Source organism: Sparus aurata, chromosome 17 (genome assembly GCF_900880675.1).
Source record: "Sparus aurata chromosome 17, fSpaAur1.1, whole genome shotgun sequence".
Lineage (NCBI taxonomy): Eukaryota > Metazoa > Chordata > Actinopteri > Spariformes > Sparidae > Sparus > Sparus aurata.
Genome location: NC_044203.1, coordinates 4,680,676 through 4,787,427, shown reverse-complemented (window position 1 = coordinate 4,787,427; position 106,752 = coordinate 4,680,676). Strand labels below are relative to the sequence as shown.

Genomic DNA, 106,752 nt, shown 5'->3' with positions numbered 1-106,752 from the left:
TGAGTTGGAGAGGGTGGAGAGGATTATCCATGATGGATAACAGTTTTTTCAGTGTCCTCCTCTCCACCACAGCCTCCAGAGTGTCCTGTTTGCAGCCAATCACAGAGCAAGCCTTCCTGATCAGTTTGTTGAGTCTGTTGGTGTCGCTGGCTCCGATGCTGCTTCCCAACAAACCACAGCAAAGAAAAGTACACTGGCCACCACAGACTGATAAAAGATCTCCAACATCTTGCTGCACACGTTGAAGGATCTCAGCTTCCTCAGGAAGTAAAGTCTGCTCATCCCCTTCTTGTAAACAGCTTCAGTGTTAGATCTCCAGTCCAGTCTGTGGTTGATGGTAACACCCAGGTACTTGTAATCCTCCACCGCCTCCACATCCTTTCCCAGAATGCGCAGTGGTTGGAAAGCCGTCTTCCTCTTCTTCCTGAAATCTATCACCATCTCTCTGGTCTTGCTGATGTTTAGCCGCAGGTGATTCTGTCCAGTCCACTCCACAAAGTTGTCTACCAGTGCCCTGTACTCCTCCTCCTGTCCCTCACACCAACAACAGCCGAGTCGTCAGAAAACTTTTGCAGGTGACACAACACGGTGTTGTACTGAAAGTCAGTGGTGTATAAGGTGAACAGGAAAGGAGACAGTACAGTCCCCTGTGGAGCTCCTGTATCACTAACCACCGCATCAGACAGAACACTGCCCATACCGACAAACTGTGGCCTGCCTGTCAGGTAGTCAGTAATCCAGGAGATCATTGTGTCGTCTACACCCATCACCCGCAGCTTCTCCCCCAGTAGCAGTGGCTTAATGGTGTTAAAAGCACTAGAGAAATCAAAGAATGTGATTCTCACAGTGCCTCCTCCACCATCCAGGTGCGAATGGGCTTGTTTCAGCAGGTAGATGACAGCGTCATCAACTCCCAAGTGGGGCTGGTAAGCAAATTGCAGAGGGTCTAGCAGGGCTCTCACCTGCGGCCTCAGGTTGGCCAAAACCAGTCTCTCCAGCACCTTCATGACGTAAGATGTGAGGGCCACTGGTCGATAGTCATTGAGGTCTGATGGTGTCGACTTCTTTGGAACAGGAACCAGGCAGGAAGTCTTCCAAAGCACCGGTATTCTCTCCTGACCCAGGCTCAGGTTGTAGAGGTGTTGTAGGACAGGAGACAGCTGGCTGGCACATGTCTTCAGGATCCTGGGGCTGATACCGTCAGGGCCTGCAGCCTTCTGCTGGTGGAGTCTCTCCAGCTGTCTCCTAACCTGGCCTGCAGTCACAGTCATGCCGGGGAGGCTGCTGGTGTCTTCAGTGGAGGACGAGGAGGTGGAGGAGGAGGTGAAGGTGGAAGAGGAGGAGGTGGAGGAGGAGGAGGTGGAGGAGGAAGAGGTGGAGGAGGAGGAGGAGGAGGAGGAGAGGTGCTGCACAGGAGAGCTCACTGCAGGGGAGTGAGGGGGGAGGGTAGGAAGCATTTGGGGCAGTGAGGGTGTGTGGGGGTCTGGAGGTGTCAGGGAGAGAGGTGTCAGGGAGACACCTGGAGGTGTCAGGGAGACAACAGAAGGCGGTGAGCTGAACCTATTGAAGAATCTGCACGTGCTTGTGACTGTACACATTTTGTTTCTTTGTCCCTTGATGTCCAAAGTGTCCCTTGGTCAAGGTGTATCTAATTTTTATTTCTTTATTTTGTGAAGGCCTGCCCATGGCCCATGGCCAACCAAGAAGAACAATTAATAGTAATTTAGCTTTAAATAAAATGACCTGGCTGCCGTCAGTCAGTTTGCCATATGATGACTGTAATTTGATGACTCTGTTTCAGTATCTTTTGTGCTGCATTTGTGTTTATAAGCATTGCACATTTGTATGTATTTCGCCTTCTTGCAGAGGTGTAGGTTTACTGCTTACATGGAAAACAATGACATTTTATTTTGAAATTGACATTTTATTTTGAAACGAAAAAAGGGAAGTTAATGCGCTACCTTCGCGGGCTTTCCCTGCACTTGGCAGTAGAGTCCGCAGTAAGATCGTCATTGAGCTGCGGTATGGGTGGGCACTATCTACAATCCTGGAGAGCTAGCAAGAGAGCTAGCAAGATTTGAAAGTGGCACCTCCTCTAAGTTGATGTCACAATTTGTACCTTTTTGGAAGCAAAGGTGTGTGTGTGTTTGTGATTTTTTTTCATCATTAGCTTCTAACAGCTTGATGTTTAGTACAATTACACTAACACACTGAATCTGTATTATCTTCTCAGGATGATTTGGAGGCATGCCAGGAAGGTCCAGCAGCTTTGGTAGCAGTGGTCATTGAGAAGCAAGTAACTGCAGGAATGCCCTTTGAAACTCACCACTTGTCAATCATACTCAACCATCTCATAGATCTTGAACAGATGTACTGTTGATTTTGTTTGGCCTTATTTATGCTCACCATATGAGCTACCTTAAAGGAGTCTTGGTTTTTACTTATCCAGTCCCCCTTGGATCGCTTTGGATCAATTCTTAAAACTTATTAGAAAAAAAAAATCAAACATAGAGCTTGTTCTGACACTTTTTTATACCGCGACTTTCTCACTCGAGATTATGCGCGAGGTTTTGACTGGTCCGGATGTGCATTGTATTAATATGTAATGAGGCGCGCGTTGATTGGCCGCAGGAAGGACAGAGCCGGAATGGGGGGCTAGCCTGCATGCACACAGACTCCAAAACATAAACAGCCCCCTGTCATGGCGCACACACTAAATGACGAACCTTACGGAATTCAGGCATTTATGTACGAGCCGGAGTCGGAACCCGAACGGGAGAGTGAAGAGGCAGAGACGGTGGAAGAGACACGTTTACAGCAGGATGTCTCTGAATGGTAAACTTTTTTTTTTTCCTTCTTACTTTTCACACTCGTGTTTTACATGTAAGAACTGAGTTTTAATGCTGGTGGTCACGATGTATGGCGTGAAAATGACAGAGAAATAGGCAGATTCGGCGTGCTCACTCAGGATGTCTGGCTGAGGACGGCTGTGAGCCGATGCTTATGCGATCTTATGCAAGTAGCCTCCTGTGGTAACGTCACCACAGGAGCAGAGTCAAAATCTCGTGCTTTAGGAATGCGCACCCTTGTGCGCTATTCCTGTTCGGAAAAAGAGCCAAAGCGAAAAAAAATGAGCCACTTTCAAACTCCAGCTTTTCAGGCAAGTTTCAACTGGGGTCCAACACCAATATGCATGTTTTAACAAGACAAATTGCGATTTCCGGGTGATGACTCCTTTAAGAAGCTAAGTGGCTTCTTTGAGTTCATACACCTCTTTGGGGTTTTGTTGTGCAAAGTACTATTATACAGCTACCTGATAATGAACAGTAAAGTTGTGTAAAATAACAGAAAATGTTGTTTTTTTACATTTCTACGTTGATTTAATTTACTAACTTTTAATCAGGTATGTACAGTATGAATCTGTATTTTGAGTGTTGCATAACTTTATAAGAAAAGTCTATCTGTAAAATGACATTAAATATTTGTATTTTTAATCATGTAACTACCACTTCTTTTACCGTTAATGGTCACTAATTCTTTCAAAGTTTGGAAATATTTTTACAGTATTAAACTTTAATTTAACATTTTCATCTATTAAATGAAAAATAAATATTTGTAAAAATACGATACGCTTGCAAGTGTATTTAAACAGTCTTTTTATGTGGAAAAAATTTAATTTTCTTTAAATAAATGTAATGTTGTGGTTTTTTCACAGTAACACTTTTTTCGTGTTATTTTACATTAGACATGTAAAATCACATGTTTATTTTTGTAACTTTACCTACATTTTGATGTAACTTAAAAATACAGGGAAAATTCTGTTAAATTACAGATTTTTTTTACAGTGTATTTTTATAATTGTATTTCATATTAGATATAGTAATATAGCTTGTGTTAATAGTACCCTTTATGCTATTGTTACATTCTGTCAGCCCAGCTGTTGCAAAGACACCCTGTCACCTTGTGGCAGGCTTTGGCAGCGCGTAGCAACTGTTATGTTAAGATATTTTCATAATTGTATTTCATATTAGTAATATTTCCAACACTGTCAGTGTCCATTGTCACTCTGTCGCCACTTAAGATAAGATAGGATAAGAATAATATAAACATAGGGAAATATTAAATTTAAGAACAGTACAATATGTACACTATTTTACATTCACATTTACGCTATGGAAGAGCTATTAATATATATTTAGATAATATTAACAAGTACAAAACAGAGAAATTGTACAAAACATCTACATATATATATATATATATACATATACAGAGATATATATATACATAGAGGTCATATATATATACATGATCACAGATATATAGATATATTATACATATATACATACATATATACATATATATACATACATATATATACATATACATATATACATAATATATACATATATACAAATCTATATATACATCTATATACATATATACATATATACCTATTACATATATACATCATATATACATATACATAGTATACATATACATATATACATATACATATACATATGTATATATACATATATACATATACATATATGTATACATATACATATATGTATACATATTCATATATGTATACATATATATAGATATAGATAGATATATATCTATCTATATATATATATATATATATATATATATATATATATACACAGTTGACTACCAAATATTTACATGTCAGCATTGTTAACAAGCCCAAAACATTCTACAATTTGTAAAGTAGATCTGAGATAACATGTTAATGTTATCCATTTAGAGATAAGGATTAAACTGTACACAGCATGCTCATGTTTTGGATTGTAACTTCCATGAGTCACAATCAACGTTTATTTGCCCATGCCTTCACCAGTGGTCCATTCTGGTAGTTTACCAGGAAGCAAGCCACACTGAACAGCTGATCAATGCTTCCACACACTGATAGCGGTATGACTTTGTCAAAGAGTTTGTTCTCCTTAACCCTTCGGATACACCGCTCAACGTGGACTCTCAAGTGGGCAATAGACTGCGTCTGCTGAACATCCTCCCTACACATTTGGGTGTTCCTTGACAAAAAAGGCAGGTCGGTAAACCTTGCAGGGAACAAGGGTGTCCACAAGAAAGCCCTTGTCTACCATAATAGCCAAGTCTGCTGTGAGGAGTTTGGTAATGTCAGATAGCTTTGTGTCTGCATACAATGCAGACACAAAGGTGATGGGACCATGGGGTGCAATACCAATCATGGCCTTGAATGTGGTGTGTGATTTATATATTGAAAACACCTCAAACTGCAGAAGGAGAGCGGAGGGAGTTTGGCAAAAGATTTCTGTACAGTCAAGCACCACTTGTTTGTCAGAGAATGATGAAAACTCTGGTGGTAAGTGAGCTTTGATGACTTCTGCTGTTAGCCACAGGCGGATGGAACCAAGTAGATGGTACAGAAAGTGTGTCCAGGTAGCAATGATTCTGCTGATTGTGGTGTGATGAATACCAAAACGGTTGGCAAGATCCCTGAGAAGCAGGCCCACAGACAGGTGCATCAGAAACAGCAGTAGTTCATCTATGGGTGCAAGTTTCTGTGAAAATAATCAAATAATAAAGACATAACAAATTAGCCCTGGTTATAGTTTCTTGACTTCTTATATAAAGACAAACAGGTTGTTATTATTTACCTTACATGTCTCGACTGCCAAAGCATGCAGTCCTCATCAGAGGTGTTGCTCAAGTAAATCAGCTGACAGGAAGCTACAGCAACACATCTGATGAACACTGCAGGCTTTGGCAGTCGAGACATGTAAGGTAAATAATAACACCTTTTTTGTCTTTATATTAGAAGTAAAGAAACTAAGTGAAACTAGTGAAATCAGTTTAGGCATATCTATAGCTGTTACATAAGTTAATTAGCAGACTTTCGTACAAACAACTTACAAAATGTGCAATCACTAAAGTAGGTAGAACAGATCTCAGCTCATTCATTATCTTTCTGTTTAATAAAGCAGAGACCAGTTAAATCTAACCTATCTAGTGTTAAGCATGACCTTCATTTCTTTTGTTTTTTTGAGACCCTATTTACATAACTTACTCTTGCTCTTAGTTGAGTTGGCTCATTGCTGTTGGCAGAGGCAGCATTGGCACTGTTGATCCGCACCATCTTAGTTTTTACAGCAGGCTCCACCAGTCGCCAAAAGGCTTGGAAATGCTTGTATGATGCAAATCTAATAACGAAATGATAATCACTTTAGACTTTTTTAGATCATGGTTGTTAACTATGTTGGGCCTCGCATTACACAAGGCCCGGTTAAGGAGTGTTTAACAACAATAAAAGGGGGATTTAGGTTAAATTTGGCTATCAGTAATAATTAATGATTATTTGGGATAATTATGATAAATAATATGATCCAATTTGCATTCGATCACCTCGGGGCACCACCCTTGAAGAAGGGAAAAGATAGCAATTTTACTAAATCAGTCTCATAAAAATGTACTGAACTGTTTACAACTCTGGTTAAAAATTAACTTAATAACTACAACCAAATTTACCATAACAGCTAGTAATGGTTGAACGATTTTGGAGTTCTTGACAGTGTAGAGGTTGGCAACATTCACTCTTGTACAATATTAAGTAGACAGCAAGAAGGTTCAAGGTCTTTTATTTAACACAAGATGGAAACACACAATCTAACTAACATGTACTATATACAAGTGTGTGTGTGTGTGTGTGTGTGTGTGTGTGTGTGTGTGTGTGTGTGTGTGAGTGCCTGGCAGAACAAAGAAACAATGGTGGTCAATGATATCACATGTCGGTGTGATATGCTCTAGCCTCAAGGAATGTGTGTGTCTGCGAGTGTGTGTGTGTGTGTGTGTGTGTGACGTGGTGCAAGGTTATAGAAGATGGTTAGTTGCATGCAGAGACCCTGAGTCTGTGTGAAGCATAATTCGACTAATGTCGAATTAGCCATCTAGGAAAGCAAACTACCAATAACTTGACTGGAGGTCACAATAACACAAAAACATTGAACAAACACATAAATTGAACACATTACATCAACCAGAGTTTAAAGTCCTGTGCTTAGCCGTGCTATGGTTTGCTATCTAAGCCCAGTTCAGCGTTACCAGTCTTTGAAGAGAAGGTGCTGGTGGTTGCAGGAGAAAGTTGGGGCTCCAATGTTGAACAAAGCTGTTCTTGCTGTGCAAGGTTTGATGAAAGGCGGCAGAGGAGGAAACTGGTCGCTCCTTTCCTTTGTAAGGATAGCAGCTTGGTGCTAACCTGCTTGGTGTTCCTCAGCTCCTCAGATTGGTAGGACCTTGTGTCGCTGCAGTGAGGAGAAGTTCTTTGGGCCTGCTGCCAATGCAGCTTGCAGCTCTCCACAGCTTGTTGGGCCCAGAAGAAGGGATCTTGAAGGCAGGCAGCCCCGTGGGGGGAGGTGGAGAGGAGCCCTTGAAGATCCGAAGTTGAAGGAGTAGAGGGCGTTGAGTGAGAGAGGGAGAACAATGTATGCTCTTGAGTTTTGACTACCTGATCAGCAGGGGGTCTGTCACCCTGACCAATAGTAGCTCAAACCTGAATTCTGCACCTAGGTGTGAAGAATGGGGAATTCTGGGACACCGAGTTCAGTTCAGAGTCCATTTTGAAATCCACAATGAATGACTTCATCTGTGGGTCCCAACAACTATGCATTACTAAAAAACACAGTCTCTCTCTCATACACATACACACACAGGTTAATTAACGAGAATGCAGCTGTAAAGTTTCAAGCTGGTTCTGTAGCTCCTGTACTTTTTTCTCTAGAGCTTCGTTCTCGCTTGCCATCTCATCTGACATTACTGAGGTCATCGGAGTAACGCAGTAATCATGGTCAGGCGCCACCTGCACTTCCATCTCGGAGTCGGAGTCAGACGTTGCTATGCCCGGGGAAGGGCATCTCGGCCAGAGGTCCCAAACATTAAGCCTTGGTGCGGGTATGGTGTAATCATTCCAGGCAAACAGGGAAGGAACAGCTCCTTTGTTTAGTCTTCTCTGTCCCCCAGCTGTCACATCGAGGTCACCAGTCTGGAAATGCCGACTACAGAGGCGAGTATTTTGGGTGGGACTATACCTACGGATCTTAAAGAGCCACTGAGCCCGTACCTCAGGATCGATTGGGAACCGATGAAAACTAATTTCCGAGTTGTATCTCGATGAATTAGCACATCAAGGCACACAGCAATGTAGAGACGTTTTCTTCTCTTGCCGTTGATATGTCAGTCTCTTCTCCTTAATCTTAAAAACACTCATGTTCGCTATCGGCTATCCAGTACTTCCTGCTTCTCCACTACAACCGGAAACAGTAATGCCCACCCCGAAGAACCCAGAAGTTAAGAGACGCCCTCTTGTGCACCAGGCCAATACACACCCATTATAAAATCGGAAGACGGCCTAAAAATTCTTAAAACTAAAACTGTGATGATTTGAAAACCGTAAAAGATTTATAAAAAACTGAATACATGCCCAACAGTTCAAAGTCTTTTGACTCTTTAATGGTTGGCTCTTGGAATGGTGTCTCTAGCTCAAAGCATGAGGGACAAGGAGAGGTTGAAAGTCGATGAGTTTTGAAGAGGATTTGAAGATTGGCCACCAGAGTGCCGCCTAGTGGCGGATCGGTAAACCCTTCATCAGGTCTCCTCAGGAGGGCACTGTCAATAAGGATACCAAGTTTCATGTTAATCTAATGAACCGATGTGGAGATATAAAATAGTTCAATTTAAAGAGTGCCGCCTTGTGTTCATCGCCTGAAATTTTGCACAGAGTCTCAAGGGGTCATGTGAAAGTAGTATCCTGAGTTTCATGTCATTCGGACACAGCAATGTGGAGATATGCAACACTTCCTGTTTGGAACCAAATTTGCAGGAAGTTGTTATTGAATAACTTGAGTTTTGTTTGGTCTATCAAAATTCTTTTAATAGCTTTTTGTCAGGAGGGTCCACAGATGCAGTGTGCTAAGTTTTGTGCAAATCGGTAAAATTGCCTGGGAGGAGTTCGAAAAAGTAGGTTTTCGACATTTCGTGAAGTAGCGAAAAAAAAACGTAGGCGGAAACGCACTTTCCTTGATTATAGCGCCAATTCAGGACGACAATAGATTATAGAATTTTTCGCCAGGTGTGACTTATATTCCAAGTTTGGTGAGTTTTGGGGTATGTTCAGGCAGTGAAAAATGTGATCATTTTGGCGGAAGAAAAAAATAAAATAAAATAAATAATCCTTAGAAAAACAATATGGACCTTGAAGGTTCCCTGCTCTGGCCCTAATAATCTTTTGAAAAACAATGGGGACCTCGCAGGTGGAGACCTGCTCGGGCCCTAAAAATCATTCGAAAAACAATAGAGATCTCGCAGCCAGGTCAAGACCTGCCCGGGCCCTAATAATCACGAGAAAAACAATAGGGACCTCGCAGGTTCCCTGCTCGGGCCCTAATAATCCTTAGAAAAACAATAGGGACCTCACAGGTCTGTGACCTGCTCGGGTCTACACTGATCCCTGGTTATTGACGTATAGAGGGAGATCTATCCAGCAGGCCGCAACCATCCCTACTCTTTATACAAACTGACTGAATCTTTTCTGTTGTATAATACACAAAAACAGAGTTTGTTGTGATATCGGAAATATAGATGTTTCAGATCCCGCCCCCATTTATCTTACCGTTAATTTGAATCAAAACCCCAGACACACCATATGGAAGCTGAATTATATAGCTGAAAATATACCTAGTAGCCTGCAACTCAAAGAAGCACTAGAAACTAAAATTCAAGCATATTCGGAGTTAAACGATATGGGGGAGGTGAGATGGGACACATTCAAGCTCAGTCATGAGGACACACACTCATTTTTAAAAAATGAACACAGGAAGGATCAAGTAAACTGCGAAATAATAAAATAATCACAACTACAGCAGCTACAAAGAAAAACATCAAAACAATACAGACATGATTATTGAACAAAAAATGTAAATAGTTACAAATGAGATGAATTACACACAGGAAATACAAAAGAAATATGTTTTTCTGAAACAGAAATGTCGGGAAGTCGCAGACTGTTAGTGTCTAAAAACCAGCAGATACAAAATAAAACCCCTGAGACTGACTGAAGGAGACTGAATATAATCAGGAGAAGACTCAACTGCGTCTGCTCACACATCAACAGCAGTTAGACACAGATATCCCTGTGTTACATTCACTCCATCTACCAGCAGTCACACAAAAACAGAATCATATGCCCAGAGCTGAAAGGACAGAGGCATTACAGGACTAAAGGTAGGGGGAGCTTGCCTAGACGACTTCACCTCTGGTTGGTTCGAGGTGCTGAGGGATAAGTTAGCACCTATGTTGATAAAGGTTTATAATTGGGTATGTAAAAAAGTAGAAAGGCCCCATCATGGAGAGAGGCAATCACTGACCAAAAAATGACAAGAATGTGATCATTTGAGACCTGTAAGTGATTCCTATGTAGTCCATCTGGATAGCTATCAAAGGAGGCTTGAAAAATGTCTGTCAGATCTCATCCACCTTGTCCAAACTGACTTCATTAAGCAGAGACAAATGCAGGACAACAACAGAACATTACATTATAATATGTGACAGAGAATTAGAATCAGTCCTGATGAGCTAAAATATCCCAAAATGTGTCTGATGCATTTAGCTGAATGTTTACAGAAAAAAAAGATTCAAACTCACAGCCAGAACATGCTGTCTCTCTTCTCTTGTTCACTAAATTCACTGAGCTGTTGAGCTGACGGATTCATGAGAACCAGAATGTGACACGGAATTTAACAATCACAGGGCAACAACAGCTAGCATTATTCCCAGATGACAATTTAATATATTGAGAACAACCAACCCAGTTTTCATCCATATTGATGTGTTGTCCACAGTTATATGGCTTAATGTCTGGCTAACCTTTATGTATCAAAGACACAAGTCACTTACAGTTATAAACCTGCCCGAGATATTATCCACCAACATCAGCTAAAATAGCATTCTGATGCAGTTACATATTTGGGTGTATATTTACCCAAATAACTGGTGATTTTTTGACCTTTGAACTCCAACTGAAAGGCTGATAAAGGAAGATGGAATGTTATCCCTTCCCTGAATTTAAGCTGAATTAGTCAAAATGAATTTTTCTAACACTGCCTGTGAAGGTGACAACAGTTCATGAAATCGGACAAACTCAATTCCAGGTTAGGGTAAGAGTTATATATGGTTCCATATTGTACACCAAGACAGAGCCCCAATGAGAGTCCTGCTGGCTGCATGTAAAGAAGCTATAACTGGTAAGTGACCCACAGTACATCAAATCTATACGATACAGGAATGAATAAATTCCCTCAGGGTACATTGAGCTGTATATGTTCAAGGTGGGTGGACTTTATCAAGGCCCCTAAGACAGGTCCTCAGATGACACATGTGTGCACACCTTGAACATCGTTCTGTGTTATCCTGTTCAAAATTATGTTTGGTACCAGAAAGGGATGCCTACAGAAAAGGTGGGAAGGGAAACTGATAAATCTTTTTTGTTGTTGTGATATATCATTTATATATGAAAAATATTGTATTAAAATTATATGATATATAATCATCTATTGTAAAGCCTCTGATTGCCAATAAAGACTGAGGATAATCACACAACAACCTGTAACATGAGGCACTATGTTGTTTAACACACCGCAGCAGTAGTGTCTTTGATATCCCATAATGTTATTAATGCTAAACAATACTGTTTAATGATATGTTATGTTTATTCCTGTTCACAACTATACTCGTTTGAAAGCAATAGTTAAGCAAATAGAGAGCATAAAATACCCATTTCTGCACACAGATGACTTTTTGTCTTAAATAAATACTGCAGGTGTTCCATGACACCGACACTGACAAACAGCTGTAATGACAGGTTTCAAAACATAATGACTGAGAAATGTTACTTAGTTAGAATTATATTCAAATCATTCAGTTTCTTCTATGGTTCATCACAGAAGGATTACTTACATTCTGCAGAGGCTTTTCCATACATCAGCTTCATGTGATGATTTTAATTGTGACGACCACCTCATCACAAACATGTTAAATACAGCAGATAACTGATAGATTTCCCAACTGTATGAAGTGATAAAAACTGCACAAATGCACCATTCACCACGTTGCCAATAGATACTGAGGACTTCTGGTGATACAATGGCTGTGCATTTAAATACAGGTGACAAAAGGCCAGATTTCTTGCTGCCTTTTGGACCAGTTATTGGTTTTGAAATGACTTTGAAACGGGCAGCTTTTAACCTAGGACAGAGCATCCATACATAGGTCAACATATATTGGAATGGCAGAATGATCAAGGCAATAGGCAAATCAACAGTACACAGGTATTCAGTAAAGATGCATTTGCTGACTCCAGGTGCAAGCCCTTTTGTGCTCAAAAGAAGGAAGTAGCTCAGTGGGCCACAATTAAAGCCACAAGCAGCAATGGGTTTCAGGCTCACAACGATGGGGGAAATCTTTTCAGATAATTTTAATTCAGTAAAAACTTGCAGTCGCCCACCCTTCACCGGATTGTTTCATCAGGTCTGCTCAAAGACATCTGTGAAGGCCACGCAAAACAGCAAACAGTATGGAACTGTTTTGTGACTTATCTGCTCCAGAGCATGCACAACCAAACTGGTGAAATTCTGTCCACCAGGTTTTGAGTATCAATTTTCTCAGTATTTGTGGCGCCCCTATGGGCCAGGCTAGAAAATGCTGCAGTAGGCCTGTTCCCAAACACTTTTTATGATGACTGGACAAATGGTTCATGGGTTATGGTTATTTTCCTGCTAAGCCGCCACTTGCAACAGTTTTTGGTTGAAGTCAGCACAAACACGAGAGGTTCTGGCCCACTGGGGCCTGAACATTATTAATTCATTTGCAGCTGTTTCAAATCTGATCCCTGTGCATCTATTGAGGGAACGTAGTGGGACATCAGGCATTTTAACGTATAATCGGTCCCACAGCATTCCTCTGAAATCAGGAACAATGACATCCAATATGAACAAACTCCAGAGGTTCAGTGTCCAGTAAAACCTGTGAACAGACACTTCTGTCCACGTGACAGTTGCTGCAGTGTGGACAGCAGCAGACCCGTGCACTCCAAGTCTCTGTCTTTCCACTGCTGTGGTACACGAGGCCGGCACTGGTGCCCACCACCCTCCTCCACTCCACCCTTTTCCACTCCACCCTGTATTAGTAAAGGTTCCAAGCCTGCTGATGCTGATGCTGGGGGTAAAGTGATGAAGAGCTGGAGGATGAGGCAGTGAGGTCGCCAGGACCAAGCTGCTTTCCACACACACACATTCAGTCCAGCTTTTCCTTCTGCACCAGCTTGGGAGCATCTACAAAGTCCAGTCCATTAAAGAGGATGAGGCCACCTGTCACCACACTGGCCGTTCCCCAGAACAGAACATAGGCGAGGGTTTCAGTCCACGTGTCACCTAAAAGGAATAGTTAATATAGAGTCAGCCAGCAAATGGAAAAAAAAACCTGCATCCTCTGCCAAAATACTGTGGTGACTTTTCAAAATAAAGTAATTCAGGTTTACATTTCTTCAGCCCGATACTGTTGTGTTGTTATGATGGTGTGTTTGTTGCCGATTGTCTTACCAGCCATTAGCAGGCAGATGATGCACATGGAGAATGCTACCACCATGATGATAGGCAACTGGAAAAGGAAAAGAGAAACCACAGTCACATTACAGACTAGTGTTGCATGGTAAACCGATACTAGAAAGGCAACGCGGTACCCAGCCGTTAAGAGCAATACTTTTTTTTAAGAACTATTTTCACCATCAGAGTTGCACGGCAGTCAGGGGTAAAGCTAACTGTCTAACAGTCCGATGTGGTTCCACACATCTCTGTATGCAAACGCAACGTTCACACTGGTAACATGAACTTTACCAGAACATGCACTGGTGTTCACAAGTATGCTGATCAACAACACCACTTAAATTATCTATTTTAAGTCAATCAGTACTAGTAATATAATCATAGCATGTGCATTTTTGTCAATAATTTATAATACATATTGTAATTTATATTATCAGAAAATGGTCTGATTAGAGCACAGACCTCCACCAGTTCTGGGTCATGTGTGTTGTACTTTAGTGCACTGATGTAGTTTGCAGGCTAATAATCCGTGGTTTGAATTTTATCAACATAAAATGCAAATTGCAAATTTCCCCTTTGTGGGACAAATAAGAAATGACAAGACAAATGAACAAAACAAGAAGACACTTGTCTTCTTGGATACAGATACAGAAGCTATAAAGCTCAGCAGCTTTTACAAATATATATATATAATAAAAAGAAATAAATCATTTTAAGTTCCACATTCTGTCACCTAAAATGTATGACATTATTTTTGATGATGTTTTAGTTTTCCGCCGTGGTATCGTTTCAGTATCGGTATCGAGATATTTTAGGCAGGCATCGTACCGAAGTCTCTGAAAATATATTTTGGCTGTGTTTGAGTACATGTATGTAGGTGTATTTTTTCTTACTGTGTCTTATCTTACTTAGGCTGAATTTGTACTTGTTCTCTGCTTTTCTTTCATTTCTCTTCCACTGTGTTTTACTTGAATTGTTTTTATCTATTTTTTCCTTTTGCATACATTCAAAATGAAGATTTTATCTGCCATGTTTTTGTCCAGTTCTTATTTTCTTAATTAAGATATAAAAAAATAAAAAACTTTGAAAGAAAAACAACTTGTCGGTCTGTCTTTGTGAGCCTGTCTTACCGTCAAAAACTTCCAGTCTTTGGGGTCACGTAATGGGTTGGTCCAATCAGCTTCATCTACAGCGTAGTTCCCCAGGAACAGATCAATGGAGTCCTGCAGTAAAATAAACAAAGTGTTTCATACTCACACTGTCTCAGCAGTCCACATCCCCAGTATTCATATAATCAAGTTCTGCTACAAACAAACAAATATTTATTAAGTATATGTTATACTTGATATGATCATTTTATATCTAAAATATATTTGGTATAACTGTAAAACCAATACTGTCGCACTAAAAACTAAAAAAAAGTTTAGACACACCTGTCTGAAACCATCAGAGAAATTGTTCTTGTAGTATCGGATCATGGAGTTCCAGCCATCCATCAGCAGTCCCCACTGAGTCCTCTTCCCTGTCCTGAAAGATCAACATGTAAGTCACATGTTACAGTAAAGCAGAGAATCAATCTGAACCATTTTGATGCCACCTGCTTTACTTTAGCATGAGTATTTACAGTAGGGATGGGTACCGAATTCGGTACTTTTATTGGTACCGACCGAATTCCCCGTGAAGTACCGAGTATCGATTCACGCGAAGTCAATCGGTACCACATTTCGGTACCTGAACGCACCTTCACGGGCGTCAGTTAGAGTGGATTACTTCCACTCCGTCTGAGAGAGTATTCTCCACAGTTGGGGACACAGTCACATACCTGCAAACTTGTCGCTTTTCTGCGACAATCGCCGTTTTCTTCGTCAATTGGGTCATTCACATGAATCGCGTAGGACCGGAGAGTTTTTTTTTTTTTGGGGGGGGGGGGGGGGGAACTGAAAAGTACGCTGTATTCTCTGTCAGAAAGACAACGAATGTGTCTTCAAAATAAGAGCTTTACATTGCACCCCAGTGGAGTTTAGAACTGGGTTCTTAGCGGAGGGATTTTAATTTGAAAGTAGCGACCGGTAGTAGCTTGATGCTACGACACAAGCGGACAACGAAGACAGCTACAGAGACCGAGGAGACGCTAGCATCTCCTGGATCTCAGCGGCTGTCCAGTTGCTCATCTTGACAAACCAAAAACAACGTAACGTTCTCTGATGACTATAAACATTAACTTCTTATATGTTCAGTCTACAGATCCGCACCAAACCACAATATGTATTTTTATAATGTTTTTACAAGTGTTCATAGCTGCTATGTAATGCTGTTTCTGTGATGATACATGACAGTTAAATATTTAATCTGTGTCTATAATAACCAGATCCTGACATGTAAATGTGACATCTGTCTACCATACTGTCAACTTGTTTCATTAAATTTAAGTTTAAATAACTGACTTCATAATATATGAATCAGAATCAGAAATACTTCATTGATGCCCGACGAGAAACTGCAGCGTTACAGATGCTCCCATTCAAAGTCAAGAATATGCAGAAAAATACTACTACTACTACTACTATTGCTACTAACAATAATAATAATAATAATAATAATAATAATAATAATAATAATAATAATGATGATTAAAACTATATATGGTGCATATTTATAATAGTAGCCCACTGCAACTTTACTCTTTTTTTTTTTACTATAATTGAATGTTATTTTATACAATATCATATGTTATAATGTTCTTTCATGGAGTATATCTCTATTCTGCTGAAAAAAAGAAACCAGGCTCACTGCTGCTGTAGTTTTTTATCTTGATTTGCAGACTTTGCAATTTTTTTGTTGCCATGATTGTTATTATTAGTACTTAGATCATCAAAAATCAAGCATACATTTGTGTGGTATGGTTCTTGAATGGGTGGTTTGTTTTAGTTTCTAATGTGAAAAATGTAGAGTAATTTATTTTCACTATTTATTTTTAAGTCATTTACTTTCCCCCACACACATTTTTCTCAAGTACTCTTAAGTTTTATGTGGGAGTTCCTTGATGTTATTGAGAAAAAAAAAGAAAAAAAGTTTTGACTATTTTTTTAATATACAAAATAACTTTCATTACCACACATATACGCAAAAAAGTACCGAAAACAGGTACCGATATCAGGGTTCTCCCCAGAAATTTTTAGTGGTGCGGTGCACCGTCAGTCCGGGGTGGGGGTGGGGGGGGGGTCATCAACTCCGTCAGCCGGGGGATGGACAGACGCTCATCGCCGTCAGCTCCTAGCCGTCAACCGGGGGACGGACGGACGGATGCTCGTCACCGTCACGCGCGGAGTATAGCGGCGCTGACCTAGCGGCGTAGCGCCGCTGTTCCACCGTCTGGGGAGAACCCTGCTTAGGCGGGAGGCAAAAACGCTTGGGTGCCGCGCCTAAGCCGTATAATGGCAGGGAAAACCCTGGATATATACCGGTACCGATTCGAAGGTACGGAGTATCGGTACCGTATCGGTTCAAATGTGAAAGGTACCCATCCCTAATTTACAGTCGTACACCTGAACATATACAAATATCTCAATTTCACTGACATTTACTGAGGACATCACTACTGCCCACAGAATAAACCCTCTTCCTCTGTTTGCATTCCTGTTGATGACTACACCGGTAGTGGGTTTGTCTGTTCTGAGCTACTATAGAATCATGTTGTGCACCATGTCAGGCTCCCTCTACAGATTTAAAGGGTTAAAACTTAAAATGAAAGTAAGCATCTCTTGACTGTGAAAGTGATTAAGTGGACTGGTAGTGTGACAATCACACAGGGACTTAACACAAGCCCAGCAGTCCATTTTGGTATTTCTTTTGTTTTTTCTGATGGGGAAACTAGAGGATGGGTCAGGTACCTGAAAATATCAGGATTCATCCTCTAGTGACACCATGGATCTCCTCCACACAATGGAAATAATATAAAAATGTATTGCTAGAAAGAAGCCATTTGCTGGGCAAAAACTAACCTGGTGAAATCGGTCTTCAAGGCACCTGTCCCAGCATACTGCTTGGCACAGGCATCAGCGTTGTCTGCCCAGGCTGCATGTGACAGAGTACAAAACAGAAAGAGACACTGAGGAAACAGGACCTTAAATGTAGGTGTGGCAGGTGATCAATTCAAAGGAAACTACTACAGGCAGTGTTGTGTCAGAGAGAGCCCACCATTCTTGAACTTCTTCTCAAAGTCTGACTGATCTTCAATCTGCTGGCCTGCGTGAAGGACTCCCATTCTCTGCAGACAGACACACATTTGAGTTGAGAGGTATGAGTCTTTCCTTGACTCATCTGTGAAAAGGCTGTAAAGCTAAAAGTAGATTTCATGATACTGTACTATGTTTTGCTCCCATTGAAATATGCTGTTTATGCAAACCTCCCGTCTTGATAAATACAGTTCATGATCATTCCCATCCCACTAACTCCATTAATGCAACAACCAAGTAATGTCACACTCTCCTCTCTGGTACTCTGACTTTCTTTGTCAAATTTCCACTTGTGAAAACAATAACGTGAAGAGCATTCCAAAAAGGGCACAATTCCTCCCTTAACTGGTGGGCTTTTATTATGGAACATCTGCGCAAAGTGTGCAGTTTTATTTACAGTAGTGATTGTGGTCTTACCCGTAACTGGGACTGCAGTGAACGTCGGGCCAGCAGGCTCTGGATGACATTGGTGCGGTCCAGACAGTCCATGCAGTTGCTTCGAAATGTCCCCTCCTGGTTCATCAGCACCTTCCCGTCTGCATCCACCAGGAAGTATCTGAATCCACAGACACATCCTTAATTCTGATGGTACAGTTCATAATCTGAGTGGTCTACACACAATATGAAAAGCACACTGACCCAAATTCATCCTGCATCTCAGCAACCATGTCCAGTAAGATCTGCAGGCGATGCCACCTCATCCGACTGCACTCCTTATGGAAGTCGAAGGCAATGTACCTGGTTAAAGTAAGTATTTACCAAAAGTGTTACATCGCCACTCACAGTTGAAGTCAAGTATGAGGCACTAAAGAACCCCGTCACCAGAACTTGTGGTAATCTTACTTGATCATGCCATTACCCAAGCTGGTCACCATCTTGTCAAATGCCAGCTCCAGTGGCTTTTCTGAACCCTTCTGGTTGATCTGGGAATTCAGGAAGACATCAACTGAGTGTTCTTATTGAAAATCAATCCAATCAACCAAAGGTTATGTATCTATCACTGTCACAGGATCACTGATTCTTTCAAGGCCAGGTCATTTTATCGGTTAAGGTTGAGGAAGCAAGAGCTGGCTTGCACATTGAGAACATAACATTTTATTAATACAGGTGACAGAATCAGCAGATCATTATACATCGTTGTATCTTACCAGGTTCAAAATTACTTGTCTTCCATAGAGAATTATCTGTGAGTCAAAGTGTCTCTGGAATCCATCCAACTAGTCAGATAACCAATGAGAAGTAAAGATAAATATTATAACAAGCACACAGAATGACTCGTTGTACCTGAAGGAAGCGTAACAACAGCTTACATGATTCATTGTTTTGCTGATTTGTGGTTTTGGTTTATACTTCAGATTGGGCCTTTGGGACCAGTAGAAGGGGATGGAGCCTCTTGTCTGTCAAAGAAAAAAGGTATAATGAACAAATGTCATTATCCTGCTCTCATCAATTCATCCCTCTATTACAGTGTGCCTTAACAGGGACGGTACACCCCCCTGGCAATGTTCAAAAAGCATCTGGGGCGTTGGAAGGGATACTATTGAAAGGGGGACTGAGGTGTTGTGGGGGGTGTTTGCGAGTTTACACAAGAAATTCAAGACAAGACAAGTTGAAGAATGGGGTCTGCAACGGGGAATACCTGTTTACACCAACACAATGAGACAAGGTAGTGTGATGTTTCTTAAAGGAGTCATCACCTGTTTTTTTACGTATCCAGTCCCCCTTGGATCGCTTTGGATCAATTCTTAAAACTTATTAGAAAATAAAAAATACAAAAAATCAAACATAGAGCTTGTTCTGACACTTTTTCATACTTTCTCACGCGAGATTATGCGCGAGGTTTTGACTGGTCCGGATGTGCATTGTATTAATATGTAATGAGGCGCGCGTTGATTGCAGGAAGGACAGAGCCGGAATGGGGGCTAGCCTGCATGCACACAGACTCCAAAACATAAACAGCCCCCTGTCATGGCGCACACACTAAATGACGAACCTTACGGAATTCAGGCATTTATGTACAAGCCGGAGTCAGCACCCTTGTGCGCTATTCCTGTTCGGAAAAAGAGCCAAAGCGAAAAAACTGAGCCACTTTCAAACTTCAGCTTTTCAGGCAAGTTTCAACTGAGGTCCAACACCAATTAGTCCGGTGGCATAATGAAATTACCGTTACGGAGGTGATAAAAGCACCAAATTTTGCATGGTGTTTCCTTAGGGTCTATAGTGTAAATTTGGCCTAGGAGCCCTCAGAAAAAAAACTTCATATTAGCAGTATATCAATATCAATGAAATATGCTTAAAACACAGTGATTTTCAAGTTCCTGCACAAGATAAAGTGTTCAAATGAATCCCAAAGTTAACATTTTATAGTTTTATTTATGTGTATGAACTTTTACATTACTAAAGCTTCAATACATGACAAGTATTGAAAAAGTATAATCTTTATTGGCCTTGTAATTAATAATTATGAGTCGTTACAGGTGCATTTGCAAAGAGGTGAGCAGTATTGCCAGCCCATAGAGCCCCATTGTGAACCCGGAAATGTTGAGTACACCAAAGTTTTATATTAGAAATGTGCAGTGCGGGTCCCCAGTATTAAGAAACTGCTGGTTGCTAACTTGTATATGTTGGGCAATTTGCATAATTAGCATTATTAGCATTAATTAGCATTAGCCTATATGGGCAATATTTCAGCAACTGCTTGGCCGATTTGGACAATATTGGAGTGGTTTTGGGGGTTGTTAAGGACGCTGAATCCATTTCTGACATTTTCAAAATTCAAAATGACAATTTAAACCAAAAGTGGCCATATTTCAACTCCCGGTGGACCGATTTTTATTAATTGTGAGTCGATTTTGAGGTAATTTATATGCCTTATACATTGGACCTGCATTTCAGAATCAATAGAGCACAATGTCACTGGTGTGAATGTTGAGACCTAATTTTTCTTCAAATTGCTTCAGTTCTGCTTGCGTTTTTTGGCTGCTCAATTTTGTGTGATTGTCACTGTGGTAACTGCATCAGGCAGAATACTGGCTGGATGGAAAGATGGACAAAACAGAGCTTTTTATATTTGGATCATATCATCTCAATGCAAGTAAGTTGATCAAATAGAAGCAAATAACAGTGATTACAGTATGTATGTAGTGCATACATAAAGTCTGTGTAAAGCAAATTTAGCCATGTTCTTCAAAACACATTAAACAGGTCATAAATGTATTTCCTTAAAACATGTAAAAAGCCATTCAACCATTTAGAATTTAATTTTGGAGCTAGGCTCACAAACTGTGTTTCACGATTTCTGTGTTCAGGATTTAATGGGCGGGTCAGAAATCATTGCCGCATTACGTAACACGGACATGATTTGCACAAACCCGGCCCTGCTGCGGAAGCCATATAAACAGTGTTGGGGAGTAACGAATTACATGTAACGACGTTACGTAATTTAATTACAAAATTTACGTAATTGTAATCCGTTACATTACTGGGAGAAAATATGTAATTAAATTACAGTTGCTTTTGGAAATTTCAATGATTACAACTTAAGTTACATATGAAAAATCGTATCCCTGTATTACAAAGGTGGCTCTCTTTTAACCCGGCTAGATCATCATGGTAACTTATGGTTAGCTCATAACCTGGTCCCGACCAGGTTCTGTTCAGACTTTCAGCTTAAAATCGGCTATAAAAGCGCCGCTGTTTCACGATTTAACTAATTTACAGCTGGCGTCACCTTTACTTTGAAAGTCCAGTGGAGCTGGATCAGAGCGGAGCATTTGTACGGAGGGAGAGATCGCGCTGATCCGCTGCTGTTTACTTTCTCTCCGCGTCTCCGCCTACAGATGTTCAGCTGAGTGGATACGCTGCTCAGCTGATGATCCGACTCACGTCAGGAGGTCATTTATTAGGCTATAGCCTATTTACTTTTATATACAGTCAATCACCACTGAAAGAAGTTGTGCGCTCGCAGCAGGACAGATAATTTAACTTAATGTGGCCATGAATAAATTATTTGTTTCGCCTGTTATGTGTTGCCCAAACGCAAATCTTGAGCAGGTCTTCTCTGTTTTCTCACATTTAAAAAGGTCTTTGTACAGAGACAACATGAGATTTGCTTGTAGCTACAGCACCTAAAAAACCCACTGTAACCTATTTTCATACGCACACCCAGCCTCGCTTTCAATAAAACACACACTGGCATTTTATAATTGCGATCAGTGAAATATATGAAAACACTATAAAACACAGTTTAAAACAACAGTTGTTGTTGCTCTAAAGCGTCATATTTAAAAGCAGCTCAATGTAGAGCTGTCAGAAATTAAAATCAGCCTCCTCTTGTCATATTTGCAGCAACACTGTTGCTTCAGGCTGTGATCAGGCTTTTTTTGTATCCTCATACTCTCTCCATTAAAACAACCTGCTCCTCTTGGCTGAAATCAGCCCGTTGTCGCTCCATTTAGTGAGGAAGTGAGCCTCCTTCGCAGGTCAGGTCTAAGGTCAGACTCATAATATATGGTTAAACCTTTGAACTGAAAGGTTTATCACACTATAGGTCTTAAAATGTGAAAATGGTTAGCAGTTGAGAGATTTCATTCAAAATTAAGAAAAGTAATCAAAATGTAATCAAATGTAATTAGTTACATTACTTTGAGAAAGTAATTGAAATAGTTACACTACTATTACATTTTCAACAGGGTAACTTGTAATTGTAACCAACTACATTTCCAAAGTAATCTTCCCAACACTGCATATAAATACATTCAGCGCATTAGTTTCGGAGGTTTTTCCGCTCACTCTCGAGTCATAGCATCTCTTAGAATAGTTTGCAGCTAGCTAACCAGTCAACCAGTCAGGCTGACAACCCGGGCCAGCTCGGACACAACGTGCACGGGCTCAGGTCAGGTAGGGTCGGGCTTGATTATTAGGCCAGATCTAAGCTCTAAGTGTAAGTGTGTGCTTATGTACGTTATAAATATTGTACATTTGGGCAACTAAAAGCATTTTGCTGAAGGTGCAAATCCTGAAAGTGATGTTACATTGGGCATCCTGTCATGCCCATGTAATGTTAGCAAATGTTATTGCATTTAATCATGACATTGGTCCCTGCATCCATCATCGGTAAGTATGGATGCCTCAGAAACAGTAACAAGTCTGTGATTGCTCAGCGTCTTGAAATCCTTGTTCCCAATCCCCACCCACCAGACGTTGTACTCGTTGATGCATCGCAGCTAATCTATCACGTGGTGTGGCCATTGTAAGGCACTGTGGCTGATTTCGCAGCCAGAATGGGGCACCGGCTTGATCACTACATCACCCAAACATTTGTTATCTTAGACCGGTATGAGCAAGTCTCTGCCAAAGACCACCAGAGGCAGGGGCTGGGGGGAGCTCAATAGAGTACAACTGTCACTGAAAACCCCCCTACCTAGCCGCAATAAAGTGATGAAGGACAAGACAATTGAGTGGAGGGTAGGCGAGCTCCTTTGCACACAACATAGGAGATCACATCAAGATGGTCAGACAGTATTGTCACTCATGACAAAGCAGCCAGGCGTGGTGCTAAAACTGTCCACATTCTCAGCGACGACACTGATGTGTTTGTGCTCATGGTCTGTTGGTGCTGGAGGGTGGGTATCACATGTCACCTGCAGATGTAGAGGTGGCTATGCATGCTCCCTCGGGTGTGACACCACCTCCTATCTCGTTGGCAAAGGGCAGGTGTCTGCGCTCAAGGTCATGAGAGTAGTACCTGGTGACCTGCGTCACTTCATTGGACAGGAGGGAGCTACTGATTTGCAAATCACAGAGACAGTGAGGGTTTTTTTTCTGGTTCTGTACAGCCGCAGGAAGTCTGCATCTCTGAATGTCGCCAGATATGACTTATACCGAAAGTGCAAAACCCCCCCAGCACTGAAGACACTGCCTACAGAGCGCAACGTGCACCTCCATGGACGGCGTGCCCATCTACAGATACTGCTTTGGAAACCAGCAGACCGCCCTGATCCACCAGCTGTGGACACCTACATCATGTTGGATATTCCTGTCGGCATCAAATGTTGATACTTCATGGAGAGCACCTTGATCTATGCCACCCTCACAGAGGAAGCACTTGTGAATATCCAGTCGTTGCATTTCATCATTACATGGGCTTTCCCCCTCCAGATTCAACAGCAGTGCGTCTAGCTATGTACTGTCACACACAAGGATTTAATGTGATGTGATGCAGAACTAATGGCCAAACTATGAACTCAGTAGATGGCTAAATGAATAACCTAAAGTTGAATTAAAAAATAAAATAGAAAACCCAAGATCTCTTAACATTTAAGCAATTTTTGCTGCCTTTTTTCTATAATTTCGCCTATATTATAAAGGGCTTTTGAGGTTTTTTGGGGTCTAAGATGTCTTGGTACTCTATTTTACACTTATAATTTGGAAGATCTACTGGCCAGAGCGCAAATTAACAAAAGGAAGCTTTTTTAGTGGTCTTAAATGGCCATTACCATTAAAGTTTTACTCGAGAGGAAAAAACAAAAAAACATTTTTCTTGGATATTGTTTTGTGAGTGATTTGACACTAAATTTCAATATTTCAGCTGGGCTCCTAGGCTGAAATCATTCAGGAGGTCCTAAAGAAGCTTCATGTAAAATTTGGTGCTTTTATCACCTCGGTAACGGTAATATGTAATTTGTGTGCTAACCAACTGGACTAAATATGCATGTTTTAACAAGAGAAATTGGGATTCCGGGTGATGACTCCTTTAACAAATCGACTCTTTACTCCAGTGTTTCTGTCGGTCTACTACAGCGCAGTGCCATGCTGCCTTCACTGGAGCGGGACATCACAGTATCATCTATCAAATTTTACCAACATGAACTTTAACATGTCAGTTTTTTCGTGGTCTCACCGTAGAGGAAATTACATGTTTAACACTCTTTATCATGATTTTTTCCTGGAGATAAACTGCGAATGCTGTGTTATTGCCATGGTTACAAATTAACAAGTGAAGTATTTCGCATCAGACTTCCTGTAAAAGCAACTTCGCATTCACAAATATGTTGGGACAGTTCATAAAAATGCTTCTTGATGAGCACTTGCTGTTAAATGTAAGTTAAATTTATAACCATTATATTTGGTTAATACTCACAAATATAATTTATATTCACATTATAAATCTCTATTCTCTTTTTTTCTCCCTGGGAACCAAATGATATTCCATCTTTCCAGATAAATCAGATTTGGGATTTGGCTTTAGGTGACATGTGTTTAATGCTTTCTAATGAAATGACACAAAATAAGAACAGTATAATTGAAATATAAACTTTTTTTTTTTTTTTTTTGCCCTTCGTACACATTCACTTCATCAGTGTTACTGTATAGCATTATTTACAAATGTGTAATGATACTGTGGAGTATGAGTTTGTACATTGATGGAACAGATGTTCTGATGATACTGTGTATATTAGAGAGACACAAATGGACATTGGCTACGTTTACATGACACTAATGTTCCACCCACATTCTGAATATGACTATATTCAGTAGTTTGATACAGGTCATGTAAACATTGGACAAACATTTCCCAATTAAGATGTGGGAAATGCTGGTACATGTACATGTATACAACTCAAACAAAGCACCTCAATCTGTGTTTTTACAGCACTTTGTGAGACGCAGCCTCTTCCTGTTTGCAGCTCACGGTCAGCTCTGTGTGTCGTGAACACTTCAGGCAACAGTCAGCAAAGCTAGGGGACAGGCGTATAGTTTTTTTACCTTTTCAAGGGGTCATTACAATTTTCAGAGTATGCACGGCTGCGTGTAAACAACTTCGTTCGAAATTTGTCTTTTTCTGAAGAAGGGCAACAACCAGAACACTGTGTGCATGTAACTGCAGCCGTTGAAATACAACGATTGAAAAAAAGAGATGAAACAGCTGCCAACAATGTTTTAACTAAAAAAGTATTATCCATTTAGGATGAGCAGTCACATTACCCTGCCTCATCGTTTTGTCCAGTTTTCATGAAAATGTGCCTTAGTACCATCCTGGTACCTATTACATATGTAGATAAAAGGAGGTAGAGACGTAATGTCATGGAGTTAGTATAGTAAAAATATTTAGTATATTATTTTTATAAAAGTATTTACTGTAACGAAGCAACAAACCACACAGAAGACAGCTTCCTGTTTAAACTGGCAGGTGCGTGCTCAGTGTACCTGAATGGTCATGTGATACGTGTCTTCAGTAGTATGAACAGAGATAATTTCTGAAACTGTGCTAAAACATTCGTCTGGACGGAGATCAAAACCCCTGTGTACGTTTGGACTAGGCCCTAAAGAAGCAGTCTGTAGGTCTGGTGAAGAAACATTAATGAGCAGAGAAAGATGTTCATTGGCTGATTTATTTGTCTAACAAACTAAATAAACAAACTCTCTTTGTTTTACTTTGTTTATATGTGGTGGACCCTGCCAACTTTCTAGCTTCAAACTGTTCTGGGACCTTATTGCCCTCTGAGAACAGCTGGTTTATTCTCTTATGGAAACAGTTTGTATCATTACCTCATTAATACTGTAAATATTGAAATTCTGACTTTGAATTTCTTCTCCAGATACACACAGTGCACCTTTAGTCTCTCGTGCAGCAGAATTATTTTGGCTCACCTGAACCAACGAAGCCTTGGAGCTGCTGTGCTGCACTATCTGCTCCGTCTCCACATAGTTCGCAGGATGGCCCTCTGAATCAATGCCTACAAAGAATGAAAATAAATAAATCCCAGTAATGCAGAGACAATGAGCTTCTCATTGACTTCCATTGACGCAAAAACATGTATGAGACGTAAAGCAACCAAAATGTGATGCAGCCACATCCAGTGGAGATGAGGGGTCAGCGGAGTGTAGGGTTGGGTATTGTTAGGAAACCTGACGATTCAATTCGATTTTGATTCTTTAGGTCGCAATTCGATTCAATATCGATTCGATTCAATATTGACTTAAATGCTTCGATATCGATTCAGTAATAAGTAGTAATAAACAAATTATTAATTATAGAGTACCTGTTGATAATTTTTTAATTAAAAAAAGTAATCTTAAATTATAAATCTGTCCTCTACGAAGTACTAGTTCGAATTGAAATTGAAATGTAAACAAAGGTACTCGATGTGTTTAGTTATAAAATAGTGAAACCATAGTTAAGCTGAGAAAGTGCCATTGTTTCTGGGACTGCATGGTACATTTTTGTCTGACATAAACATAGAAATGACCAGTGTTGGTCACGTTACTTTTGAATAGTAATTAGTTAAAGTTACTAGTTACTTCTCCCAAAAAGTAACTGAGTTAGTAACGGAATTACTCCAATATAAAAGTAATTAGTTACCAGGAAAAGTAACTCTTGCGTTACTTTATTTTCTTCCCCTTTTGAGCTCGGCATTGATTTTAATGTACTCTGCATCTATGTATTTAGAAAATGTCTTTCTGCATGGCGGACCGGCACCTGCTCTCCCTGGTATTTAGCCAATGAAGGAGTCTGGGTCAGCTGTTGATAACGGGAGCATGTTCTCAACAACATACCTGCCTATCATTGCATTCAGTTCAGTCTGTGTCACGAGTTTTAGTGAAGCTGGAGCAGAAACATCCAGCTAGCTGCTCGGACGGCTCCATGTCCTTCTGTGTTAGCGGAGCTCACGTTAGCCACACCTGCTATCATCATCAACAGTGTCAACAACGGAGTTTTTGGCCACTAGTGTTGTAGAAGCGCGTGCAGTTGAGAGATGCTTCATTAGATTAGAGTTGCTTAAAACGGACGTGGACAAAAGAGGTAAAAGTAGTGTCTGTACTTCCACGTAAACTTTCCCTCTGGGCTCGCCATTTCTGCAGCTCACCTCTGCTAGTTTGTGTGTGCGAGGCTGTGTGGTTTGTGTGTAAACCGAACGCAGCCTCTGATTGGCTTACGAACTCTCACTCTACCTTAGAGAGCCAATCATCACCTCTGCGGTTGTCCCGCCTCTCCCTCCTGCCTCACCGGAGAAAAATAAAGCAGCCCTGCTGCTCCGGTGGCTGAGAGCCGAGTCGGATGACAACAGCTTCAAAGTGAAACTTCAATTTGTAACGCGCCACATTTTACAGTCGGTAACGGTAACGGCGTTGTAACGATGGGAAAAGTAATTCATTAGATTACTCCGTTACAGAAAAAGTAACGCCGTTATACTTAAACGCCGTTACTCCCAACACTGGAAATGACCACAGTCCCTCCGGCAAGACACGAGGGTGTAAACGTTGACACTGACCCCCCTATCTCCCCAGAGGAGAGTGCTACTCGAGGGCGCACGGTGCAGCGGCCAGGGTGAGACCGGCAGCGCTGGGAGTTTACTGTCTCCGAAAGAGCGGTGCGTCAGACATCGGCTACCCGCCTCTGCAGCTCCGACGGTGCTCCGACGGCGCATCACCCTCCGACCCTCGAGCGAGGTCGCGGGCGAGACGCTACCAGCTGCTGGAGGCGGGGACCGAGAGGTCCGGGGAGGGACCGCGGGTGGTCGCTTGCCTGAATCGATTCAGAGGATTTTAAGAATCGATATTGAATTGGGAAAAAATATATTGCAATGCATTGATGAATCGATATTTTTACCCACACCTAGTGGAGTGGACAGTACCTCGGACATAGTAGCGGACACCAGCTCTGAAACAGCTCCTCCTGGAGATAATACTCCACTCAAACACCTTTCCATTGATGCAGCTCGACTTCATGGTGATGACTAGTGAACGTATGTAGTAAGAAACAAACAGTACTGACATGGAACAGTAAAGAGTCAGTGCTATACACATTATTTATTATTGCTGTTTTTTCTCGATCTAATGGGCTGTTAGTAAGTCCTGCTAGTCATGGACAAGAGAACACTCTTCTACCAACATATTAAACAGCATAAAGCACATGGAATACTTTTAGGAGTTCTACATCTAAAATATAGGCTCCACACATCTCATTCAAAACTTCACCGAGGTCAGATGGGTCCAACATGGAAGGTCTCTCACTCATTCACAACAGCAGCACTACATTTCATAGGGACAGGAATAAACTTTCGCAGTCAGACATCAACAGAAAGGATACAGCCGTGGATAACTGGATACACAAACTTGTGTAACTGTAAGATAAGGACAGTGTTAGGCAATGAAATCCTCACTTCCATGCTGGTTATTATCATTGTGTGTATACTCATTCTGAAAGTTTAGCTTAGAAACCGTAGTGCAGTAATATTTAGCAGGGATTATAGCCTAAGAGGCCTAGAGTCTACATGAACCTTTCAATAGACCCACTGAAATCCATTAAGAAATGTAAACTAATAGAGACCTTGGTACAGAAAAACTGCAGCTCCCCCATTTCAATGTAATTATTTATGAGGCTAGTCTTTTCAGTGGTCCAATAAGGCAGCGATTTTTTCAGTCTGTGCACGTCAGTAATAGGTGGAACACTTCTTCAGTCCCTCTTAACCCAATAAAAATGACATGAGATGAAAATCTCATTGGACTGTATTTCAGCACAAACAGTATGTTAAGAGTAACTGGCCCTTCCTTGAGGATCACAGCTTTCAGTTTTCTTTTTCCAGACCATCTGTTTCACACCAGAGCTGTTTGTCAGAAATCATATGACTTCAATTTTGCAACTGTGCTGTCAGATTCCAGAGGCTAAAATCAGTCTACCATGAAGACAGCACACATTGAATAGTGTTGCTATTAAAACATGAGAATAGTACTTTATCATATCTCTCTGATCTCTATCAGTATCCATTTGGCTGGTGGAGAAACCCTGCTCATGTTAGCAATACATCGATTTGAAGCAAAACTGCTACTGCTTTTACTGAAGTTGGCTGTTTGGACACAACCTATAGCAGTTAGTTATTTTTATGGTGAAGGCAGCTGAATGTAAAGATACTGTAGGTACAGACCCCAATCTCATGATTATCAAACGTGTTACTGAGAATACTCAGGGGAATAAGCCCTGTAGTGAGAAGTCAGAACAAAAGCTATGAAAGTGAAGAGTAATTTGTCTCACCTCTGGTTGTGCAATAAATTCCCTCAACAGGTGGCCATTCCAGACAAAACGCTGATCTGCCTGGAACAAGAACGGTTAACACATGTTTAAAAAAAGTGGGTGTGGCCTGGTGATGAAGCACGCTCTAAGGACCATGCCTACAAAAAAAAAAAAGATTCTGAACATGTATGATAGAATTGTGCATTTGGAATCAATAATTGTTTGGGTATTTCATTGTGGTCACTGCGAGCCTACCAATCTATACTGAGACTGGACTGTATGTGTTATATAAAGGTAATCTTACCCTCTCCAGAAGGCTCATCTCCTGAAACTCAGGGCTGGTGTTGGCCAGGCGCTGCAGTGTGTGTGTCAGGTCATAGTCTGTTGCAAAGTAGAAGCCGTCCGTATGAAGCACATTGTTGATCATGGACAGGAAAGTCTTGTTGTCCTGCATCTGAAAGAAGAGACAAATCCAGCCCCAGAGGTGGGAGATAAAATCACTGATGGCAGAAGGACGGTAATGTGGAATCTAGCCAGTAGAGCAGAGTTTTTAAACCTGGATCTACTTGAAAGAGGGGTTGCCATCACCCCTCAGATTTTATTCATTTCATTCTTATGTTTTTTATCCTATGTGACCTGCCCTCATCCAGGTCACCATTGTGGAGAGGTTGATTGTTGGTGATGCCTAGGCATGCTCAGTGGTCCTCCTGGATCCACACACTTCACATTTATTATATAACTTGTATTAGATATTCTGTCAATGCAACTTGTAAACTCTGATTTTGTTCTTCTGTTCTGTACATGCGACATCTGTTGCATGTCTGACTGCTCTGGGAGAGGGATCAGGTGGAAAAATGCTCATACTGTTAATATCCACCTCATGTGTAGGGTTAAAGAGTGTGATAAATGTTTTTTTTTTTTTAGTTGTGTGAGAGTATCGTTACTCAGTCCTCAGGGAGAAACATTTTAGAAAGAATTGTGCATGTTCATGTGTAGAGACCCTGGTGATACTACAAGCTCTAAGTCAAACCATAAGAAAACATAAGATCTTACCTGGTTGTCTGTCAGGTGTAGTATTGTCTTCTTATAGGAGATGATATCAAAGTCAAGAGCCTTCCAAACAGCATGGCCCAGCAAATCTCCTACCTTCTTCTTCTTTGTGATAACAACCAGGTACATGCCTGAAATCAACGGGTGGTGGGAAATGAGAATACACAGCAGAGCACAACACACTTCAGTCCAGTTCAGTTTGTTACTCATTACTACAGTTGTGTTTGCATTTCCATTATCACATTTTGTGGTTACCACTTTATGCCGTCCTGTGTTGTTTTTAACCCTCTGTAGAGGTACCTAGCACAGTGGTCAAATACTTGAAGTCAAAGTTAAAACACACCAGACCCCTGACCACCAGAAAAACTCTGGGTGTTATCCTTAATCAGATTATGCCCTTTAATTCCACATAATATACATATCAAGGACTGCCTTCAGTCATCTACTGAACATTGCGAAGATGAGGAATGTTGATTTAAAAAATCATCCAGGTCTTGGTAACTCTAAGTGCTATATCATCAATCAGTTTCTTAAAGATGTTCCAACTCTCATCCAAGAGGCTTCTTCAGCTCCCTAACTAACTGGAGGGGAGTTGCAGACTTTTAAACTCTGTGTGGGAGTGTCCCTACAGAGTCGTTGGGGACTCTTATGGTGTTTGTCAAAATCAGAACAAGGGAAGTTGAAGCCTTCACAGAACATAGAAATGCTGTGGAAAGTGACATCAAGTTCATGCGGGAAGATGTCAGGAGACAGTCTGCTCTTCTCGTGTGTCTTTCTTGACACACAGATCAGTACTGGACTCTCACTACCCTCTGGAGCACAAGCATCAAACCCTGAACCATCATGCTGAGAACGTGCCCACTCGGAGGTCAGATGGAAGGAGAAGGAACAGAAGCACATCAGGGGAGCAACTAAAACCTGTGGCTACCCAAACTGGTCCTTTGTCAGAACCTCTAAAAGATCCAGAGCAGATGAGAAAATGTAACTACATCATCATTCTATGTCGCAAGAACATCTGAGAAACTCAGGAGGCAGAAACTTGTCCATACTAAGTTCAAAACACCCAGACATAGACAGAGTAATGTAGTTTATGCTGTCCAATGCAGCCAGGACTGCACAGATTTGTAAAATAACCTCTCCATACACAAATGTACCAACCCAGGAGGGCTAACTCCTCAGGTCAAGACTCTGCTGTCCACTTACATCTGAAGGAGAAAATCATTCCTTTGAGGACAACAATGTGAACATCTTGTCCAGAGAAGACAGATGGTTTGAAAGAGGGGTAAAAGAATCCATCTGTGTCAAACTGGAACAACCGTCTTTGAACAGAGGAGGTGGACTAAGACATCATTTATCACCCACCTACAATGCTGTACTGAGTTCTCTCCAAAGACAGTTTAACAATCATTCACACCTGGGCTCACCTAGCCTGAGCAACCCACATGAAGTGGCCCTAACAACTCTGAAACTCAGAGCTCACACATATCCTTAACGACTCTGTAAGTACTAGGGCTGCACAATATTGGAAAAAACGGACATTGTGATTTATTTTTAACCCTGCGATATATATATTGCAATATGAAAAAATACAGGAATTTTCATCAGATGACCTGAATAGCACTTTATGTTATGCTGCATTTCGAAATGATAAGCATTTATATTTCATATGAGCTCATTCATGCGTGCTTGCGCCCCCCCAGAACTTCCATTCCCCATGCTGACTTACTTTCATTCATAAAAATTACGTCCATCTAATTTCATTCGGGTGCAGGTCGGGCGTCGGCAACAATTTATAGTGGGTTGGCTCGGGTGCGAGATGTAATTTTTGCTCAGTAGGAAAACAGGTCGGATGCAGTTTTAAGTATGGCGTGTAAGGGCGGGTTTTCAAAATAAGACCTGTGCAGGACTCTGCTGTGTGGTACCGATGTAAATAGTCAAACAAATTAGTTGTGTTACCTCTCGTTGTGGCAACAGATGCAAGGCACTGTTGACACAGAACACGTGTTTGGTCAATTTCATCCTTCTTGTAGCCGAAATAATTCCAGATAACTGACTGTTGCCTTTCTTTTTGGCACCAAGTCTTCGTTTTCGTGATTTTCTCTTTTTCATTGCTCATTTTTCAATGTTGTTACCAACGACTCACTCCATGTGCAGGGGCATGGTCTGCTTCTGCACACTGATAAAGTACTAATGTGATTGGTGGATCATTGTGCATGCAGAGTGAAATTAGATGAGTTCATTTGCGTCCTACATGGCAGGCTCTGCGATGTGACTATTGCACACACATTCATCACGATGGTGATGCTCAAACGATATATCGTGCAGCCCTAGTAAGGACACTCCCACACATAGTTTAAAAGTATGCACCTCCCCTCCAGTTAGTTAGAACTGAAGAGGCCTCTTGGATGAGAGCTGAAACTTCTTCAAGGAACTGAAGCAAGTCCAGTTGCCTACAATACAGCACTTAGGATTACCATGACCTGGATGAATGAGAACCTTCATCAACATATTGTGTTGTAAAGTGCTTTGAGCTGTTGCTAAGAGTAGCAAAGCACTATATAAATACAGTCCATTTACCATTTAACCTTTTACCCTTCCAGAACACTGCACTCCCAGAATGCAGGGTTACCTGTGGTTTCTAGATTCTCCAAAAGTAGAATTGGAGGCAGAGCCTTCAGCTATCAAGCTCATCTCCTGTGGAACCATCTTTCACTCTACGTCCTGGAGTCATACATCCTCTCTATGTTTAAGAGTAGACTGAAAACTTTCTGGAACTAATGTACAGCACAGGTTACAGTGTGTTGGTTAATAAATGGAGCAACTTCTAAGAAGTCGAGACTAGTCTCCCCTGTTATCTCCAAAGTACCCAAAGTTCCTTGGTATGAACAAGGCTTAACAGCTGATGGTTGCCATATTTTCAGGTCTCGCTGGAACATAATTTCCTGCATTATGTACTGAACTCACCTGCCACCAAACGTAAAGTCCCCATGAGTCCACATATTGGCCTGGTCTCCGCAGATGCAGGGATGTCCCTCCTCACTGAGGACCACAGCAGAGCACTGATTAGTGACAGTGTGTTCAAGACAAACAGCAGTAGAATCATGAATTAGGCTCGGTTGCCAATAAAGCAAGCAAGGCTTCATTTGCGATTGAATAAGAGTCAAACCTGCATGTAAAAGCATATTTACGACGAAAGAGGCACTTTTAAGATTTACCGTACTTTTGCTTTCGGGCAAGCTCATTTTCAATGGAGTGCATGGGGCACTGGCACGATAGCATCAAAACTGCTTTTTTTAAAACACTAAGAAGGATCGACACAACATAAAACTCGCCAGGGTCTCTACACATGAACATTGAGAACATTGTTTGTTTGTTTCAACAGAGATTACTTAAAAGAAGGTTTTTGAACTACTCACCATAGGAGCTGGATGTCCCGCGCGTCCCCGTCATGGCAGACAAAAACTGTCGATCCCCGAGTGCGACCTGCCTAACAGGCAGGAGAGTAATGGTGGACAGCTCCTCGAGCCTGCCTATCCACCTGTTTCCTCGGAAGCCTATGGGGGCTGCCATGACAGATAACTACTTCCGCCGGCGGTTTTCTGTTTCCGGTTGCCTTGCAACTGCATGACTGACAGCTTCCGCCAAGCTAGCCCTAAACAACTAGCGTTAGGTCATAAGTGCTAAACTGTTTATAAAATGAGCTCAGGTACAACATGTGCCGTTATTGGTTGCCACAACAATTCATGAAAATTTAAGGTTTTTTCAGAAACGTCTCGTGTAGTACATCAACAACTTAGACAAACATGTCCGTGCCCTGCGCCCTATACGCCATGCTGAGGAAGGAGGAACGGAGCCTAGCGCCGCTCGCGGCTTTGACACTAAAATAAATATTTGGGTTTATGAATATCTTTCACAGAATAGCTACTGCATGACTGCATGACTTCCCAAACCCGACAATGTCCGAGCAGCCGCCTGTCTCCACGACTCCACTTTCCTTCAGCATTATCCACGCTGTATGTTTAGCTTGATTGATGCTGTGGCTGGACTCCACTGCTGCCTTCAGAAATCCGTACTGTGTATCCATCTCCGATTTTTATCCATTCTGTTGCTTTCTTTGTGTTAAAAGCCGGTTTTTAGAGCGAGCATGACAGCTACGTTAGTGTAAACACCGAGGTCAGCCAGTTCAACCAGAAGAGTATAACCGAATACCGCTATGAACCATGGGTAAACTCACAAAGTCAGGAATAAGGTGGATTAGGTCGCACTCGGGGATCGACACTTTTTGTCTGCAATGACGGCAGCGTGCAGGAGGTGCTACTGCTAACGTGAGTTGTCCAAAAACCTTCTTTTTAGTAAACTCTGTGTACACAAACAATGTTCTCAATGCTTGTGTTCATGTGTAGAGACCCTGATGATACTACGAGCACAGTTTCATGGTGTGTCGAGCCTTCTTAGTGTTTTAAAAATAGCGATATAGCGATTTTGATGCTAGCATGAAAGTGCCCCTGCAAAATTAGCTTGCCCAAAAAACGAAACTACGGTAAATCTTAAAAGTGCCTCTTTCGTTGTAAATATGCTTTTACACGAAGGTCTGAATCAAATTCAATCGCAAATTAAGCCTTGGTTGCTTTTTGGCGAGAGTTTCACTATAATGATAGGCAAAAATAACATGAAGAGAGTGAGCAGGTGGTCGTGTTGCCAACGTGTACTCTTCCATGTAAGAGCAGGTTAAGTTAGCTGTAACACTATGAATACAATATGTGCCAATAAGAATCAAATTAAACTTATTAAATAACAAATAAAAGAATCGGAGAGAAAATAAATCTCATGGAAGCAAAAAAAGTCCTCTCAAAGAAAAAACGTAGAACTTGGAAACAAATTATTTGCAAAACCATGAAACTATTACTCTTTTACTTTTATGACAGCATGTTCTTTTGTTTATAGTTGACTCTGCATCTTTCTCGATGATCAGACTTATGCATTCAATTGCAGCTTCTTACTTCTAAGTGCGATCACAAAAAAAACGTCTAGCACAGCACAGATAACATAAATGATCAATGCTTACACTTTATGAACCAGTAAGGTACATTTAGTTTTCGGGTAGTGAATACCAGTACTCGCGCCAAACCAGTGCTTCAACAAAAACTAATCTGGGGCCTAGACCAACCATGGGATGTTCCAGGGAGTGAGCTGTCACTGTAAACAACCATTTGCCAATGGGGACACACGGCTGAAAAGCACATGGGAGGCTTGTGCCAGAATAGTAAACAAAAAGTCAGAGAGCACAAACAGAAAGCTGGCAGTGTCACCACAAAGCTGCAAATGAGAGCAAAAGTCTGATCATTGAGAAAGATGCAGAGTCAACCAAAACAAAGGGACATGCTATCAGAAAAGTTTAAGAGCAACAATTTTACCATTGTGCAAATTATTGGATTCCAAGTTACGTATTTTTCTCTTAGAGATTACTTATATTACCTATTTTCTCTGAAATTCTTATATTTATTTGGTATTAAATCATTTCTATTGGACTCTTATTGGCACATACCTAGTTCCGTAAAACACACTCAAAAGTACACCAGGACGTGAAAATGGTGTTTCAAATACTCATCGTACAAGTTTTGCAACACATCTGTCCAGAATATTTCCCCTCAACCAAGCAGCGCCGGCATGAAGCCTCTCTAGTGCGTCAATTCATACAGCATGCCTGCTTTGTGGAACCATTAGGTGAGGAGCGACACATCACAACACTGAGATCTGTGGGTTTTGTGTGTTTCCACCTGTTTATCTAAAAATGTCTCAGTAAACTGTTTATAATCGTACGGATGCTGTAATAATGTGTTGTGATTGAGATCCTGACTCACCATGCATTGAGGAAAGTGTCAAAGAGAAGTTTCTACTCTAAATTAGATCACATAATCACCATCAGTAAATAGCGAACCCTGTATAAAGTAGCAGAAAATGGAAATACGCACCTGAAAATAGTACTGTACTTGAGTAAACTGTAATTTATTCCATCAGTGGTTGCTCAAAAGATTTCTACTATCATTTTTACTGTAAATATATAAGTCCTAAATATTGTTTTTCAGCCTCACTGGTGTTAACTGGTGTTGACTCCTTTATCTCCTTTCTGTTTTTTTAAGGTTCATGCTATACAGTCATATTTCTAGCTACACTGGATAAAGTCCAGGGTTAGAGTTTGTTAAAGCTGCCTTCTGATACAGGCACCTAGAGGAACAGAAGCACATCCATGATTTGTTTCAGGGTATATACAGCAATTCTTAAGTTGAATTTAACACCTTTTAATACCTTTTTTAATACCTTCACAATATTTTTTAATACCAACACGATATTAATTCGGCTTCCTCAGTGCACTGATTAACAGCCTTTCACCTTCTAAATGCAACTAACAGTGGGGTTTCATTTTCATTGGTGTACAGGTCACGGCATATTTTATCCCTTAGGTTAGCACTGTGTTTGACCAGTGTGTTATGTTTTAACTGTAGTACAAGCATGACCTGCAGATTTCATGTTCCCCACATGTTGCGGGTATCGACTGCAAAATCTGCGGTTCATGGATTTCGTCTCTCTGAGACCTTAACCGGTCAAATTTGCGCACTCATTCTTCGTGAAAACATTATTTTCTGCCCATTTTCGCCACACTCCTGTCGTCAGACTTGGACTCATCCTCTGAGTTAGGATTTGACTCTGGCACATTTCTGGGCTTATCGGGGAGAAAATAACCTAGAGATTCCACCAGATACCTGTCCGGTGCGTAGGGCTGCACGATTCTGGAAAAAATGTGAATCACGATTTTTTTGCTTAGAATTGAGATCACGATTCTCTGGCACGATTTTTTTTCACAAAATGTTTATTGCACTGATGAACTTGAACAAAACAAAAAAAACCCCATTGTAGTATGAAAAAGCAATGTTTTTTTTGTTTTGTTAGTTCTATCATTGGATGATAAATGATTTTTACAAAAGTAAAAAAAAAATTTGTCTCCAAGATGAGAGGGCATCCTCTAATACCTCAAGTTGTACAGTGTTTATTGGGGCCGTAGCTTTGGCTAGGTGATATGTGATAGCTGCTGTGATCGGCTTTCTAAAACGGAGGCATAATATTCTTCCTTTTCCAAAAGCCGCCTCAGAGGTGACGTGACGTGAAGCCCGAAGTTGCAAGTACTAACGGCTGCGGCCGGCTGCAATACTAAAGTCTGCGGCTGGAGGCGGGGCTTGACCGGCTGGACGGTCAAGCCCCGCCCATGACACGCACGTCACGCGACCGGCTGGACGGTCAAGCCCCGCCCATGACACGCACGTCACACGCCCAAGCTCTGCCTAGAGTGCACTACGTCATCGTGGTTAGTTCAGGGACAGTCGGGATTTCGGAAACTCGGTAGAAACAGCGCCTGGATGGAGGATTTTTCCCTACTGCTGTACATTTACCAAACGACTATTTGACTGAAGATTGATCTAAAATCTTAACTTAAACTTTAGTGAAACAAAAACTGTCTTTGCAATGTCTTTTGCAGCGACATATTGTGTTTTTGCTATTAATAAATAGGTTTGTCATTGTTTATGTCATTGACGGAAACCCGAGAACAGCAAAATGCAGAGAAGTGAGTGATTATTTTATAGGCTACATAAATTATCATGTAGGCATCATCAATCAGCAGACTGTACAGCAATCAAAGAAAGCATTATGTAATTTTCCTATCTTCCAATGATGTAGGTCTGCATCAGTCTAAAAAACATACCTTGGAAAACCTGTTTTTAACCACTTCTCACCTATACAGTGTCATGTCCAGTATTGATGTGTCATAGCCTTTGTTACTGTATGTGCCCGTTTGTGTGGAGTGTATTTTGGGACTTGTTCAGCTAATCAAGGGCAGTGGTTCTCAGCTGACTGGTTAAGTAAATAAAAAAGTGCTACCCTTTTCATGGAATATCATGATGATAGATGATTGAAAAAACGCCAGTGATAGAAAATAATGCAAATCATTACCAAAGGAATGTTTCTATTATTGCGCAACAATGAACAGACACTTCAGATCAAACTATGAAATCTGTTAGCAGTAGGTCAGGCAAAAAAAAATAAAAATATATATATATATATATTCACACACACACATATATAATATGGGTGCAGCATTCAAGCAGACCAAGCTATTTCCCTTTTAAAAAAAAAAAAAGTACAATTATTATCTATCCTGCAGTGAAGAAAGAGGACTATTGAAAAACATATAGCCTCTACCTGTTTAAAACATCACGTTTCATGCCGAGAAATCAGCAGTTTGTCGTAAAGCAGCAACGGAAGAATGTATTTTGTGTGAAGACCGCTCTACGGACTACAAATCGGGTGTCCCACAAAAAATACGTCACCAACTGACATGGGAAAGGGCGGCATTTGGTGTGTGACGTCACCTACGCGACTTGTAGTCTTTCTGGTTACGGATTCTTCTAAATTTAATTTTACAATAGTTTTACAACAAACTGCTGATTTCTCGGCGTGAAACATGATGTTTTAAACAGGTAGAGGTCATATTTTTTTCTCATGGCACAATTCAATCGGATCATGAAATAAAACTTTGACTCCGGTTCACTTACATGCAGCCTTTTCCGAGTTAAGGTCCCATAGTGACCGTTACTTCCTGCCTCCGCTTAGGCTAAAATGCTAACGCTACTGTCGCGTAGGATATCTCTCTCTCTTCACTCACAGACATCACTTTCCAACAGAATTTGTCCTTTCTCCAGTTTCGCCGGGGTGGACTAACTTTGGGGGTGATTCCGTGAGGGCAGGGCTTGACCGTCCAGCCGGCGGCGGGAGGCGGGGCTGGACCGTCCAGCCCGCGGCGGGAGGCGGGGCTGGACCGGCTGGACGGTCCAGCCCCGCCTCCCGCCGCAGACGTTGGTATTGCAGCCGGCCGCAGCCGTTACCCACTCCGAAGTTGGGCTGCAAACAGTTGACAACAAATTTGTCTTCAAAATAAGAGCTTTACATTGCACCCCATTGGAGTTTAGAACTGGGTTCTTAGCAGGGGGCTTTTAATTTGAAAGTAGCGACCGTTCCTAGCTTGTCGCTACAACAACAAGCTAGCAGTCGAGGCGGAAATAAGTGTACCGTCCGAGGCAGCAAATCGGCGGACCAAAACAGACCCCCAATTTGCCGCCCTCTGTCTAAAACCGCGGACCTAGCCGTCAATAGGACGGGCAGATTGGCGGCTTGCTGCCTTGTCTAAAAACGGCTTCTCACACTCCTTCCAAACACTCAACTGCAGGTGGGCTTCCGCCACTGAATCACGTGTTGTAAAGACGCTTTACCACAGGTTGAGGGAGGAGGTAGCGGCCGTGCTGCGTTTGGGGGCGCTTCAAAAAATCCGGGAGGAAATAGGAGCATTTGTTTGTGATTCGGCTCGAGATATAAAATGCTTCAGAATCGCTGTGTGTAGAAATGAGATCACGTGTATATGTGAATCAAGATCGCGATTTTTTAACGATTTTTTGTGCAGCCCTACCGGTGCGTTACTGCTCCGATCTGGTTTTGCAGTGCCGCAGTATGTGTTGTAAAAACAACAACACGAAGTGTTCCTGACCGAAGGATTACTAGAAGAGCTTGTGTTTGTCTCTTTTTTGAGATTTGTGTGCTGGTGTCAACATGAAGTGTTTTATTTTAAAGAAGTAACTGGGTGTTATATGGTTGTTTCAGTGAGTGACTTTCTGTCTGCTCGGTGCTAAATTCAGCTGAATTGCTGCGTCCTGCTCTGGCATCCGCCGAAATATAAGTCCTGCGTATCTGCCCCGGACTGCCGGAGCCCTGCGGAGTAGATACGCAGCGCAGCGGACCTGGTGGAAGTTAAGACATTATCTAAAGTGAAAAACCAGCTTAGCTCCGCCACGCAGCGGACACGTATCTGGTGGAATAGCGGAGTTCGTTTCGCCATTGTTCGCTGAAAGTGAAACCTTCTCCTTCTGCACTCGGAAAATATTTTCGGACCCTCCCCTCCACACAGTAGCCACTTACAGTGCCATTCCCTGCCCATCTAACACACATTGGCCTGCCACCTGTCAGTCCAGATTACAGATTCTTTGATTTGCTTTGGTCGCAAGATGCCACCAATTGGTCGCAGTCTGGAGCCCTGGAGACGCAAATAGTTTTACCGCTTCACACTGTCTGACGTCACATCATCGATACCTCTCAGGTCCTACTCGCACATATAATTTATATAAATGAATTCACCCGATTTTTAGGAGATAGGCCTGCACTTACCACAAATGGAAAAAAAAATAATAGTTGGATAGTGGTCCGTAAATTTAATACCTCGTCAGATGACGTTTATTACTTTTTAATGGCCTTAATTTTGGCTAATTTCATTTACTACCTTTTAATACCTTTTACAATCCCGCGGACACCCTGTGTTTACAGGCTGATGAGCTGACTGCTGCTACACTCAAACCTCTGAGCCCGGAGTAGTCTCGTGTCCGATCAGAAACCTCCTGACCTGTGCTTACCTGTGAGAGTCATCTCAGTCGACACTCTGTCAATAGTCAGGACGTCCACACAGCCATCATCACAGGCCTCTACGTAGAATCTCTCTGGTGTGATGCGCCTGGTGGAGCAGAGACATGAACACCATAATTAATATTAACACCGTCACTGACACTGACATTAACACCGTCACCGACACCGTCTCCAACATTTACACCATCACTGACACTAACACCGTCACTGACACTGACACCAACACCAACACCGTCACTGACACCAACGTCACTGACACCAACACAGTCAACAACATTAACACTGTCACTGACACCAACACTGTCACTGACATTAACACTGTCTCTGACATTAACACCGTCACTGACACCTACACCAACACTGTCACTGACATTAAAACCGTTACTGACACTGACATTAAAACCGTTACTGACACTATCACTGTCACTGACACCAACACCATCAACGACATTACCACCGTCACTGACACCAATACTGACACTGACATTAACATTGTCACTGACAGTAACATCGTCACCATTAGGGCTTGCATTATATACTGTTTGAGCATCGTGATGTACGTGTGTGCAATAGTCACATCGCAGAGCCTGTGATGTAGGACGCAAATGAACTCATCTAATTTCAAGGGTACCTGATACACACTCTGCATGCACACTCTGCATGCAGAGTGATCCACCAATCACATTATTTCCTAATCAGTGTGCCGAAGCAGACCATGCCCCTGCACATGGAATGAGTCACTGGTAACAACACTGAAAATTGAGCCACGAACAAGAGAAAATCGCGAAAACGAAGACTTGGTGCCAAAAAGAAATGCAACAGTCAGTTATCTGGAATTATTTCGGCTACAAGAAGGATGAAATTGACCAAAAACGTGTTCTGTGTCAACAGTGCCTTGCATCTGTTGCCACAACGAGAGGTAACACAACTAATTTGTTTGACCATTTACATCGGTACCACACCGCAGAATCCTGCACAGGTCATATTTTGAAAACCCGCCTGTACACGCCATACTTAAAACTGCATCCGACCCGTTTTCCTACAGTAGCACAAATTACATTTCGCACCCGAGCCGACCGCTATAAATTGTTACCGACCCGCACCAGAAGGAAAATGAGATGGACGTAATTTTTAAAAATGAAAGTAAGCCAGCATGGGGAATGGAAGTTCTGGGGGGCGCAAGCACGCATGAATGAGCTCATATGAAATATAAATGCTTATCATTTTGAAATGCAGCATAACATAAAGTGCTATTCAGGTCATTTGTTGAAAATTCCTGTATATTTTATATCGCAATATATATCGCAGGGTTAAAAAAAATCGCAATGTCAGTTTTTTCCAATATCGTGCACCATCACTGACATTAACTTCACTGACACCGACACGAACACCGTCATTGACATCAACACCATCACTGACGCTGCCATCAACACTGTCACCAACATTAACACGTCACTACCATTAACACAATGATTAAGACCATCGCTAACACGTCACTACCATGAACACCATGATTAACACATCACTACCGTTAACACGTCACTACCATTTACAGCGTCATTAACACCATCAGTGATGTGTGGGCGCTGGCAGAGCTCTGCTGTGTAGACTAGCGCAGTCCGTTGTGCAGCAGAAGAAACTAACGGACAGACTGAACTAACTTGGAGCAGCTAGTTCCAACAAGCTGCCGGTACACGGCCTCATAGTATCATCTAGCTAGCTCCACACGGGAGGGCAGAATGCTTGTTAAAATCAGTAACATCAACGATTTGGTGATGTAAACGGATCATTAGTTGAGAAAACTTTGGCCGGGATGGAATGTAGCGGCGGCTGCGGGACGACCACTGAGCTGACAGCAGAGAACGTCCGTGTCGTCAGCCACGTCAAAGCGGAAAGCTGACGTAGCCTCGTCGCCTCTTGGGTCAATACTGAAATGAAACCAAGATGTGTACTGCTGTGATGTTGAGCCATTTCACTTACAAATTAAAACTCTCGTAGGTGCTCGCCATCTTGCCTGCCGTATGACCTCAGTGACGTGGCAGCGACACACCAGCTGCTACTTCTTCTTCTCCTGACAGATTTCCGACCGGCTGTGCACTGTAACGTGTAATGCTACCCCACACAGGCAGGGGCCAGCTTCTTCTTCTTCTTCTTCTTCTTTGCGGTTTTACGGCAGCCGGCTTCCAAAAGTTGCATTGCTGCCACCTATGGGACTAGCACCTTAGTGCTCTATACTCTACTATACAGCCCAGTGTCTTTTAAGAATCTAAAAAAAACAGCTTCTTCCCCTCCTGCTTGACCCCACCTCCAAAACACTTTCAAGAGACACCTCCTTCAATCCAATTTCTCGCAATTCTCTAAGAAGGTCTTGTCTTTGGCGGTCATATTTTCTGCAAGACATCAAAACATGTTGTACTGTCTCAGGTTCCAGACAGGAACACAAGCCACTCTGGTGTTTTCCTAAAATAAACAAAGTGCTGTTCAGATATGTGTGACCAATTCTCATTTTAGAAATAATAACCTCTTCCTTACGTCTAAACCCCCCTCTTTTGCAGATGTTAACTCAGTCAGTTACCCTACTAGATAATGAGAATAGGTGTCTTCCTTTGTTTTCTTGCTCCCAGAGCTGCTGCCATTTTAAAATGGTTTCCTGCCACACTATACTTTTACCCTCTGCCTTTGATAGATTTATGTTGACATCTACAGTTTCCTTTAGAGCAGCTTCCTTGGCCAACTTATCAACCTTTTCATTTGTTGCAATACCGACATGAGCTGGTACCCATAGAAATGATATTTCTACCCCTCTACTTTTCACATCTCTTATTGCCAGAAGAATGTCATATACAAGGCCTTGTCGACTCTTTGATGATCCTTTCCCAACACTATTGATAGCTGACACAGAGTCACTACATATCAAAACTTTATGGTTCTGGATCTGCTCTGTCCATTGCACTGCCATCAGGATTGCATATAATTCCACTGTGAACACGCTTAGGAAATTTGAGGTTCTCTTAAAAGCTTGGGCATTCCATCCCTGCACAACGAAAGCTGCTCCTGTAACACCTGTTTCTGGATCCTTTGAACCATCAGTGAAAATTAATATGTGATCCTGATATCGTTCTATTACATGACACTGGAAGTGATGCACCAAATTTGATTCAGGATTATCTGATTTAATCTCAAGTACCTCTAAGTCGATCTTTGGTACCTCCAGTTCCCATAAAGGAACTGATGGCCACAGTACTCCTGTACAAAAGTTCTTGTCATATATTGACATTTCCCATGCCACTGCCTTCCCGGTCCATCCAAAACTTGGAAGTCTTGCCACCTCTCTCTCCCAGCTTTCCTGTATTGTTATTTTAACTGGGTGGTCATCCCTTTGACCCATCAAGCTGACCCAATAGTTAGCCTGAAGCTGCTTTCTTCTTAGACAGAGTGGCATTTCTCCTGTTTCTACCTGCAAAGAGCATACTGGAGAGGATCGCACAGCTCCTGAACATATTCTAAGTGCCATAGCTTGGACTTTATCTAATCCAGCTAAAACTGATTTGGCTGCAGATCCATAAACCAAACACCCATATTCAATTCTTGCTCTGATTAAATATACATAAATTTGCTTCAAAGAAGCTATATCTGCTTCCCATACTGTTCCAGCAAGACATCTCATTAAATTCATTACTTTTTTACATTTATCTACTACTTTTGATACATGATCCCTCCATGTAAGTCTTGTATCAAAAAACACACCAAGAAATTTAAAACTTTTAACCCTCTCCAAATTCCTACCATACAGCTCCAGTTTTATACTTTCATCTATTTTCTTTCGAGTAAAAAACATAACCTTAGTCTTCTCAATAGAGAATCTAAAGCCCCATTTCCTTCCCCAGTCCTCCACTAGTGTTAGAGCTTCCTGTACCTTCTTCAGGGTGTACTTCACATTTTTCCCCCTTTTCCATAAGCTACCATCGTCTGCAAATAGTGATCTTCCAATTCCTGGCTGAACATTAGCAAAAATATAATTAATCATGATGTTGAACAGTAATGGACTAATCACACTTCCTTGTGGTGTCCCATTTTCTACCAAGCACCTTCTAGATGTTTCTTTCCCTATTTTCGCCTGAATACTTCTATTATTTAAAAAGTCCATCACCCAGTTAAACATATTTTCCCCAATTCCTAACATATGCATTTTGATTAAAAGGCCCTCTACCCATAGCATGTCATATGCTTTTTCCACATCTAAAAATACTGCCACAACAGTCTCTTTCTTTACCTGTGCTTTTCTTATTTCATCCTCAAGACATATGACTGAATCAATAGTACTTCTCCCCTTTCTAAAACCACTCTGACAACTAGTCATCACCCCCCTTTCTTCAATAAAGTGCATTATCCTTCCATTCATCAACCTTTCCATTAATTTACCTAAGTGAGAAGTTAGAGCTATTGGCCTATAATTAGCTGGATTACTAGCATCTTTTCCTGGTTTTCTTATTGGAACAATAACTGCCTCCTTCCATCCTGCAGGAATCTTTCCTTCTTTCCATACTTTATTAAATAAATTTAAAACCTTCTGAATTCCTGTTTCACTTAAATGTCTTAACATGCTATAACAGATTTCATCTGTACCAGGAGCTGAGTTCTTACACCAAAGCATTTCTTAACTCTCTCAGTGTGAATGGAACATTATATTTATCCTCTATTTTGTCTTTCTTTTGAATAATCTCAGTATATAGACTCCTTGTTTCTTCCCTACCCCTTCTTTCTTCTTCTGATAAATTACTTGAACTATGTACCTTACTCAGTGTGTTCACCATCATTTCTGCTTTCTCTAGGTTTGATATAGCCAACTGTTCTCCATCTGACAGGATTGGATAATTCCATTCTCTTCTATTACCTTCCATTTTCTTGATCATTCCCCATACATCATTTATATTAATAGTACTTCCAATTGAGCTACAATAATCTCTCCAGTATGTTCTTTTTCTTTGCCTTATAGACCTTCTCACTACTGCCTGTGCTTTTTTATAATCAATCAGATGTTGAAAGTTATGAGTTATTTTTAACCTTCTAAATGCTCTGTTCCTTTCCCGAACTGCCTCTTCACATTTAGCATTCCACCATGGAACCACTTTTCTTACTAGTTTTCCTGAACTTTTTGGTATTGAAGCCATTGCAGCCATATAAATACTGTGTCGCAACTCACTTTCATTTCTTTCAACATCATTTGTTTCTTGGATTGAACTAATGTACAAATCACTTGTTTCCTTAAATCTCTTCCACTCTGCTTTTTTGAAAATCCACCTTCCATGGCTATCTTCTGAGCTCAACCTTACATCAACATCCAGTTTACATATAATTGGGTAGTGATCACTTCCAATAGTGCCTTCTCCGTGCACTTCCCATTTACATTTTGGAGCCATTCTACTGGACAGAATTGTGAGGTCTAGTACGGACTCTTTACCAGTTCTAATATCAATCCTAGTCCTTCTACCATCATTCAAACAAACTAAGTTCCTATCATTCATTAATTCTTCAATCACCTGCCCATTGTTGTCTGTCTTTTCCCCTCCCCACAGTGAATTATGGGCATTAAAATCTCCACACCATACAACATTATCTCTATCCTGACCTTCTATTTCCTCTAGTTCATTTAATGCTAGCTGTTTACAAGGGTTATAATAATTAATCACTACTATTTTCTTTTTATCTGCCCATACTTCCACTACCACATATTCTTGTTCCTTCGCTGTACCCAACACCCTATAGGGAACACCCTTCCTTACAAAGGTAGCACATCCCCCACCACTTCCTTGTTCTCTGTCTCATCTGATGACAGTATAGTCAGATAAAACAAAATCAAATCTAGGTTTTAACCATGTTTCTTGAACACACATTATTTCTGATTTTATACTCCTACTAGGGCTGCACGATTCTGGAAAAAATGTGAATCACGATTTTTTTGCTTAGAATTGAGATCACGATTCTCTGGCACGATTTTTTTTTCACAAAATGTTTATTGCACTGATGAACTTGAACAAAACAAAAAAAAACCCATTGTAGTATGAAAAAGCAATGTTTTTTTGTGTTGTTAGTTCTATCATTGGATGATAAATGATTTTTACAAAAGTAAAAAAAAAATTAGTCTCCAAGATGAGAGGGCATCCTCTAATACCTCATGTTGTACAGTGTTTATTGGGGCCGTAGCTTTGGCTAGTTGATATGTGATAGCTGCTGTGATCGGCTTTCTAAAACGGAGGCATAATATTCTTCCTTTTCCAAAAGCCGCCTCAGAGGTGACGTGACGTAAAGCCTGAAGTTGGGCTGCAAACAGTTGACAACAAATTTGTCTTCAAAATAAGAGCTTTACATTGCACCCCATTGGAGTTTAGAACTGGGTTCTTAGCGGGGGGCTTTTAATTTGAAAGTAGCGACCGTTCCTAGCTTGTCGCTACAACAACAAGCTAGCAGTCGAGGCGGAAATAAGTGTACCGTCCGAGGCAGCAAATCGGCGGACCAAAACAGACCCCCAATTTGCCGCCCTCTGTCTAAAACCGCGGACCTAGCCGTCAATAGGACGGGCAGATTGGCGGCTTGCTACCGTGTCTAAAAACGGCTTCTCACATTCCTTCCAAACACTCAACTGCAGGTGGGCTTCCGCCACTGAATCACGTGTTGTAAAGACGCTTTACCACAGGTTGAGGGAGGAGGAAGCGGCCGTGCTGCGTTTGGGGGCGCTTCAAAAAATCCGGGAGGAAAATAGAGTGGCGAAGTCACGCCCTTCAGTTTCCGGTACATGGGACCTCAGATGCGAATTATTATGAATGGCAGTCAATGGAGAGATAACAAATATTTTCTGGTCCCGTTTGAATTGTGCTATGAATTTCACATATGTTGTTTGTGGTTTTTAAAGATAATTTTCCATGCAAAGATTGCTACAATTTAGCGCGAAGAAGCTTGATAATGTTAGGTTTTGTGTGAGGCCGCTTTGTGAACTACAGCCCTTCGCCGCTCCTGACGCGAATGATGTACGTCACCACCCGCTCTCTGGCGATCTCTCTGCACTACTTCACCGCTTTTTTCCAAGGGGAGGATAACAGCCTAGAAAGAGGCGAACATCATTATAAGTCGGGGCATGTAGAGCTGTAGCTGCATCCATGCCGATGGGGAGATGGTCGGTCTTGTCCACGCGAGTCGCAGGGAGCATCGTTATAAGGTTTCGGTGAGTGATACGTCTTCGCTAGCTAACTAGCTAGCTAATTGCAAGTGCTGTAGTGTAGTGGCTAACTTAAGCTCTCGATAAGAGTCAGCAAAGTTACCAATTTCTTTAGCGTCTGTTATACCCAGCAGAACATGCAAATACTAATATATCCAAACAAAGTCTGAATCATCTCACATATTTTGCTAGCCAGCTAACTGCCGTAGCTCTAGTAGCTAAATGAAGCTCCCGATATGAGTATGCATCAAATGCCCTCGTCAGTGTGTTGTCATTGCTAGTAGTGAGTGGCGTTAGTCCTATTGTATAATCTTGCCTATATGTGTGTTTTGTTTTCCTTTTCCCTTTAGACTCGTGCCAGGACAGTGAAGACATGACCCTCACTGTGAGCTTCAGCATGGTCCCTTCAAGCGGTGTGCCTGAAGATGGCTCTGAGGAGTATTGTTTTCTCACTCTTCTGGAGACGTCAGCAAATATCTCATAAGATGGACATATCATGTGCGACATGTACAAGACACTTTGTTTTGCCAGACTTTTGTCCTACACTGTAATTATATCTTTGCTATTAGGCTTAATATCATAGTTAAGCCATTGAAACATCAGGTAAGATTTTTACAAATGAGTGTGTGTGGTGATAAAATATAAAATCACACTCACAGCCCATACAGTTTATCTGACATAAATATTGAACTTGAGGATTTGAATAAAATCTAAGTTATAAACACTAATGCAGGTAAATGACTGTCATCTTTCACATTGGGAATAAAGTAAGCTCGTATTCTGTTAAAGGCTGTGTCTGATTGTTTTTAAACACAAACATTGTTTTTGACTCAAAGAAACACAGCTCAAGGTCATAACTACAGTCAACTGAATTTATTTGAAATGGTATACAAATCCAAGGCGCTGACTTGCAAGCAGGACACAGAGGAACAGGATATGATGGTGCTGAGGAGAGAAGAATATAGAAAACATAAACTTGTGATAAAAATGGAATTAATGCTCACTTAAACTCACTTAAAAAGCTACACTGTTACATTTTTGGTGTGTAAACGTTCATGTGAGGTCTGATTGGTGCTTAAATAATTAATTGCATTAATGATGCCTTGATGAAAAGTCACAACATATGCACAAGGCACTACCCCACATATTGCGTGTAATTTGATTGACATGGGGTGGTGCATTGTGCACAGTTTGAGGTACTGGGAGACTTGTGGACATGTTCGTGGTTGTTAAGTGCTTAATTTGGTCACTGGTCAGTTGTAGATACCGCTGTGTATGCTGACACTGCTAACTGTGATGCAGTAGAATTAATAAAACACTTGACCTGAAAATTCCTGTGTCCATCAGTCCTGGTTGGGGGCTTTAGCTGTTCCTACAAAAAGAGAGAAAGTGAACAAAGCAGAACATGATTTCATCACGATTTTATTAATTAATTTTTTAAAGACTGATTCAGACACGGTTGCAGTAATCATTTGTGTATGTTATTGGTCTAACTCTAGGCAACAAACAATCCAGGAGAATTTCATGCAAGGCTGGCTGCTGGTCCCCTTTCGACTCTCTCTGATCAGTCTGATTTTGTATTTAAATTTACAAGATTACAAGAGTGGATTAAAAAGTAAATGTTATCATTACATGTTGCTCACTCCACTACCTTCATCACTACTCTGAAGCCAAAGTACTCTTACACAGTCAGATGAAACGTATGGCTATCACAGTATGTGCACCCTTTGGAATTGTGTGGTTTTCTGCACTGATTGGATATAAAAATGTGGATATCTGATTGTCACCAGGAGCACTGGCTTGAGGGTTTTCAATGAAGACAATTTAAAGCGGGACAATTTTTTCTTGCGCTAATAACATGTCACACCGTATGAGCAGTCATGCATAAAACATCTGCACCATCATACCATGCAGAAATCTACACTATTCCAGAAGGTTCACCCTTTTTCTTCCAACTGTGTAAAATAATGATAAGGATAAGGATGTACTGAAACTATGAAAATCAAGGCTAAACTTAATGTTAAAGTACGCCAGTTGTTATATACAAATCTCTTACCGGATCAATTTGAGCCAGCGATACTTCACATCTGAAGGGATCCGAAAGAAACAACAGCCGTGCCTGCTCGAATGAGGACTGGTACAAAACACACCAGCATCTTGAAATACAGGAACCTTGACTTAGCCACTTGACAGCGGAGGGAAAAGTTCATGACGTGACGTCACATACGCGACATGTAGTCTTTCTCGTCATTTTTTCTCTACAGCCTTTAACTGAACAATTGCACAATAGACTGTCAAACTCTTGATGTGAAAAAATATCATTTAAACCCACAAACAACATTTGTGTAATCCAAGGCATACAACGACTGGGACCAGAAAATAATTACTTTCTGTATCCCATGTATATTTTACGATCCCAGGGTCCACCGGAAGGGGCGGGACTTCGTTTGTGATTCGGCTCGAGATATAAAATGCTTCAGAATCGCTGTGTGTAGAAATGAGATCACGTGTATGTGTGAATCGAGATCGCGATTTTTTAACGATTTTTTGTGCAGCCCTAACTCCTACTATCTATACACTTTTTAAAATCTTGACCATTTGCCAACAGACTCCTTGCATTCCATTGTAAAATGAACATAATACATACAATTATCCTTTCCCTACTTCCTGGTTTGAGTGCACAGCAAGACAGTCCCTTATTTCTTCCCCTTTTAGGTCTACCATGCCCAAATGTTGAATTGCTGCCTTTGTAATGATTTGAATCCTTTCAGTTTTAGATTTAACCTCAGCTGTTGCATTGATTACCCCAGCAATAAAGATAACCAAGTCCCTCTTTTCCCCTGTCTCCTTTTTCTACTTCTCTCTGAAATGTTCTTGCCTCTGTATCCACACATTTCCTGTCGGTATTTCCCCTAACATTTCCTTCATTATCCTTCTTTGTTTGTTCCACTCTTTTAACTGCTTCGGCATAAGGAACTCTATCCTTCCTTTTCACACTCTGAATCTCAGTCTCTCTTCTCATTACTTCGCACCCCCAGTAGGCCGCACTGTGTCCCCCTCCACAATTACAGCATTTAGGTTTTACCCCCTCTCCACATTCTCCATAGTCATGCTCCCCACCACATTTCGCACATCCTTTACACAGTTTAGCTACATGACCAAACTTCTGACACTTGTAGCATCTTATTGGCTTATGAGTGAACTCTCTTACCCTGTATCTCATAAATCCAAAGTATAGCTCTGCGGGCAACTCTTTTATGCTGAACTGTATCAGAACTGACTCGGATTCTTTTTTTCTCAGCTCCCTTGGTTAAGCGCTTTGCACTCTGAACAGCATCACACTTTACTTTTACAGTTTTTCTCGATTGTTTACACACATTTTCTGAAAGCATGCCTCATGCTCTCAGAACTCTACACACAAATCAAAAATCACACACACAACGGGCAAAACCCCTCAATTCTCCTGCAAAATGAAACTTTACATTCAAAACAATGTTATTTCTTCTCAAAAATTGTATTTTGTTTTCAAATGACACACACAAACCATCAAATGAATAGACATTTATAAGAACCAGTTGAACACTGATGTGCTCAATGTAAAACACTATGATGAATGGAAAACACTTCTTCTTCATTCATCATAATGACTTAGGCCTTTTTTGTTCAGTTACACTTACTACAGTCAGTACATACATAAATGTGTGGTAAAATATTTGAGAATATTGTTTTTATACTCAGAACACACAAATACACGGTAACAGACATATTTTATTTTCCCACAAAAACAATGTACACAGTGTACATCTCAACCAACACAAACTTGCATATACAACAATATACCGTCTACATACAAAACAACAGAAGAATTCCCTGTACACAGTTACAGTAAAAAAACAAACAACCAAACAAAAAAACTGTGCAGCATGCTCTCCTCTGTTTCGGTCTGGCCACAGCACCTCATCCACATCACAAGCAATGTTTTCCCTGGCCAAGCAGCAAGAGGAATATCGCCTAGCATGGTTAATCCTGCCATGAAAAGCACCAACTGCTATATATCCACATGCGTCTTCCATTGCTTGGAGAAGGGGTATACGCATTTGTGGATTTTGGTCATACACTTTCCATCTCCAGGCAGAAAAAAAAATTCTCAATAGGATTGAGGAATGGAGAATATGGAGGGAGATAAACAACTATAAAGCGTGGGTGGGCAGTGAACCAGTTATGAACCAGCACAGCCCAGTGGAAACTTACATTGTCCCAAATGTCAACATACCTGAGCTGATCTGGTGGAATGAGTGTGTTGTGTAGGGTGTCCAGGTGTTTGCCCATGTGATGAGTCAGTACGCATAGTAGGACAAGTAACTTTAGAATTTTGAATGACAGTGTGTTCCTTGTGAAAACAAGAGATTTTCTTTATGAAAATTGTGCCAAATGCGGAGAATTGTGTGTAGTGTTTTGAAAAAAGTGTGTTTTAGAACTGCAATTTGAGTGTAAAGCAGGAATTGTGCTTGTAGTTTAGCAGAATTGGTTCAGGGGGTTGGTGCATGAGTTACATGTTGTGATCATTGTGTCTCAAGTACCAATTTTTGTGCGTAAACAATTGAAAAAAACTGTAAGTTCTTAACCAGCTCCTTCATCTCAATTGCTAAAGGAATCCCATAAATCACTCCTTTACTTCCTTGTTCACCCACTTTTACCACCTTTACCACCACTGCTCTCCCAATAGCTTGCAGCTTTAGAGCTCTTCCAATCTGCTCTTCAGAGTTACATCCTATTAATAAATTGCCATCATTAAGAATTCTAGAATATTTAACCTCGCCAACCTGATTCTTAATAATTTTTTCGTCAATTTTATTGGATCCAAACTCTTCACTCCTGGCTCTTCAAACCTCACCACGACATTCCATTTCTCCTCACTGTCTTTCACTTCCCTAGTCCGCTTTGCTTTATTTATCCTCCTTGTCTGCCAGTGCTCTTCGCCTTGTTCCACTTCATCCATACTGCACCAACTATCTTCCTGATTCTCTGCCATGGTAGAGAATATGTGCAAGTGTATCGTATACCGGACCTATACAGGTCGTCGGCCGATACTCCCGCAAAATACTCTCTCCACTTAATCTATTCAACATCTACCAATCCCTGAAAAATTTATTGCAACTTTTAGTAGTACAAAACAAAGCAAAGCAATGCAAACTTTCTCTATTCGCTGATCTCAAAAGCATACACCGCTCTCCCAGCTCCGTCCCAACCGATCCACCGACGTCCCGGACGTCTACCGTCGCCAGCCTTCCAGGGGCCAGCTGTGCATCCTACAGTCTTAAGTACAGACTGAAGACATGCCAAGACTGCCCCACCTGGAAGTTTGGAATGTACGGAGCCCCAGACATGACATGGTAAAAAAAAAATTAAATTGTGGCCACAATATAGGCTAGCTATAGCGTGCGCACAAAATACTTCTTCGTGGCCACAAAATACTAATTTGTGGCCACGAAATACTAAATTGTGGCCACAACTTCAGACCAGCTTTTTGTGTATCTATGTCGCTTTTTGCTGCCTCATGATAACAATCTATCATCAGTGTGTTTGACCACACCTTATTGTAAGACCAACACGCTAAGGGGCACGCAGATGGGCACAAGCAGGGAGAGCAAGGCATCTTGTCTCACAGGTTAGTTGTCACACTTGGCTATAATTCCAACACCAGAAGGCGCTATCTAAAAAATCAGTTGCATTGGCAACTCCCTGAACTGAATTCATTCTGCTTGACATGCAGTGTATGCCACTGTAATCTTAAGTGAGAACAATTTTCATATTTTCAACCGTAATCTATGTAAGAAAACTTTGTAAGCATGTTCTATTATATTATTTTTGTACAGCATTTTGATACCAGAACTGAAGACCTGTGCTAAAGCTAGCTTGCAGTATAGCTAGCAATAGCATGTCACTCTGGGGCAGATTGTCTCAGTGCTTCAGGGCGACTGGTCACTATGGGACATTTTGCCCTAGCATGCATACGTAGTAGTATTAATTCAATTAAATTTAACACAGTTAATTACTGCCCCAACAAGTCCTAGACTACAGAAATCTAAAGCTTGAATAACTGTTAAAATATTTTTTTTGTAGATCAAGCCTTATTGCATGACTTATATCTCAGTGACATCTCGTGCTCTGCTTCTATCCCTGACCCTCGTATCGCTCTTGATCACTTCATTAGAGCCTTTAATTCTGTTGTCGACAAGCATGCCCCTTATAAGAAACGGAGCAAAAAATAGAAGCATTCCCTGGCTCATCTCAGATATCTCAAAGACGCTAAGACGTCAGAGATGCTGCCTGGGGCAAAGCCTGTGCCTCTGTTTTGAGATCTGATTGGCAGGATTTTCATCGACTGCGCAATCTGCCATTCGAAAGGCCAAAGCATCTTACTATCTGTCTAACGGGGCCGATCAGTTGGATCCAGATCTTTTACTACTAGATACTCCTGTTATTAGGGATGGGTACCTTTCACATTTGAACCGATACGGTACCGATACTCGGTACCTGCGAATCGGTACCGGTATATATTGGTACCTGTTTTTGGTACTTTTTTGCGTATATGTGTGGTAATTAAAGTTATTTTGTATATAAAAAAAATTGTCAAAACTTCTGAATTTTGAATATTTGTTTGTGTCTATCCATGATCACATTATGCTTGATTTTTGATGATATAAGTACTAATAATAATCATGGCTACAAAAAATTAACAAAGTCTGCAAATCAAGATAAGAAACTGCAGCAGCAGTGAGCCTGCTTTCTTTTTTTCAGCAGAATAGAGACATACTCCATGAAAGAACATTATAACATATGATATTGTATAAAATAACATTTAATTATAGTAAAAAAAAAAGAGTAAAGTTGCGGTGGGCTACTATTATAAATATGCACCATATATAGTTTTAATTATTATTATTATTATTATTATCATTATTATTATTATTATTGTTATTATTATTTTAAGTAGTAGAGTAGTAGCAGTGTTTCCTCCAGTATTTTCTGAGACTGTGGCGCGCGCGGGGGGGGGGGGGGGGGGGGGGGACAGTTTAGGTCATTATAATGTAATATTTTTACTTATGTCATAGGCTACTTAGGGAATTTAGGGAATGCTCTCACACAGCCATCATGAACTCCCCTGCATGGGCTTGGAATGAAGATTCATGTTGTAAAGAAATATTTTTATTATTTGTTTCAAGAGAGGAGTTATCCAAGTCAGAGTCCTGCACGGGTGAAAAATAATGTACTGTGTCGGACACAGATGCGGATCGGGTCGGACGCCTTAAGAGGCGGGTCAGGTTTTACGATTGCCATTTTCAAGGCGTCACTTATCATCAGTCATTATTAGCGACACAAATGATAAGCATTTATATTTCATATGAGCTCATTAATGCGTGCTTGCGCCCTCCCAGAACTCCCATTCCCCACGCTGGCTTACTTTCACTTTTAAAAATTGCGTCCGTCCAATTTTCCTTCGGATGTCGGTATCAATTTATACCGGGTTGGCTCGGGTACGAATGTAATTTGTGCTACTGTCGGAAAACGGGTCGGATGCGGTTATAAGTATGGCGGGTTCGGGCGGGTTTGCAAAATAAGACCTGTGCAGGACTCTGCTCTGGGCCATTTTAATCCTCTAGCTAATTATCAAGCTAAATATCCAACATGCTAGTTAACGTCAAATACTGCGGTGGAAGACGACGGTAAAATATTTCCTTTCTCTAACACTAGATTTATTTATGCCTGAATTTTTAAGGTGTGGCGGCTTTTATTTTGCCGTGGCGGTGCGCCACAGTCAATTACATGTAGAGGAAACCCTGAGTAGTACTATTTTTCTGCATATTCTTGACTTCGAATGGGAGCATCTGTAACGCTGCAGTTTCTCGTCGGGCATCAATGAAGTATTTCTGATTCTGATTCATATATTATGAAGTCAGTTATTTAAACTTAAATTTAATGAAACAAGTTGACAGTATGGTAGAAAGATGTCACATTTACATGTCAGGATCTGTTTATTATAGACACAGATTAAATATTTAACTGTCATGTATCATCACAGTAACAGCGTTACATTCATTAGCAGCTATAAACACTTGTTAAACATTATAAAAATACATATTGTGGTTTGGTGCGGACCTGTAGACTGAACATATAAGAAGTAGTTAATGTTTATAGTCATCAGAAAACGTTACGTTGTTTTTGGTTCGTATCTGTTTCCTGAATTAACTTATTAACTTATGGCACTTTGTAGAAGTGAGCTTTATAAAGTTCACTTCATTGACTCGTATTAGTTCACGGGGCTGAGCTGCCTCCTCCCATGGCGGCGACGTTGACGTACGGTCCAGCGCTCAATGAGGCGTCTTTGTATATATGTCTATGGTGCGACCCACAGCCGGGGAGTTTCAAAACCAGGAAACAGCTGATCACAGCAGTCAGTCCATCACTTTATCCGCGGACGTCAAGGTGAGTAACTGGACAGCCGCTGAGATCCAGGAGATGCTAGCGTCTCCTCGGTCTCTGTAGCTGTCTTCATTGTCCGCTTGTGTCGTAGCACCAAGCTAATACCGGTCGCTACTTTCAAATTAAAAGCCCCCGCTAAGAACCCAGTTCTAAACTCCAATGGGGTGCGATGTAAAGCTCTTATTTTGAAGACAAATTCGTTGTCTTTCTGACAGAGAATGCAACGTGCTTTACGTTCAGTCCCTGTCCCGTCCATACCGTACTTCCGCTCTAACTGACGCCCGTGAAGGTGCGTTCAGGTACCGAAATGTGGTACCGATTGACTTCACGTGAATCAATACTCGGTACTTTGGGGGGAATTCGGTCGGTACCAATAAAAGTACCGAATTCGGTACCCATCCCTACTGTTCGCATAGTCTCTGTCTCCAGTCTGCACATGTTTCCAGACTTTTTACTGTGACAACCAAGCTCCATTGTAATATTATTAACATCACACTCGCTTCAAACGCCATTGCATAGCGGACCGAAGTGGAGCTAACTAGTTAGCCAGTTTCCAGCTGACTTCACCATACTCGTCGTCAACTTTAAATACTATCAAACCGCGGCAACAATTATCAATGGCTCGGGTGCAGTTGCTGTGTCCGGTATGGTTGAGACTGATCCTTTTACGAGGATCAGTGTCGAGGCAAACACAGCGTTGTACTGACACTTGTTACTGAAGCAGTCCGATGTAAAGTGGTTAGCACACATGTACAAGCTAACACGAACCGCAGCCGGCACGTTGTCATTAAAAAGGAAACACAACCAAGGTCTCTTCTGTTGTTCTGTAGCTGGGACAGAATAAAGGCACTTATGTTTTTTTTTTTTTTCCAACAATATTTTTATTGACTTTTAAACATATTAAACACATACAAACACACAATAACATTGACAAAGACAGTGAAATATGCGTAGTTACTACATTTTTCATTAAAGACATCACGTTTCATATATTAAAAAAAACAAAAAAACTAAAATGACAATAAATAATGAAGTAAATAATATAACGACATCACAAAACACTCAGCTCATTACAACAACATCAAGGTGTGCACTCTGACGCCCAAGAAACTCTAATAACGGCCTCCACACCTTTTCAAATTCTTCTGCCTTTCCTCTAGTTATATAAGTCAACCTCTCCAGTACAACACAGGATGCCATCTCTTTTACCCACACCTGTATCGAAGGTATATCTGTTTTTTTCCACGATAAAGTGTTACGCCCTGAAAAGGGGAGTGAATGAATGAAACTCTCGGACACGATACTTCTCTTCTGGCAGCTTCATTCAGAATTTTATTGTTTACACAATTATATTCACAAATAGCATCAGGGTAGAAAAACATAAAACGTTCAGATAATCAATAACCAACATTTCAAATATTAATATTATCTATAATTGCAATGAACCAAATAATATTCAATAGTAAGCAATTTACTCTTTTAGCCAGTTAATTCACACTATAAACAACAACATTCATTACTAAACATACACATAAACAGTCAGTTATGCACACAATATGCGCTGTGCCTGCGGTCACGTGACGCTCTGTGCCTGGGACGGCGCGACGGAGTTTAGCTAGCTGCTAGTTAGCGTCTCGGTTAGCGCCACTCCAGAACCCGAACATTAATACCCAAAACACCAAACTCAGTCGGCTCATCAGCAGAACAACATCTCAAACATATTAATTTACCATTCCAATAACATCAACTCCATAACCACTCTATACATCCTCTACCTGAAAAGGGGAGTGAATGAATGAAACTCTCGGACACGATACTTCTCTTCTGGCAGCTTCATTCAGAATGAGGCATCGTGGCCGAGAGCCCCCCCTTTGGACCTCTGCAGGCATAACTAATCGAGCACAGGGAATCAAAAGGATCAACAGAGGATCACAGGTTAATTCAGCTTCTGACAGGTAAGTATTCTTATGCCATTAGTTTTTAACTCTTAATTAAACTTCTGACAGGTAAGTATTCTTATGCCATTAGTTTTTAACTCTTAATTCAACATCTTAACATGCATGTGACTGTATTCATTGCTTTTTAAACAACTGTTTCTTTTTTACATAAAATCAATCCATCACACACTCCCCTGCTAAATTAGATGTCGTCCCGACATCTCAATATTCATGAACCAAGAGTTCTCAACAAAAGGATAAGTATGGATGTACTGCTTATACATGACCCTACTCAATTTGGTGATATTTTCTCTTCAGCCAAACAGTCTTTTTCAGTACTGACCAGTCCACATCTGTTTTATGCCTAGTAACTCTGCATCAGTACCGGTTGGTAAATGTGATATCGATTTGTCCACATTGGCTGAACTCCTCTATATAATGCAGGCTGATACTGGTAAAGCATTTCATTTGCATGTGCTGCACTGTAACACACTGGAGTCCCGAGTCGGTCGTAGGTGAAGATTTTCGGAGCTCTTCTTTCTCTTCTCTGCAAGTCATGTCTTTGTTCTCTGTCATTCTCACCCAAATCTGGACACAGGGATTCTGGAATCTCATCCTGTCCCACTGGTTGTAGATCCTCACTCCGATCATCTTCTTCTTGCAGCACATTCTCCTGCTGTATATTAGGCTCATTTGTGTTCGATTGGAGTCTTTCTTCAAACACTGGCTCAGCAGTGCTCAATACTGGTGTTTCTTGGTAATCCATGTTCCATGGTTGTTTCAGCGCTTGGCCCTTGAGACTGTATTACTGGCTTGTAATAGTACTCACATTCATCATCTTCTTCTTCCTCTTCCAGATTTGCATTTTCTGTGGCTGTCTTTGTCAACCTCTTCTTTTGCTTTGATGACTCTTTTGGCTGGATCTCGAAGGGTAAGTGATCACACGGTAGCAACAGATTGCGATGTATGACTCTTGACCTTCCTCTTCCCTGCTCAGGTTTAACTTCATAGACTGGGATGTTTTCCCCAACTTGGCGTGTTACAACATGAATGTTCTCTTCCCAGTGATTACGTAGTTTTCCAGTGCCTCCCCTAGGCGTCAGATTTCTAACAAGGACGCGGTCACCTGGACACAACACTGAGCTTCTCACTTTTACATCATAATGTCTTTTGCTTCTCTCGGTTGACTTATTTGCATTTTGTTGTACTATTCCATATGCTTCCTGCATTTCTCGCTTCCATTTCTCCATGTATGCTCGATGGTCTGTTTTTCCTGTCTCTGAGGTGAGTCCGAACAGGAGATCAATAGGTAACCTCGGGGACCTTCCAAATAGAAGATAAAAAGGGGGGAAACCTGTTACCTCACATCGTGTGCAGTTATATGCATAGATCAACTTGTTCAAGGATTCTTTCCAGTTAGTCTTCTGTTTGTCTGTGAGTGTCTTTAGCATTTGTAACAGTGTTCGATTAAAACGCTCGACTTGGCCATTCCCTTGTGGGTGATATGGTGTCGTCCGCGACCCCAACACACCACAGTTCTTTTTCAGCTGGGCAAAAAGCTGGTTCTCAAATTCGCCACCTTGATCATGGTGAATCCGTGTTGGCAGTCCAAACTTCAGGGCATAGTCGTTGAATATGCGATCGGCAACTGTTTTGGCAGACTTGGAGGTTGTAGCATAAGCCTGTGCAAAACGAGTGAAGTGGTCAACTATTATCAAGATATACTCGTAACCACCTTTGCACTTGTCCAAGTGGAGAAAATCTATTGACACTAGTTCAAATGGCTGTGTGGTAACGATGCTGGTGAGAGGAGCCCGTGTTTCTTTGCATGGTGTTTTTTGTTTCAGGCAAGTACACATTCTGGACACATAATGTTCAATCTCCTTTTGCATGTACGGCCAGAAGAATCTGTCTCTGATCAGTGATGTCGTACGATCAATGCCTTGATGGCCCATTTCATCATGCAAATCTTTCAGTACAATGGTCTTATACTCCTCAGGTAATACAAGCTGTGTCTTGTTTGCGGTCTTCCTTCGAAGAATGCCATCTTCATCAATATGAAGTCTTTCCCATTCACGCAGCAGACACTTACTTTGCATACTGAAGGCACTAAGTTCATGTCCTGATGGCTTGTTGTTTGTCAGTTTAAACTGCATCACTGGACCAATGTTCTTGTCATCCTGCTGTACTTGTCGAATCTCAGCAGCTGTGAATGTTTTGTGTGTCGCTTCATTTACTGCTGTACACTGTACTGGGCAGACACCTGGCGACCCGGTGTCTTGAGACTCAACAGCTTGAGTTGTCGCTGCCACACAATCTGATGCCAACTCTTCAGTACACTGTGTCATCATTTCTTCAATATTTACAGGCATTCTTGACAGACTGTCGGCATCCACATTTTCTTTACCTGGACGGTACCTGATAGTGAAGTGAAAGTCTGCAAGCTCTGCTACCCATCTGCATCCAGTTGCATTGAGCTTTGCACTTGACAGGACATAAGTGAGTGGATTATTATCACTAAACACAGTAAAAGTGGGAGCATAGTACAGGTAGTCTCTAAATTTTTCTGTAACTGCCCACTTCAAGGCAAGGAATTCCAATTTCCCTGAGTGGAGATGATAGTTTCGTTCAGATGCAGTTAGTGTCCGGGAACCGTAGGCTATCACACGAAGTTTCTCATCCTGCAGCTGATACAGGACTGCTCCAAGGCCTTGATTTGAGGCATCTGTGTGGAGCACAAATGGCTTTGAGAAATCTGGGAATCCAAGGACAGGTGGCTCGACCAGACAGTCTATAAGTTGCTCCAATATGCGCTGGTGTTCTTCAGTCCACATTATTGGTTTGTGTGATGGCACTCCTTTATTTTTGCCTGTAACTTGTCTTATGCTAGTACTATGTTGTGGCACATTGTTGTCTTCTGGTGTTCCTTTTAGCAAGTAATAAAGTGGTCCTGCGATGCGAGAGAAATTCTGTATGTATTGTCTGTAATAGCTTAGCAAGCCCATTATGGCTCGTAGCTCTCCTACATTGTTCGGTCTCTTGTCTTTCAAAGCTCTCACAGCAATAGTGTCGGCTGGATCAATTTTGCTACCTTCTGCTGAAACAATCCTTCCCAAATATCGAACTTCATGTTTGAATAATTCACACTTAGTGGGTTTTAACTTGATCCCATGTTTTCTCAACAGCTGGAGCACCTTTCTGACATGATTCACATGGTCCTCAAATGACTGACTGTACACAAGGGTGTCATCCAAGTAGGGGATACAGATGTTGTCTCGCACCTCTTCCAGACACTCTTCCATGCAGCGTTGAAAGGCTGCGGGTGCATTCATCAGCCCGAATGGAATCCTTATCCATTCATACAGACCCCATGGCGTCACAAATGCAGTCAAAGGCCTGCTGTCTTTATCCACGAAGCCCTGATGGTAGGCCTTTCCTTGGTCTAACAGTGAAAACCATGAGTGGCCACCAAGGCTGTCGAGGATGTCCTGCACTCGAGGGATTGGCTGTCTGTCCGGGTGAGTCTTTTTGTTTAACTCCCTGTAATCTATACAAAGACGTAGGCTGCCATCTTTTTTTCTTACACAGACGACGGGTGAGGCATACGGTGAGTTGGATTTCTTCACCCATCCTTGTGCAATAAGATTGTGCAAATAGTCTTTCATCTCTTTATATAGTGGCTTTGGTACTGACAGGTAAGTGCGTGCTACAGGATCCATGTCCTTCAATGATATGCTCAACTTCAGCTTCTCAATACATCCAATGTCATCCTCTGATTTAGAAAAGGAGGAGCACTCTACTCGGAGCATGTTCTGTGCTATTACTCTTTCAGGTTCACTTAGATGAGTCAAGTTAATTGGTGGATTCCATGGAATGTCAGTACTTTGCTCACGTTCTGCATTCACGTGACTCACCGACACTGGAGGAGGATGATTGGGTCTCTCGAACGCTGTGGCTGGATACACGGCCTGAACTTGCTGCACAGTGCCCACAGAAGTTCTTCCTGACAGTTCAATATCATGGTCAGTGGGATTTTGCACATCAACAACAATGTATGGTGAAACACCACGTCTGAGTTTTATCAATGTCTCACTAAACTCTAAGCCTTCAGCCCACTGAGGATTTGTGTCAGGCTCAAAGAGAAGTGTAGAGTCTTTTTTCAGTGGCTGTGTCTGTACCTTACAGTCTATTTGAACAGAGGTGTGTTTGGGTACAATGACTTTCTCTCTAGTTGTTTTCACAATATAGTCACATGTCTGTTCCACAGTCACCAGATCAATGAAGGCTGTAACATTTTCTTTCTGAAGGCAAGGGAAAGCTGTCCTCAATGCCTCATGCAACTGCTCTTTTCTCATAACATCTGGTTCTCCTATGGTGCTAGTTTTTATTATATGCTCAATGACATTAAAGCCTAGGATGGGCTGTGAAAGGCTTCCACCTTTCATGACTAGCATGGGGACAACAAGTTCTTTGGGGTCGGCTCCATCTGCAGCTAATCCAAAAGTGACTTCAATGAAGCCCTCATACGGCATGTTCTGTCCATTAGCAGCCGTGATTTGCAAATTGTTGGGTGCATCAAGTAACTCAGAGACATCTCTTAACTTCTCATGTGGTAAATGTCTCCTTTTCCACTTTTGATCAACAATGCAGACTTGAGAGCCAGTATCCCATAATGCTCGAGTTTTGTGGCCTTGTATATAACACTCAACCATACATCGTTTCCCTACTAGATCAACGAGATGGGAATGGCTGTCTTCTTTCTTGTTGTTAGAGGCATTTGTACTTGGGTGAAAGCACTGATTTACTTGCGAGTGAGGGTGTTGGTTGCACAGTTTTCTGTGTTTTGGCCAATGTTCAGCTTGACAAGTTTTAGAGCAGTAAGTGTCTTTTTTACAGGATGCACATCTTTTCAGTCTTTGATCCTTTCCGGAGACACCACAGTGAGAACAATACAGTTGGGACTTTGCACTGTTGCTGGTTACTCCCTGTCCCGTGGGGGTAACCCTCTTTCGTTTAAAGGACCATCTTTGTCTTGTCTGGCTCCTCTCATCCTGCAACCTATGAGGAAGTGCTCGCTGCTGCCACACCTGTAGCAATGGGTGCAATACTCACTCCCACTCCGCTGACAGCCAAAGCATTTCCTCAGGCGTGCGTGATTTGGGGCAGGGTACTGCCGCTGTGGGGCAAATCTCTGTTGGCATTGAGCTTTATCTCCTCTTCGCCCTGGCCCTGGGGGAGGCCAACAGTTTTGTGGAGAGTGCTGGAACTGCGGGGGCGGGCTGTATTCCTGTGCTACAGTTGTGGCAAGATACTGTTTCTGTGCTGGGTTAGGCTGTTGAATTGACTCTCTGATTTGTGCAACTTCAGCGCCAAGATTTTTCAGTTGTGCCATTTCAGTTCGCATTTCTTTCAGTTCATTTAGTACATCTGGCTGAAGTTTGCTGGTGTGTTCCAAATTTGGATTTTTAATTTTTTTTTCTGCAGGTGTGTCATTAGACTGAGCTGAGTGCACAGTGGTTGGCCGGTGTTGGATAAATAATTTCTTTTATTTTGTCTCTCTGCGTCATTTGCACAAGCAATGTTGAGTTTCTCAAGGAGCAGCTCATCACTTGTTGCTGTTTGTTGCAGGTATGGCTGGAGGTCGCTCCTGATGCTGTCATTCTGCAGGCCTGTCAGGACGGTATGGAGAAACATGCTCTGTACAAGGACAGGATCATATCTGAGACCAGATTCTGCTTCCTGTGAAGCAAACAGGATTTTTTGCCTCAAGTCCAGGGCACGGATCAGAAAGTTTTGTGGGGTTTCCTTATTACTTTGGACCTCTGAGGTAAGTTGCTTGTACAGTTCTGTTGCCCCCTTTTCCTGGTAATGAGATCTGAGGATTCTTCTCAAGGTAGGTAAGGTAAGATTGTTTTTTCCCTCAAGATAGCTGCGTAGTTGTAAGCCTGGCGCTATTGCTCTGATCACTGCATCAACGATTTCCATTTCAGGAAATCCCTTGCTAATGCCTTGCTCAATTTGATGTGCTAAACTGGAGAAGGTAAGCTTGTCTCTTTGTCCTGGCTCACCAATCTGACCTGCTATTTTGAATTCTTTGTTCCACTGGAGTGAGAGACGAGGTGGAGGGGTCAGTTGGGCAGGGGCATGTTCTTGTTTAGCACTGCTAGCTCCCCCACTGACTTGACTTTGTTTCTCTTGTAGGGACAATGCTAGTGCTATTTGTAGTGTCTCGATCTCTTTTTTTAACTGTTCGGTTTCTGAAGGCTGAACAACCTGCTTTTCCACCAGGTCCGTCGGTTTTTCATTTGAGGCTGCATGTTCTGTTGCACTATTTTGAGCAACCTGTTGAAACTCGACAATTTTATCTCTCAGTAGCAGTAGTTCTGCCATCCCCTGGTCCTCAAGTTCTTTTAGCTCTTCTCTCTCCAAGTGACTTGTGAGATGTGAGATGAGAGAGGAGCGACTTTTACCTGATACCCTTTCAAAGGTGGGACCAGCAATCGTTAGAAAATCACAAAGTTCAATCAACGTGTCTCTTGTGAGTGTATACAGAGCTCCACCAATTTCTAGTTTTAAGTCTTCTAGCTCCGAAGAATCCATTTCCAATCTCTGACCCGTGGACCTCTGTGTGATGAAGAATCCTCTCCTTACAGATTAGACAAAGCAGCTCTCCTGGTACCCGTGGTTGACCTCAGATTGCATGCAAGTCTCTCTCCGCAGTTGATGAACCACCACACACTCTTTGTCCACCTCGGCTGTAGATGTGGAGGGTTGAATGATGATCAGGGACCTCTATCTGGGACAGCTAGCCCTCGTCACATTCATCCCAGCGGTGCCTCCAAGATGTTACGCCCTGAAAAGGGGAGTGAATGAATGAAACTCTCGGACACGATACTTCTCTTCTGGCAGCTTCATTCAGAATTTTATTGTTTACACAATTATATTCACAAATAGCATCAGGGTAGAAAAACATAAAACGTTCAGATAATCAATAACCAACATTTCAAATATTAATATTATCTATAATTGCAATGAACCAAATAATATTCAATAGTAAGCAATTTACTCTTTTAGCCAGTTAATTCACACTATAAACAACAACATTCATTACTAAACATACACATAAACAGTCAGTTATGCACACAATATGCGCTGTGCCTGCGGTCACGTGACGCTCTGTGCCTGGGACGGCGCGACGGAGTTTAGCTAGCTGCTAGTTAGCGTCTCGGTTAGCGCCACTCCAGAACCCGAACATTAATACCCAAAACACCAAACTCAGTCGGCTCATCAGCAGAACAACATCTCAAACATATTATTTTACCATTCCAATAACATCAACTCCATAACCACTCTATACATCCTCTACCTGAAAAGGGGAGTGAATGAATGAAACTCTCGGACACGATACTTCTCTTCTGGCAGCTTCATTCAGAATGAGGCATCGTGGCCGAGAGCCCCCCCTTTGGACCTCTGCAGGCATAACTAATCGAGCACAGGGAATCAAAAGGATCAACAGATGATCACAGGTTAATTCAACTTCTGACAGGTAAGTATTCTTATGCCATTAGTTTTTAACTCTTAATTAAACTTCTGACAGGTAAGTATTCTTATGCCATTAGTTTTTAACTCTTAATTCAACATCTTAACATGCATGTGACTGTATTCATTGCTTTTTAAACAACTGTTTCTTTTTTACATAAAATCAATCCATCACAAAAGCAATCATTCTCCTGGCCTGCAGGAGACCAAAGTCAATCAGAATTGACTGTTTTGAGCTAACAGTAAAGTTGCCTGGATATATGCCTAGTATACACAGTGTTGCTTGGTGGGGGACCTTCACACCCACAACCTCAGATATCTTCTCAACGACAGTTTTCCAGTATTTATTTAACTTTGGACACTCCCATACACAATGGTACAGTGTGCCCTTTCCCTCCGAACACTTAATACAGGTGTCCGGAATGTCAGGGCACCAACGATTCAGTTTAACCGGGGTAATGTAAGTTCTCATTAACCACTTGTGCTGTAATAACTTCATTCTTGTATTGATTGATTGTTTTTGAGCTTTTAAGCATGCCCTTTCCCAATCGGCTGTATCTATATCTTCTTGAACATCTCGTCTCCATGCCTCTAGTCTGTCCATAGTGGACTCCTTATCAAATGCTAATAAAGTCATATAGAATAGAGAAATCTGTCTCCTCCCATTTAAGTTTGAAAGAATAAGATTTTCAAGATGTGAAAGTGGAGGTGGTTCAGATAACATTTGCTTATAGTTTGACTGTATAAAATGTTTTAATTGTAAATGTTTAAAAAAATGTTTTCTTGGGATGTTATAGATCTGACACAACTGATCAAATGTGAGAAAGTTACCATTTATGTAAAGGTCCTCTATTTTACCTACACCTCTATCAGACCAGATTTTAAAACCACCATCCGCTCTTCCTGCCCCGAAATATGCATTACCCCATATGGGGGAGAAGCGGGATATGAGAGGAGTGTCTTTAATATACTGATGTGTTTTATACCAGATGTCAATAGTGTTTTTAAGGAAAGGGTTCTCTGTTGTTTTTCTCAACTGTTTTGGGTCTGCAGAATACAAATAAAGCTTGAGTGGAAGATTTGGTATTGACGCTTGTTCAATATTCACCCAGGATGGAGAAGTCTCTGTTGAAAAGTAAAACATTGCAGAGCGTAACTGGGCAGACCAATAATACAGTTTCAGATTAGGGAGTCTTAGCCCTCCCCTTTCATAAAGGCACTTATGTTGATTTATACAACCAACAACAGAGCAATTGCGTGTCTAGCTCTGAGCGACAACGTTGTGAAACACTGCTGTCTCTCCGCTGGACACACCGAACTTCACCGCAGGGATGAACGCCCCCCTCTCTGATATCTCCTATCACAGCGCAGAGGAGGTCGGCCCATGATAATGACTCCTTTCGTTACGTAACGAACAGCCTGTAGGAGCGCCTTGTTACCAGTTGGTGGGCTGCAGAGACCATGCAGGAATCACTGGTTTTCCTCATTCTGGGAGTTGGCAGGCTCAGGGAGGACCAGCTTATATATGTTGAGAGCAGAGAAAACGTGTTTTTTATGATATGGGACCTTTAGGAAAAACTGGCAGTTTAATTTGCTTCCTTCAGGTTTAGTGTGTCAGGGCATCAAGCTTACCCCAGGCCTTAAAAACATGATGATAGAAAACCTTCTCCCCCTTATACAGAAACTCAAGAGCACTTTACAAAACTGGTCCAAATTAGGGTTATCTCTGTTGGGTAAAATTAACATCCTCAAAATGATAACCATCCCACAGATCAACTACATTACATACATGTTGCCTCTAAGTTTCCCTCTCCTATTACTAAAAAGGTTCAATAATGCTGTAGATACCTAGTAAGAACTACTTCGCTGCTAAGGAGGATGGAAGTCTTAGTCTGCCGAAAGTGGACTGGTACCACTATGCCTTTTCTCTTAGTCAGCTGTCTAAAATTAATCTTTTAGGAGATAAAACTCCAGGTTGGGTCCCTATTGAGGAGGAACTTACTGAACCTTTCCCAATACAGGTGTTCATATCACAAACAGAGGGAGAAATCCCATTTAAGAACCCATTGCTAGAGTTTGCGAGGGAAACTTGGAGAGTATCACACCAGGTTGCAGGGCAGAAGCCCTCTTTTACTAAGAGGACATGTATTTGGCATAATAAGCTACTGAAGGTGGGCAAAAAAACTATCTTTTGGAAGTCATTGGTGGAGACAGGAATTGTCGTTGTTGAGGATGTTTTTGAGGGCGATGTCTTTATGTCCTTTGAACAAATATCAGCCAAGTACAAAGTTCCAAAAGAGCTTGGGAGGAGGATATTGGAGGGGGAATAGCTAGGGTGACATGGGAGGAAATTATTGGGTCCTGGTATAAGTTATCAAGGGAAATCCAGATAAGGTTGATTACTTATAAGGTTATTAATAGGAGTTACTGGACTCCCTGTAAGATGGCCCGACTGAAAATACGGGACTCGGACATAGAGACACCTTTATTAGCAATAGACAGAGAGGAAACACGGGAGAGAGAGGGGGATGTGACATGCAGCAAAGGACCTCCGGCTGGAATCTAACCAGGTTCGGCTGAGTTTATGGCATGCGCTCTAACCACTCGACCACTTGCGTGCCCTTTTTTAAAAAAAAAAAAATTTTAAGGCACTTTTATGATGTTTTTGCTCACCCTAGTAACGGAGGGTCAGGAGCGCATCATTGAACGCATTGTTTACACACGCGACCAGCTGATTGCGCTGTGTAAACCTGTACTGCTGTGTGAACCTGCACTGCTGCCCGGAACCAGGCCTGAGGTCCCGAAGGAGCTGCGGAGGAGACACCGGGGGTGCAGAGCCGGAGTGAAACGGAGGTTGAAGAAGAGGAGACACAGACCGGCTATACTGGCGATCGTCATGGGGGAACGTGAGGTCTCTGGGGAACAAGACTGACAAGCTCGCCGCGCTGATAAAGTCTCAGAGGGAATATCGTGAGTGCAGTGTGTTGTGTTTCACGGAGACATGGCTCCACTCACACATCCCGGACCACAGCGTGGCGGTACCCGGCTTCAGCACTGTTCGGGCGGACAGGGACGTGACAAGCAGCGGAAAGAAGAAAGGAGGAGGGATTGCACTGTATGTGAGTGAGAGGTGGTGTAATCCCGAACATGTTCACGTGAAGGAAAATCTCTGTAGCCCGGACATTGAACTGCTGACTGTGGGGATGCGGCCTTATTATTTGCCCCGGGAATTCACGTCCGCCATCATTATCGGTGTGTTCGTTCCTCCTTCAGCTGATGCAGCGGTGGCCTGTGACGTCATCCACTCCGCTGTTGCCCAGATACAGACGCAGCATCCTAACGCATTTATTGTCATCACTGTGGATTTTAATCATGTCTCACTGGACAAAACCCTCCCAACATTTCACCAGTATGTTGACTGCCCCACCATAGACTGTAACACACTTATATGCAAATGCTAAGGATGCATACAGTCCCACAGCCCTCCCCCCGCTTGGAAGATCTGACCACAACCTGGTCCTGCTGACCCCTAAGTATGTCCCTCTTGTTCAGCAGCAGCCTGTCCACACTAGGAGCGTGAGAAGGTGGACTCAGGAGGCTGCTGACGCACTACAGGACTGCTTTGAGTCGACTAACTGTGATGCAATCGTTGAGCCACATGGAGAGGATCTCGACAGCATGACCGACTGCATCACAGAATACATCAGGTTCTGTGAACACACCACCATGCTTCCCTAATAATAAGCCGTGGATCACCAATGACCTGAAAGCTCTTCTTAAGAAGAAGAAGGCATTCAGGTCTGGAGACAGGGAAGAACTGAAGAGAGTGCAGCATGAACTCAGGGATATGCTGAGGGCCTGTAAAAACGCCTACAGGAGGAAGCTGGAGGCCAAACTTCAGCAGAACAATGTGAGGGATGTGTGGACTGGTATGAAGCAGATCACTGGGTGTAAGATGAGTGGCAGACAGTCATCGGGCAGCCTGGAGAGGGCAAATGAGCTGAACAGATTTTTCAATAGGTTCAGCTCACAGCCTTCTGTCATCTCCCTGACACCTCCAGACCCCCACACACCCTCACTGCCCCAAATGCTTTGGAAGACGTCCTGCCTGGTTCCTGTTCCAAAGAAGTCAACACCATCAGACCTCAATGACTATCGACGAGTGGCCCTCACATCTTACGTCATGAAGGTGCTGGAGAGACTGGTCTTGGCCAACCTGAGGCCACAGGTGGGAGTTGGGAGTTGATGATGCTGTCATCTACCTGCTGCAATGAGCCCATTCGCACCTGGATGGTGGAGGAGGCACTGTGAGAATCACATTCTTTGATTTCTCTAATGCTTTTAACACCATTCAGCCACTGCTACTGGGGGAGAAGCTGCGGGTGATGGGTGTAGACGACACAATGATCTCCTGGATTACTGACTTCCTGACAGGCAGGCCACAGTTTATCCGTATGGGCAGTGTTCTGTCTGATGCGGTGGTCAGTGATACAGGAGCTCCACAGGGGACTGTGCTGTCTCCTTTCCTGTTCACCTTATACACCACTGACTTTCAGTACAACACCGGGTCGTGTCACTTGCAGAAGTTTTCTGAGGACTCGGCTGTTGTTGGGTGTATAAGTGAGGGACAGGAGGAGGAGTACAGGGCAGTGGTGGACACCTTTGTGGAGTGGACTGGACAGAATCACCTGTGGCTGAACATCAGCAAGACCAGAGAGATGGTGTTAGATTTCAGGAAAAAAAGGAAGACAGCTTTCCAACCACTGCGCATTCTGGGAAGGGATGTGGAGGTGGTGGAGGATTATAAGTACCTTGGTGTTACCATCAACCACAAACTGGACTGGACATCTAGCACTGAAGCTGTTTACAAGAAGGGGATGAGCAGACTTTACTTCCTGAGGAAGCTGAGATCCTTCAACGTGTGCAGCAAGATGTTGGAGATCTTTTATCAGTCTCTGGTGGGCAGTGTACTTTTCTTTGCTGTAGTTTGTTGGGGAAGCAGCATCGGAGCCAGCGACACCAACAGACTCAACAAACTGATCAGGAAGGCTGGCTCTGTGATTGGCTGCAAACAGGACACTCTGGAGGCTGTGGTGGAGAGGAGGACACTGAAAAAACTGTTATCCATCATGGATAATCCTCTCCACCCTCTCCAACTCACACTGGTCAGACAGCGGAGCACCTTCTCCGGAAGGCTGCTTCAGCTTCGCTGTCGTAGCAATAGATACAGGAAATCTTTCCTGCCCCAAGCCATCACTTTATACAATAACTCTCTCACCTCTGCCTGACAGAGAACTCTGGTATATGTATATATTGCCTTGTATTTATGTTATAGTACAAGGTGTTTTATTTGCGGACCCACTACTGCTGTAACAAAATAATTTCCCTGTCTGGGATCATAAAAGTAATTCTATCTATCTAATACAGTGCTGAGTAACTAACAAGGATTAAGGGGACACTGCCATTAAACTGTATGAGAGATGGAGATGGATGGATGTGGAGGATGTTTACCTGTATGTACTTTTATTTTATTTTCTTTACTGTATATTGTCTTTTTTTATTTATGATTTTCTTTTTTAAATGTATCTTCATGGATGTCTGTGTTGTTGTAAATGTTAAATGCAAAAAGGCAATAAAAAGTGAATTACAAAGAATAGAATAGAATAGAATAGAATAGAATTACTTTATTGATCCCAGACTGGGAAATTATTTTGTCACAGCAGCATTATTTTGTCACAGCAACAGTGCAAAATATATTATAAACAATAAACAATAATAATATATACAACAAAACAGTTCTCTCTGTCAGGCAGAGGTGAGAGAGTTATTATATAAAGTGATGGCTTGTGGCAGGAAAGATTTCCTGTATCTGTTGTTACAACAGCGAAGCTGGAGCAGCCTTTTGGAGAAGGTGCTTCGCTGTCTGAACAGTGTGAGTTGGAGAGGGTGGAGAGGATTATCCATGATGGATAACAGTTTTTTCAGTGTCCTCCTCTCCATCACAGCCTCCAGAGTGTCCTGTTTACAGCCAATTACAGAGCCAGCCTTCATGATGGTTTGTTGAGTCTGTTGGTGTCGCTGGCTCCGATGCTGCTTCCCCAACAAACTACAGCAAAGAAAAGTACACTGCCCACTATGGAAGCGAATCTGTTCCATAATTCAAATTAAAATGCATTAACAGAAATGCTTTTTCATTTTCAGAATGTAGCTGCATTTTTTGACTCATAAATAAAATTAGTAATAAATCATCCAAATTGCATTTTCATTTTCTTCTTCAAGACCGCTCATTATGTAACTTAATTCAATTGATACAGAAAAGGACATTTAAGATTTAATTTTCAAAAGATGGCCCAGCAAATAGGTACCAAAAATTTAATTTGAAATGTCAAATTTGAAAATTAAAATGCATTAGTAGAAATGCTTTTTCATTTCAAAGTCAGAGCTGCATTTTTTCACTCATAAATAAAATTAGTAATAAATCATCCAGATTGCATTTTCATTTTCTTCTTCAAGACTGCTCATTTTGTTACACAAAGAAAAAGAAAACTGGGGGCTGCAGAAGAAGAGAGGCCGCTGACGTCACTCTCCTGCGCCGCTTGGGATTGCGAATTCAAATTGAATTTTGGACCTTTTTTTGCAGGGGGCGGGCTTCAAAACAAAAAAGCAGTTTTCCTTTTCTTTGTGTAACAAAATGAGCAGTCTTGAAGAAGAAAATGAAAATGCAATCTGGATGGGGTAATATATCGAATACAGAGTTGTTGGACCTCTGACAGCTGTGTGACATTGATGAAAAACAGTATAATATGGGACTTTTATCCAAAGAAATCACTCAGTTGTTTAAAATGGCAGGGGAAGCCACTTTGTTCATCGTTGAAAAGTTGGTCAGAAACACAACTACACACATCTTGTTGTGTGCCACACTGAGAGGGCAGACACAACACACAAATGGCATTCTTAGCAAATTGGCTTGATTGAAAATTGTGTGCTGTAGTTTACTACCACTGACTTATCCATTATGTGGCTCTAAACATTACCGTCCAATTATGCCATGTTGTAACGTGCAATTCAGACAAAACTACCAGCCACATTTTGAAGTTTCAATAAAATCTGATAAATTTGAGGCTGACTTCCTGCCATGGAATGGAATAATCTAGAGGTTATCCAGAGGTTGCTAAGCACAAAGGACACCTGTGACTTGAAAGACAACACTGCCATCTAGTGGCGACTTGTGTCACTCACAGCTTGTAGGAGCCCTAATGGAATGAGATTAAAACTAATTTATGTTTCCAGTGGGTAGGGCTATGGATATGACAGAGTATTGATGCACAGATCTATTAATGGGGACTCCCTCTCGTTTCCCTCTAGATTTGGCCTAAATAGGAAATAGTATGAAGGAGTTATCAAGACTTGATGCTTCATGACGACGGATGTTAATGGCGGACTCCGCCCCGGCCAGCAGGGATGACGTAGGATAAAGATTTCCATAACTTTTCATCTTCAAGGTCAGAGGATGCTACTGAGTGACTTTTAAGTCGGTGGTGTTACATCTGTAGTAGGAGATAATTGAAGTACGAAGATTGGCAATATTTCAAAATGGCGGCCAAAGCAAAATGGCAGACTAAGTATTGATGCTGACATTTGTTCGGGGAGACAGCCTCTACAGTTACAAGCAGTTTGGTGTGGATAGGAAATTGTATGTTGAAGTTAGAAAGCCTTGATGCTTGACGGCGTGAGGAAAAAATGGTTTCCACCGCACCGCCCACTAAAGTTCGGCACAGCTGAATGATTTCAATAAGTTTTGTTCTTCAAGGCATGAAGAAAATTACTGAGTTAATTTGAAGACTGTGGTGTTTAAGCTCTAGGACAAGATAATTTTCAAAGTAGGCATGAATTTGTCAAAAATTCCGCCACACATCTAAATAACTGACTTCCTGTTGTAGTGAGAGTAAGCATCCAAATGGGTTTTTTGTGCGTCTGGTCATGATGAAGGTGCGTACCAATTTGCATCCTTCTATGTACAAGTAGGAGGCGGGGCATCACAATAGGGGGCGCTACAGAGCCCACGCGTCACCGCCACGCCCCATGACCACACAGATCTCATCAGGGCGACTCCCTCTGCATTCCTGAGAGATTTGGCCGAGATAGGAAATTGTATGAAGAAGTTATGAGGACACGATGCTTTACGGCGAAGGATTCGAATTGCCCGCTCCACTGTGGCCAGCAGGTATGACTTAGGATAAAGATTTTAATAACTTTTCATTTTCAAGGTCAGAGGATGCTACTGAGTGACTTTGAAGTCGGTGGTGTTGCATCTGTAGGAGGAGATAATTTACGTACAAAGATTGGCATAATTCAACATGGCGGCCAAAAGCAAAATGCCAGACTAAGTATTGATGCTGAAATTCGTTCGGGGAGACAGCCTCTACAGTTACAAGCAGTTTGGTGTGGATAGGAAATTGTATGTTGAAGTTATGAAGCCTCGATGCTTGACGGCGTGAGGACAAAATGGTTTCCACCGCACCGCCCACTAAACCTTGGCACAGCTGAACGATTTTAATAACTTTTGTTCTTCAAGGCATTAAGAAAATTACTGAGTTAATTTGAAGATTGTGGTGTTTAAGCTCTAGGACAAGATAATTTTCAAATTAGGCATGAATTTGTCAAAAATGCGGCCAAATTTCAAAATAACTGACTTCCTGTTGGACTGAGAGTATGCATCCAAATGGGTTTTCCTTGCGTCTGGTCATGATGAATATGCGTACCAATTTTCGTCCTTCTGTGTTACAAGTAGGAGGCGGGGCATCACAATAGGGGGCGCTACAGAGCCCACGCGTCACGGCCACGCCCCATGACTACACAGATCTCATCAGGGCGACTCACTCTGCATTCCTGAGAGATTTGACCGAGATAAGACATTGTATGAAGAAATTATGAGGACACGATGCTTCACGGCAAAGGATTCGAATTGCCCGCTCCACTGTGGCCAGCAGGTATGACGTAGGATAAAGATTTTAATAACATTTCATCTTCAAGGTCAGAGGATGCTACTGAGTGACTTTGAAGTCGGTGGTGTTGCATCTGTAGGAGGAGATAATTTAAGTACGAAGATTGGCAATATTTCAACATGGCGGCCAAAAGCAAAATGCCAGACTAAGTATTGATGCTGAAATTTGTTCGGGGAGACAGCCTCTACGGTTACAAGCAGTTTGGTGTGGATAGGAAATTGTATGTTTAAGTTATAAAGCCTCGATGCTTGATGGCGTGAGGAAAAAATGGTTTCCACCGCACCGCCCACTAAAGCTTGGCGCAGCTGAATGATTTCAATAACTTTAGTTCTTCAAGGCATGAAGAAAATTACTGAGTTAATTTGAAGACTGTTGTGTTTAAGCTCTAGGACAAGATAATTTTCAAAGTAGGCATGAATTGGACAAAAACGCCGCCACACATCTAAATAGCTGACTTCCTGTTGGAGTGACAGTATGGTCCCCCCAGACTTTTTTGTGCGCCTGCTCATGAGGAATCTGCGTATTGAATTTCGTTCTTCTACGCACTTGTGGGAGGCGGGGATGAACATTAGGGGGCGCTACAGAGCCCGCAGGTCACGACCACGCCCAATGACAATGCAGGATCGCAATTTTCGCCAGATGTAACATATATTCCAAATTTGGTGAGTTTTTGGGTATGTTCAGGCATCCCAAACTGCATTCAAACTTGGAGAAGAAAATTTCTGTCCTTCCAATAACAATAGGGACCTCGCAGGTCTACCTGCTCGGGCCCTAATGAAGAATAATTCTTCCAATTACAATAGGGACCTCACAGGTCGATGACCTGCTCGGGCCCTAATTACGATTACAATAGGGACCTCGCAGGTTCCCTGCTCGGGCCCTAATTAAAACTGCAAGCAGTGATGAACGGGCCCTCGCAGTCCGCGCGCACGTCGGGGCGTGCCGCCGTCGAAACGCGCGGCGGCTTAAGCCCCGTTGCTCGATCGTTGTTCACGGAGGCGGCAACCGCCTGCGTTTGGGACGGTGCACGCGGGGGGTGAATATCAGCCTCTTCTCCCAACGTGTGTTTGTAACGCGGTGGGTTGCCCCTGCCAGTATCAAGCGCTTTAAGGTGAAGTCAGAACAACTTCCTGCAATCCACAGAAATCCAAAGGGACTGCAGGTGAATGATTTCTAAATCAGTTAGTAATCAGGTACGTTTTGACAATCGATTCTGCACCGTTACGTTGTGTGAAGTGTTACGGCCTTCTCTTTGCCTTTGTCTGGAATTCAGGCATGGACACCTGTGTTTTTGCAGGGAATAGATTGGAAGTGGGACAGAGAGGGGGGGGTTGTGGCTTGCAGTAAACTTCCTCCGCCCTAAATTCGAACCCGGGTCCACTGCGTATGTGGCATGCACGCCAACCACTCGACTACTGGCGCAGATAAGACACTGCCTTCTGTTGTCACCGTGAAGGCAGGAAGGCAGCGCATCATAGGGGAGGATGGAAGTGGAATGCCACAGATTAAGATAGGTAGTGGAGTGCAGCCAGAGGTGATTCTTCCTTTTGAAAAGGGACAGCGGTCAAGTGACCAGGTTTGACGAGCGTCCTGCAGTAGCGGTGTTTAACCAAAGAACCCACTCAGTTGTTTCATATCGCAGTGGAATCCACTTCGTTCATCGCGGAAGAGTTGGGCAGAATCACAACTACACACATCTTGTTGTGTGCCACCTTGACAGGGCAGACACAACACGCAAATGGCATTCTTAGCAAATTGGCTTATTTGAAAATTGTGTGCTGTGGCTTACTACCACTGACTTATCCATTATGTGGCTCAACCCATTACCCTTCAACTATGCCCTGTTGTAACGTGCAATTCAGACAAAACTACCTGCAAATGCCATGTACATCTGACTATGTTTGTCATCACTGCACATAAATATGTGTAGAATAATGCTTCATTTGCCTTCTTTCAAAAAATGTATTTATGGCTGTCTATCAGTGTCAAGCTTTTGATCTAAGTTCTGCTTTGTTTACTAGTTTTTATCCCAAGAAGTGCATGCTGCCACCTTTTGAAGTTTCAATAAAATCTGATGAATATGATACATGTGCCTTGAAAGACAACAGTGCCATCTAGTGGCGACTTGCATCACCTACACCATCAATTCATGTGCTTCTAAGCACAATTGACCACTTCCTGTTGGACTGACAGTGTGGGTGTAAATGAGTCATTTGTGCTTCTTGTCATAACACACATGCGTGCCAAATTTCATTCATGTACATGCATGTAGGACGCCCAATTTGACAGAGAAAACCCTTACTTCATGTTTCCAGTGGGTGGCGCTATGGATATGACACAGCATTGATGCACAGATCTATTCAGGGCGTCTCCCTCTACATTCCCTCTAGATTTGGCCGAGCTAGGAAATAGTATGAAGGAGTTATCAGGACTTGATGCTTCATGACGAAGGATTGTTATGGCGGGCTCCGCAACTGCCAGCAGGAATGACGTAGGATAAAGATTTCCATAACATTTCATCTTCAAGGTCAGAGGATGCTACTGAGTGACTTTGAAGTCGGTGGTGTTACATCTGTAGGAGGAGATAATTTAAGTACGAAGATTGGCATAATTCAACATGGCGGCCAAAAGCAAAATGGCAGACTAAGTATTGATGCTGAGATTTGTTCAAGGAGACAGCCTCTACAATTACTAGCAGTTTGGTGTGGATAGGAAATTGTATGTTGAAGTTATAAAGCTTCGATGCTTGACGGCGTGAGGACAAAATGGTTTCCACCGCCCTGCCACTAAACCTTGGCTCATCTGAATGATTTCAATAACTTTTGCTCTTCAAGGTATGAAGAAAATTACTGAGTTAATTTGAAGACTGTGGTGTTTAAGCTGTAGGACAAGAACATTTTCAAAGTAGGCATGATTTGGACAAAAACGGCGCCACACATCTACATGGCTGACTTCCTGTTGGACTGACACTAGGGGTCCCAATGGGTTTTTTGTGCGTCCGGTCATGAGGAATATGCGTACCAATTTTCATCCTTCTATGTTACAAGTAGGAGGCGGGGCATCACAATAGGTGGTGCTACAGAGCCCACGCGTCACGGCCACGCCCCATGACTACACAGATCTCATCAGGGCAACTCCCTCTGCATTCCTGAGAGATTTGGCCGAGATAGGACATTGTATGAAGAAGTTATGAGGACACGATGCTTTACGGCGAAGGATTTGGATTGACCGCTCCACTGCGGCCAGCAGGTATAACGTAGGATAAAGATTTCCATAACTTTTCATCTTCAAGGTCAGAGGATCATACTGAGTGACTGTGAAGTGGGTGGTGTTACATCTGTAGGAGGATATACTTAAAGTACGAAGATTGGCAATATTTCAAAATGGCGGCCAAAAGCAAAATGGCCGACTTAGTATTGATGCTGAGATTTATTCGGGGAGACAGCCTCTACACTTATGAGCAGTTTGGTGTGGATAGGAAATTGTATGTTGAAGTTATAAAGCCTTGATGCTTGGAGGCGTGAAGAAAAAATGGTTTCCACCGCCCTGCCCACTAAAGTGTGACGCAGCTGAATGATTTCCATCACTTTTGTTCTTCAAGGCATGAATTGAGTTAATTTGAAGACTGTGGTGTTTAAGCTCTAGGACAAGATAGTTTTCAAAGTAGGCATAAATTTGGGAAAAATGCCGCCACACATCAAAATGGCTGACTTCCTGTTGGAGTGACAGTATGGGCCTCCCAGACTTTTTTGTGCGTCTGGTCATGAGGAATCTGCGTACCGAATTTCGTTTGTCTACGCGCATGTGGAAGGCAGGGAAGAACATTAGGGGGCGCTACAGAGCCCGCAGGTCATGACCATGCCCAGTGACAATGCAGGATCGTAATTTTCGCCGGATGTGACGTATATTCCAAATTTGGTGAGTTTTTGGGTATGTTCAGGCATCCAAAACTGCATTCAAACTTGGAGAAGAAAATTTCTTTCCTTCCAATTACAATAGGGACCTCGTAGGTCTACCTGCTCAGGCCCTAACTAGAACTGCAAGCAGTTATGAACGGGGGCCACGCCCCCGCGCAACTCGGACACCGCACACCGCAGAGCCCACCGAAGTTGGCCCCAAAGGATGCCGGGCTCGGGGCTAAAGTGAAGACACAGGCCAACGTCTGAGTCGTGGTATTCGCTGTAATGGGAAGTGCACTGGAAGTGCAAAAGGCTGAATGTGTGCCTATTTGGATTTATTTAATAAGCCACGCCCACATTGACCAGTCATGACCACCTTCAAGAGATGGGCTCAGGATTGGACCTACATCATACCGACCAAATGTCTTAAAAATCTGCGTAGCTGTTCAAGAGATACAAACTTTCCATATTTTTAGCACCCCCTAGTGGCCAAAATTCGCCAAATTCGGCTCATCCCTTCCCAGTGTCATGGAACCAAGGATCTAAAATTTGGTGTTAATAACATTAAGTTTGACTGAGATATCAAACAGTTTACGTTTTTATAGCTAGCTATTGAAATTTGTTCGTTAATAATTTGTGCATTTTTTGACCGAGCAAAATACTTTTGATAACTTTAGATCAGGTCCAGCTGAAGAGTGTACGTGCCAAGTTTCACGCAGATCGGACAAGATCCCGAGGAGGAGTACGAAAAAGCATGGTTTTCCATTTTTTGCAATATTGCAAAAAAACTTTCTAACCGCAAGTGGGCTCGTTCCATTCAGGGAATCTGGGGATGCAAGGTTTTTGAATGTACAACATACGGTTTGGGAGTTATAGGCAAAAACGTGTTGGCCTAGGTTATAGCGCCCCCTGCAGGCGGATATATGTAGTTTTTTGTGTCTGAGATATTTGCAGGAGTCTGGACCAACCCTCCAAATTGCACCGCCCTCCCTTGCACGGTTTAGCCTGCAGCACCACGTTTAGCCGGAGAAAAATAAAAATAAAAATCTTTACAATTACAATAGGGTTCCTAGCACCGCTGGTCCTAGGAAACGCGTATGCTTGCATATGCATTCCCTCGGCCCCTCGGGCTTGGCCCCCTAATAATAAAACATATTTTTGTATAAATATGCATAGGGAGGGAAGAAAATAAAGAAAGAAGGACAGAGGGACAAAGAGAAACCTGGTTAAATGGTTTGAAATAAAAAAAGAAAGACCAACAATGGGAGCACACCACCTGACATAATGCTAATGGGGTACGGCGGGTAAAGCTATTAAACAAATGACCAAGGAGTGCTGCCAAAGACTTAAACATAAATTACAGAGGTTTCACTCGATACTCCCAAAAGATGCACAATTCGATGGTCATATGGCAACACCAACATCAGCGGTAGGCTATGTCAAGCCTTGGCAGATTTTTGGCAGACATGTACTTTAGTCTGTATCCAAGGGAGGTCAGGAAACTGGCCAATCAGTTTGTGCTGGCACGGTAATTAAGAATTCCACCAACCTGGGCAGAAAAAGAACAAGGAACCTCTGAGTGGTTCACAGCCTCTTTGAAGAAGGATCCAATGCTGGCACTGAGAAAGCCAGAGTCCACTAGTTTTGCCAGTGCAAGAAGTTTCAACAGGGTGAATGTCATGTGTCGCGCCCCTGATCTAGGGGAATCAGAGACATAACATGAGGTGCTTCTCCCCATTCTTCCCACTCCCAAGAAGGCCAGTGTCACCAGGAATTTATATTTAAAGGTAGCATTTTTATTTTTGCTTCAGAGGGAGAGAAAGCCAAAACAACAAACAAACAAATCTATCTCCCTACCTTCCCTATGCAAATCAAAATATTAACAAAAAGACAAAATCATACCTAACTCCTACAAAAGGAAAAACAGGAGAAAAAAGGTTAAAGAAAAGGCTTCCCCCCCTAGATTCACAAATTTACAAAAGATTCAGATTGAAGATTGCACTAGGTTTCACAAAACACAAACACAAAATCCTAGTCAAACTAGACACTAGTCCCAGTTGGATGTGGGGGAAATTGGTGGAGAGGGAGACTGCAGTCAGCCGGTGGTTCAAAAAGGCTCCTCTCCTGCCTCTGACCAATCCTGGAGCAGCAATCAGGCAGCTCCAGCCAATCAGCAGGCCCAACCTGCTAGCAATCATTCACACACACACACTCAGAATAGACTGGGTCATACCCAGGGTCATAACACATGCCTTCTTTTACAATGTAGCAGAGGTGCTAGAGAGGAATCTGTTTGGACCAGTAGGTATTTGGAACGTAGATGAAACTGGAGCCCACAACTGTTCACAGACTGGACAAAGTCATTGTTAGATGTGGCTTCAAGCAAGTTGGGTCATTTACCTTTGCAGAAAGGGGGTCCTGGTCACAATTGCCTGAACTGTCTCTGACACGGGGAACAGTATCCCTCTCTGTTTTATATTCCCCCATGTCAACTACCGCAAATATATTCTTTCAGTTTAATAGTGATTTGTTCCTGTTTTACATGCACTGAAATACCCAGAGCATCTGCATCTTCCTTTTTCTGCCCGTCTCATATGGATTAAAAGTTGACATGCCATTTCACACTTTTGCAATTTCCAAACTCAAGTTCTCAATCTCCCCTGATGGATAAATAATTAATATCCTTTTATTATTATTTTCATGCTGAATGCTGAAAGAGTAGTGTGTTAGTGTGAGTTTGTACATTGACAGGATTCATGTTGGACTTCCTACACTTAGAAAGACACAAATGGACATTGGAAAGAAAGAAAGACAAAGACGCAATGCTGTTTCACAATGTTTTAATAAAGGATTATTGGTGCACCTGTGATACCTATGCATCAAAGTGATCTCCAAACAGGCCACTCTGGGTGCTCCCATGTCCAAGGTCGAAGAACAACTGACCCTTAATCATTATCTCTGCTGAAGGATAAGTGCATCTTCTGCATCAGAGTACATGAGGACGCTTTATAGTGCAGCATATTAAAGATGTGACACTTGTTTTTATGTGCCCATGGCTGCCCACATCAGATGATTTCAACTGAAGACCCAAGTCTCTGTTGATATTTCAGTGCCATGCTCTACCAGCTGGGCCACAGGAGCTTCAGTGTGACAGTTGCAAGGATGAAACATGCCATGTTGGTGAGAAGTGAACTACTTGTAATTAAACTAGTAGTTTAACTACATTTTACAGTCGCTTGCTGGTGGTTCAGCTGCATTAGTATGTGCATAGATTGAAGTAGTTTTTGCCATTATTTGAGCAGTAAACTGCTAGAATTACACAGTTTCAGGCCAAAAAAAGACAGGGTAACTTGAACTTATTAGGTGTCAGTTATAAATATTAATTATTGCAAAAATTACTGACAAATGTTCAACAAAGTAGTTGCATGCTGTTTTCAAAGTAAAGTAATTTTCAAAAGCCCCACCTGGACTTCAGCTTTAGTAAACAGGTGTCTGATTGTCCCATGCATGAACAGCGGGGTATTTTAATTTCTTTGGGTTATGGATGACCTGTGAACAAGCGGGCATTTCTTGTAAAAGAAAAAAACAAAAACAAAAAAACCTCTTTGTGGTATTTATTTGCTGCCACATCATTTGGGTGTGTGTCACATCATTCTTCATCATTTTGATCTTTTTTTTACTCAGTCCTGTGATCTACTTTTCTAAGTAGCTAACTTCTTTTTCTCCTCATAGTAGCTTTGCTGTAGTTCAGTTCCTTTCAGTGTGAAGTGACTGGTAGCTTGCAAATTGAGATTTTCATAATATCTCTCTCAACACTGGCTGCAACATTAGAAATTAACATGTCACACATGCACTGATCTCGACTGTATTGGATGTATTGTAGAAGTGGCATTTTGGCATTATTCAGTTTCGTCAGCGTGACATTATGATTAAATCAGCTATCTTAGTAAGCACTTTTATTTTCCTCCTCTGATCCTCCTGATTTTGATGTACTGCACCAATTACATCCCTGTCTCAGACGTTTTGGTACATGTACAGTATACTTTTCAGTTAAAATAGTGACGTTACAAGCCAAACCAGCAGCATAAGATTTGTTAGATCTTTTGACACAGAGGGGCCGCTGTGGATCAGGGGTAGAGCCAGCATCTTGTTATGTGAAGGTCGCTGGTTTGATTCCCCTGGTCTGCATGTCAAAGTATCCTTGAGCAAGATACTGAACCCCAAATTGCTCCTGATGTGCTGACCCCAATCCATTCACACACAACATTCTATCATCAGATGTTCAGGACTGTTATGATGACATGACAACTTTAAGTTCACTCGACACAAAAGTCTTCCATTGTAGACTTGACATCATGTTTTGATGGTAATTCAACATTTTGTGAGTTTATTTGACTAAAAGTTTAAAAGGCAACTTGGCCTAATTAGTTGAAGTCCAACTAACATCATACATCTTGTGCATACATTATGATAGTTTAATGAGCTAAAAGTAATGTTCAAATGTAGACTCATTTTGTTCATATGACATTTCATCACTTTCTTGTTCAATGAAAAACAAGAGCTACACCAAAATATGTTTCTGTTTTAACCAATATTTTTTCTTATACACATAATTTTATACGCATTTTGTGTCACTTAAAAATATATGAGAAGAAATAAAACATAGAATTATTAATACAGCTTAAATTGCATATTTTGTAGAAGATTTGTGTCAGAAATGTTTGGCCAGACAAGCACACAAGAGAGTCGCTATGGAAGCACAAAACACACACTCTTTAAACTGAAGTAAAAGTCATATTACAGACCCAAAGCTTATGCTAAACATTAAGAATAATACATTTAAATTCGAATGCTGTATGTTGAAGCGTGTTGGCCAGCAAGTGATGAGATGATGTGTTTCGGGCCATGAGCCCGAGGTAAATTTTCTAAATCACCACAAATGTTACCTGGTACAGTTATCAGTGCTGCTGCTACTGTTCACAACAACTCTGCCAATTTTCACATACAGTACACTTTCAATCAACTGAATTCTGGTTGTTCAAACCAATACTTGTTAAATTTACACTTTCAGATTCCACTGTCGACATCTTTCCGGAACTGCCAAAGTGTACAGCGACATATTCCGACCGGGCTGTTGGCAAAATGCCACTTATGTTCCTGTATACTTCAAAAAGAAGTACAACACACAGAGCTAACTGTGACTTTCACCAACACATTTCCCCAAAACAAAACACATGTGATGACGGAAGTGGTAAATGAACGTACCTTTCTAAGACCTAACTAAATGTAATTTAAGACCTACATGGACAACAAAATATGGACGTATTTTAGATTTTTTAAGACTTTTTAAGACCCCGTGGAAAACCTGTTAGAACTGACTACAGAGTCCGCATTAGAACCAGACCTTCGGGAGGAATAAACAACTAGAGTCACATCCAATTCTGCTCTGATCCCGAGCCATTTACTGATGGGAGGAGAGCTCAGGGATTACTTTATAACTTTTGGGATCAAAAAGTGGGTTGATTTAAGCAGGCGATCTGCGGAGGTAACCTCCATTGTCGGGTGTTCATGTTGGAGCTGGGGGAAAATGTACTTTACTTCATGAATGTAACGTTACAGAGAGGGGAGGGCAAAAAGAAGGCTGAACCAGAGTCTGTGGTAAGTGGGCGACTGAATTTAAAGAGGGTTGTCTGAATTTAACCACAAAGAAACACACATTCTCAGATGAGGTCATTTTTTAAAAGTTTACTTGTGTCAAGTTCACTGGCTTCCCTATGACGAGCTTATGAACCACACAGTTACCTCGAGGAAATTTGTTGATTTCTCTGGTTTGAACATACATTCAGCATTTATGATAATATAAGAACACAACTTAACATATAGCACGAAGGTTGAGTTTTAATGCAGAATTAATACATATTACACTTGGAAGCCATTCCTCTGCAGTCACCTGTGTTTGATTTCTTGCAACAGGAAAACCCAGTGTGTGTGGAGATGACCTGGACTGTACTTACAGTCCCAGCTTGAATAAATGTCAGTTACTTTGTGTCATCATTAGGATTGGGCTTGATAAACATAAAAAAAAGCACTAATAATTTGACATTATTATTACATTTATATTTCCTATTATTGGTGCATTTAACTAAATGCTCAAAGACAGTTTCATGTTGTTTGATTAAACTTCCGGTCAGAGCAGGGTCATGTGACACATTACTCAAACCTTTCATGTTACTTAACTAACCTGAAGTATGGAGTGCAAGCGGTTTCCCAAAACTGTCTGAGATGAGTGAGCTGGAGTTTACTGTGTGGTTGAGTTGAAGCCAATTTTAACTTTAATATTTTGAATTTATCAATTTATAAACTGCTGATGTGTTTTTAATAAAGATACAACAAAAACATGCATCTTGTATACTTGTCAAATGTATTGGAGTGAAAAGGTCTCAAAGATAAACAAGTACCTCGACTTTACTTCAGTATGATTTTGATGTATTTTATGTTACTCTGACAACCATGAAGCATTTTCAGTCATTTCAATTCAAGTGTAATGTGACTCATTCTGAGAACTTTCCTTAAGAGAAGACTAAAACGCAGTCATTCAACTCTGTATGGTTTGTATCAAACACATTAATTTATTCATTCTTGTTACACAATGTAAGTGTGTGTGTGTCCACACAGAAGAGCCAGGCATCACTTGCACTGTCAGACCTGTGCTCCAGTCAGTGTGAAGAACCAGAGACTGTGGCTGATTACAGTGATCTGCTCCTGTACACAGGCTGCTGGAGTTTCTAATGAAAGCCACAAGAACACAGCAAATTATTTCCCAAACAGGAGAAAAACAACCAAACACTACAAAACCTAAAAAACTAAATAGAATCATACAAACCAGAAATTTTACAAAACTATACATGATTTAATGTGCTTAATGTAATTTCTGCATTACAAGCATTTTTCATTTCATGTAAATTTGGATTTCCTGTTCAGTTCTCCACCGGTCACTCATGTACTCAAATACATGTATTGATCAACATCAAATCATGGTTCAGGGGTGCGAGTCAAAAGTCGGGAAACAAATCACTGAGCTTCCATTATAGACCTCAACCACTAAATCAAAACATGAAAAACAAAAATCAAGGCGTAAGAGACAAAACCTAAGAGGAGACAAACCTCCTCAAGATAAGAACAGTCACGAAGGAGAAGCAGGGAAGGACAGAAAATACTACAACTGCATCAGTCCAAAAACATAGTTGCATATCACACCTTCCCACAGCCAATTAAATACTTTCTTTACACTTTCTTACATGTATATATAATATACAAACCCCCTAGTCAGTCGACTAATCCCATGACATCAAGGAAATGATTGCAGACAGAAAAAATAATTTAAGATATATTTTGTTGCTAGTTAGAGAAACAACCTAGGAAAAAAGAAAAAAAATCTCATTACTAGCAAGATTGTTGCACACACTGCATCATGTAACATAGACGATTGCTGTCTAGCCGATACTGCTTTCCGAAATATAGAACATTTGAAAAAAGCAGCAAAAACACTAGGGAATAACCAACACTGTGACATCAAACCAACTTGGGCAAGTCGGCTGGTGACACGATCCAGGAAGCACTTGCCTTCAGTTAGAGAACAGAAAGAGGAGCTCCTCCACAGAGATCACAAATCAAATAAATAAAAGAGCCAGGTCTCCAGGCGCTCATCAAGTCCTCTTAAATGGACAGGAGATGAAGAAAAGCCCAGAGAGTATGTGCAGCTGCTTCAGACTTTAAGTATGGCAACACCAGGACGTACATTAGTACAGTATTTACATCCTCTCCTGCCTGCACACCTCACCCAGCTCAACTACTGCAGCCGCGTCTGAACACCAACCACGTTATTCAATATAGAATAAAAAAATTCATTTAGACATTTCTTTCCTTTCCTTCCATTTCTCTCTGAAGACTGAAGAGGTAGTTTCATATTGAAAGCAGAGTACAGATTGCAGACTTGGTAACACCAGTTTCTAATAGTGAGACAAATATCATTTGCATCATTTTAGAATGATAAAAATAGTCTCACTGGAAGTCGAAGGAACATTATACTGTGTCACTGAAGAAAACAACAAGAGTTCTTTCTTTAACATGAACTGACTGTCCGTGACCTAGACATCCAATCAGTGGGATGGAAAGCCCCGCTGTTCATGCTCCAACAGCATCAATGTGCCAAATGTGCTCCAACTTTTCTCTCTCCCCGTCTCTCCAGGGTCGGTGTTGCTGTGAGGAAAAAGTACAGGTGGAGGTTTGGGGCGGCGCTGATGGAGCTGGCCCAGCAGACATGAAATGAAAGTTTGCAGGCGAGCAGGCTGCTGTCTCTGGCAGAGTCTCAGAGACCAGGAAGAAGATGGGCTGTGGATGTAACGCGGGGGTTAAAGCTGGAACCCCTCCATGGGTCCTTCCTGTTGCTGGAAGACGAACTGGCCTTGACTCTGGTCCACCTGTGGAGCCAGGCTGGCATCCTCCTCTTCAACACCAAAGTAGTGTTCAATTAGGTCAAAGGCCTTCTGGTAGATCTCCTGGTTCTCATGGCTCTGCAGGAACTCAATCTTGTCCAGGCCTGAAAGGTGAAACACATGCACACAGCTCATTCTATTTCTACTACAAGTCATAGAACTAAACTGCAGAGTGACCCTGCGGTTACACTGAACACAAACACGGCTGCTGCAACTCTAGACCTTTTGAACAATAATTTGTCACCTAGCTATCACAGCCAACAACTTATTCAACACAGAATTCATAGGCTGGCTGTAAAGGACTGGGCATTAACTGAGCGTTAGTTTGGACTGGGTTGCAGCAGCTGTTCATCAGAGATGCATGTTAATATGCCCAAGCTTATTAAAATTTGCTTGAGTTGAGTTGATCTTGCTTGTACTATAAAACGTTATTTTAGTCTTGTGGCCAAAACCATCGATATGAAGCTAGATTCTAAAGCTTTTCTGTAAATACTTTTTCTAAAAATAGCAACTTCTTGTCAACCATAAATCAATCTGGTGCTGTTCTGGAGTTAATACAGTGATTCTCAAACTGTGTGGGGGGGGGGGGGGGGGGGGGGGCAGTGAGGTGTCAGGGGGGGCATGAGAGGCAGGGCGGGACGCAAAGGTCTATTTCCACTAGATACGTGGCCGCTGCGCCAGCGAACCGAGCAGACAGGAAGTCAAGCGCCAAAATAACAATAGTACATCCGGTTACTTTTCAAAATAAAACATTCCGTGTTGACACCAGCACACAAATCTCAAAAAAGAGACAAACACAAGCTCTTCTGCTAATCCTCCAGTCGGGAACTATGGAGCAGGAAATATGATGATGCCTACATAGCTCTTGGGTTTACCGTGAACACGCGGACAGCATGAAATCATTTTGACAATCAGGTGACTGTATGCAGAATGCTGAAACTCATACAGTGGTTTATACAGATAAATAAATATGATCAGATTCTCAATAGTATTTCAATTCAGGGGGGGGCGTGAAAAAATGTCTGTCCTCTAGGGGGGGCATGACAAAAAATTATTGAGAACCACTGAGTTAATCTATTTTAGTCACTGACTTTTTATGAACATACCATAGAATATTTCATTTAAAAAAGGTACAACATGCTTGTGTTGAATACTACGATGTGCCGATCATAGTTATTAAAAAGAAAAATCTGAACTCTGAATTAGCTCAGGAAATACAATCCCTGCCTATTGTTCATAAATCAGTCTTTGTGTAAAGTGTCCCCGTCCAGTCCCTCCCCCACTACCTCTGACGTCCGACTTTCCTCTTGCTTCTCCTCACATATTTTCAAATGTACCTGGCCCAGGTTCAAAATACTAGCTGCTCTTTTTATTTGTTTGGGGTTTTTTTTTTTTTTTTTTAGATTTTTTTGAGGCATAGACACCTTTATTTGACAGTGGATAGAACGGAAAGGGGAGGGAGAGACGGGGGGTGTGACATGCAGCACAGGTCCTCTGGTCGGATTCGAACCGAGGTCCACTGCGTTCGTGGCATGCGCTCTAACCACTCGACTACCTACGCACCCACCAGCTGCTCTTTAAACACAATTATTGGACATTAAGGTGTTCATACGATAACATAAGCTTCCTCTGTTAGTGGACTTCTTCACTATTATATGTTTTAACCGAATGGCAACAAGAAATGTATTAATTCAGGCTGATCTTATTATAAAGTCTGAATGTAATTGTGCAGAATCTTTGGCTCACAGAACCAGCAACACATATGTAAAGTCCCGTCACATCTGTCTGAGAAGTTAAATGGAGGTATTGGTGTGAGAGGCATCATTTGTACAGTGTTAGCATAATAGCTGTGTGTTGTGTTGCCGAGCTGTACCGTAAGCTTCTTCGATGAGAGCACAGTACGGGTTGATCCCCGTCCCATTCTGCTTGGCCTCCTGTTCTCCCAGCCTGAGGATGTTCTCTAGACCATTCAGAGACACCTGCACGATCTTTGAGTCCATCACGGTCAGAAGGTCACACATTGGTTTGATGGCATTCAGAGACACTAGGTATCTGCTCACACAGGGAAAGTAATATAGTATGTCAGTTTGTTTTAAATAAACTGCTTTTAAGCTTTTTAACTTTCAAACCTGACGGGGGACAACCCTGTTCAGTTTCAAAACATAGATCAAACTATTACCCCTGTTCCACTGGTTAAAAATCCCACTTAACCCACTAAGATCTGGCTTTAGTGCGCAATAGGAATGTGTAAACATCACACCCAGGTCCGCTGACTCTGCAGTAGACACAGGTTTTTAATCTCCTCAGCTCGGCTTTAATCTAAACGCAAGTATGGTGAACATGCCAAATTCCACCGCACGAAGGTGATGACATGTTATCAACATCTGGTGGTGGTGCTTAAATAAGGAAGGAATATGGGATGCGGTCTATTAAGGATGTTTTATCATGGGACACAGTGTTAGAGGTGGACTCCCGTTCATTCCTATGAAAACTGCTCAGTGGTATTTTGAAGCCAAAAAAGAGGGCTAAAAGTTGGAAGTGCAGCTCTTCCAGACTTTCCAAAGCTTTTAGATTGAATGGCTCAAATTATGACAGTGCAACAGGTCATTTTGCGGCGGCTGTAACACTCAAATAATTTATCCACCATTATCCACACTTCTTTCACAATGGGTCTATTGTTGTTTTCTCTTCTGTTACAACTGTTTCCGGTGCATTTTTGTCGTGAAACATGACGTGAGTGATGTACAATGAAATATTTCAGATAACAATCACAGACGGGCTGCCTTGCCTGTGGGAAGTGGGAATGGGGTCAAAAAGTGATTTTTTGCGAGTTGAACCATGTTTTAAAAAAGAAAACGGTGTAGACCCGCTAATCTGGTTGGAAAAGTGGTTTATGTCTGTGTTAGTGTCCACGGTATATGGTGGGGTATGGTCAAATTTTCTTTGTTCTCATACATTCAGGCCATTACAGGGGAAACCAGAGATTTCATGTCTGCTAAATGTACCTTATCTGTGCAGGAGTGCCCCCAGAGGTGGCGTTAGTGATGGCCCATGCCGCTTCCTTCCTTGTACGAAATTCTGCTTTCTGAAGGATCTCAATAAGTACTGGGAAGATGTTGGCATCAATCACATTCTACCAAGAGAAGAAATATTGTCAGTGAAACAGACAGAGAACAGCAGCCCGTGTCCAGATGACCCACTACACCCAGGGGAGCAGCCTGTACCTGGATCTGTGCCCTGTTTCCTGCTGTGATGTTGGACACAGTCCAGCATGCCTCCTTTTTGATGGACTCCTTCGGACTGCTGAGGAGGTGGAGTAAACATGGTAGTGCTGAACAGTTCAAGATTACCTGGGATGACAACCATAAAACCGCATATCAGATGACAAGATTCACATTTAATATACATGAGTCAATGAAGACACAATGTGAAGGAATCAGTTCCTACTGTGACGGAGTGAGCCCCTACCTGAGTCTGGATGTCATCTCCTGTTACGATGTTGCCCACCGCACGTAATGCAGGAGACACCACCTTATAGTCACTGTGCCTGAAAAAAAAAAAAAAAAACGTTCACACTTTTAAAATTTCATATAGGTGATAGTAAGAATTTGGTGCTTCAATTTCTTAGAATTGGACAGTTTTCCTGTCAAAACATCAAGATACTGTAACTGTTCAAATACAGATATTAAGTTTGTCCAGTGATGAACATCTTTATTATCTGTGCTCTACATGAATCTGTTCAAAACAGTGCAGACAATATTCAGGTTAAGGGACTTTCGATAGTAGAAACCAACCAACACAAACGATTCAACACCATTGCACTGTGGTCACAAGAAATACTTGTTTCTGATCAGATGAACACTCAACCTGGTGTATTTCACTTGAATGTCACTCTTCAGGCCATGTTAACTTTGCTGTCTGCCAGCTCTGTTGGAGACTTGGTCAATCAGGACTCACACAGAGCATCAATCTCTGCAGCTTTTTGTTAAATAAACCTAAACTTTTATATAAATCCTTCTTAAATAGTCTCTCTGTTCAACTCAAATTGACACCCTGGATTAGACATGTTGGCTAACTGCATATGACCTATATCAGGGCAGCCTCCTGACTTGGCAGTGGTGGCACATTAGAGGTGGGTGCAATTCATCGATGTGGCGATGCATCGCAATGCGTCACGTGACGATTTGGCATTGATTAATTAACACCAATGCTTTGCTGCAAGACCGGAACAAAAAACATGTAACCGGAACCTTAGAGCGTGTGCTGCCCGGGACTGTTTAGTGAGTGGGACCACAACAAACAGAGCAGTAACGTTAGTTTCGGTTAGTGGTGCGCACTATGGAGCCGCACTGCAAAGTCCCTCACCGATGAGTGTGAGTGCCACTCTGCTCTACTGTGTTTGTGTTGTGTTCACCTCACTGTACTGAAGCTCCAGACTGAATAAGTTCACATGGATTAGAGTTCTCCGTCGCTATGACGGATTTCAAACTTCACAGAGGCGACTTATGAGATCAATGTAGATCGGAGGAGAACAACCAGAGACGTTCTACTATTGTAGAGACAGATCACTCTGATCATTTTGAATGGGGAAATCTGCGACGCCAAAGATGGCGCATATCCCGCCCCTTTCACCAACAGCCAATCACCTGCGTTGTCACAGCCGAACCGGGAAAATTATAGCCCAATCATGTTGTTTCACCAGCGCATGCGCACAAGTAGTTTTTACGACAGAGAGGGTTAGGGACTTTTGTTAGGGACTTTGTCTTAAATCTTTATCTAATTTATAGAGTGAATGATAAGAAATGATGTATTAGACAATATCTGGTCCATTCATCAATGGTCAGGTAGAGTAGAGCCAGGGCACAGCAGTCGGCACAGATTCAGCCGTACGATGAACGTCGGTGTCGTAAATCCGCGGGCATGCGCAGTGGAGGAAAAGAGTGTTTTAAACAAAATTTCTACGGTAAAGTCGATGTTTTTTGGTTTTTATTTGTATTTTATTTCACTGGCGAGCATGTCTGTATGTTTTTCCCGACCTGCTATCACGTTAAAGGGTGGATTTGACCATGCCTCCGTTCATTTAGAGAGGGGTCTGGTCTCTTTGGGCTTTTCGAAGCGTTGCCAAGATGGCCGCCGAGTGGCATGACTTGCCTAGAAGGATTTTGGAACAACTGTTGGCTGATCTTTATTGACAGATTGTCACACTCTGCAGCCAATGGTATTGTTGACAGCGTGTGCGCGCCTGACCGATGACAGTGTAGTGACCCACACAGGGCGGGATCTAAACACGGAGCGGCGCTAAAGTTTAGCTGCTTAGCTAGCAAGGAGTCGTCGCGCTGCCACGTTACCAATTAGCTTTTTGAGTGAGAACTCGTCTGACATGGAGAGTCTCCTGTTGTGTGCTACATGTGTGAAATAACAACTATAGTCTGGACCTGGACAGTGTATCTGTGTAAACGGCTTCATTCAGCGTCTCTCCCTACCCTCTGGCACCATGAGTTACCATGGTTACAGGAACGCCCTGAAACTTTATTATGATCAATAAGAAGTTTTTGGTTAGTTTGACTGTACAAAATTATGAATGTAGCCTGATTGTAGCTCAATGCTGAAATCTTGTATTATAACATATAGAACAAATGTAAAGCCTCAGAGCTTCTTTGATTATTAGTATGTTAGTGATGACAGAAATATTATAATAATTTATGATAATGATGAGAAGAAGAAGTAGAAAAATAGCGTACTGAAAAGTTCTGTAGATGGTTGATTAATTGAAAGAGTAAAACTTGAGAGAAGCTTAGCAAAAAAAAGGCACAGTTTGATTTCATAGATTGAAAATTACACTGAAAAGACAAAAAACATTTTAAGTGTGAAAAGAACAGCTGTTCAGATCATCCTCCTGTAAAACACTGTTGGTCGAATATTTAAACTTGATGTCTGCATTAAAAATTGCACTTTTAAGATGAGGATGATGACCATTTTATCATCAACATCTTGTTTCTGCCCTTTTTATTCACCCAGGCATGTTTGTAGCATGAGGAGTCACAAACAGAGATTTTGTGATGCAACCCTGTGTTGTATGATGACAAATAAAAAACAATGAGCCTTGAAAATGATAATGGCAGACCATGGTGGTCCAAGGGAAATGTATAACCAGTTAATGGTTTGATACAAGAAGATGCAAAGTCTGCATGACCCGTACAGCCACTATAGGCACATCTGTATAATACAACAGAATTGTCTTTTAAATAATCTCAGGTTAAATCACCATTCCCCATCAGTCTGAAAGTTACAACCGCAGCACTAACACTCTACTTACTCACACACTGTCTACTAAAACACAGCTTTCCTTTTTTCCTTCTTCTGAAATGTTATTTTAACGGGACATTGTCATGTATTGTCACACGCATGTCAGCCTCACATTTTCAGTCCCCTTGGCCAGTCTGTCTTCTAATTAAATCAGGAAGTGACATATGATGCATCTCCCCAATAATTTGGACCAGGCAGTTACTTACATGAGCAGCTCCACTAGTCTGCGGCAGACCCCCGAATCAATGACTGTCTGGATCTTTTCATTAGGGCCGTCAGATAGGTAGGACAGAGCCCAGCAAGCATCAGCCAGAACATCTGGATCACTGCTGAACAGAAGTCTGGACAGCACACTGAGACAAGGAGACACCTAGTGCACACCAGAGACAAGGACAGCAATAGGGACAGTTGAATATCAGAGCTGGATGAACACCCAGAAAGAAGGCAGACAGGTTCCAGCTTTCAAATTTACTTAGAAGACTAGACTATTGATCACATACAATAACACAATGTACAGCCTAGTACACTTGGTTCTCTGCATTAAACCCACACAAGCGAGTGGGTGCATGTATGTGCTAACCCACAATGAAGGGCCCTGCTGCAGCCAGGATTCAACACAAGACCTTCTTGCTGTGAGTCCCCCTGCTGCTTTTGACATGTACACTCACCTTGGCGAAATCTGGTGGTGGGTTTTTCCCTCTGCAGAGGTTGGACAGGGCCCAGACTGCATTGCGGGTTGTTGTGAGACGGTTTGACTTAGCAAGTAGCCTGAACATGACAGCACAGCATTCAGTTTTTATCACACAATATTTGACAAATTCAGGCAGAGAGAGAGAGAGAGAGAGAGAGAGAGAGAGAGAGAGAGAGAGAGAGAGAGAGAGAGAGAGAGAGAGAGAGAGAGAGAGAGAGAGAGAGAGAGAGAGAGAGAGAGAGAGAGAGAGAGAGAGAGAGAGAGAGAGAGAGGAGAGAGAGAGAGAGAGATAGAGAGAGAGAGAGAGAGAGAGAGACTTACTGTTGAAGAGAAGGCAGGATGCCACAGTTCAGCACATAGTCTCTGCACTCAGCATTATCTCCTGCTATGTTCCCCAAAGCCCATACTGCCTGGAACATTTCACAAACAAGTAATTACACACCTGGTGTATAAATACTACATGTAGTAATTTATATATACATACACATATATACACAGAGCAGCAGAGTCAATAGATTCCTTATCTTACAGCTCTGGTGCTGCAGATAGATACATGTTTTGTTTTAAAAAGATCTTTGACTACAACTTTTATTTCGTAGTCTGACTGTTGGACAGACTTTCTGACTACAAGGGGAATTTAAATGATGAAAAAAGTAGCATGGTGGGGTGGTTAATTATTAAATCCCCAGTGAAGTTTACTGTTTCAGTACACTGAAGTAAGTTTTGATGATTAGGTTTATTGCAGACTGTGAAATATCCTGCCTCCGTTGCGTATGTATCTTTGTCACAAGAGTGTATGTATCTTTGACCTCAGTTTCTGCACAATGTCTGTGACGGTTTACTTTGTACTGGACCGTAAGATGCAGTCACAAAACTGTACAGGTGTGTAGCTGAGATCAAAATCAAGGTAGAGTTTCGAAGACAATTGTGTAATAATGCAGTCATCATGAGTCAAAACACAACATGTTGACTGTGTTGCAGCTGGTAATAGTAATCTTGCCTTCTGAGGCCTGAACTTACTGAAATGGCACTGCTTTATGGCCTATAATGGCACTTGAGCCCATTTTTAACATCTTGTCTTGTAGACTCTCACCTGTTCCTGGACATCCTCATACTCAGAGTTCAGCAGCTCAATGAAAATGGGAACCGCTCCTGTTTCAATCACTACCTTGGTGTGCAGAAAAGTTCCAGAGGCTATGTTGGTTAGAGCCCAGGCTGCCTCAAACTGTTGGAAACACAAAATACACACAAAAATGACATTTCAGTTGATACACAGTGTGACAGTACCACCCACCAAGCTAAAAAGGTAATCTTTCCTCTTCAATCATTTACTATATGATTTATTATAAAGGGATCAAGCAGCATAGATCATGTTAGGATTAAAGTGACAATTCAGAGAAATTCAAAACATTATTAAACATTATTATGTGCCCAGTTATTCTAAACAGGAACATTTTAGATCAGAGGTCACTACAAGGCAGACAGTGGTCTGGGTCCACACCTAGCCGGCATCCTATCTAGACCCAATCATTGAGTTTCTATTTGCAGCCTTTACGGCGCTTATTTAGTGGTCCTGTGACAGGCAAATTGTGCTTGTTACAAATCATCACGTCTGCTGCTACTCAGCCAATCAAATCTGTGCATTCTGACAAGCAGGGCAACTGTAACTACGTGTGACTGCGCTGCGTACACACCCCTTTTTACTGGTTACTTAACACGTCAATCGGCTAAAATAGGTGATTGACTCTACCAACATTGCCAGAAGCCTTTTCTGATTAGTTTTTTCTTGTGTGTCACATTTGTCATCATGAACGCACCGGAACAACAAGGAAATCTAGAAAGCAGCAGATCACATACCTCATCAGACTACATCCTGAAAACATTAAACTTGATTTATTAAGTCTTCATCAATAATATTCTCAATGAGTCATCCTCTGTGATCAAGCTTTTTCCTCATCTCTGTTGAGAGCTGCATGTTTGCGGGCAGCTGACACAGCTCTGAACTTCAGTCTCTCTTTCAAACTCCGACTGAAAGATGTTCATCTTCAATAAACATCATAGAACCGCGCCTGAAAGGGCGAGTAAATTAGTTCCCCCGGAAGTTGTGTTGACGTCAGACCTGTTAGGAGCTGCAGGCGATATATACCTGTGACTTTCAGAGTCAACTGACCTGGGAGTAAGTACTCATGAACACATTCACATTGAAGAACAAAGCCACATGTTTGCAGTTGTAGATAAAAACCTTGCCATCACCGAAATACAAATATCGAACCATGAAATAAAAACACTGAATTTAATATTACAGCCAGTAAAAAGCACAATTAAAAATAGGAGACTTTCAAATCACTATAAATGGAGTAATAACATATTTTGATTTTTTTCATATGTCTGCAATAAATATCAACAATTTATCGTCAAAAAGGTTTTAAGGAAACCTTCTCCTTTTCAGAAGCTACATTTAGCATGACCTGTCACTCCATCATTTGTACAGGACCAAATAACTTGTCAATGTGACAGACACTACCAGAAATATCTCACCTGCAGTGTGCAGTTTTCACTTCGCTTTAGAAACTCCACAAAACGATTCACGACACCGGGAGTGGAAATAACCTCATCTATGGGCGGGTTCGGCTCTGCGACAAAGAACAGAGCAGAACTCATCTCTCATTGAATTTAACCTGGTTCAAAGCATGAAAGGGATTTAAAGGTTCCGATCAACTAATAAGCACACTGACATTAGAAGCCAGTTTACCTTTGTATTCATGAAATTGTATAATAAAGGTAACTTGTAACTGACACAAACCATTACAGTGAAGTGATTCCACTTGCCCACCCAGGCGAACCTTCCTTAACAGTGTCCAATCACTTGCACCCAAACTGAGTGTGTTCCTCAAATCAAGATATCCTGATTAAAATTTATTGTTAATGGTTTTAAATAACAGTTCAATCTCAAGTGGTGCTTTTAAAGAAATCATCCACAGATGTGACTAGTTTCAGAGGTTGGCAATATTTTGGTTAAATTGCTATAGGGTCATTTCATGTCAACTTTTTCCAGTTCATCATGGCATGGACTTTCTTGAATAGGAATCATAAAGAGAAATTAATTCTTAATTTCTTTTCCAATAACTCATGTAAATATTTGAATTCTCAGGATGCAACACAAACCTTTGGAGAGTAATTTCCTAAACTTCTGTGTAGCAATGAGCTGCTGGTCTGGGTCCTCAGAGAAGATCATCTGAATCATGTCTGGGGTTATGACCCCATCCTGCACAAATGTCAACATTAGAAAAATATGTAAAGTTACAATAATCATGTACAGATCCTAGCCAGTCATATTCATAAAAAACAAGTGACCGTAGACCACCCCTCTGGACCGGTGGTCTACGGGGAAGCGAGTTTAGCGTATTAGGGAGGTGTGTTGAGTCTAATGACAGAGTTTGCCTTGTCATGAAGGAGGCTCTCTTTTGTTGCTGTTTATGTTGCAGTAGTCAATATTGAAATAAACTGTACATACTGAGAAAATATACTAAAATATATAATATACTGCCTAAATATATTAACTTTACACAATTAGTCATTTTCTGTGAGCTTTCCTTCGTTATTTGCAGTGATAGTGTTGCTTTTTGCTGCAATAGGCCTTTTTTCTGTTATCTATTGAAAATACTTGTTGTTTCTTTGCATTCTGTGTGGAAGACAAGTCAAATGACGCCCCAAGAATTTCACAAAACATTCGGGTTTTAGGTTTGGCTGAGCCAGCTCACACAGAGACAGTCTAGCTGTGTCAAACTAACTTCATAGCACAGGGCTCTGGCCAGAGAAGTACATTCAAAATGACAGCGACATTGACATTGCTTGCAGTCCAAATGAAAAAAAAAAAAAAAAAAAAAAAAAGGTTTTCAGACGTATTTTCTGATGCTTTGAGCAGCAGAGGCCGAGTCCCATCTAGTTCCACTATTAATGACCTCTACAGCTGAGCCCTCCAAAAATTGGGAACCTGTACCAAAACAATCTAGATGGATATATATAGCACTACAGGTAAGAGGGAAAAATGCTTTGTTTTGATTCTAGGGTGAAAGGTCCCTTTAATTAAAGAGCAAAACAGTAAACCAACACTTACACCTGCAACAGGTACTGTGGAGCTGATGTCTGGATCCTGGATTGGACATTCCAGCATTGATTCATCACTTGAAGGTACACATACATTTCTCCTCTTGAACAGCTGTGGGCAGAGACGCATATGATTTACCTACTCTTTAGATTTTTAACACTAAACTGATTATGGAAGCTAGCACACCAGCACATATGACAAAAATGCAGGTTTTACAGTAACTGAGCATTTAATGACTTAAACAATGAAAACATTAGGTGAAGCATTGTAAGACCTTTTTACTGACTCCAGACACTTGGTTAAATAAACAGGTAGTTACATCTTAATAGCAGGCAGTCAAATTCATTGATGTAGCTTTCCAAATGATTGGAAGAAGCAGATACCTAAGATTTACTCCTAATACAGACTGAGAGTCATTTCGTTTTTTTTTTATGGTTCTTCGATTAAGTGCCTAAAATTAGGTCTGTGTTAATACACAAGCTGAAAAAATGTTGATACTGCAAGTCAGTAAATACTCCATGTTTGAATTATAATGCGCTGACATGTGTTAAAAACGGGGGTTGCTAACAAATTTAGTTAGACTCTTAGTTGTGGTGACGTTTAAGTCATGTGATCGTGATGTTGTCTGTTTAGATATATAAACTTTATTGATCCTAGAGTTGCACGATACCAAATCCTAACGGTTCCTACTATACTAGAAATTCTACACGACGGTACTACCGTGGATTACTATACTACCGGTGCCAGTTTCCGCTACATAGCGGCCGCCTCTACTCTCCTCCCGGCTTCTCACTGCATGCTACTCCCTTGTAAACAAACCCACATGCAACTACTGCAACCGAACTACACAGCTACTAAATGATTGGCTGTTTGCCTGTTACTGGTGATGTCCGGGGATATGATAGGCTGTTTCCGCACGCTGGGTCCGCCCGTCTGTTAGCTGATTGGCTGTTCAAGAAGAACGAATTCCATGAAGACAGCTCCGCTTCGACAGAAATTCACTTCAAAACAAACAGCAAGCTAAAGTTCTGTCTCGCCCAGACGCCCGCACGGCTTACAGTCACTAACACGAGACAACACTCACCATGGCAGAAGCACCGGGCCCGAGCGGCGAGTCTGCCGCGGCGGCGTCGTCGTCAGCGGCACAACTAATTTTGCTCAAAAAGCCAAACTCCAAAAGTCACATTTGTAACTATTTTAGCTTTAAACAAGGCACAGACGGTAAAGCAAAAGACGAGGCCGTCCGCTGTGCAGGCGCTGCCACCAAGCTGTAGGAGCCAAAGGAGGGAACACATCCAACCTCATAAAACACCTGCAGTGTCGTCACCCAGATTTATATGTCGAATACCAGGTTAGTATGCCCTGTTTATTTTCTCATTGGCTAATATTAGGCTATATGCTCCGTGTACAGGCTGAGGAATGAAGAGGTAAAGGATGTCAAAGTATAAAGCGCCTAGAAAATGCATAAAAATATAGTTTTCACAGGGAATCAGCTCCTGTTTATTGTATTTTGTCCTCTATGGTTTATTATGTTGGAGAAGAAGCATTATTGTCAAATAGATTGTTTTAAAAGACAGTGGATTTGTTATCCTAAGTTGATTATTTATATTAGTTAAACATAAATATTGTGCAAAGGAAACCGAATGATTATGATTTCAACCATATAAATTCTAACTTCATTTATTTGTTTTTTATTGCTTATATGCTTTTATTCATGAACTAAAACCATTAGGACCATTAGGCTAATACATGTTATGTATTTCCCACTCCTTATTTCAGAGAGAGCCATCCAACCCAAAAGGGAAGCAACCCATGGCCAAGACCATACCTTCTTTTTTTTTTCCAATTTTAACTTTTTAATAAATGTTATTCATAAAAATATTTGTTTCAGTCTAATTCCTGCTTCACCAGTATTATGTTTATCATGCACCAAACAACATTATAAGTAATTAATAAGTATTTATTTATAACTTATACAAATACATTGCAGTTCATGAAAATAATAATGATAAAAAAAGGCTGCAGTATCGAGATAATACCCAGAACCGTGATACTTTGTCTGGTATAGTATCGTGGTTACTCATTTTGGTATCGCGACAACTCTAATTGATCCCAAGCAGGGAAATTGCAGTAGCCTAACATTAGCTTTTTACTGCCACACATTTAATTTACACTTCAAAAATCACAAAGTGGTGTTCACCTGTGGAGATTATCTGGATGAACAGAACATGTAAGTGTCATAAACTTGTGTTTGACACAGACATTATTTTCTGCAATAATCCAAAATATCACAGAAGAACCAGAGCCATGCTGACTTCAGGGTGTCTTCCTTACACCACTCTATTACCAGATATGAAATGCTCCAAATCTGGACCCACTGTTGATGTTTTGAGACACTAGATTAAATGGTGAGCCACTAGAGAGCCGAAGTCATGACCCTTCTGGTTTTCCGGATTGGAAAAAATCTTCATGGTAGTTAATGGAGCATAACAAATAAATAGTCCTTTTTAGACAGGACAACAAGTCGCTAACTTGCCCGTTTTGGCGGCTCGGTCCGCGGTTTTAGACAGAGGCCGGCAAATTGGGGGTCTGTTTTGGTCCGCCGATTTGCCTTCTCAGAGGGTACACTTATTTCCGCCTCGTAGCTATCTAAAAACGAGGCAGCAATGTGCCGGCCCCTAAGTGAGGTGGGCGGAGGTGTCAATGACCTGCACTGTAGTGCGACCCACAGCCGGATAGTTTTAAAACCAGGACGCAGCGGATCACAACATTCAGTCCAACACTCCATCCGCGGACATTAACGTCCGTGTAAAGCAAATTCAGCCATTTTCTTCTAAACACATTAAAAAGGTCATAAATGTATTTCCTTAAAATATGTAAAAAGCCATTCACCATTTAGAATTTAATTTTGGAGCTAGGCTCACAAACTGTCCCCGGCTTGCATCCTCCCATCTCACCGACAGCGCTGTAGCTGTTTGGTTGTGTTAGCTTGTTGTTGTGTCGGCAAGCTAAGAACGGTCGCTACTTTCAAATTAAAAGCCCCCCCGCTAAGAACCCAGTTCTAAACTCCAATGGGGTGCAATGTAAAGCTATTATTTTGAAGTCAAATTCGTTTTCATTGTTCACCGCCCAACTTCGAGCTTCACGTCACGTCACATGTTTACGCCTACCTCAGAGGCGGCTTTTGGAAAAGAAGGAATATTATGCCTCCGTTTTAGAAAGACAGGCCGGCACATTGCCGTCCTTACCTTGGACCAAATGTGCCGCCTTTTCTATCTAAAAAGGGCTAATGTTTGATCCCGCTTGAAATTTGTTATGAATCACACATATGATGTTTGTGTATTTAAAAGATAATTTTCCAAGTCAATAAAGTGTCAGTTTGTTGTAATTACAGTAAGACCTCATGTACTTTTGCGTTAAAGCGCTCAGTGAACTACATCGTCACATCAACACGTCACCAACACCAAAATGGAGCCAGCTGGGCTCAGAAAAGGTCACAAAAAAGATGATCACAAAGACTGCTCATATTGTCAACTGCAGTTCTGTGAAGGAGAGCTGGTTCTGGTTCAGTTCTGTGAGCTGCTAATATACAGGAGCAGCTCTACAATGTTTAAGTTACGGGTTTTGGTGAGCGTTCACTGAGGCGATGTCACTAACAAGACTGTTGGCTGAGAAGTCTTTATAATGACGCATTTTCACAGTCTGATATTTCACTAGTTTGACAAACATCATATGTGTGATTCACGACACAATTCACAAAGGATCAATTAATTATTTGTCTCTCTGCGTTCACTACCAGACAAGGTTTTTCTTAAATAAGGTCCCATGAGGGAACCTGAAGGGGCAGGACTTCAGCTCTCTATATGGGTGTTTTAGGGATGCAATAACAAAAGCAGGAATTCTATCTTCCATTGTAACCAATTTTTTTTATCTTTACTAATTAAACTTTAAATATAAAAATAAAAAATCATATTAATGAAGAGAAAGTGTTTACCTGCTCCTCTCTCTTCTGTTTGCGGAGCTGAATTCCTTCCTCCTCTCTCCTTCGACGCATCTCCTGAGGATTCAACGCTTTGTTCTTATAGCTCTTCATCCTGTAGTTGTCTTTCCCTGGACTCGCCATCGTTTCTGAAAAGACAAAGTAAATGCAGGCAATTTAGACCAAGGTTGGTTTGTCAATTATCAGACAATCACTGGAGCCAGTCCAGAGGAAATTTAATTTGCAGAGAAGCAAATATGTTGACTTCTAACAACAGATAAACTGCACATCTGTGTGGCTGGGAAGAACAGCAGGTATTACACAGAATGTGATGGTGGATAATATGAGATATTGCACCGTGACAGTATGACACGATCAGTAAAAAAAAAAAATGGTGTGCACCCTATTGACGCTATGAGTATTTATATCTAATTTCTATTTTCTATTATAAATCAGGATAGAATATAGAACGTCAACGTTTATTATCTAAATTAATGAACAACAGGACTAGGCCCAAGATGGATCCCTGTGGCACTCCTTTGGTCACTGGCCCGTTTTTGTCTGATAAACAGCTCGGGGACCAATTAACGCTGACTGATTATCATCGAGAAATAAAGAGGATCAATCTCACAGTAAGATCAAGATTTAGTGCTTAACATGATCTAAATCAGCAATAAATGCCCTCAAACACAGCTAGTTAGGAGCAGAGATAACCCATTGCTCTGTTTTGTCCATCATAACGTCATTCTGGCGGGTTCTGACCAGCGGCACAGCTTGGAAACTGTTCGACAGATAATGAAGTCAACCCCTCTGAGCTATGAGGAGTTGTTCGGGTTGTAGACGACGGCAGGCGGCTAAGGATGTGCTCTTAAACATGTCTGGTCTGTGTTGAGCAGCTTGACAGCAGTCATCTCAGTGTCGATGGCTCAAACTAACCCGAGCTAACAGTCTCTAAGCTGGGGCGGTCCCAGCTAACACAGTAGCTCACCATCAACAACACACATATCAGGATCACAGCCCGCCTGCTTAGGTCACACGTTCAAACACATCATGGCCTCGGCCTAAACTCTCCAAATGAAGACTGAATGCACATAGCTGACAGACTATCGACCAAACAGCTCCTTGCTTTTTTAGAGTTTAAATAAAACCTCTGAATGTGCTGGAGCTATCCCTGGTAACTAGCTTCACGGCTAGCTCCGCGGCTAACACGGGGACACGTCGGGTATCTGAGCTGTATTCGGTTATACTGACAACACTGTCCGTCCCTATAAAACCTCCTCACATCACAGATTGTTCACCACCGATGCTCAGCTGGGTCGTACCTCAAAATGCGCACTGCTGCAACCTTTGGTGCTCTCCCTCTCTTTCAGGCAAAATGGCGTCCTATAGAAACTTTCCAAGGCAGGAAACCCTTCACGTCAACATCTGACGTCACTTCCTTCAGCTGTCTTCTTCTTCTTCTTCTTCTTCTTCTTCTTCTTCTTCTTCTTCTTCTTCTTCTTCTTCTCCTGTACCCGCTTATATGTCTATGGCTTCACCTACTGCATACCGCCCCCTAGTGCACAACAGTGTGCTCCATCCTGTACAGCAGGGGTCACCAACCTTTGTCAAACTTAGAGCTACTTCATGGGTACTGAGTCATACGAAGGGCGAAGACGCTGATCACGTTAATGAGTTCTCACAATAATGATCAACAATGACATAACAAGGTGGGAAACAGATAATACCAATATTTAAATTTACATTTTAAGAACAGGCCTGAGGGCTACTCATGTGGTCCTTGGGGGCTACCTGGTGCCTGCAGCACTGTCTTAGTGACCCCTGCTGTTATAGTTATATAGGAGAATAAGGAGCCCAGAACAAAGTTTGTAAGTTAGAAAGGCTATTTGGAACGAGGCTGACACCACAAACAAACAAAATAAAATTATGACAAATATTGTGCTGTCCTTTGAGGACAGTTTGTTTATTCAATTTTATTAAATTGCATCAATGAAGATTTTCCTTCAGATTAAAATTCCATCCTGAAAATTGACATAGTGCACCTTAGAGAGTAAATGTTGCCTTCCTGCTGGTACAGATCCTCTCTCCTTCTGTTCCCAATATCCCTGTTAAATTACACTTTACATGAAACCTTTTCTTTCCACTTCATAGGTGACCTCGTTGACCCACTGTAACCTGCTCATTACTGCCACTTTCTGCAGTATGAACACATAACTGGTTGGACAGTCTTTTGGGGATAGACATTTTAAACTACTTATACACTATACAAACACTCCTACGTGTCCTGTTATCTCTTCTGAGGTAAATGAGAAAACTGTTCTTCAGGTAAACCCTTTGATCCCCACATTGATTTTCCTAAAACAACTATTCTCAATTACATTTTGTTTGCAAGTGCTTGATTAACTTTGTATGTACTGTGTGAATGTTGCTGGTGTATCCGGATCCAACATCTGCATGCAGAGCTGACTTGATGCATCCATCTGCTGGCCTTCTATCACTCCTCTGTGGAGAGCGTACTGACGTACTGTCTGGGTGTGTGGTACGCATGCTCAACAGCCGAGGACAGGAAGGCGGTGCAGAGGGTCATAAACACTGATCATCGGCTGCCCTCTGACCAGCCTGGAACACATCGCCACATCCTGCTGTCTCAGGAGAACCAAGGCCATCACAGGAGACCTCTCACACCCTGCCTACCCCCTGTTTGATCTGTTGCCCTCTGGGCACACCAGCAGGCTGACAGCTTCTTCCCCTGGGCGAACTACAAATACGAACAGATACCCCCCCCCCCCCCCCCCCCGCCCGACAAGAACAAACCCAATCTACCTCCTCCTACCTCCCTTTAGCACCTTAAAGGGCTATATATATATAATTAAAACTGCGAGCAGTGATGAACGGGCCCTCGCAGTCCGCGCGCATGTCGGGGCGTGCTGCCGTCCAAACGCGCCGGGGCTGAAGCCCCGTTGCTTGATCGTTGTTCACGGAGGCGGCAACCGCCTGCGTTTGGGACAGTGCACGCCGGGGGTGAATATCAGCCTCTTCTCCCAACGTGTGTTTGTAACGTGGTGGGTTGCCCCTGCCAGTATTAAGCGCTTTCAGGTGAAGTCAGAACAACTTCCTGCCATCCACAGACATCCAAATGGACCACAGGTGAATGATTTCTAAAACATTTAGCAATCGGGTACGTTTTGACAATCGATTCTGCACTGTTATGTTGTTGAAGTGTTACGGCCTTCTCTTTGCCTTTGTCTGGAATTCAGGCATGGACACCTGTGTTTTTGCAGGGAATAGATTGGAAGAGGGACAGAGAAGGGGGGGTTGTGGCTTGCAGTAAACTTCCTCCGCCCTAAATTCGAATCCGGGTCCACTGCGTATGTGGCATGCACTCTAACCACTCGACTACCGGCGCAGCTAAGACACTGCCTTCTGTTGTCACTGTGAAGGCAGGAAGGCAGCGCATCATAGGGGAGGATGGAAGTGGAATGCCACAGATTTAGATAGGTAGTGGAGTGCAGCCAGATGTGATTCTTCCTTTTGGAAAGGGACAGCGGTCAAGTGACCAGGTTTGACGAGCGTCCTGCACAGTGGCGCCCCCAGAACATTTTCAATGGGGGGGCCAAATGGGGCC

General features: G+C 41.9%; 2 protein-coding genes and 2 long non-coding RNA genes across 5 annotated transcripts; 1 reads left to right on the top strand and 3 right to left on the bottom strand.

Annotated features, from left to right (window-relative positions):
• Positions 1–9,885: 9,885 nt before the first annotated feature.
• LOC115567458 (phosphatidylinositide phosphatase SAC1-B) lies at positions 9,886–43,608 on the bottom strand. The gene is made up of 20 exons (XM_030394085.1): positions 43,452–43,608; positions 41,462–41,559; positions 33,918–33,992; positions 30,957–31,084; positions 30,208–30,357; positions 29,925–29,984; positions 28,983–29,016; positions 28,528–28,629; positions 26,543–26,628; positions 19,201–19,287; positions 19,039–19,107; positions 18,734–18,813; positions 18,530–18,628; positions 18,308–18,446; positions 17,853–17,922; positions 17,657–17,729; positions 15,089–15,182; positions 14,786–14,878; positions 13,653–13,710; positions 9,886–13,484 (listed from the first exon to the last, which is right to left on the bottom strand). Exons 1-20 carry the CDS (start codon positions 43,478–43,480, stop codon positions 13,348–13,350), a joined length of 1,761 nt encoding a protein of 586 aa, XP_030249945.1. The 5' UTR covers positions 43,481–43,608; the 3' UTR covers positions 9,886–13,347.
• A 4,656-nt stretch (positions 43,609–48,264) lies between these two features.
• Positions 48,265–49,472, top strand: LOC115567481 (uncharacterized). Its single transcript, XR_003981197.1, has 2 exons — positions 48,265–48,690; positions 49,035–49,472. It is a non-coding gene; the product is annotated as an uncharacterized LOC115567481 (long non-coding RNA).
• Positions 49,473–49,542: 70 nt separating this feature from the next.
• LOC115567487 (uncharacterized) lies at positions 49,543–51,071 on the bottom strand. The gene is made up of 2 exons (XR_003981203.1): positions 50,741–51,071; positions 49,543–50,056 (listed from the first exon to the last, which is right to left on the bottom strand). It is a non-coding gene; the product is annotated as an uncharacterized LOC115567487 (long non-coding RNA).
• A 34,357-nt stretch (positions 51,072–85,428) lies between these two features.
• On the bottom strand, positions 85,429–104,600 carry kpna5 (karyopherin alpha 5 (importin alpha 6)). Of its 2 annotated transcripts, none has more exons than XM_030394086.1 (14): positions 104,450–104,600; positions 103,143–103,276; positions 99,158–99,259; positions 98,206–98,305; positions 97,579–97,673; positions 96,134–96,265; positions 95,362–95,450; positions 95,018–95,117; positions 94,556–94,719; positions 91,512–91,590; positions 91,268–91,393; positions 91,049–91,176; positions 89,917–90,095; positions 85,429–88,147 (listed from the first exon to the last, which is right to left on the bottom strand). In XM_030394086.1, exons 2-14 carry the CDS (start codon positions 103,269–103,271, stop codon positions 87,960–87,962), a joined length of 1,611 nt encoding a protein of 536 aa, XP_030249946.1. In that variant the 5' UTR covers positions 103,272–103,276; positions 104,450–104,600; the 3' UTR covers positions 85,429–87,959. The 2 variants fall into 2 exon arrangements, with proteins under 2 accessions (XP_030249946.1, XP_030249947.1); XM_030394087.1 differs by having other exon boundaries at positions 87,823–88,147; positions 104,410–104,584.
• Positions 104,601–106,752: the final 2,152 nt, after the last annotated feature.

Coding starts and splice junctions, on each gene's coding strand:
- LOC115567458 (XM_030394085.1), bottom strand. CDS start 43,480: ATGGCGAGCACCTACGAGAGTTTTAATTT. Junction 17,923..18,307: donor CACTGCAGTCCCAGTTACGG/GTAAGACCACAA, acceptor GTCTGTCTGCAG/AGAATGGGAGTCCTTCACGC. Junction 14,879..15,088: donor TCTCTGATGGTTTCAGACAG/GTGTGTCTAAAC, acceptor ATTTTACTGCAG/GACTCCATTGATCTGTTCCT.
- kpna5 (XM_030394086.1), bottom strand. CDS start 103,271: ATGGCGAGTCCAGGGAAAGACAACTACAGGATGAAGAGCTATAAGAAC. Junction 98,306..99,157: donor CCACAGTACCTGTTGCAGGT/GTAAGTGTTGGT, acceptor ACATTTGTGCAG/GATGGGGTCATAACCCCAGA. Junction 91,177..91,267: donor GAAACAGGGCACAGATCCAG/GTACAGGCTGCT, acceptor TTCTCTTGGTAG/AATGTGATTGATGCCAACAT.